We start from the raw sequence: 144,179 nt of genomic DNA on the forward strand, positions 1-144,179 counted from the left end.
GGGAGCAGCCTGCCACTCTGGTGCAGCAGTAAAGGGGGACTTCTCTGCAGAGAACTTAAGAATTAATAACAAAACTGGCCAAGATCATTCTGCTTCTTATTATCACCCATTCTCAACGATGGCAGCAATAAAATGCTCCTCCTTGGCCAAGACCCCCTCCCCCTTTGCATGGCACTGCACTGCGGACACACCTGCACACACAGAAAGCCCAGACCCACATAGGCTTTGGCAGTACCTGAAGTGTCCATATTAGCCATCTAGTCAGCTCACACGTCCTCTCCATTCAGTTCTCTTCTGTAAACCCAACATACAAAAAATCCACATCAATGTATATCTTCCTAAGATTCTAGTTATCTCCAATGAAGATTCTCACCCCAAACAGTCTCAAGTCAGTCTCCAGCTGGGGCCACAGGCAGCTGACATCGTTGCTGTCACTTCTGCCTTCGCAGGCTACCAGGAGCAGTCCTCGCTCATCTTCTCCGCCTGGGCCATCTGGCACGTGCTTGGAGGGGTAAACACTGAGGGGTCTTTAATGCCCAGCTGTATGTCAAAAAACCGCATGGACAATATCACACTGTAATTTTTGGTAAAGGTTTCCTGGACAGGATAACAATCCTTGACTGTATAGATGCCAATCCAGGTTTCATCTATAAAAGGGAGAAAGTGGACTTTTTAATAGAGAAGACAAGCAAAAAACGTACGTAACATAAAATTTACCATTCTAACCATTTTTAAGTGTTTGGTAACATTGAGTATATTCACACTGTCTGTCGTACAAACATCAGCACCATCCATCTCCAGAGCTTTTTCATTTTCCCAAACTGAAACTCTGTACTCATTAAACACTAACTCCCCATTATCCTCTCTCACTAGCCCCTGGAAACCACCATTCTACTGTCTGTCTCTATGAATTTGGATATCTCATGTAAGTGGAATCATACAACATTTGTCCTTTTGTGACTGGCTTTATTTCTCTTAACATAATGTCCTCAAGGTTTATTCAGCTTGTAGCATGAGCCAAAATTTCCTTCCTTAAGGGTGAATTATATTCCATAGTGTGTGTGTACGTACATATATATATATACACACACACACACACATATATATATAGAGAGAGAGAGAGAACAGTTTATTTATCTATTATCTGCTGATGGTAATTTAGGATATTTCCACCTTTTGGCTACTGTGAATAATGCCACTGTGAACATGAGTATAAAACTATCTGTTTGAGTCTCTGCCTTTAATTCTTTGTGGTATACTATTGAGAAGTGGAACTGTCGGATCATATGGTGATTCTATGTTTAACATTTTGAGGAACCACCACACTGTGTTCCACAGCATGCATGCCTGTATGTGCATAACAGTCTTGGGATGCGCATATTGGCAGCAGAGCTGAGAACAGCTTCACATAAAAGCAGGACATTTGGACACTCAGAATAATGGGAGTAGATTTGATCACTACATCTTTAGGAAGTGATATGGCGGAAGGAAAAGGAGGCACCAATTCAAATGTTTGCCTTAGAAAAATGCTTTCCATGGCACAGACCTTGGGGTGATCACAAAAAGTCAAAACCAAGGCTAAGTCCACAAGAGTCAAACCAGCAGAAATGTCCAGGTGGCATTAGAAAGGGGCGGGGGGTATTTCAAATACTTAGATCCCATTGCCACGTAATTAGCAAGGCAACATGGGTAACTAATAGGGGCTTTGAACAACTTAATGAAGCTTATAATTTTCCCCAACAACTAACAACTCCCTTCCTTACTGGACTTAGACCTTTTTTCCCACCATGATTCCTGGGCACAATGTTCAAACCCTTCTTTTCATCCTTACAGGATCTGGCTGACTTTCTGTCGGACCACTCCTGGACGGTGACCTGCTCCTGGGGCCCCCCGATGGAGTACTGGTCTTCGAAGGTGGAGTTCAGAGGAATGTCAAGAGGATCCCAGGGTTCCGTCAGGGTGATCTTTGAGCACTGCTTGGTGGCTTGTTCAATCTGAAACATCACTCCATCCTTATAGAGCAAAATATATTCAAATAATCTGAAAGATAGGTTAAAAGAAACTAGTTTAGGACTTTATGTTATAATCATCATGCCTTTTACCAGTAAAAATGCCAAAGTCCTTTTATATAAATTACTTTTAAAATAGAAAAATAGGCAAAAATTGATTTTGCTTGCTAGGCAATCATTTACATTTAGAAACACACTAGATCCATGAACACAGGCGGTCCCCAGGTTATGGACAAGATATGTTCCTGAGAAGGTGTTTAGGTCAGATTTGTATGTATTAGGTCATTAAATATGAGATGTCCGATTTCTAAGCAAAAGTTTATTATATCTCAAACAAGAAGCACTGCAATTAATCAAAGTGTGAGCCTAAACTGTCAACACAGTTTTTCCATCTTAACAGTAACTTGTTTATGCCAGCAGCGAAGAAGTCTGGAAAGCAAGTGGCGATGAAATCGCGAAAGGTGTTTTCCACAACTTGTTGACAATTGAATATTTTTCCTTGCAAGAAGTGGTCCAAAGCCTGGTAGAAGTGGTAGTCAGTAGGTGCAAGGTCTAGTGAATCCAGTGGATGACAGAGTTTCCAAGTACAGCTTCTATAGTTTGAACAATGTGGCTTTTTGCAACGTGTAGTCTTGCAAGAAGATTGGCCTGTCTCTATTGACCAATCTTGGCTGTTCAATCACAAGCATCCTTATCATTTCATCCAACTGGTTGCAGTAGATATCACTGTAATTGATTCACCAGGATTCATGAAGCCATAGTGGATAATACCAGCGCTGGACCACCAACCACACACCATTAGCTTTTTTTGACGAATATTCAGTTTTGGACTGTGTTTTGGCACTTCATCTTTATCCAACCATTGTGCTGAACACTTGTGATTGTCAAAAAGAATCCACTTTTCATCACATGTAACAGAATGGTGTAGAAATGGTTCACCTTTATGTCGTGACAGCAAAGAAGGCAAGCTTCTAGAAAATTTCTCTTCTGACACTAGTTTAATTCATGTGGTACCCATCTACCCAGCTTCTTTACCTTGCCCATTTGTTTCAAATGGTCCAATATTGTTGGAATAGTAACATCAAACCTTGCTGCTAATTCACACATAGGTTGAGAGGGATTCGCTTCCATTATAGCTTTCAGCTCATCGTTATCCACCTTGGTTATCAGGTCACCAACATGGTTCATTTTCAAGATCAAAATCACCAGAATGGAACTTCTCAAACCATCAGAGTACTGTGCGTTCATTAGCCACATCCTTCCCAAACACTTCATTGATATTTTGAGCTGTCTGTGTGGCATTGGCTCCACAACAGAACTCATATTCAAAAATAGCATGAATTTTTAACTTATCCATGGTTTCACAAAAATTGGTCTAAAAATTTTTTTGAAAGATAATCACAAGCTAAAATGTGCATTTAAAAGAATGAGGATGTACCTTCACAAAAAAAAAAAAAAAAAAGAAAGAAAAAGAAATGTCAAAGTGAAATTCAGAGATATCAACTGTCAAACTTAGTACTTAAGGAAATCAGACATTCCATACCTAATAGCCTAAATAATTTTGCATCCCTGATGAACAGTACACACATAGTAATAATAATAATAACATTACTGTAATGGCTCTTATGTGGCAATACATATGTAATAATACAGTGTAATACTGTAACAATAAAACCCCTATACTGCAATAAATTACAGAAATTATTGTGTTCTTTCTATTAATTCCAGCAAACAGAACATAAAAACAAACTCATACAAAAAGTTTAGATAGGAGAAATTTCAAAAACAAATATTAAAGGTTAACACTCAATGTTGCATCAACCCTAGGCTAATAAGAATGTGACGCTTATTTTGATCTTCTAACAACATCAATAATAACCTTTCCATTTCAATAATTAATCCACTATGCTGTCTAGTAATAATTACTGCTTTCATTGGAGCCCTGCCTTTCACACATTCCATTATTCTCCTTTATAATTGTTCTGATAGTTGAGTGACTGAAACCTAACGCTTTCCCAACAATGATGGTGCCTGGCCTTTCTCTGAACACTTAATCATTTCTACTTTCGTTTCCATTGTCATCACCTTTCTTTTCGCTGCAGGAGGACCTGGACTTGCAGTGCACTTTTGCTTTGAAGGCGTGGTCATAAGGGGAAACACAGAATTGAATAAAAACGGTAAGACGAAAGTAATGCTGTGAGTAAGCGACCATATGAACAGTGAGACTAGCCACTAGCATAAAGATGCTGCGCTAACCAACCGCTTACACCATGTGGGTTTGTTTACATGTGTGGAAGAAACTAGTTCCTGCATTATTAATTTAATTATGTAATTATAAATTATCCTCATGGAGAGCCTTGGGATCCTGTTCGTAAGTACGGAACAGTGTTAACTTGGGTCGTCTGTAACCCTGGAACTGCCTGCATTCACAATCTGAATATGAAATAATTAAGATTCAGAGGTCAAAATTGAATATTCACTGGACAAATTCTTAATGAGGACCTATTATGTGCTAGGTCTTGTGCTTAGGGTACAAACATGGGGGAGTCCTGGCTCTGGCTTAACAGCTCGTTTGTGATCTTTTGTTTAGCCAGAGTGGCACAAGATTCAGTCCTTGGTTTGGTTGAGTTCTTGCAGCACCAACGCAAGGAATTACAGGAGATACTGGATGTAGGACAAGCGCCCACTGAGGACTGGAGGGAGGATCAAGCACCTCGCTGCTTCAGCCACCTATCAGTCACGAGTAAAGGGCTTTGCTGAGTGCTGCTGTGTGGCCTAAAGCATGCCTCACACGGCCCGCTGGGGCTGAGACGACTAAGGACGAAAGCTCAAGGGACCCCCAGAGCGAACAGCTCCCCTAAGCTGTTTGTCCCCATGCTCTAGGCCTCCTCTCCTGACCACATGCCTACCCTTCATGGGGAGGGACAGGGAGGTATTCTGAGGTTGTGGGCAGGAATCACCATGCCTGCCACGTGGATGCCAGTCCTGTATCTTCCTTAAAGCTAAGGCGTCTCGGGGTTGGGCAAAGCCTGCCGTTTCTGTGCATTTCACCGTCAGTCCAAAACTCAGGCCACAGCTGCTGGTAGAGCAGAGGGGGCGTTGCAGCCCTGACCTCAGAAAGTGAAATTCCCAGCACCTGAGGGCCAAAGAGCCTAGAGAGGTGGCCTTTCATAAGCCGTAAAGACAGCCACCGAATTATCTCAGCTCTGCGAGACTCACTCCACTGGAGGAGCCTCTGCCGAGGTTGTGTGCTGTCCATCCCAAGTCTGAGCTTAAAAATGATTTCTTTCAGAGAAAATATTACCAATGATTACTGTCTATATGGTGAAAATACAGTCATGTATCACTTAACAGTGTAGATACGTTCTGGGAAATGTGTTAGGCAATTTTGTCTTTGTGGGAATGTCACAGAGTGTACTTACACAAACCTAGATGGTGTAGCCTACGACACACTTAGGCCACAAGGTATAGCCTATTGCTCCGGGGATACAAACATGTACAGCATGTGACTACTGGATACTGTAGGCATTTGTAACACGATGGTAAGTATTGGTGTGTGTAAACATACCTAAACATAGAAAAGGTAAAGTAAAAATATGGTATAAAATATAAAAAATGGTACACCCTAGAGAGCACTTATAGGAGCTCTTACCAGGCACTTACAAGCTGTAAGCGAATGGAGCTTGCAGGCCTGGAATTTGCTCTGGGTGAGTCAGTGAGTGAGTGGCGGTGAAGGTGAAGGCCTTCGACATTACTATATGCTACTCTAGACACGAACACTGTACACCTAGGCTGCACTAAAGTTATAAAAAAAAAAAAAAACTTTCTTCAATAATAAATTAACCTTAGCTTACTGTAATATTTTTACTTTATATTTTTTAATTTTTTAACTTTTTGACTCTTTTATCCTAACACTTAGCTTAAAACACAAGCACATTGTACAGCTGCACAAAAATATTTTCTTTCTTTAGGCCCTTACCCTATAAGCTTTTTTGTATTTAAAAAGAATTTTTTTTTTTTTTTACTTTTTAAACTTTTTTGCTAAAAATTAGGACAAAAACACGCACATTAGCCTAGGCCTACACAGGATCAGGATCATCAATATCACTCTCTTCCACCTCTACATCTTGTCCCCCTGAAAGGTCTTCAGGGGCAGTGACAGGTATGGAGCTGTCATCCCCTATGGTAATAATGCTTCTCCTGGAACGCATCCTGAAGGACCTGCCTGAGGCTGTTTTACAGTTAACGTATTTTTATAAGTAGAAGGAGGGCATTCTAAAATAATGATAAAAACTATAGTACAGTAAATACATAAACCAGTAACATAGTCATTTATTGTCCTTCTCAAGTCTTATGGACCATACGTAGTTGCCTAACTAGTCTAGCAACCAGACTTTTATATGACTGGTAGTGCAGTAGGTTTGTTTATACCAGTGTTGCCACAAATGTGTGAGTAATATGTTGTGCTACGACATTATAAGGGCCACAACATCACTAGGCAATAGGAATTTTTCAGTTCCATTATGATCTTATGGGGTCATTGTCATATATGTGGTCTGTCATTGGCGGAAATGTTATGTGGCCGATGACTATATTAATAGCAGTAGTATTATGCTTCAGGTTTTTATGAGCTAGTATGGAAATATAAGCATGGCCTCATTTTATATATTTGGATTATCCTGCTTATTTCAGAAAAGATTTGAAATGGCTTACAAGGGTAAAAAATATAATAACCCAGACACGTACACTTAGAAATGGGAGGGACTATATTAAGAAAAGCAAATATGCATTTTATGAGCTATTGCTCAAAAATGGAGCTAACCTCTCACAATATGCACATTAAAATATTAGTTCTTTGAAGGAGTTTGGGGTTGGACTGTCCCTGTTGTCTCACAACCAGTTAAGTCCCTGGCACATAGAGCCTAAACACTCATTGATGGAATACAGAAACATTAACATCAACTTTTAGAACATAATTCATTTGTAAATATAGGAATTATTGTCCATACACAAATCTTGTTCTGTGATTATGACAAGTGGACACCCGCAAAAAGTTGTTTACATTGTTCTTCTCATCATCAACATCATCTTGTGCTTTCCCAAGTTCTAGGTGTCTAGGCTAGAAAGTCATCCCTAGCTTTTGCTGAGACTTTAGTTGTGAGCTTCTCAAACTGCTCCCCTGGAGCATATGCAGTTGTGTGCAAGGTAGGAGGTTCCTTCTTGAGACTAATGCCCTCACCCCACCCAAATTCACAGGATCACAGAAGTGTTACCCCAGCAGCCATGTTTGTCATACATGACCTTGCCACCCTCACCAGAGTGTACTGGACCAGCGTGGAGACAGCAAGATTCTCTCCCTTGGACATGAGGAACACAACTGAGGTCTACTAGTCAGCCCCTTTACATGGCTGGTCATATCATGGTAAACTCAGAAGCCAAGGGAGGCTATTTTCCATCCTGTGAACGGAGAAAGAGTAAAGAATGAAGCAGAGAGAAGCACTAGCAAACTGGGATTCCAACAGCTGTTCATTTCCTGGGTGCCTTTTTTGTCTGAGGTGCTTTGAGCCCCCCACCTCCCACAGAGTTATAATAAGCTTCCTTTGTTTTAACAAACCTTCCCTTTTTGGCTTGCAAAATTTTGTGCTACTCATGACCAGGACTCCTTTGTGAAGGAGCTGAGGACCCCGGGCCTCCATGCCAGCACAGCAGTTCTGAGGAAGGCACAGCACTGCCCTCTGTGGGACCAAGGGCCATGGCCACCTGCTCAGGTGCCTGCAGCAGAAGGGCAGGGGACAGCAGGAAAGGAATTCTGACTGCTTCGGTATTTCCCTGAGGCCAGCTCTGCCCATATACAGAAGTAAAATTTAATTGTAAAATGAGAATTCTAGACTCAAAACAATCGTTACAAAATGTTAGCATTTGTTAAATCTGGGTGGTCTGAACATGGTGTTTGTTATGATGTTCTCTGTACTTTCCTGTGTTTTCAAAATATTTAATTTTTTAGAAAGTGGGCATCATCTGATATTGAGGTTATGTTGACTGTGCCTTGAGTAAAACTGAAAATAATAATTTAATGGGAAGCAAAATAGAACTGTATAATTCATTTTTTCAAAATCCCATGTGGATAAAAATGCTAGTACTGTTCCATGACAAATTTTAGAAAAGTAGACTTTAACGATGCTGTAGCGGCTTGTTTATGTGAACCTATTAACAGTTAGGATGTAAGTTTCTCCATCACAAATAGGATACAGGATCTGAAGCCTGATAGCAACTGAAGGTCAAAACACAGAGACAGATCAGCCAAGGTTGAGATGAGTAATCAGCGTGGGGATGCTGTGCGGGTAATGACCCGTGGACCCGAAGGATTAAGAAACTTCAACAGAAACTGGATCCTCGAGGCATGATCAAAGCCTGGCTCTGACATGGAGGAAGCTTTGAGGATGGGAAGCACACACTGCACCCCTGGGGTATAGTCAGGCAAGGTGAGGTGCTGGAATCGGTGTGGAAGACAACCAGGCAGACCAGCCCTGGGTCAACAACAGCAGGCAAACTTGACCCTCCTGCTGGCCAGGCACCAAGCAAAGCACAGTTCCCTGGGAGGGGCAGGCAAGCATTCCCACAAGGCCCAGCTGTGAGCGAGGACAGGCTGGTCAGGTCAGGCCAAGCCAAGGTCAGAAGGCCAAGCTCTCCAAGGCAACCACAACACACAGAAAGGCCATGGCCTGCTTTTGCTTCTCACTATAGGGGACAAAGGATTTTTGTTGCTTTTAATAAAATTCTCAGGCTGCATTGACAATTTCTATTGTTTCCTAAAAATTCATTTTTCGTAAAAATTAGGCCCTATCATCCCCATGTTTTCCCAAACACTGAAAATCTGCAGAAGTTTTATTAACATTTCTTTTGAAAATAGGTTTATGGTCTTATGTAAAACTGATTCATGTTTAATATAAAAAAAATCAAACAATCTAGAAATGGAAAGTAAAGAAACTCTAACTTACAGAAATAACAACTCTGTGCATGTATCTGTGCGTATATTCTTCTAAGTATATCTTTATGCACATATTGATTTTAATATTTCATTTTTTACATATGGTAAAATATATATAACATAAAATTTACCATCTTAACCATTTTTAAATGCACAGTTCAGTAATGTTAAATACATTCCTATTGTTGTACATCCAATCTTCAGGACAGGACTCTTGCAAAATTGAAACTTTATACCCATTAAACAATAACTCCCCATTCCTCCTTCTCCTCAGTCCCTGGCAGCCACCATTCTACTTTCTGTCTTTGTGAGTTTGACTACTCTAGGTATCTCTTATAAGTGGAATCATACAATATTCATCCATTTGTAGTTGGCTCATTTTAGTTAATATAATGTCCCCAAGTTCATCTATGTTATAGAATGAGTCAGAATTTCCTTACTTTTTAAGGATGGATAATATTTCATTGAATGTATATACCACATTTTGTTTATCCTTTCATTCACTGAGGGACACGAGTTGTTTCTACCTTTTGTGTATTATGCATAATGCTGCTATGAACATGGGTGTACAGTATCATTGATTTTTCAATATGTGTACTATACACATTTTATAAAAATGAGTGAATTTATATTATTTGTTTTCTAAACTGCATTTTAAATTCAACAATTTGCCCTAGATAATCTTCTAAGTCAAGAAACAGAGATCTATGGAATCCTTTCTTCCTAATTTGCTATTATGAAATATTTTAAATACGTAGAAGAATTTAAGAACTGGTACCATGATCACCTTTGTGTCCACCACCTAGATGCTCCAATTCTTTACATTTTTCCATATTTGCTTTATGTATTTTCTAAATATTTCCTAAAAAGAAGGACTTTTTGCCACATGGCCACAATACCCCTATTACATCTAGGAAACTAAAATTCATTCCCTAATACCAGTTAATATCTGCTCCAGATTCAGTTGACTCCCAAAATATTATATATGTTAAAGCTGGTTTTTCAAATCATAATCTAATTAAGTTTCAAGTATTATACTTGGTTATGTCTCCATTAAAAATCTGTAACAGTACTCCTACCTTTTTTTATTTTATAACATGACTCTTTGAAGATTCCAGGTTTGCAGATACTCCACATTCTGGATTTCTTTGTCAGTTTCCTCAAGTCATTTAACTCGCTCCTCTAGCTCCCGTCATTCCTGCAAACTGGACATGAGGTCTAAAGAATTGATGAGATTTAGGTTGAAGATATTTGGGAAGACCATGCTGGTGAGACTGTGTAATTCAGACTGCATCACATCAAAGATAAAGTGATGTACCTTCCCACTCTGAATGCTGCTCACTTTCATCACTAGTTATTAACATGTGGTGACTCCAGATGCCTGTTATAAAGGTGTTTCCTTTTGCAATTAGCAAGTAAATGGTGAGTGATATTTTGTGACGCTGGGAATTTCCCATTATCCAATAGCTGTCACCTAATGGTTTTAGGTAAAATCATTTCCTGAATCTACTATTTCATTGGGAGTTGGTATAATAGTATCAGTGGTATAACAAATGACATCTATCCATCTTAATCTATTGAATTCCACTTTGGACTCATGAGTTTTTATTTATTCAATGTATGACAAACAATTAAAGTCATTATTCCTTTTGATACTCAATTTTCCCAAGTTTGGTACCAGATACCTTCCAGCTAGTAGCTGTGGCTTTGGGCATAACCCCATTCATCTTTGAGTGCTCTCTGACGTTTTGTGACACAAAGTGTCCCCAGCTCACCTCTTGGACTTTCCTTGCCCCAGATCCGAGATCAGCCATTAATCTAAGGAATCCTGGTTACACTAAGTGGAGAAACAACTTAGAAACCAACATCAGGGCACTAGATGTGCTCATGGTTATCGGGATGTCATTGCATTGAAGACCTTTCAGTGGTCAGAGCTTCCTATATTTTTAAAAAATCATGAATTCATATCGATATTTCCAATTTAAATTTAACATTTTAGGTTTTTTCCCATTATTTTTTGTTTTGTATTTATACACCTTTTCTCTCAAAAAATCGTGCTTCCTAAAAACATTAGCAAATTTACTTATTTGCTTTATCCTACAATAATTTTGAAATAATAATTTCAAAACAATTATAAATAATAAAATTGCTGGGCAAAGTTTAAGATTTCGTTGCAGCTCTTGTCCATAGAATATCATTCACTAAGATTTAGAGTCCTCGCTGTGTTAAAAATTCACTTAGAATAAACCTATTCTCTGTGTTGTTATGGTTCCAGATTGATATATCATCAGGTACATTTGTTCTCAATTCAGGGACTTTATAATTTCCCACTTTGATTTAATTTTATTATTATTTTTTCCTCGCTGCCTTTTTGATTGGGTCTTTATTTAAAATAAGCTGTCCAAAATTATCCTTTACGGAACAAACAAATTTCAGAGTTCATGCAGAGGCTTCTTTTCCTCTGTGGGAGATTTCTTTTCTGCTGGTTTCTTATCAGCTGCTGGCTTCTTGGTATCTGCAGGCTTTTTTTTCCCATCAAAGGCTTTTCTGCTTAACACCAACAGCCTTCTTTCTTTTCTTCCCTACCACAGGCTTCTTGCCTGCAACCTCCTTCTCATCTGATTTGGCTTCTAGTGCCTCAGCTGTTTTACCCACCCAAAGTTTGTGGTTCCTGGCCTGGGGAAGAACAGTGTTCTGTGCATGGTCTTGAGTATGGGTTTAGCTTCAACACAATTCTCAGGTTTTTCATGGGATTCCTCTTTGGGACTGTGATGGATCTTCTTGTGTGGTGCATGAAGAGCTCTTTGGATCTCTGGGCTTTTCAAGATTCTGCTAAGGTCTGTACTGATCATCTTGTGCATTGGAAGGTTGTAACTATTCTTAATGGAAGCAGCTTTACTGAAAGTGCCATATAGCTTACTTAATTTCTGGAAAACACTTTCAGTCCAAATACAGAAACGTCTCACATGCCCACCAGGAGCAAGTTTCAAAATGTTCAGCTTGTTTACATTAAGCACAGTAATTCCATGGATGCTTCTGAAGCCCTTTGTGATACCACTGCCCTCTTTATAGATGATGCACAGTCCCCTGCACTGGACATGATGATGATTTCTAATTTTGCCCTTGCCAGCTTTCATTCTCTGAGAGCCATAGACTATTTTGATATCATTCCAGGCCGTAAATTTCTTAAGAAGAAAAGTAGCTTCCTTGGTCTTCTTGTAGCTTTCAACTTTATCTTTAACCACCAAAGGAAGTTTAGGAACTTCCTCAATATGATGATATGTAGACATGATCAGCACTGGTAAGGCCAAGGCAGCCAGGGCAGAGCAGATGGAGTATTGCTCTTGGGTTGTGTTCATTCTTTGGTGCCAAAACGGTGCCAGGTTTTGGTTGGTGCAAACATGCAGCCTCCACGACACGTATTTCCAAAAGCACCCTGGCCAGAAAGGTGAGTCCCACCACCTCCAACTCTGGGAATTTGCACCACAGCTCTGCCAGTACCCCAGGACTCAGCACTGGTCTGATGATCTGCTGATTCACTGAGAGCACGGGGTTCACAGTATCTGATTGAATGGGAGCCTTGAACACAGCAGGGAAAGTGACATTTTTGCCAGGTGACTTCCCCTTTTCAGAGTACACCTGTATCAGTGGAGGAGCATAAGCCATGGCAGGGACAAGAGAAGGCCACAATCCTCTCGGCCCAGTGCCTCCTACAGGAAAGCTGATTTAATTTTCTTATTTAAATATGTGAGAATATTTATGTTTCAAAACTTAAAATGACATAAATAGGCACATTGAGGGAAGTCTTCCTTCCATCCCTATCTCCTGTCCCCATTCCTCATGTTCCTTATGGGTAACACTTTTCAACTGCTTCCATTTCATTTTTCTTGCATGTCTTTTGACAAAAAATAAGCAAATATATACACGAATTCTTATTTCCCCCTCTTCTTTACAGAAAAGGTAGAATGTTTTATATTTATATATATATATATATATATATATGTGAATACTTTTCTGTACTTTGCTTTCTCCACTCTCCATTAATACCTAGAGATTGTTCTTATTCTTTCTATGACTATCTAATAGTTTATTGTGTGTAAATGAATACTGGGTAGTTTCCATTCCTTTGATATTAACAAAAATGCAACAGTAAATAACCTTGTGCTTGTGCTGTTTTGGAGGTGTATATTTAGGGTAAAATACTAGATGTGGAATTATTAGGTCATAAGGTAAAAGCTTTTGTGATCCTGTTAAATATTACTAGATTTCTCCCCATAAGATTGCACTATTTTGCACTCCTAACAGCAATATACGATAGTGCCTGTTTTCTTTTTAGTCTTGCCAACAGAGCATGTTGTCCAACTTGAATTTGTGCTGATCTGGCAAGTAAGACATGGTATCTAACTATTGGGGTTTTTTTAAGAACTTTTTTCTTGATAAGTATACAATAGATTACATAAATCTAAAGTACAGAGCTTGAGAAATTTTACAAAGTGAACAATCTGGTAGCCCCCATCCAGATCAAAGATAAGGCCTCAGAAGCCTCCTTCGTGCCCTCTCCCATCACTACCCTTCCAAAGAGCAGTGTAGTTTTATTTTTCCTTCATTCATTATAGTTGGTTGAGCAAATTTTCATATGTTTAAGTACCATCTGACTGTATTTTTCTGTGAACTGACTGTTCATTTATCTGAATATCAGATTTTTGTTTTTTCTTCCCAATTCTCTATAGCATATTAATTAAGTAGCCTTTTGTATCTGGTAAAAGTTGCATATATTTTTTCTTTGCCATTTATTGACTTTATTTAATTTTTTTCTACAATGCAAAGGATTTTATTAATACATTTTTTTAAAGTCAAATTTCTTTCATTGTTTCTGGATTTTGTCATACTTAGAAAAACTTTTCTACTGTCAGGAATGCACCCATGATTTCTACTATCCCTGTGTGGTTTTATTTTGTTTATACTTAAATGTTTAACCTATTTGGAGTTTATTTTATGTATGGGTGTAAGATATGGATTCAAGTTTATCTTTTCCCAGTTGATCCAAAATCATTAATTAAAAAGTCCATCTTGCTGTGCACAGTGGCACCCACCTTTATAATCCCAGCTACTTGGGAGGCTGAGGTAGGAGGACAGCTTAAGCTGGAGACCAGCCTGGACAACACAGCGAGACTCCTTCTCATTATGAAAAAAACAAAAAACAAACAAACAAAAAAGTCTTTCCCCCAGTCATTTGAGATGCTACATTCATCACATACCTAATTTCCAGATGTATGTGTGTCTATTTCAGGGCTTGCTATTTTATTTCCTTGAATTATCTATTCATGTACCAGTATCTCATTGCTTTAATTACAGAGATTTAATAGTGTGCTTCAATATCTGGTCAAATTTACTGGTCCTCCTATTGTGTCCCTCTTTTCCAAGGTTTTCCTAGATATTTCCATGTGAAATTTAGAATCAACTACTTAGCTCAAAAAAAAAAAAAATGTTTTTGACATTGGCATTTTTATTGGGATTAAGTTAAATTTATATATTAACATGGGAAGAATTGATATCTAATGATGCTGAGTCATCCTATCACTCCAAAAAAAAAAAAAAAACTGTTCATTTTTTTCAAATCTCATTTCATGTCTTTTTGTATACATTTCAGGAGTGTTTAAATTTTTCCTATACAGGTTTTGCACATTTCCTTTAAATTTATTCCTAAATCGTTTATCTTTTCTTGTTGCTATTGGTGTTTTAAATGAGACTTTCTTTTCCATTATAATCTCTAGCAAGTTATTGCTTGTATATTTGAAGACTATTGATTGTTCATGTTAATTTTATATAGAGCCAACTAACTGAATTCTCTTATTGTTTTAATTAGTTTTATTTTTGGTCTCTTATGTTTTCCATAAGATATTGTGTATTGTGTTCATATCATTGACAGAGATAGTTTTTGCCTCTTCTAATTTTCATGCCTCTAATTATTTTCTCTTCTCTGATTATATCGGGCAATAAATCTAACATAATATTAAATAGAATGAAGATTATCGGCATCCTTGTCTCCTTGAGTTTAATGGAAAAGGGGCTATGGTTGCAATATTAGGTAAATTAAAATCTATACAAATTTTATCAATTTGAGGAAGCATCCATCAGTTTCTGAATCCTTTGTGTCAGGAATGTTTGTTAAATTTTATCAACTGCCTTTCTGGCAGACTAAGGATATGATCACAGGATTATTTTTGTACATGTTGATGGATTTTCTAAAATTCAGCCATCGTTGAAATCCTGGAATAAACCTCACTTGATCAAAATGTATTATTTTTTTAATGTGCTGTTGGACTCAGTTTGCTATGTAGGAATTTTTAATCAATTGATTATGTCAATATTCATAAGTGAGATTGCTTCATAATAATTTTAGTAGACTCACATCTCCCTTGTACATATGTACCATGATTTGCTTCACTAGTTCCCTATCCATGACCACTTAGGTTATTTCTACAGTTTGTTAATATTAACAATGCAAGATATAAACTGGAGGCAAAATCTTTTGCCTTTCTGTGCTTATATCCCTATGAAAAATTTATAGACTAGGATTGTTGGATCAAAGGAAATTCCCATTTTGTATTTTATGAGACATTATTGTTTCCTCAAAAAGAACACTGGAATGTTTAAGTGGATGTGGAGTTTCATTAATTCCTTTGCATTAGACAAGGTACTAAAAGTTTACCTTACTAAGAGAAAGAGGGAAAAAACTTTTCTGTCTAGTTTTCCTGTTTCATCATAAGGTTTACAGACAACATGAAAGGCACTGTTAAAAAGCTTAAGTCGAGGAATCAAAGTTCCCAGTTTACTACTGATGAGCCATATGATCATAATTTTAATCTCCTTATTTCTCATAATAAAGGCAGACCAAAATTTTGAAGCTTACAGCATTATGATGAAGATAATTTAACTTGAGATAATGGACATATAAAATGGTTCTACGAATGCAAGACATAGCTATGGAAGGAAAATCTGATCATATTTATGTTTACTATCATCAGTAAACATTTAACAAGGAAACAAATCATTTAATTTATAAATGTAAGATTGGATCTACATGTAAGAAAGAGGGCTAATACTTTCAGGTGGGATGGGGAGATGAAGGGGAGACATAACTGTGTGCTATGGTGGACCCCTTCACAGAAGACTCAACAGGCATTTGCACCTCTCTCCATTGCCTGCCTCTCAATATGGAAGCTGAGAAAGTGACATGAAGTCATCCCTCTGTACTGCAGGGGATTTGTTCCAGGGTCTCTGCAGATACTAAAATCTATGGATGCTCAAGACCCTTAGAAAAAAATGGCATAGTATGTGCATATAACCTATGCACATCCTCCTGTATACTTTAAATCATCTCTAGATCACTTTAATATCTAATATAATGTAAATCCTATGTAAATAGTTTTTATACTGTATTATTTTTTATTGTTGTATTGTATTTTTTTTTTAAATATTTCCTATCTGTGGTTGGTTGAATCCATGCATGCAGAAGTGGTGGATATGGAGAGTTGGCTACACTCATTTTCTTAGTCTCCCTTGGAGCTAGAGGTATAAACGGTTCTGGTCTTGGAGATATAAAGCAAAGTGTATGGGAAGAGAGAATCCTTTGGAGATTTCTCCTCTCTCAAAAAAGGACAGTCCCTGTCCTGCTCCACTTCCTTCACTTCATGTCTTTGAATGAAGCTGGGTAAGGACACTATGCTTGGAGCAGAGGCAGCCATCTTCAAACCATGAGGCAACAGTCAGCATGCCATCTTGCAACTCTGAACCATCATCCTACGAACAGCAGAATAAATGGCTGAAGACAAGCCTGGGGCCTTGATGAAACTGTTGAGTCAAACTTAGGAACACGTATCACAAGAATTCTGGAGTAAATAACAAATATCCTTATGGCTCAAGCATTTCTTAGATTTTCTGACACCTCTAGCTACAAGTACCCTTAATGAAATACGTAAAAACCACTGCTTTACGGATATTATCTATTTGATTCCTTATAACAACCCTACGAGAGTCTTTCCTTTCAGAATGAGCGGGGTCCAAGGATTGACTAATCCTAGAACCCAAAATACCAGAGCTTGGCTTGGGCATAGGTCAACCTGACCAGCTACTGCCTTAATAGTCAAGAGGCAATTGTTTTTCTGTTCTGAAAAAAAGAAAACATCTAAGGCAGAGGTTACAGATTGGCAAATTCAGCTGAACATGTTATTAACATTTTTATTTTTTTAACAGATAAGAAAATATGAGGCTTAGAGCATAACTTGGTAGTAAATTATGGGGCCAGGATTGGACCCAAGGTCTGATCTCCTACCAGACTCATTCTAACTCTCTAACACCAAGCCTCTTCCCTCTCTCCACAGGGGGAAGGAGGGATTCTTCTCATCCATGTAGAACTACTTGGCCATCCAAGACATATTAAATTACAGAAAAGGGAGTGGACAAATATTATATTGTGATTACAAAAGGACTTTGGCTTTTATGGAAGAAACTGGACAAACTTTGGGTTTGTTTAACATGCAATATAATAGATTAGTAATGCATGCCGGCCCTCTGACTCTCCGGAGGAAGAACTGAGCTGCGGCCACTTGCCATGCTGGCGTACACTAAGTTTCAGTTACACCCTACAGTAACTATGAGACATAAAAAATAACTTCAGAGTTGTGTTAGACACAACTCACTGTGCACGTTGCTGCTGATCACATATAACAAAACATTAAATTACTTAAGAATGCACCCTGAGGAAAAGAAAAATCAAAGAATAATTATGTGTGCTATTTAAGAAGCTGTAAGGTGATGGGGCCTTTAGTACTTGGATTCTAGTTCAAAAGATGAAAAGAGTGCTTAAGAAACTGAAGAGCTTCTTTTCCCAAAAATGTATCTGGATGAATATTGGCAATGGGTAGGGAATATAGTCTTTCATCTGATGAGGGGTAATAAAAAAACTTGTCATGAGACAATAGTTCAGGCTGACTTGTTTTTCACCCCCTCTAAAAGAAACAGCCTCATTAGTACTGAGATACCCATGTTGCCATGCCGCGTGGTGGTTTCCAGAACAACACAACAGGAGGTACTAAGCAGGGTAGGGAGGGGTGCATAGTCAGCACAATGCTTTTCATGTTGAAATATAAACTCACACACCCCCTTCCAGCTAACATTCATGAAATTCTAAAGCATAAATCTTATTTTTTTCTCTTTTCATTGAGATTTGGGATAGACTGTGTGTATAATGAAAAGGATTAATGTGTGACCACAAGGATAGCTTTCTGATGAAAGCACGATCACCAAACAAAAAACTGCAGTGGAGGCAGCGTAAAGCAGGTGGGCTGTGGGGAAACAAGAACACAGAAGCAGTGACTTAGAAAGCAGTATTATAGAACTCAGGAAAAAGTGATGAAGTGATGAAAAGGCAAAAAAAAGAAAGAAATTTGGAGGACAGATGTAAGAGAACCAAAACATATACGCAGAGCGAGATTGTACAAGGAAGAAAGAGAGAAGACAGCATATCAAACCTCTAGAAATAGCAGATGAAAATTTCCCTAGAGCTGGACATAGCCTGGAGATGTGAATAAAGTTCAAGGATAGTGGAAACAACCTACAAAAACTTGGGCAGAAAAAGAAAATTATTAAAACTAAACCAAAATTAGGTTGGTATCAGACTTCTCTTCTAGAACTCTAAATACCATCAAAAATACTAAGCAAAAAGACTATTTTTACTCCAATTGTATACACCAAAAAAAATCATTATTTAAACAGCAATAAATGGATGTTCTCAGACATCCAAAGTCTTTAAATGTATACAAGCCCAGTACCTTTCTCTGAACAAAAGTAATTGAGTAAGTTCCCTAGTTAACTGAACAATGAATCAAAATAAAGGATTCAAGTAAATAAGAAAATTGAAATAAAAGAAATTGCAGTGAATAATAAAAAGAGTAAAATGGCTTATGATGGTTTTTTTTTAATAGAAGACCTTGTGGCAAAGCTCCTTAGAAGTTTTTACAAGTAGATAGACAATAAAAATTTCTCTGTTTTAACAAGTGTAGAAATTGACCTTTCAGAGGCTTGATTCAGCACGATGAAAGAAGGAAAGACTACAAACCACCAAAACATTTAAAATTCTTTGCAACATACTACGTGGGACCTCAATAAGGTCTTGTCCTTTACAAAAGGAACTGTGTTCTGATGTCAAAGAAGCTTCTAACTCCTGAAGGAGAGCTGAGGCCTTATGAGGGTCCCCTGGGGTCCCATGGACAAGCCAGGCATGGCTGGAGCTGAGCTGGAGGAGAAGCCCTGTCCAAAAGTATAGAGCGTGTGACAGAGACGACAGGTGGAGGGCTCAGCTGTGAGATGGAGGACTCCCACAGCCACAGGAAACACTTGAGCCATGACAGAACACTGCACCTGATGTGGCACTTCAATGGATGTTAAGCCTGGGCTGGACTCTGTTCCCCACATCCTTCGTCCACTGGTCCACTGCTCTGTGTCTCCTGAAATGGGAGCTTCTATCCTCTCATGCTTTCTCTACACTCTACCTGCCTCTGCCTCCCTATTTCAACCAGGGTCCCTCTGCCAAGCGCTGCCCTGGGGATTCTTTAGCCAACTCAGTTAGCTCCAGGGTGGCCTGGGCATCTTCCTTGGAGGCATGTCTGCCTTTCTCAGCCTGAGCACCCTCATTCATCAGGATCTTGGTGAGACGCTCTGGTGGTAGGCCCTGCACTCTGGAAGATCTAAGAGGTATTTCAGTGAGGGACTTGAGGGGAATATTTTAGGCTCACCAGTCTTCCCTGGAGGTATTTTCTAGCAACCTGGGAGGGCCTTGCGTTCACCATGGCTGCTCCTGGGTGCCACACCAACTAGTCTGGGGGTTCATGAGGCCACATACACTCCATATAAATTATATTTCTCCTGTAGCTGACAATGCTACATCAGGGGAGGAACTAATATGTCCCTTGGCACCATGCCACCAGCTTCCCATCTGCTAGGATCTTCTTGGCCAATTCTGAGGTGCTCCAGAGCAGTGTCTTCTCTTGGAGGGGGGTGACTTTGGTGCCTGTTTTGGGGCAAGCTTTTGGCTCTCATTCACTGGCAAAGCTCACACTCTAGAGCTCTCCCCAAAGATCTAACTTTAGGCACAACAAAAGCAGCCTTCTTTGAAGGGGCAGGAGTCATCCAAGCCACAGTATCCTTTGTGTCCAGGGGAAGCTGCCTTCTTCTTTGTGGGAGCCATCTGTTCCAAGTTTCTCTTCTGTTTGGAGGGTCTGAGGGTGACATAGGCACCCTGCTAAGGGTCTGATTCTTCTTCTTCAAGCCTCTCAGTTGAAAAAGTCACTGCTTCTGACAATCCACTGGTGCTTAGGAAACCTTCCTGCCCATACTGGGGGAAATTCTGCAAAAACAACACTGAGTAGCAAGAAAGATGCTAAGGACAGTACTTGCTGAGAGAACAGCTGGGAATGGCTCAAGGAGAAGAGGAAGCTGGGAATCCATTCTCTGGAAGTTGTGGGAGGCCTCCTAGGCAGGCTCCGCTATGGCTCTGCCTAAAAAACTTTTTAAAATATGGGTAGGCAGTGTAATTTGATGTCAAAAATCATTCTTAACAAAAGAAATTAACAGTGTAAAATATGAGTGAATAACGAGCCATGAAACCATTATATAAATCTATGAGTTTATTGTTTAAACATTTTAGTTATGAGGAAAAAATGTCTATATTTTCGATATCTTTCTATCATTAACATATATATATTATCAGTATTACTGATTCCCTCATTCAGGGATACAAGAAAAACTTAGGTCTTGTTCTAAGGATTAGGAAAGGAAGCCTAGGAATCTATTTTTCTGGCATCAGAACCCAGTTCCTTTTGTACAGGACAAGTAGTTATGTGGGTCCCACTTAGCATGTTGAAAAGAATTTAAAGTGTTCTCAGGTGCTGGAGATACAGCGACAACCATATGAAGACGTCTGTCCTTTGAGAGCCGTACTGTGGGGGAGGGGAGGGGGGAAGATGACGGCACAAATTTAAAAAAAATAGTAAATAGTCTGTTAGGTAGTCATAAGGGCCTTGAACACATAAAGCAGTGAGATGGGCATTGAGAATGTGAGGAGATACACTCTCACTTGGGAGCGGGCCATGCATATTTTTAGAGACTAGGCTTTCTTTAGAGACTAGGTTTTCTTTCCAGGCAGAGGGAACAACGGACACAAGTGACAAAGGGGTCAGCGTGCTCAGGCTGGGCCGGAGCAAGCAGTCTGGCCTTGGCATCAGAGAGAAGGTGTGGAAGGGGATGCAGACCCCTCGGGGTCTTCAGGCCCTCATAAGGTCATTCACTCTGAGAGTAAAAAAACACTGGCTCCGAGAGCGATGGCAAGGCACTGGAGTCTTGAGCAGAGGAGTGACATGACACAACGATTTTTATCAGACTCCTTGGGCTATATGTTGAGAGGGACTAAAGGGGGCAAGGACAGCAGCTAAGGGAGACTCGTGACGAGGCTTTTATAAAAATCCAGCCAGCAGGTGATAAAGGTTTGGACCAGAAGAACAGGGAATGTGTGGCCAGGTGAGGTATGCGTGGACATTAGAGTCAACAGGATCTGCTTGTACAGTACTTGTGGCAAGTCAGAGAACGAGAACTCAAGGGCTGGGAGGGTTTTGTACTGGGCAACCGGGACTGCTGTTAGCTGCCATATAGAAAACTGCAGGAGGAGTAAGTTTTGTTTGTTCAGTTGGTTTCAGTTTGTTTGTTTGTTTGTTTCCGGGGGCGGTATTGGTTTTGGATGTGCTGAAAGTGAAGTCAACTAAGCGGCTGGATCCCTGAGGGCAGAGTGCAGGGGGGACCTCAGGGCTGGACACATCCACGGGGCAGTCCTCAGCATAGAGACAGCATCTCAACCAGGACCTGGATTAGGTCACCAAGAGGGTGGGTATAGACAGAAAGGCAGACAGATGGAAAGCCTGAACCGGGTCAGTCCTGGTTCAGACAAGAGGAGGAAAGCAATGGAGACTGAGAAGGACAGGAAACGAGATAGAATGAAGGATCTAGGACAGTATTGTCTTGAAAGCCACGTGAAAAGAGTATATCAGAACGGAGGAAAACAGTAAAATGAGGACTGATAAAAGATTAGTTGATTAGTAATGTGGAGCTTATTGTTCTTGACCACATTATTTTCGATACAGTTTGATGCGAGGACAGAAATTGGAGTTAGCACGAGATTGGCTTTAAATGGAAGGAGAGAATGAGGTTTCAGCTAGTAAGATCAAGGGAAGAGTTTTTTCTTTAAAAATGGATAAAATAAAAGAAATTATAAAGGGGGAAAAATAGAAGATTTTTACTGGAATTGTTGAAATATAAGACTATCATATTTATTCCAGGAAAAACAAACCACTAATTGGTGGAATATTTTCAGATCTTTGGGCACTTTGCCCCTGACCACCATCTTTAAGGTCAGAATCAGAAAGAAACAGATCAAGGTTACTGGAGAAAGTAGAGAGGTTTTCAGCGCAGTATGGTGACCACCCCTGGCTTCCAATTTTAAATTAGTCTTACACCCCACCAGCTTCCTTTCTCTCCTGGGCCTATCTTCTTTGACATTTCTTTCTTCCCACTGCCTGCTTCTCCCTCCCCATTCCAGTTTCGACCCTCTGAAATCCAAGGTCTATAGACCCACTGAATTAAATATCTTAAAGGAAACTTTACATGCTTCCAAGAAAATCTCCTTCTCGAAGAAAAACTCAGTACTGCAAATCAGCATGGTTTATTCTTTGAGGATCAAGAGGCCACAGACAGTCAGACTTCCTGAGCTAATAAAAGAAAATGCTAGCTCCAGGCATCTGAGATCAAAAGGAAGGATGAAAGGCCAAAGGAAACGTCATTCTCCTGAAATTCAGAAAGTCATGGTTTCTTAAAATGAAAATCCAATGCATGCAAAACAGGGTTTGTGAAGAAAGAAATTTCTTGACCGCTTTATACTAATCTACTTCCCCCAGTCACACAGATACCGTCTGAGGAGTTATAATGATGATCTGTTGAGAAACCCAAAAGAAACTATAAACACTTCAGAAAATGTAATCTGACCTTCCCTTTCCTCCTATTGAACAATTTAGACTAAAGCCATTAGGTAGGACCAAGCAAGTTAGGCTTTTACCTGGGCTGGCCTGGGGTGCAGAGCCCATGTGGGTGAGGAGGAAATTCACCTGTGAAGGGGAATACGTACCTACTGCAACTATATATTGTGGGTCAGTTTTCTCACTGTCTGAGAGGGAAGTTGCAAAAAAAAAGGGAGAAAACCAGAACAAACCATGTGAGGTTGGATTAGAATCAGAGCTATCAGTTTTTAAGTACCTCCACGGATTAGAATTGGAGGTTCAGAAATATAAATGTAAATGTGTAGATATGTGTACAAGTGTGTGTGTGTGTGTGTGTGTGTGTGGTGTGTGTGTCTATCCAAACCTACAACCCTTGCTCTGTTCACTGAGAGGGCCCGGGAGCAGTGCCACCCAGGAACAATGAGCACAACTACAGCACAGATCCTGACGTCCAAATCTTATTCTCCAGGAAAGTAACCAGGGCTTTTTGAGAAATGGCTTTTTCTAGGGCTGGGGCAGGGGAAATACAGATGATCTGGAAAGCAAAGAAGTGCTCAAAGAATAAGGAGACACATCAAAAGAACACAGAAACTAACTTAAAGAGGCTTCCACTGCCCTAATCTGGGACAATATAAACATCAAAATAAACAATAAGAGAAAATGGAATAAAATGAGAATCCCTGAGTCCATACTTACATAAGTAAAGGAATAAGTCAAAAGTTTAACAAAGAATGGGATATATGTGTGGTTTTAAAATATCTCCCTACAAAATACTTATTAATTACAAAGGGAAAACGTATCATTTCACAGTGAAGAAATCTGGCAGACAATAGCCAATCAAGTAATCAAAGTGAACATCAGGATGCAATTAGAACAGAGTATTATCTCTGTGATATTCCTGCCAAAGGTCAATAACTTGAATTCATTATGAGGAAACCCCAAATCAAAGAACATTCTACAAAATAACTGACCAGTAATCTTTAAAAGTACTGAAGTGCAAGAAAGACCTAGGAACTGTTGCAGACAGAAAGAGGCCAAAGAGACACAACACGTAAATGCAATGCTTGAATTTAAATTGTTTTTTTTTTCCTATACAGAATATGCAAAGGACAACTGGCAAAACTTCAATGACACCTGAATTTCATGTGGTAGAAATGAATCAATGTTAATTTCCTGATTTTAATGGTGGCATTGCAGTTGTGCAAGAGAATGTCCTTATTTGTAGGAAATATATACTGAAGTATTTGTAGATCAAGGGAATATCAGGTTGGCAACTTACTCTCAAATAATTCAGGGAGAAAAAAAGCTCTTTGTATTATAATTGCAACTTTTCTGTAATTATGAGATAGTATCAAAATAAAATAATTTGACAAAGAATCCTTATCCTCATTCCCAAACATATATGATCATTAAAGTTACCGAGTGTGATAACAGCCCTTGGAACTAATTGTTCACAGAAGATACTTGGACCAACACTCTCGGAACCAATTCTATTCAATTATTAGCATGAAAGGAGGCCCAGTAGAGAGGAGAGTCTTCCGTGTTTGGGCCCAAAGCATTTAAAGTTAGCCTTTTCCTTTTCTCTACCTATAAGCACAGGCTTAGGTGAAAAGGAGAAGAAAGAAAAAGAACCTTGAATTTATCTACACAAAGGGACAATCTGAGAAAAAATTTAGAAGCTGTGTCAAGTTCCTTGCATCATGGTAGAAACGGTGAAGCAGACCAATATAATAAAAGTACAACTGGTGTTTTCAGGATCTCATTTAATTCTATCTGTATCTAGCTTTTAAGAAAGAAGGCCTAAAAATTATTTAGTTTCAATATTGTGAGCATCATTAAAATTAAGTTAAAAGATGAATAAAACACCATGGTTCTGAAAAGTGAAGGACCAAATCGTGCTGAAGCCAGGATTAGAAGCCATGGTTGGCATTCCATGACAGTCTAACTTGTAATCCCCTGATCTCTCCACTACAGCAGGTTGGTTCTCTGTTAAAAAAAAAAAAAAAAAAAAAAAATGCTATTTTGTTCTCCAAGAAATAAAATGCTCTGGGAAAACTCAGACAGCCATGAATTAATCAGAACTTGACTAAGAATCCACTTGCCCCTCCATTTATGACATATTTTACAAATAAAAATCCCCAATAGAACATGTAGGATTGGTAATTGAATAGTTTTCCAAGATGTTACCCCTGTATGCACATTTTTTAATGCCTCTCTGTTCATTCTACATCAGTAGCTTCATTGATTCCAACACCTAAACCATCACTTTGTAAGCAGGAACAGTAAGTTACTGCTGGCCTGAGAATGTTCATTCAGTATCTACACTGCTTCTTACATAAAGTTCAACATGTTGCCTGAAATATGAAAATAATCTTCTTGCTTTTCCTTCAGTCTTCCAAACAAATACTTGTGAATTTAACCAAGGAGACAAGAAAGACAGCTGGAACCAGAAAACAAAATAGTATCAATTACTAATATTTCCCATTCTCTGCTCAGGCTTGTCTTATCTGAAGCTTGTAAAATTGTTTAATCTTTTCCATCATCTCAGGGAAAAGAGAGCCTGGAAAATCCTAGTCATTTCACAGTAACTATCAGTGGGATTTTCCATAACTCTCTGGATGCAAAATGAAAATCTTGAGAAGTTGATCCAATTCTAAATCTTACTTCTCAACTTACTAATAAATATGAAGAGACAATTCATATACATTTTCTTCAAAAAACATCTGGTGTCTTGGCCAGACTGCTGATACCTGAAAAAGTTTCTAAGTTTGTTCCAACAAATCTAGATTTAAAGAGCTCAAAAACACATCTGTGCACTAAACATTCTTTTCTACATCTGATTTAGGGCCAGCGATGGAACTGAGAGACAGAAACTTGCCAAGGACTTGGGAAAGAGAGGAATAAAATTGCCTTCTAAAAGTTAAACTGTAAAACCAACACTTAATATATCAGGGCTGAGAAATCAGAAATCACCACAAAGGGACAAAAATGTTTATAGGCCAGCAAGACTTGGCTATGACCCCACTAAAGGTATAATACACACATCTAAAGACTATCAATCAGTCATGGAGTCATGGAAGGAGAAGGATTGCTCAGAAAGACTTGAGCAGAACCCGCCAAGGCTCTTTTTGGAGTTGAGGGAGTCAGGGGCAGCAGATTTGGTGTAGCACAGAACCCCCAACAAGGCATCTCTATTGTGAAAATGAAGGCATTGCTTTATCTCCATCTGATTACCATTAAGCCTTACCCTGGGCTGGCCTGTCTTATTCATGATGGAAAGCTCATCATTGAACCTACTGCCTAGCCTAGGGCAAACAATCATTAGATGTTTGCTCAATGAATTTGCTCCAACTCTTTGCTCAGAACCTCCCGATGATAATTTGGCTCCCCACAGAGTTCCGACTACAGGGAGAGAATGATCTCGTTTTGTGGATTTGAAACTTCTGGTCCCTGTGCCAGCTACTAAATTCATTGAAATATACAGGTTAGCACTGAGTTTGCTTACTCCAGGCTGTTCCCAAAGGAAGGGCCCTTGTGTATGCTGCTGGATCAAATTTCTGACCTCCAAGGGCTGGCAATGAGTCTCTGGGGCATGGTAACTTCACCAGGATGATGATGATGGTGGTGGTGATGGGGACCACGTTGGCCACGGCAAAGCATCTTCTACGCATTATCAGACATTGTACAGTGTTCTTTCCATACTTCAACTCATTTAATCTCCACAATAATCCAATAAATTAGGCATTATAAGTATTCTCATTTTGTAAATGAGGAAACTGATGCTCAGAAAGCTATAGTAACTTACCCAAAGACCTATATTCAGAACCTGGATTCAGATCCAGATTTGTCTGACTCTAAAGCCTAATTTCTTAAATTCTTAAAAATACCACCTTTGGGAAGATGAATCCTTATCCTTCTCCTAGCCACATTGCTCTGCATCAGCAGTGTACTCTAGGCCATTCTAGTCCATCTTCAACATGACTCTTCATCAATGCAGCACCGTTGTACACGCCTTCGCCTTCGCAAGAACACACATACAGCAGCAATCCACCCTAATCAGGAGTGTGCAGAGTCAAGCCCCATCTCAAGAAACGGCATGACTGTCTACTCCATGCCATCAGGCCATTAGCTTCAGGACCCCAAAATGGGGGCTTCCTTCTTTACGCTTCCATCTCCCTCACCAGCCCTGCCGCACACCACCCAATCATTCACACGCCCTCCAATTAAACCACTTCAATACTTCCCTAACTCATCCACTTCCCCTCTGCTCACTATCCCCATTACTACTATCCATCTTTCACCTGGACCACGACAAAAATCTCCTAGGTTGTGTTTTTGCTTTTACTCTTGCTCGACTTTGCTCCATTTTGCACCCGAATCTTGGGGATAAGTTCTCAAAGATGCATCCAGTGATCTTTATACAATCTAATCATGGCATTCCACAGTTAAAACGCCTTCCGTATGACCCTTTGTTATCCTCTGTGCTTCAGCTCTAATCGTGACTGGCCTGCAGTTTCAGAATATACTCAGCTCTGTAAGCCCCAGGATGGCACACATACTGGGTGTGGATACACCCACAAGCCCCCACATGTCCCTGGCCTAGTCTTCTGTCCACACCTCCCCTGGTCAGCTCATACAGGTACTCCAGAACTCACTCATATTCCACCTCCTCTAGGAAGCCTGGGTTGGGTGCCCAACTGAGGGGTTCTCATCACACCCCTACTTACCCCTCCTCTCACTATATGGGAATTTTTTATTCATGTGACTCCAGCTCTGGACTCTGACCTCCCTGAAAACCAGGACGCATCCTGTTTGTACACAGGCCTAACATGAACAAATGCTTGTTAAATGAAAGAAGAAATGTGAGCCTGGTATATCATAGGTGTCAGAATCCACCCAGCTTCCTCAAGTACCAACTGTGTGATCTTGAGAAAATTGTTTCATCTCTCTAGACCTCAGAGACACTGTCTGTAAAATGGGGATCATAAAATCTATACTGTCAAAGTTATTTTGAGATTTAAACTAAATCATATATGTATAAAGTCCTCCGCACCATGCCCAATATATAAGCACTCAAATATTGGCTGTTGTTATTATTACTATGTCCTTCAAGACCCAACTGAAAACATTAGTGTTCTTGCAAGACTTTGTAGATATTCCCAGTCCACCATGATGACTCTGCTGCTCCATACAACATAATACATTATCTTGCACCCCTGAATAATACTGTTTGAAAGGGTCTGTCCTTTCCATACATTCTTCAAGGAGCATAATACTTCAACAAATCCTTCTAGAAGAAATGATAACATTTAGATCTGTTTCGTTCTAGAACCTAATGGTGTCCTTTTGCTGCCCACTGGAGCCTTAAACCATGGACATTCACATTGCCACTCCTAATGATGCAAATGCCATAAAGAGAGGACAGTGACACATAGAAAAACAGCAGGGCTCTGGAAGGGAGCCCTGCTGATTCCAAATTAGAAATTAGGTCTTAAAGGGGGCACAAGTAAGATTAGGTCTTAGAAAAAGGGTCCTCTGTCACAACAGATGTGGAAAGGGGAATTACCAGACCAGTGGTGAAAAAAGTGTAAATAGCATAATATGCCTCTATTCCTGTATGGAATATTCTGCAGCCATTAAAAATAGATAAGGAGCCAACTAATACAATGGTGGCAAATAAGAACATGTAAAAGACAATGTTAAGTAAAAAGGATTCACATAATACATGGCTTTTTGATCACAGTATGCGAAATTTGCTTTAAAACAAAAAACCTTAAGGCGGCAGATGAAAATTGTAATAGTTGTAGCAAGGTGATGAGTTTGTCGGTGAAACTTTTTTTTTAATCAATTCCCCACACCTTTTGTAGTGTTGTCCTATATCATTAAAATGTAAAAAAAATATTTCTCAGAAAACGTATATTCTGTGCGTCTCCTTTACAGAGGGCTCCAGGAAGAAATGAGATAGGACAGAAGACACGCCCTAGGCTGCAGGGCCGCGGAGAGCCACAAGCCTGACTCAGCAGCGTGCAGGCGTGGGGCGAACGTGGCATGGGGGCGCCCTGCAAGTGGATCCGGCTCTTGCCGAGTCATTTCTCCACCTCCCCCTCTGGGCATTACTGAGTGCCCGCCGCCGCCGGCATGCTACACTCAGTGGCCCCGGCCCCACTTCCAGACCCGACCTTGCTTGTACCCAAGCGACCCTACTTGCAAATGATCTCTCTGGGAGAAGGGAGAAACCGCAAGGGCTGAAAAGTGTGCGCCCAGGCTCAGGTCCCCGCGACCTCGCCGTCCCCAGGCCCTCCCTGGCACCCCCGATCCCGGTGCCCCCGTACCTCTTGCAGGGGATGAGCGCCTTCCTCTCGTCCAGCACCCGCACGCGCTGGTTGAGCCCGTCGTAGGAGAGCAGGGCGCGGCTGTTGCGCCCGGTGCTCTGCCGGTACAGAACCTGGCGCCCCTCCCACTGCTGCGGCGCCTGGCACGGGCGCGGCGCCCCCGGGAAGCCCGCCGCCCCCAGGCCGCACAGGCCGCCCAGAGTCCAGACCCAGAGGCTGCCCAGCAGCCAGGCGCCCAAGGCCCCCCGGGCCACGCGGAGGGGAGCGGGGCCTGGCATCACGACCCTTCACCCCCGGGGGCGAGCCCGAGCCCAAGGGGGCGCTGAGGCGTCCCGGCGCAGAATGGCTTCCGCCGCTTCTCTTCGCACTGCGCGGGGAGTGTGGTCTGGGCGAAGGTGCTTCCAGTCCCCGCAGTGGCCTCTGCAGCAGTGGAGATCAGGACGTGCCAGCCCAGGGAGCGGGGACGGCTCCAGTGAATCGCGCGGGAGCTATTTCTGCCTTGGACGCTGCCTGCTGCCGCTTCTGTTTTCACTGCTCACTGCTGCCAACAGGAAATGCAGTGGCAGTGGTGCCACTAGCATCCTCAAAGGCATCGTGTTTTAGAAGGGGGTGGGGGCCTGTGCTGAGAAGGGGTATGTTTCTCCACTAACTGCAGTGTTCAATAGGCGATCACATGCTGGGGGCCAATTTCTAGGTCAAGATCAAGAAAGCAGAGCTACCGCACTTGCTGTGCCCCCACATACTGTGCCCTTGTCAAAACTGCAAACTTTTTCCTCCAAATTAAGAGTGGAAAGACAGGTCCCTTCCTTAAGAAATGATACTAGCTCTTCCGTATGGCCCCTTTCCTGCCCCAATCTCAACGAAGAGTCCAGGGAACTAGGGATAGGCCCTTGGGTTCAGCCTAGGACTGAACTAGGGATAGGCCCTAGGGTTCAGCCTAGTTCAGGACATTGTCTGAAGGTCACATTGCAGGGAGACTGCTCCCCTCCCATTGCCGGGCAATACTACAAGCCAAGTGGTCTGTGTGTCTGGGGTGCTTAGCATCTTCAAGAACAAAGTTAACTGGGTTTATGTTTATGTAATGCTAGGATCTAAATTATGGAATCAAGAAAAAAGAAAGCAACTAAAAGGAAAGACTCTTTCCAAGTTTATAGCTTCTTTCCCTTTGAGCTACATTTCAAGGATGAGGAAGAAAGAGCCAGGTGAAAGTGAAAGAGAACATTCCTGAATGAAGGACATGAGAACAAGAGAAAATGAGCATAGTGTTGGGTTCAAGTACAAGGCAGAGGGTAATCTGGAGCCATATCACTCATTTTAAGGATTTTGCTGTCAATAATGAGGACAGTGAGAACCATCAATCAATCTACAGCTTGGGAGGGGCACCATCAGGTGTGTCTGCCTTGGGAAGCTCACTCAGGTTACAGTGTGGAGAATGGGCAGGGCCAGACAGATGGCAGGAGACGGCAGAGGAAGCTGCTGTTATGATCCTGGCACAACATCCTGCCTGAGCTAAGGCAGAGGTGGATGGAATGGAGAGAGTGGAAGGGAGTAGGGAACTATAAAGAAGGATTTAGATTCAGAAGGAGAGGTTTCTGGTTTGGGGCACTGGGAAGTCAGTCCTGAGTGAAGAAAGAAGATAAATTCATTTTAGGATTGGTTGACTTTGAGATGATTACAGGATATTCTGGTGGAAATACCCAGAGGACAGTTGGGTAAATACTTCCAGAAACCAGGAGAGTTTTTGGATTTAGAGGCCATGGGCATATAGGTGATAATTGAAGCCAAAGAGTGAAACAGTGTTTCCTGGGGGCAATTTTGAGCCCCAAAGGACATTTGGCATTTGGCAATATCTGAAGACATGTTTGATTGTTACAAGGGGGATGGGGAGAAGGCTGCCACTGACATTTAGCAGGTGGGGGCCAGGGATGCTACTAAACTTCCTACAATGCACAGGAAAGCTATCCCCACCAATAAAGAATTATCTGGCCTCAAATGTCAAAAATGCCGAGGCTCAGAAAACCTGGAGTAGAGGGGAGCATTGAAAGTGAAAAGAGGGCTGAGGATGGAGCCTTACAGAGCTCCAGATATTTAAAGGGTGGATAAAGGAGCAAGCACTTGAGGACCTTGAAAAGGAGTCACCAGAAAGAAGCCACTGACCAGGGCAACTTCCTCAGTTACCACACTTTGGCAAATAAATGTAAGGTGATAATGAGTTGGATGCTAAAGTGGAATATTCTAGAATCATAGCATGAAGAGAAGGGGAGTTGACAGCTTCTCCTGATGAACCCCTCCCTGCTGCCTCCTCTCTGTATAAACACTAGAGACATACTGCCAGTGGCCTAGTGAGGTAAACAAAGAGCTTTAGAAAGAAGGGCTCTTCACTTCCCCTCACCCCTTCTTAAAGGACATGCCATCAGAAAAGCCCATGAGACTTTGTGATTGGTACTTGCATAAACAGATGCAGCAGGTTCAAACTGGCTGCAGATGTTTGATCCCTGTCCAAATCTGCCCTCCCCAACCAATTCATAGGAAAAGGATACATAGTTCAGCTCTTTCTCTTGCTCCCCTGGTAGGAACTCCGACTGAAAATCCTTCTCACTAAGCAAGAGATTTAGACTCATTAGATTTTATTGCTGAAATGGCTTGAGATAATGATCTGTATTTTCCTTTCATGATATTTTACTAGCCTGGTTTGGCATCTTTGGAGCTTGATACATGTTCTGTAGGACACTAGAATACCTCTCTAGATTGGCCTGGCTGTATTAGGACACCCTGGGCTTCCGTTAAATAGAACTGGAATCTTTAGGTGAATCCTGAAATGTACCCATCTCATTTATCCTTTTAACTTACTATGTTTAATTCATGTTCCTGGAAAAAATAAGACAATGCTTTTAAAATGCTTAGCTTCATGCCTTGCCCATTGTAAATTCCCATTAGTTGTTAGCCGTGCTTGTTTTTTCCTCAGCTATTTTAAATCTTAGTCCTGGTGGAGATCAAAACTAACCTAACTTTGTGGGTTTAAGCTTTGGAAAGAAAAAGCCTGTCTGCCTTAAGTTCAGATTAAACTATGTTTTGAAGATTAACATTAAGAGAATACATTTCCATATTGCTTATGCCCTAAGAAAATATCATATACCAGAAGTCTTACTGCCTGAAGATTGATATGCCTTACAACAATAAAGGGTCCCTTTTCTGTGGATAGCTGAGCCAGCAGTTGGATTTACTACCTCTCCCTAATGCAAATAAGATAAAAGAGGAAACAGAGCATACATACTTGCTTTCCATGGTACACAGCTTCTTACTCAAATCAAGTAACAGTCTCCACGCACATGAAAAATCAAGACTTTAAGCTGCTGGGTTGGAAATTGTTTGGCATGAAGGAGAAAAAAATGTTTCAGACTGTGGTGTCCAAAGTTTTCTTTGTTTTCTCCTGGGTTTCATCTAGAAGGAAGGGGCAATGTTGGTAGATGGAAGACATTTCCCAAACTAAAAAATACAATCGCACCTTCCAGCAATTTTATTGAGTTCCTGGAGCAGGTACAAACCAATTGCTACCTGGAAAAACTTCAGCCAAAACTCATGTCTGCTAGCCACAACAACAACAACAACAACAACAAAAACAAACTCCACACAACTAGGGGCGGGGTGGGCTGGCTTATATAACGTGTCCATTCTGTTCCAGCCTTTCCTGCACTCTCCCCTGGCGGGGCAAGGTAGTCTCACTACTGTCCTCAGCGCTCCTCACGCCCCCTACTGGAGAAAGCAAGTATGTTTCGGAATTAGAGGGCAGCGGCAGTTCCCATTGCTCTCCAACTCTATCCTTAAGAAACTAAGGCCGCAGAAGCCAAGTTCAGCTTTCACTCAAAAAAAAAAAAAAAGAAAAAAAAAAAAGCATCTTTCCCTCTCTTGAAAGTCTCTCTTGCCCCTTCTTGTATCCGGTGTTCAAAACAACTGCTAGAGGCTCTTTTTCTTGGTCCGAAGAAAAAGGACTGGCCAGACTAAAAAGGAGGGACTTTGGGGAAAGCAGGATTACAGCCCTGGGCTGTAACCGGGAGGAGATGATGTCACCGCTCCTGCTCGCGGAGGCCTGGGGGTGGGGCAGCCGAGGGGGAGCCCCCGCGCCGCGCCGCGCCTGCCGCTGCCAAGAGAGCGTTCAGAGCCCACGTCAGGGGAGGTGTCGGGATAAATAGGGTCCCGCAATGGCCGTGGCTGGCTGCGCTCGGAGCTGCGGGGTCCGAGACTGGAGCTGCCCGGGCGGGTTGGCGCCCCGGAGGCTGAGGGCTGGCGCTGCTAGTGCCCTGTGCGCCAGACGGCAGAGATCCGCGGCCGGACCCTGCGGCCCCGCGTTGCTGCCGACTGGAGCTTGGGGACAGGAACGCTCCTGCGCCCACAAAGGACTTCCTCCTCCGAGACGGCACAGGGCGAGACTAGGGGAGCGCGAAGAAAAGGGCCCTTTCTGCCTGTCGGGGTCGCAGCGCGGGAGGACAGTGCCATGCTCCTCTCCGTTCTGGTGGCGCTGTGCCTGTGGCTGCGCCTGGCGCTGGGCGTGCGCGGCGCACCCTGCGAGGCGGTGCGCATCCCCATGTGCCGACACATGCCCTGGAACATCACGCGGATGCCCAACCACCTGCACCACAGCACGCAGGAGAACGCCATCCTGGCCATCGAGCAGTACGAGGAGCTGGTGGACGTGAACTGCAGCGCCGTGCTGCGCTTCTTCCTCTGCGCCATGTACGCGCCCATCTGCACCCTGGAGTTCCTGCACGACCCCATCAAGCCCTGTAAGTCGGTGTGCCAACGCGCGCGCGACGACTGCGAGCCTCTCATGAAGATGTACAACCACAGCTGGCCCGAGAACCTGGCCTGCGACGACCTGCCTGTCTACGACCGTGGTGTGTGCATCTCGCCTGAAGCCATCGTCACTGATCTCCCGGAAGGTGGGGCCTGGGGGAGGATGAGGGAGGTGAGGAGGCACCCAGGGCTGTTGCTGCCACTGAGAACTGGGCGGCCACACCTAAGGCTGCCAGCGGGTGGTCAGCCCCCTATCCTACTTCAGTAAGAGGATTAGAGGAGGAGGTAGGGGCGGGGTGCAATTCTGAAAAAGTCTAATTTCCCCACGGGAATCTCAGAAGCTAAGCACCGCTTACAAAGGGAGCCACTGGCAATGCCTTCACTTACAGTAACAACAAATAACAACAGCAAACCGGTAGCACTATGTATCTGAGCAAGTGTTAAGCATATTACACGTATTAACTCATTTAATGGTTACAACACTCTCACTAGGAAAGTGCTAATATGCTCTACATTTAATGCTACTTCTTAGAAGTCCTTTCTGAAAAAGCAGTAATGGTCATCACTCCCCAGCCAGGAGTGAGGTTTGTAAATGCAGTGACCCTGGAGAATTGTGACTTGTGTTTCATGACCATTGACCAGGAGCCAACTACTGTGGCATTTTAGTTAATCTGATCTCTGCTTCCTCTTCCTCTTTGGTCATTTGGCTGCTTTTCTAGGAAGAAGGAACAGGTTTAAATTCACTTCTTGAAATGAAGCCTAAGAATATTTTTGCATTCTTTTATCCACGCTTTCTCTGACCTAGGTTATCCCATATTTGAACATAAAGTCTTGCTGTAGTGTAGTGTCTGAAGTGATACTTCAGAGCATTGCTTTAAACATGAAGGAGGAGCGGTTAAGTGAAACTCCAATTCAGAGTTTTAGGGAAAAAATTTATTGCTTAAATTATGTAAATGATAGAGGATTATCCTTGGTTTTGGTTATGTAGCTATGGACTGTTTCTGTACTGGAAAATATGAGGTGGGGATTTGGAAATATTTTAGTTATTTTGATTAGTGCAAACTGTCAACTTGGAAATTCAACATTTTAATATGGCTTTGAGAAGGAACAAGGTGTGTGTACCTCTATGTACCAGCCAGGTTAAATGGACATACATTCACATCATTTGTGCTTGGATAGGCAAAGTCTCACCCAAAAGACTCCTTTCCTAAGCCCTGGGATGTCATTATAAAAGAAGCCATTGATAATCACATGCCATTTTTACTATCAAGTACTGTTCTTGTTATGATGCTGTGTAAGTTTATATCTTCAGATAGTTCTTTATTCCAATTGGGTGAACACACCAAATCACCAACCACACCCATGTGGCCCTGTTTGCGTTTCAGATGTTAAGTGGATAGACATCACACCAGACATGATGGTACAGGAAAGGCCTCTTGACGTTGACTGTAAACGCCTAAGCCCTGGTGAGTTCTTTTGTCCTCAAAGCTCCCTCTCCTTCTCCTCCCCAGAGCGATTCTGAACCCTTTTCCCACTTGCTGTCTCTCTTTTACTTTCTGTAGATCGGTGCAAGTGCAAAAAGGTGAAGCCAACTTTGGCAACATATCTGAGCAAAAACTACAGCTATGGTAAGTCATCTGATAAAGCCCTTTACTTTTGAAACTTGGCACTTTACAAAGCTGGAATCTCAATAAGTTTGTCACTGCTAAGGCCAGATCTACTAGTCACAAAGTAAAGAAGAGGGTTGATGATTTTTCTAATCAATTTTGTGGGTTCTACATGACACATAACAATTGTAAAACTTTTTGCTTTTCTGAGTAAATCAAATGGGAAAAAAAATGGAAAATATCCAGGTGAGAACAGTTATGTAGATCAGATTAAAAGTTTGACATCTTGAGCCTCCTTGTCTTGGTGAGAAGCGCTGTTCATCCCAGATGGCACACCCCACCTGGTCTCTTCTTGAGGTTTCATTGCTGCAGGAAGGATGGGTTTGAATGTCTGGATGGATTTGAATATTGGCGGCCCAGAGGATTAAGGCCCAGAAGCCCAGAGAATTAAAATCTGCCCCTGTACCTTTTTACTTATAAACAGATACAAATATTTAACATCTTAAAGAAATTGTGGGAAAACATGCTAATCACAAAACCCTATGGCTAAGGATACACTATTGAAATAGTTTAAATGCCCTCCTCTCTCTTATTGTAAAGAACCATTCCGCATTTTCTTCAAATACTAAGTTAATCATGATATTTCAAATAGTAAATATTTGAATAAGTAATTTTAATTCTGTCATCATTTGAAAGTAAATTTATTAAAAATATGTTCTTTTAAAATGTCTGTTTGGACCGGCTATTTTTTATTTTATTGCATTTCTTAAGTTATTTCTGCTAAAATAACAAAGTTATTTGGGGAAAAATGTTCATTTTATTTGCTAACTTAGTTTTCATATTCAAACTGAAATTTTATATCAATAAGAAACTTTAGGATATATATCACACATGAAAGTAGAAGGATCATTGCAATCTGAAAAAAAGAACCTCTTACTAAACTATCAGATTTGAGAATCATACATAGCCAATGTGGGTAATTCAACAACAGCAAAAAATTCTTTATCTTTCCCAGTAGTTTTTTCCTTAAAGCCTATTCTATGTAGATATCATCTTAATCTGATCTGCTTAGTTCCTCAACTGCCAAGAGCCAGCCTCAGGGTTTCACTGTCATGCTGTTCTCTGGGTGTCACAGCCTTGGAACTACCTTAATGATAAAATCACTTTCTACTTTAGTCCTTTGGCTCCTTCATAAGCCAGCTTCCCAGGATGGAATCCAAGAATGATTACAACTCTATGGGAGGCATTAATAGCAAGGGACCAAAGAAGCCAAAATTTAAAACTTGATCAGAGCCGGTGCCATTAGCAGCCATCTGTAATAGCAGTTCGGTCTCTACTCGCCTTTGGTCTCACGTTGTCAGTCTGAAACTAAAGGACTGAGAAAAATAATCCTTAAAGACTCCTTCTAGTTTGAAAATATTATGACTCCAATAACTATTCTATAAAACAGAACAAGTTCAAACATCAGATAAGTGATTGAAGAAATCAAACTTTAAGGCGACTTCTGATTCTGAGAATATACGATCCTAACCTCAGATCATTACAAGGGAGAATATAAACAAATAAATGTTTCTGTGGAATTTTCACTGACCTAATGGCAGAACCCAAACTAAAGCCTGCTTCTTAGTTTGCTTTCCCATCTTGCAGTATGATTCAGAATTTTTAAGACAATGTTTACAATATGGGATGCCTTACATTTAGCATATGACTGTGTGGGCTTTTTGCCTGCATTTTGGCTACTTGGACATGACCATAATTACAGGAGTGATTCCTTAAGAGAGGCTCAGGAGTTGGCTTGGATACACCAGACCTAGTTTTTTCCCAAAGACTTCAACAACACTTTTATCTATTTTTAAATTGCAGTTATTCATGCCAAAATAAAAGCTGTTCAGAGGAGTGGCTGTAATGAAGTAACGACAGTGGTGGATGTAAAAGAGATCTTCAAGTCCTCCTCACCCATCCCTCGAACTCAAGTCCCACTCATTACGAATTCCTCTTGCCAGTGCCCCCACATCCTGCCCCATCAAGATGTTCTCATCATGTGTTATGAGTGGCGTTCAAGGTAGGCACAAAAGGGGCAGGAGGAACTGTCTGCACACTGCTCACAGAAACATAGGTCTCATTTAGCAGTTGTGGTTTCAAAAACAACAAAACAGCGCCAGTAGTTCGTTTTTAAAAGGCAGTTTTAACAGATGCCTTTGCTGGGCTATCACAAATATCGACTAATTCCTCATAGAATGAAGGAAACATGGGAATATGAGTATTTAAATGAAATCTTTAAAAATCAATTTCAGAATCCAAACTGATTTCAAATTATTTTGAGTAAGAACAATTCTTTTCAAATCATTCAAACAATCTTAGCATGGCAAATACTGAATTTTTAAAGGTCTCTTTAATAACTTACAGATAAGTAAGTAGCCATTTGAGACTATGGTTTCCCATGTTTTCCTTATATACATGTCATAATATTTGCTTGATAGAGTATTGTATACACACACACAAACTTTAAGGTGACTTCTGAATCTAAGAATATGTGAATCTCAATTCAAATGATCACAAGGCAAAGTATCAACAAATACATGCTTCACACACACTTGCGCACATACACACGTATCTCCAGCTGAGAGTGTCTGTCTTCTCCACTTCTCTTTCCTTGTCATCTTTTCATATATTGGTACATTTTTAATAATATAAAGTCAAACTCTTCAGCCCAGGTTCTGGGATGGTCTTCATAACTTACTCAATGTACTTCTCTAGCAAAATCACTCATTTTTATAGAGTAAGTCATCCTTTCATTCTCTGCTATTAATGTTCATCTGTTTCTTCTTCATATAGCCCAAGACCCCATTTCTTCAAAAAGAAAATAGCCTTACTTGCATAATTTATTATTCTGTATTCTGTCAGCACTTGAGCACCCTTCTCACACTGTGTGTATTCCCTTGTGTTCTTAGCTTTAAAGTCATTCGTCTGCTTGTATCTTGTCTCTCTAGGGGAGCACTTAAGGTTTCTGGGTTCATCTTTTACATGGTGTTTGTATCTGCTGCAGTGCTAAATGCAGTGGAGGATGTCAGGTTACTAGTCCTTAAATTCTGTGTAAGAGATGAATGGATTGTAAATCCATCCCAGTAAGAATAATTTTGGATGATTGGAATTTATGTATTCACATATAATCCTAATGATCATTTGGAAAAACAAACTGCTTAAGGCCATGTAAAGGAGATTTTGAAAATAAGAGTGATGAGAGGAAATCTGCCCATGAGGCCTGCAAAACCGATATAAAACTATACTTGTTAAAACCACGGGGCACAAAAGTAGATATATAGATAAATAAAACAGGGGAAAATTCTTGAAACATATTCTAATGCATAAAGGATCTTTTTATTATGAAGGAAACATGGCAAACCAATAGAAAACAAATGTATTATTTAGTAAATGTTGCAAATATTCTAATTTGGAAAAATGGTACATTTTATTCACTTTATACTGTACTATAAAATAAATTTCAAGTGGATTAAAGAGATAAATATTTTAAGAACGTGGCCGGGCGCAGTGGCTCACGCCTGTAATCCTAGCACTCTGGGAGGCCGAGGTGGGCGGATCGTTTGAGCTCAGGAGTTCGAGACCAGCCTGAGCAAGAGCGAGACCCCATCTCTACTAAAAATAGAAAGAAATTATATGGACAGCTAAAAAATATATATATATAGAAAAAATTAGCCGGGCATGGTGGTGCATGCCTGTAGTCCCAGCTACTCGGGAGGCTGAGACAGGAGGATCGCTTGAGCTCAGGAGTTTGAGGTTGCTGTGAGCTAGGCTGACGCCACGGCACTCACTCTAGCCTGGGCAACAGAGTGAGACTCTGTCTCAAAAAAAAAAAAAAAAAAAAAAAAAAAAGAACGTAATCAAAAAAGATTAAGTGACTGTGATATTTTAAAGGCAAAGTACTTTGTAAACATAAAAGTAATGTAAGAAATTACAAGGGAAATTATCACTATATATATCTGACTGCCTAATATTGTATATGCAAAAATCACAAGTAAAAATAAACTAGCAACTAAAAATTGAGAAAAATATTCATGATAGATATGATAAACGGTTACCTTCCTCTATAGTTCATACAAATTAATATTTAAAACATTGAGACCACAATATAGACCTATATATGTATGTAAGTCTATACAGACAAGTTCCAGAAGAAATACAGATAGTAAAAAAAATATTTAAAACAGTTTACCACCTTAATTCCAAAATTTAAATGAAAACAAAATTCCATTTTTACCTAATTCTTAATGTTAGTGAATTGGATGAAAGTGTAACCATTTTGAAAACAACTTGGCACTATGTATTGAAGATCTTAAAAAAAAAAATACATACCCTTTGGCCCAGTTATTCTACTTTTGGAAAACTGTCCTAAAGAAATAAGCCAGTGCACACTATTATATACAAAAATATTCAATGCAACACTGGTAATAATAGCTGAACAAAAGGGGGAGTTCAACAGTATATATATATATATATATATATATGGTTAAATATTTTATAGATGTCCATAGTTGTAATGCTATATTATTACTATATTTTTGAATTATTATAATTATAACAGAAAATTTGTGTAATATGATAAAAGGATATGTGCAGCATGATCTAAATATACAGTGTGATCTAAAAATGTACCTAGGTACAGGGAAGAATGAAAGGAAATACCAATAAAATATAAGTGGTAGATAGGTGGATTATGGGGTTAATAGTTATTAAAGATTTTTTCTTACAATTTTCCATATTTTTAAACTTTTTTCTTTTATAATGAAAAGCTGCTTATTAGGATAAATTACTTTTTTTCAGGATGATGCTTCTTGAAAATTGCATAGTTGAAAAATGGAGAGATCAACTTAGTAAAAGATCTATAGTAAGTATAACTAACAATACTGTGAATATGGATGCTTTTACAGGAATTCTATGGAATTTGGGAATTCCTCAGTCTTTCATCTCCAAGCTCTTATAGGAGCCAGCAATAGCAACAGTATTTGACTTTTGAATAGGTGATTAAGAGTATAGCTATTCTCACGTGGAATTTTTATCAGAAACCTATCATTCAACTAAAAAGGTGATTTACTTGTGTTCACTACTAATTTATTGGTTATTTCCAGATTGAGTTAGTTTTTTTGTTTCTTTATTGTTTTGCATTTAATTGTTTTAGTGAGCTGTGAGATATTTTAGCAGAATTAATATCCACTGGTATTAAAACCAACCTGTAATTGTAGGGGTGTGAATACCTAGTTCTGAAACTCACACCATCACTATACATAGCAGAATCTTTTCCTGTATGTAAAATAATTTAAGATTTTTGTTAAAAAAATCATATGTGAAAAGTAATTATTTTGTGGCCAAATCCTTAATTTTAGTGGTAACCTCATAGAAATATTGGTAATTCAATTAGAGGAGTTAGAATAGTTTCTTGCCCAGAGATGTGAAATCATCTCAGAACTAAAGACATCAGGTGATTGGTTTGAAGTTTTTAAAGCATCCCCTCTCTTGAAAATTTGTTTAGCTATATTCAGGAAAATTTGTGTTTTCAAGTTCACAGAATATACTGCCATTGCCTGTGCTCTCTTAGTTTGCACTAATAAAAATTCTTGGGCAAGGAATAGTATAGATTACTAATTGACTTGTGGAAAACGTAGTTACAACACAGTCTCCCCTACTCAGGGCATTTCTGGATAACAGAACCAGACACTGCTGGGTTAAATCTGAGCTTAAAAACTCACACTCAAATGTACATGAGCTGCTCAGGAGCATGCTTAGTTTTACTAGACAGAAAATTCTAGCAGGATTGGTTATCTGGTTTCCATGACTACAGCAGATTAGAAGCATCGGTGGAGAAAGCAAGCCGACCATAAGGCCTTGAGATTGCTGAGAGGAAAGAAAGCTTTCAAGATTCATAGCTGTTTGGGCCATTAACTTTGGCAGCAAATATTCCAGTAAATTTCAGTAAGAATTTGAAAATATCACCATATGATAGCAACATACGGCAATGAGTTGATTATTTTAGAATAGACTAGAATTGTGCCCTAGGAGAGTGGGGACTGTGTTTTTCTTTTTGTTGCACTGCTTGTGCTAGAACAATGCCTGGCCTATGGTCATGCCCAAACGTTTTGCTAAATGAAAGGTACTCTAACAAAGCAGGGACATCTGTGTTATAATGTAAAGCAGTGTCTATTCAACTGGACTCACTTTTTCATTTGTTTCTTACATGAGCTAGCTATTTAAAGAATAAACCCTTTGCTATCCAGGAAACTTGATTTTTCAGAATAAGTTATTTCCCATTGGTTCTGGGTAGCTAGCACTTTAGTGGATTGCTAGATGTAGGGGCTTCTGTCTTACTTTGGATGTGGGAGAATTAGGTGAACATGTTAAGCGTGGTAACAAACTCCTCACTTCCCAGTGAGGCTTCATAAACTTCTGCTTTTGGCCGTGTCCGAGCCTTTTCGGAAGGCTTTGCTGTGTAGGAATGTTGCATTATAGAGACAGTGGTCAGACTTGCATAGGTGAGGTCCTTGGCCTCTGGAGTTAGAGTGGGTGAATTTGAATCCCGGCTCTGATATTTACCAGCTCTGTGGTCTTCTGCAAATCACCTCTGTGTGCTTGTTTCATAACGCTGACAATAGTGCCTGCCTAGATGTGAGTTTCAATGAAATGAACGTATGCCAAGACTTCATTGTATGCTGAGCACTTTCCAAATCACCCAGTACATGAGAAATGCACCACATAGGGTCGCTATTATGATTAGTCTATTACACTGAAAAACTTGCCTTCATTTCTGGTATCAATTCAACAGCACAAAGGGGTGAGATGTATTTGATAGTCATGTTTACAAATTGCCTCCCAGCAGTGGGAAGAGAGGCTGCGGGAACAGCGGAGAACAATTCAGGACAAGAAGAAAGCAACTGGGCGCACCAGTCGTAGTAATCCTCCGAAACCGAAAGGAAAGCCACCTGCTCCCAAACCAGCCAGCCCCAAGAAGAACATTCAAGCTAGGAGTGCCCAAAAGAGAACAAATGTGAAAAAAGCATGAGCTAACTACTTTCCAAGATGGAGACTTCGCTTCCTTACAGCATGAGGTCGGGCATTGCGTGGGACCGCCTATGTAAGGCCACGCGTCCCCTGCCTTAACAACTCACTGCCGTACTCCTCATAGACACATCTTGCAGCATTTTTCTTAATGATATGCTTCAATTTTTCTTTTTAAGTCACCACAGGCCATAGTGGTAGGTTTGCCCTTTGGTATGGAAGGTGCGTTAAAGCTGGTGGAAAAAGCTTATTGCATTCATAGTAACCTGTGTGCATACTCTATGAGATCTCTGTGTGGGGAAAATAATGCTTTTTTACAATTTGACCTAATATGTGCATTGTAAAATAAATGCCATATTTCAAATAAAACATCTAATTTTTTACGATATATTTTATTTCTATTTGACTTCTCTTGTTACAATGTTAATGATGTTTTAAAATGTAATTGAAAACATAACTGCTTCTAAGGAGGAAAGCAAGGGGAATGAATGTTTACAAGATTTTGTGTCGACTGTCTACAGAAGAATTTCTGTGTTGAAAAGGGATTTTTGAAAAATCGAGGAAAGTAACATATTGAAAATTACAATGTGGTTTTTACAAAGAAGACTTTGTGCTGTTTTTAGCTAGAAACTCTAAAAACTAAAATAATAATAATGAAAAATAAATAAAGAAGACAGGCAGACCAACTTCTGGATTCTTGTTTTCTGGTTACCATGTCATGATGGAGATGCCCTGATTTCATGATCACAATGCTTCTCCTCAATACCTTCTAAACAGTGCCAGAAACAGTAATTTGTTTCCCATTGTGATTTAGGTACTAATTAGCTGGTCAACTCTCAAGTGTTTTACACCCACAACAAGAGAAGTGTGGTCCCCATCTCACTTCCCAGGATATCCTAGTATCTTGCCTGTCAAACCTTGAGAGAATTTTCTCCCTGCCGATTGCTGGTGCTCACAGCAGTGCTGTGGAGCCGCGGTGAGAGGGCTGGGACGCCAAGGTGGATTCCCAGCCTGCTGCCACACTCGGCCCTCCGACTGGGGAATGGGACTGAGGGCGTTTGTTCCCCTCATCATGCATAGAGGTAGCAGAACAATCTGAAAGCTTTGAATAATCTCTCCTTTAGCTTTGCCATCATCCCTGCTTTTCAGAGAAGGGGTAAGTGATATGTTGCATTCACGCAAGACAATTAAACAGATGATTTAATGTCATCTCTGTAGTCACTGGGACACAGAAGTGAGGCGTGTGGGTAAGCCAGGGGAGAGTGGACAAGTTGGGCTAATGAGAAGCTGGGGCATGCACCCACCTCCTCCTGAAAGCTTAACTTTGCTGCATTACTAACCTTGGGTGGTAGAGTTAAAGGAACCCAGTAGATCGACCTACACAGGGTACCAATAAAATGCTCAGTGTGTGATCCTGCGCTATAAAAGCCAAACCTCTTTGGCCCTTAAGCAAAACCAGGTAGGTGTTTCAGATAACATCCAACCTCAATAATCCTTGGAAAAGCCATTAAAAGGCATCCATAGCCTAGCTTACTGCCTTAGCACACAGTAGGGATTCTTTGGGGAAAGGGAATTGGAAATGGAAATTTCCATGAAAAATAGAAAAACAGTTATGTGAAAAAAAAAGTAAGTGCAAAACTAAAAGTAGTAAGAGTTTGGAGATGACTTTACAAATTTAAGCAACATTTACTTTGAATATTTAAATGAAATTATATACTGTCTGTTACACAAAAACTTAACTAAGTGAGGCACATTTATTAGTTTAACTGATAAAAGATTAACCAGGTTACTGTTCAGTTATCTGTCATGAAAAAATTGAAAATGTTCATCAGCCCACACTGAGAGTACCATGACATGCATGGGAGGCCTTCCTGTGAGTGCCAAAAATTTGATATTCTCACTTAAATATTTTCTTCACCTAAATAGATGTGAGAGGATATAAATATATGGAGAGGAGAATTGAGGTTCCATCTCTGAAATGGGAATTATTTGAGAGTTGGGAGATCTTAATCAGGAAAAAAAAAACAACTTATTTTACAATATTTTATCACCAAATTTTATAATTGTGGGCAACTGGAAGCATTTTTTTTTAAGAAAAACAATTTTTTTGGTCTTTTGCTAACACAGTAAGCATATATTCTCCACAAAGCATTCCATAAATGCACAAAATCAAAACGAATGTAATTAAAATCCTACCTAATCCCACTTACCACTGCAGTAAGAAGTAAGAGTAAGAAGTAATTACTATTAGTATTTTGGCATATAATTCTCCAGGTGTTTCCTATGCATTTCTATAATGCTTTGAAAAAATAAAAGTAGAAGCCTACTATACATACTGTTTCATAATCTGCCTCCTTCACTCAGCTCTCTCTTTATTGAGATTAGTTTTCACATCAAGAAAGCTGATACCACCTCATTTATAATGGCTGTATTGTATTCCATGGTATGCATTACTCCACAAATCCTTCTTCACTTGGGCATTTATATTGTGTCTTAATTGAACATACTGAATAACTGAATAAACATCTCCATAGCCAAACACCTGTGCATATCTTTAATTAGTGCCTTGGGATAAGTTCATTTACATAGCATTGTTGGGACAGGGAGTGCACTCAGCAAGGATCATTCTTGATCACATTGTCAATTACATCCCAGAATGCTTGGACTATAGGTATAGGAAAGTGCTGACTTTCCAACTTCTCACCAAGATTGTTTCTCCCTCCCCATATTTTTTGTTTTGAGTTTGGAACTGGTGGTCACCTTGGATGAACCTCCTTCCTACATCTGTGAGCCATGAGCTGACAACATTCTCAACACTTGCAATACTCCAGGCAGCTGGGGAAATGAATGACTGAGCACCTCAAATATATATTCCCATGTATATTCGGTACATACATGGACATAAAGATAGACAAACAATTAGACAAATAGGTAGAGAGAGTTCTTGCCTGCTGGGAAAAGCCTAGGCAACATCCTAAATTTTTTTAATGAATCAAATTTAATAATACAACTGGTTAATAAGAGAAACTGAAGAATTAGACTACAGCAGAGCTTCCAATAGATTTTCTCTGTCCAGCCTCCTTTTAAAACATACACAAACTTACATAAACAGCCTTAGTTCTTACTTTCCAGTTCTGAACCAATGCAGTCTGACCACATGTAGAGTTTCTCTCTTTGGATACCTGTAAGATTGTCTATTATAATATATCCTCCCACAAAACCTCTTGACTGTATTAGCTTGAGGGTGTTTCCGTTCGGGAGAACCAGTCCTTGAGTGAAAAAGAAGGACACAATTTTGCCACAGGTTTCTACCTGGGTTAACAAAAATTCAAAAAGCAAGAGTGGTTATTTGGAATCATATAATGAAAAAGTTGAAGGGGACCTGAGAAGTCATGATCTAGCTTGTTGGATAAAGGCTATGTGAGGGCTTGTCTGATGTCTCACCCACAGTTAGAGAAAGATCTGGGCCCTCAGAGCCTCTGAATTTTAATTTACCAGGCCATAATCTGGGCTGTTAGAGGGAATATTCATTTATCACCATAGAAAAAACAATAAGAGAACAAATTTCTGCTTCTGGTTATAGCCTGATATATGCTAATACTGACCATATTTCCTAGTGGAAAATATTTTTTGAAAAGCATTTTATTCTGAGAGATGTATTAAGTCATAGTGAAAGGCATGACAACCAAAAATTTTAGTTAATTGTCACCTTTGTGATTTAACTGATAAGGAAGCAGTTTGTGTTCTCCATATAAATGGCAAACATGCGTTGGGGTGTCTACTTTAATATCAGTAGCCCAAAGGAGACACTGGACCCCAGGATGGCAATGAAATATCTCTCCTTTTTATTATTCAAACAACAAAGATAAGCAAAAAGAAAAAATGAAAACAAAAGTACCCAAAATGTCAAAATAGCTATCCCACATGTTGAATTAACATTTTGGTGTGAATCCTTCCAGACTTTCTCCCTGTTTTGGTGTATGAATTTAATAAGGCAGCATGAAAATTTCTCCAAGTAAAGAAATACAATTTTATTTTATTTTTCACAGTTGCATAGCATGGATGTATCTGAGTTTATTTCACTAATAACTTGTGAGAATAGACTTTTAAGTGTGATTCCCAAGGCATGCCAGGATAGGACAGATTTTTGTGACACAAAAAATTTCCCACTATTATTGAATTTTCAAGACCATAAAAAAAAAAATAGTGCAAGGCATAAATATTTCCTGTATTTTGTCTAATGAACATGTGTTACTTTTATGATTATAAGATACTACAAAAATATTATCAGAGAGAGGCATGGAATGTCTCTACGTGAAAGCCATGTAGACATGAAAATCTGAAAACTACCCCCTTGATCATATGACAGTCATAAAATGGCTAAAATTTGACCACTACATTTTTCGGCACAAGCTACAAAGTGGTGTTAAGCTGTTGCTCTGTCTCTGTCAGTTTCTGGAATTGGCAGCAATACACAATTTGAATCCCTAAACCCTAAAGACTTTTCAGCCTTCATGTTTTTTTAATCTTTTTAATTTCAAATTTACTGAAAGGAGAATATGCTGATCATAACAACGGATCTTACAGTCAGTATTTATTTGCTCTGCTACCTAAGAGAAATCTCTTCCTACTACAATGTAAGAAAATTTTTGGCCGGGCGCGGTGGCTCACGCCTGTAATCCTAGCACTCTGGGAGGCCGAGGCGGGTGGATTGCTCAAGGTCAGGAGTTCGAGACCAGCCTGAGCGAGACCCCGTCTCTACTAAAAATGGAAAGACATTATATGGACAACTAAAAATCTATATAGAAAAAATTAGCCGGGCATAGTGGCGCATGCCTGTAGTCCCAGCTACTTGGGAGGCTGAGGCAGTAGGATCGCTTAAGCCGAGGAGTCTGAGGTTGCTGTGAGCTAAGCTGACGCCACGGCACTCACTCTAGCCTGGGCAACAAAGTGAGACTCTGTCTCAACAAAAAAAAAAAAAAAAAAAAAGAAAATTTTTAAAGAGGTAATTAATGGCAGTAAAAGAGCCCATGATATGTGATTTTTGCCCTTGTAGTTCAGACAGTATAAGTCTAATATATTCATTGCAATATTTGTGTAAGAACAGTTTTATAACTAGATAACTCTAAAATATGCAGCTGCAATATCTAGATGAGAACTTCGTCATGGCCAGAGTGGTTCACTTTAGTGACATACTTTAGAAAGGGAAAAAAAACACACTATATTAGTAATTAAATTTAGGTAACATGGAGGACTCATAATCAGAGGGCTGTTCCCAAATCTCACACAATTGTGACACCTTGAAAAATATAATGAGACGTAGGAACTGAGGTTAAGTGAAAAATGATATTATGAATAAAATTCCATCATAGTACCAAGGGAGAACTAAAATATCATGGTTGGATCAAATTAAATTCATTAACGTTTTTTGTTCTTCCAATAATTTCAACTATTTATTATGTCATTGAAGTATTTCAGCGGCTAAAAACTACGTGGACAATTGCTGAGTCAACTTTCTCTGTTTTCGGAAAGCACAAAACATCTGCCTTTGGAGGTCATCCAAAGTAGCTTCCAATGGGTGAGCAAGTTCAGACAGAGTTTAGGCAGGCATCGGTATCAAGGGATCCCCTTCAGCGAGTAGAAAGGGCACCAAGACAGTGCAACCTGAGGACCACAAGATACAGCATATTTTACAAAATCTGTCCATTTTCTGCAGGGCATCTGCCTATAGGGAACAGGATCCAAGAAAGAAGTGCTGGAAGGTATTAGGCCGCAATCAAGCATGCTTCAGGCATCTTGTGTTGAAAGGGGGCTGGAAGGACTAAGTGGGTCCATCAAAGAGACTCTGGCTTCAGGATTGAGGTGCGGGCTGAGCCAGTACTAAGGATGGTGGCTGTCTGTCCAGGGCCATTCATGAAGACACAGAACTCATCCCCAGCTCTGTTTGGCTCTTGAGATGGAAGCGCTTCCCGCACAAGTGTCCCATGGCCTACATTCTGAGCCCATCCTGCATTTGGAGCCATGTCCCCACCATCATGTGCATCGGAGCTCCAAGCTGTGCCCACTGATTTTGCAGTCCTCACTTGCCTCCACCACAGTGGCCCAGGACATGCTTTTTCTGCCTAAGTCCAGCTGGAATTCAAGACCAACCCTCTTAGCTGTGGCCCTGATAACTCTGTAGCCTTTTCTAACCTTTCTTCCCCAGGGACGAGAAGATATTTCCAGGTACTGCCAACTCCAGTCCACATACGCCTGTCTCGTACTGCCATGATTATCCACTAAATTCAATCCCTTCACTCCAGACTAACACAAATTCAGCCTTAATTAAATATATCTCTGTGGACATTGCTTATTAGATTTCTGGTTTCTTACCTTGATTCAAAAGAAATGAATTTTCTCTATGTCTTGTGTATGAAATCTGTACAGATCTTTAAACATACGCACACAACTAAGCGTAGCTTGCCATCTGCTGGTGAAAATACAATATTATCTTTAAGAGAGTGTTTCAATACCTTTCAAGGTCTGGATGGTGCTTGAGGCAATAATAGCATGCCACTTAACATAATTACATTATGAACACTCGAATGCCATCAGGGCATGCAAAGCAGCAGATAATAGTATTAAATCTGAAGGAGCAGGGAAGATGAAAGAAGTGAGGAAGGTGAAGATTTTTACTGCATTTCTTTGCACAAGCCTAAGAAAGTCAATAATTGATTTGCTTTACCTTTAAAAAAATGCATTCTGAAGAAAATTTGAGAAATATCCTTAATGGTAATTCCCATGTAAGTAATTAGATTTTGTATAATTTAACACCATTCACAGGCATGCTTCTTAAAAATAGCGTCAGAACACTTAAGTCTTGCAGTAGGTGATCTGTTACTAATATTAAATGATCAAAGCTTATAAGTGTCTTAATATTATTAATATTACAGTTTAGAAATTATATCGGAAAGTTAATCACTCAACAAGGTCATTCTCACTCGCTGCGATCCAACATATTTTCCTGAGTGGAATGAAAAGGAGGGAGTCCCAGCTCACACGCTGGGAACCACATACAATCCTGGCTAAGAGTTTATCACTGCAGGAAATATCAGTCAAATCATATCCTGAGAGAAGAAAAAAAAAGCCAAAAACAATAAAAATTTTGGCTTATTGTTGTCTCCCCTCCCCAGAAATATTTGCGTTATCTTACCATTTCCCTATCTCACTAGTTAGGTACCCGACCTGTGCTGTCCTGCAGTCTGCAAATTGTGTAAATCTATATGTCACCTTTTCAGAGTTTTTTGCTTGAAAGTTCAGAGTCAATTTTTTTTTAATTCAGGATATAATGGAGTACAAACATTTTAGTTACATGAAATGCATTTGCCTGGCTCAAGCCAGGGCCACAAGCATGTCCTTCCCCCATACAGTGTGCTCCATCTCCATTAGCTTCTAAATATACATCAGGACCTTGCAGTGTGCATTTGTATATAACTCCACTCCTGGCTTTCTTTGATCTACCCCACTGTCTTCTGCCTCATATTCCATGTTCCTCCCCAGCTATTTTGTTGTATCTTGTGTGCATTTATATATGCCACCTTAAGTCCTTTCCAGAAGACAAGGTAAAAATAAACATCAAGATTTGTTTGGAGGTTACTTTTTTATTGTTATTATGCATAGTCATGCATTTTTTTTAAAATCTTCTGGTGAGTTTTCTTCCAAAGAATGTCTGTCTTATTATTCCTCCCAGGAAGCTGTGCCACATGATTATATGTTGAGTTGAACTGGTGCATTATTTCTCAAAGTTCTAGGAAAAGAAAGAATACACTCAATAAAATAAATGGCAATGCTATGAACTAATTTACAAGCAGTTATTAGTTTCCATATTGGAGTCCTGCACACCAATCACAGAGCTTGGAAGATGAGCCCTTTTCTTTATCTATAGACTGCGCAATTCAACAAACAAGCAATCCACAAAGATATACAAAGCAACGAGTTAGTTAAAAACTCTTGTGACGGGTTAAAATATGAACTTATGAGTAACCACAGCTTTCAGCTTTCTACACAAGCTGCTCAAGGATTCAAAATTGCCAGTTAAGCCCAAGGTGAGGTGAGGAAAAGAATTGGAAGGAGCTGAACAAGACAAGACTGAGAGTGGAACTCTATCTGAACACAGTGGAGAGACTGGTGTGTGTGTGTCTGTGTGTATGTTTGTGTGTGTGTCTGTGTGTGTGTGTGTTTGGGGTGGGGGGCATGTCTGTGGAGGTACTGCAGGGCACAGTGGAACTTTGAAGACAGAGGTGCCCAAGTAAGAGTTTTAAGGTTTTATTGTTGCTGTCGTATTTTTTTCTTTTTTTTAATTTGCCAGATGTTCAAGAACTTTACGGAGGGCTTACTTTCATTCAAGAGTTTTGATGTCAACATTGCGTGCATTTTCTTTTAAAAGTGTCATAAGACTAGACTAATTTTGTATCATTTTGGAAGGGGGTTTGGAGAGAGCTCTGTTTCAAGGGATCATTCTTCTTTATTTTACTTTATTTTTTCACTTTTTTAAAATCACGGCACTATATATATTATAAAATTCACCATTAGTGAAAAAATACACATTAGTGGTATTAGTTACATTTACATTGTTTGCAACCATTAGCACAAACTACTTCCAAAATATTTCATCACCCTAAACAGAAATCGGTACCCTTTAAGCAATAGCTTCCAATTTTGCCCTCCCTCCAGCCCCTAACAACCTCCAATCTACTTTCTGTCTCTGTAATTGCCTATTCTTGGTTCATCATATAAGGGGAACCATGCAATATTTGTCATTTTGTGCCTTTTTTTTCATTTAGAAAAATGTTTTCAAGACTCATCCATGTTATAGTATGTATCAATATTCTATTCCTTTTTAATAGCTAAACAATGTTCCATTGTAAGTGTATACCACATTTTGTTCACTCATTCTTCTAATAATGGACATTTGGGTTGTTTCTGCCTTCTGGCTATTGTGAATAATTTTTCTATAAACATTAGTGCACAAGTATATATTTGAGTCACTGTTTTCAATTGTCTTGGAGTAGAATTGCTGGGTCAAGTGGTGATTCTGTGTTTAACCCTTTGAAGAACTGCCCAACTATTTTCCACAGCAGATGCACTATTTTGCATTCGCACCAGCCCTAGGCAGCTGTGGGTTTTTCAATCACTGTACAGTGTTTTAAGCAAGGTCCACTGCTTTTCCCCGCTGAGTGGTTCCCAGGTTAGGTGCAACAGCGATGATGCCTTGTTCAGGCAGCCTCCAGAAAGGTTAAAACAGACAAGCACAATCTTTTGTGAATTGGATCTGCTCTATTCTCTCTGGAACCAGAGATTAGAGTCGCACACTGGGAATGCTGGCTGCCATCACCAGGACTGTCACCAAGCTGGGGATGTAGAACAAGAGCTAGTAAAAATGCCATACGGCTGTCATACCATTTTTAAGTTGCCTTTATGTTGACACAGCATTCTTTTGGTTACTGTAAAACTTTGATCATTTTCCAGAATTCTGACAAAGTTACTTCTGACAGTGCCCCCGTGGAGGAATGCGAGCGTGGAGCTGCCTCCCCACCATTTTGCTGATGTCACACCCATGCAGCCTTCGTGACTCCCCTGCTCTGAGAGTCTGACTTACAACCAATTCAAATGTCTTCTACCCAACATGATCAAAACACAATTCATGGTGTTTCCTTCTAACCTACTTCTCTCTTCTTCCCATGTCTGGGAATGGTTAGATGATATTCTCATTACTCAAGCCAGGAAGCTTAATCTCTTCTTACTTTTGGTAGAGTGGTAGTCAATCGTCAAGTCCTGCAGATGCAATGCAGTCTTCTGAGAATCACCTGATTATTCCACTTAGCACTGAGCTCCCTGCTTCTGCATTAGTCCAGCCTTCTGCCATATTTCACTTTGATTACTGCAGTGCTTCCTGCCTGGAGAGTTTGCATCTCACTTTCCCTCTTTGCACTTGCTATGTCCATCTGCCCAAAGCACTCACACTTGCCCCTGGGCCCAACACACATGTTCATTTACTATTTCCTGCTCTTAGAGTCATAAGTTCCTTTAGGACAAGGACTGTGTATATCCAGCCCCACAACAGGGTCCAGCATATAGCAAGAGCTGAACAAATGATCCTTCAATGTCTGAAACATACCCAAAACACTAGCCCTCAGCCCTCAGAGTGATATGACACACTGTAGTATAGGTAGTAAGACAGAAGCCAGCAAAATGTCTATACATACAAGCATCAAGATCTGTGTGTGTATTAATATACATTTAACTATTTAGAAACCTTTAAAACTGACTTCTGTTTCTTGCTTCCTTAACTTTGATTTTAAAATCCTACTCATGTTTCAAGGTCTATTCCATTTCTTACTTTCTCCAGCTCCTAACTACTAAACACAGTACATACTTGCCAACTCAGCACTGAATTTTACACTAATTTAAAATCCCCTGTATCAGTCATAGTGCCCTCCCACCACAAAATAGAAGGATATGCAGATGTTAGAAAAGAGACTCATTAACAGAAGCTATGAACAGAGTGCAGCTCCACAGACGGCCCCCCTCCCCCCCCCCCCCGCCCCCGAGCCATTCACTGCTGACAGGCTTAGTAATGTACTATCTTATCATGGCTATGATTAGATACTATGTGAGTTTTGTCACCCGATTAGATGTGCATTTTCCTGAAGGTAGTGACCTTCATTCAACCAGTTTTATATCAATCATACCCCATAGGTCAAGAAGGCATACAGTACCTATTTTCCCAACATGAATGTTCCCGGGTTGCGCAATCATGCCTTGGACTATAATTGAGTCAGACTTCTGGAACAAGCTGTACTATGCTAGAACTTACTTTTTATTTATACATCTGATATTTCAACACAGTGTTCTTATACCTGGAGAAATCATAGCCCAAATATTATAACAATATGAAGGGAACAATGAATTCTTCTCTCCCTGAGGAGTCTTGTTGGGTAGGGGCTGGGACAGGCTTCTCCATTTCACAGTGCTTTTTCTGTATGCCATGGAAACTGATTCTCAGTATGGTTCCTGCAGGTGGGGACAATACTCCACACATGGAAAGGCTGTACAGTCATATTCAGGTCAGCAGCCAGAGCCATCTGGTGGACATTTGTGCCTGCTCGTTGAAAATTAAGCAAGCAGGTTTGATAGGAAAAGTGACTCATCTTGCACTCCATCTCCCACATTGCTTAGTAAACAAAGAAATTCAAAGCACGAGCATATTGGCTGGGCAAGGTGGCTCACGCCTGTAATCCTAGCACTCTGGGAGGCCGAGGCAGCAGGATCACTTGAGCTCAGGAGTTCCAGACCAGCCTGAGCAAGAGTGAGACCACGTCTTTACTAAAAATAATTAGCCAGGCATCATAGCACATGCCTGCAGTCCCAACAACTTGGAAGGCTGGGGCAGGAGAATTGCTTGAGCCCAGGACTTTGAGACCAGCCTGAGCAAGAATGAGACCACGTCTCCACTAAAAATAGAAAAATTAGCCAGGCATCATGGTGCACGACTGTAGTCCCAGCAACTCGGGAGGCTGGGGCAGGAGGATTGCTTGAGCCCAGGAGTCTGAGGTTGCAGTGAGCTATGATGACATCACTGCACGCTACCCAGGGCAACAGAGAGAGACTCTGTCTCAAAAAATAATAATAATAAAAAAAGCACATGCATATTATGTAGCCACTTTTACCCAATAAGTATCTCTTTGCCAAGGAATAGAAATTATTTCCTTTTATTCTATGATTTCTATGAGTCTATGCTATTACACTATCATTTATCACCCAAAGGTAGTTAGTAGGTTCCAAGTTTTCAAATACTTAGATACTAAGAGTTCAGGCTACTGAATGAGACTTTGGCCATTCAGAGTGGAGAGGTGGGAAGGAGTTGAGGAGAGGGACTGCATGAGGCCTTTGGAGTCATGGCAGATGACACAGCAGCTTGAGACCAAGGCTTGCAAACCCAGGGGAACTTCGCTCACCCACTGTCTCCAGCCCTGCAGCCTGGGTGCAGCTGCCTCAGCCTGGCCGCATGCAACCAGAATCCCCCCGGTCACCATCATCTACACTGCTCGGCTTGGAGGCTGCGAGGCTGCTACACAACAGCACGATGTGCCTGGCAGGAAATAAAGTTTGATTCAGAAATATGGGGAAAGTTCTGCTCTTTTCAGATGGACTTGTCCTGGGCTCCTTCAGTGGTACCAAACAAAGAGAACAAAAGAAAAGAAAAATTAAAGAGGTATATGCTTCATAGTACGTACTTTAGTTTTCCTCGGGATTCTCAGAAACAAACTCTTCAAAGAGTTTACCAATGCTCTCTGTTGCCTCATAAGCATCAGATGCTCCGTGGACGGTATTTTTCAAAACACTTATTCCAAATTGGGCTCGGATAGAGTCTGGGGACAGGAGTCTTGCTTCTTCTGGGTCTATTGGGCCCATCAAATGTCTCCATTCTGCAACAGCATTCCACTTGGTCAGAACCATGACCAGAGACGGACCCCTGCAAGGAAGGACACTTTCAGAAGACATGGGCGCTGGACAACTCTAAGGACAGGACGTCACAGTTTGGGCCAGGGACTGCCTCTTTATTCTTTGTCCTTAGTGGTGTCATTTCATGCTTTTCTTTTTTTTATTTCTACCTCTTCCAATAGGTTTTTGTGCTAAATGAGTGCTGTAGTTTAATTCTGGGGAATATTTGTCAATGGAGTCCTGTTATTTTTGCTACTTTGGGGTCTATAAATAGAGACATTGTCATGGACCCAGGACTTCCTGCTTCATGGTTGCCCTTCAGAGATTGCCTCCACCTCATTCCAAGGGTGGCTCACCTCTAATGACTGACCAGTGTAAGGGTACAAACGCTTGTCCATCTCAGTCACTATGGGACAGCTCTGAGGGACCAGTCTAGCTTTGGTCAGCAGAGGCTGTTGTCTGGCCTGCACTACATCTTGACCTCCCCCTTCTTCCCCATCCTGCTTCTTTGTCCCCTCTTCCATGTGGCACCCTTAATCAATAGCCTGAACACTAAGCTCTGTCTGCTTCCCAGGAAATGCAACCTGCAACAGGCATGAAAGTTAGCTTGTTCTCTAAGCTGTCATGGTGCAGGTACCTAAAGTCCTTAACCTTTTGTTTATTATTTGTATCCAATTGCCACTTATATTCCATTCAATCTTTGTTTTGAACTCTATAAGTTTTGCCTGTCTAGACTCATTGACAAATGGTCAGGAACTAAAAAGGAAAGATGTGCATTTAAAGAGGTTTCTTATGTATAGTCATGTGTCGCGTAACATTGAGGATACATTCTGAGAAAGGCATTGTCAGACAAAGATCATAGTGTGCACTCACACAAACCCAAATGGTGTAGCCTACTACATGCCTGGGCTATACAGTACAGCCTATTGCTCTTGGGATACAAACATGTACAGCACATTACTGTACTGAATACCATAGGCCATTGTAACACAGTGGTAAGTACTGTGTATCTAAACAGATCTCAACATAGAAAAGATAATGGATTGTGCTACTAGGTTACGATGGCTCTGACATCACTAGGGGATAGGAGTTTTTCAGCTCCATCATAATCTTGCAGGACCACCTGTCGTATACAGAGTCCATCATTGACTGCAACGTCATTATACAGTGCATGACTGTTTATGTACAAAATTTTATTTATAACTAGATATATGTAAAATAGCAAATAAAAATTTTTTAACCAGGAGCAAATTGTTAAGGGTGTTCAAATTATTATGAACTCTATGTAAAAGAGAGTTCCGGGGAGCAGCAGTTAAGAATACAGACTCCCCAGGCTCAGGCCCCAGCCAAACACTGGCTTTGAGACTGTGGATAAATTCCATCTCTGGGCTTCTGTTGCCCCATAACCAAAGTGGAAATTTTAGTAAAAACTACTTCAGAGTTGTTATTATAAGAAGTCAAATGAGATGAAGTGTGTATAGCTCATCACAAGGCCTGGAATTAAGTAAACACTCAATAAATGTTAGCTTTTAATTCCTATGCAATGGTTATAAAGGTCTGCGTTGTCAGGAACAGATCCATAATGTGGAAGAGGAATGTTTCAAAACAGTATTAGTATCATGTTACTTATGTCATTGTATACACATAAAGAGTTTGACAAGGTATCTACACATGTGAAAGAAAGATGCGAATAATGACAGCTAACATTTATTGAGTGTTTAATATATGCCATGCACTATTGCAGGTACTTTCAATATATCACTCAGCCTCACAACAAACCTGTGAGGCAGGTACCATTATTAACCCCACTCTGCTGACAAGGAGACTCAAGCACAGAGTAAATATGTTGGTAAAGTAGGGATTTAAACACAGTTGGCCTCTATATCTAATGTGAAGAACTAAAGAAACAGGAAGGAAGTAAGGAAGGAAGGAAGGAAAGAGAGACAGAAGGAAGGAGAGAGTAGATAGGGAGGGAGGGAAGGAAATGGAAAAGAAAATGAATCCCAAATGTTAACAGCGTATCTTTTCATGAATGAGATTAGATGGAATGTTTTAAGTAATTGCTGTATTTTTCAAAGTTTCTGTAATGAACATTTACTCCTTTTATAATACAAAGAACTGTATACCAGACACTTACTCAGATAACATTTCCAATACATCTTTATAAAAGGGTTTTCCTGTTATTTTTGAATAAATCTTGCTTGCTTTCTCTTGAGTTAGGAGCATCTCCTTCGCCTGTGTCACATCAAACCCAGCCTCCTTGACGGTCTTCAGGATCTCCCCTAGGGAAAACAGATATTTGGTAATCTTGCAGATTGCTTTACTTGTACTCCACATTCAAGTAGATTGAAACAACTAAGGAAAACAATAGTTTTACTTGCATACTATGCTTTAAAAAAAAAAAAAAACTATGCTACACTAAATCAAACTCCAAAAGCACCAAATTGACACTCAGAAGAACTTTCCTATGTTAATGTACATATTCAGTCTCTGAGATCCAACTTTCCAGAAATCACGTCTAACACCTAGTGGGCTATAAAGGGAGAGGGGAAAGGATCTGCTCTCAAGCTAAGAATGAAAACATGTTTTCACCTCCATGCTGCAAAGGCCAAGGAATTTCTTGCTAGATATGGATTGTAAAGGAGAGCGATCTGAACTCTTCTCCCTTAAGAATCAGGGTGCCACTGAAGGAAGCAAACAAAGCACAGCTTGTCAAAATCTCACCAGGGGCCTAAATGTTGAGAACTACATTCTGAAGATGAAGGTGAGCCAACTGAGAGACTGGAAGCTCTCTAGTGAAACAGCCTCTTCTTTGTTCCAGATCAAAAGCATTTAGAAGTGCTAGGCTACAGGGAAGTGTGATCACAACTAACAGAAAGCCTGTAGAAAGCTGGACTTCTCCTGCTAGAAAGGAGGTGGCCAGGATCTGCTTTCAGACAGACACTACAGAAATAAATGTGAATTGAACGTAAACACTTCCTCCAATAATAATTGTCTGGTGAGAGGGCCAAGCCTATAAATGAATCAGGAGAAGGTAATCATTATTATAAAGAGTAATATGTAAGGTTCCCGGAATCACAGCAGAGAAAACTATTAACTTTCTCTGGAGAGGTCAGTGATGATTTCTCAAGCGACGTCGACCTTTGCATTAGGCATAGAAAAACTAAGGTATGATCACCGAGCAGGTTAAGTAAGGAAAGGACATTGCAGGCAGGGAGAGCCAAGTTCAGAAGGGAGAAAGAAAGTGACTGGGTGAAAACTTATTGAAAATGAAGTCAGGCTAGGTAAATAAAGGAAGGGTTATAAAGAGCTATGCCTAATGAAGAAATGTGGACTCTCCCCTAAGTACTAAGCAGAAACATATTCAGATTTGTATTCTAGAAAGATGAGTTCCTTTGCAGTATGAAGGATGAATTAAGGTGGGCTGGGTGGATGTGGCATTGGAAGCAAGGTATTTGAAGACTGATGCAGTTTTTGGAGGCACGACTCAGGAGAGGGAGGCATTTTGGAAAAGAAGAGTCTCTTGCAGTACTTGGGGAAAGGAAGCAAGTGGCTGAGGTTAATGTTCTAGATAAACAATGAGCACTGTAAAAATAAAAACAGATCTACCCCCTGCCAAGGCCCTACCTGTCACAGAAACCACTGCATTGTACAAAACAAAGAGAACATTCAGAACAGAGAAACTGAGTGAGCTAACCCAAACCCTCATAAATCTTTGCTAAACTACTATAAAGGTAAAATTAAATTATTTTGCTGAATAAAAAGATCTTGTGTTTTCCCTCAAAGAAAGCCAGCCAGCCAATAAAAAGGTGGCAAGACCAAAGAAAACTGTAATGTGACACTCTCACACGAACATAAAAAAATCACGAATCAGAATTTCAAACTCAAAAGTAGAAATGAACAAGTAATAAGTAGATGTGAAATAAAAGCTGACTGCACTCAAGAAAGAAATTTAAGAAAAAGATAAAATCACAAAAATAAAGACAAAATTAAAAGGTGTTAATGGAGAATATAACTTAAAATACAGTAAAGGGCACAGAGAATAGAAACAAAAATAGCCAAGAAAAGGAAAACCAAATAAAAGAAGAGATGTCAATAACAGAAAAAGTGATGGATATAGAAGTTAAGCAAATACAAGCATATATACAAGTGTGTATATATATATGTGTAGGTGTGTATACATGTTGTTTATATGTATAAAATTAAATATTACATATTTATATATTTATTTAAGAAATTTGACTTCATGCCAAAGGAGAAGAATATTCTGAACTATAAATTGAGTAAGTCAATCTAAACCTTCAGAAACTTCCAGAAAATCCTATTATTTCCAATGAAGTCCCTAAGAAATAAAAGCAGAACAATGGAACAGGAGTAACATTTAGAACTATAAGGCAATAAAGCCATCTTTAAATAAAAGAAGATATGAATGATGAAAGTAAAAGGAAGTAACAGGTACCTGGAAAAATATATCCATAATGGTCAAATCTCAGACAAATTTTAGTAAAACTAATAGATTTGAGAGACAAATAAAAATGTACCCTATTCTGGCAAAGCACCATGTCATTTACAAAGAAAAGAAAATTAATATGGCATCAGAGTTCTTGAAAGCAATATACAAAACAAGAATAGACCTATATTGTCAAGAAACTCAAATAAACAATGTGAGCCTAGGATTTTATAGACATTAAATATATAAATAATGTAAGTTCTAACAAAGTAGATTTAACAAAAATTTTAAAAAGGGGAGAATAAGGGAGGAAGAGCAGGATGGTGGACCAGACATACCACCAGCCAGGGCATCTCTGTAAGAAGGAGAAGTTTTAGATGAAAGAGAAAAAACAGACAGACAAACATAGATCAGACGAGGGTCTGAAGGAAGGATGCCTAAACCTACAGGAGACTCCATGGGACAAGGTTATGGAGCAGAACTGGAAGGAGAAAAGCATCGGCAGGGATTAAGCCCTGAGAGGCTTGGAGACCAGCAAGAAGGGTAGGTGGATCAGTTAACTTTCCCCCTCACTTGCATCTCGGACTGTTGGTGGGCTCCCAAGCTGCTGGAGAGACCTTCCACCGATACGAGTCCAGAGACTAATGCTGCCAGTGAGCAGAAAGCTTCTTATGGATCAGGCTCCCAGCGCCTCCAGGGAACCTTCTACCCCACAGACCCAAGCCAAACTGCAGGCACCATATTGCTTCTCTACCCACCCTGTACCTTTGTATCCCTAGGGGGCTTTAACCCTTCAGGTTCTGTTTTGCTCGTCCCCACACAGACATTTCCCAACTCCACACCAAACTGCAGGAGCCACAGGGGCAAGTGGGTCCCGGGCAATCTGTGTGACTCCAGAGCCTGGGCATTCTGAGCAGACTACCTCCTGGAGAGAGGCTTAGAGAGGACCAGAGTGCAGACTTTCCTCCACCTAGACTCTTCTCCCTTGCCCCTCCCCAACTGGTGGCTGCCAAGAGAGACAATTGAGCCACTACATGGAGGCTTCCACAGGGAACAGGGTTTAGCCCTTTCCATTTAGGGTCCTGCAGTGGACTGAAGGGTGACTGAATTGTGAGCTCCCTGCCTGCTGGCCCTCCCTGGTGCTACTTCCCAGTGACTCCAGCAGAGCAGGGCAAACCCCACGGTGGAGGGACATGGAACCTGCTTGGGCACCCCATGGGTGACTTGAGACCAGCATTCCTGGCATAGAAAAAGATTAATCTCTGGGGCCTGGGAGACGGGCCTGTAGGCCAGTCCCTGTAAACCCAGGTCTTGATCGCATTATCCCGGGGCACAGAGGGGATATTTGTGAATTAGTGTCACCAGGTGTGGGTGCCTGCAAGGGCAGATCAGGGGTGATAGTATAGAGTGGGCCTTAGCTGCAGGCGTGCTTACAGGACACTCCTCCTCCCATGGGAAGGTTGTGTTCCCAGCACAGGCTGGAATCCTGGGCAGGGAGCCTCCCGTTCTGTATCACAGTCATGAAGGAGCTTGGCTAGCTTGAGGTCCTGCCTGCCGGCAGAAGCCCAGGAGAAATCATGGTATAGGGGAGGGTAAAAAGGAGTGAGGCCTGCTCCAGACTGCCTGATTGAGGATCCCAGAGACGTGCCTCTTACTAGATTAACCAGAAGCAGAAAAGAAAGGCCTCTAATAAGCTCAATCATGAATGCAAAGGGAGAAGTTAAAGCTGATATCACAGAAATACAAAATATCATCTGTGAATACTATAAAAATCTCTATGCACATACACTTGAAAACATGGAGGAAATGGACAAATTCTTAGTAACACACAGGAAGAAATAGAATTCCTGAACAGAACAATATCAAGTACTGAAATTGAAGCAATAATAAAAAAGTTTCCTAAAAGAAAAAGTACAGCACCAGATGGTTTCACACCCAATTTTACCAGACCTACACAGAAGAAATGGTGCCTGTACTGCAGAAATTATTTCACAGCATTGACAAGGAAGGAATCCTCCTCAACACGTTTTACAAAGCCAACATCACCCTGATACCAAAGCCAGGAAAGAGCTCAACAAAAAAAGAAAACTACAGACCAATATCTCTTACAAATGTAGATGTAGAAATTCTCAAAAAAATCCAAGCAAATAGAATTCAGCTGTTCATCAAAAAAATAATCCATTATGACCAAGTGGGCTTCATCCAAAAGATGCAGGGATGGTTTAACATGTGCAAATCTATAAATGTAATTCATCACATAAATAGAAGTAAAATCAAAAACCATATGATGCTCTCAATAGACAGAGAAAATGCATTTGACAAAATTCAGCACTCTTTTATGATAAGAATGCTTAACAAAACAGTCACAGACAGGACTTACCTCAAAATGATAAAAGCCACATACAACAAACCCATAGCCAACATCATACTGAATGGAGAAAAATAGAAAACATTCCCACTTAGAACTGGAACCAGACAAGGTTGCCCTCTATTACTACTTTTATTCAACATGGTGCTGGAAATCCTAGCCAGAGCAATCAGACAAGAAGAGGAAATCTAGGGTATCCAAATGGGGGCAGGAGAGGTCAAACTGTTGCTCTTTGCTGGTGATTTGATCATATATCTAGAAGATCCCAAAGATTCTGCCAAGAGACTACTGGAATTGAAAAATAAGTTCAGCAAAGTCTCAGGTTATAAAATCAATACACTCAAATCAGTAGCATCTAAGTACACCAACAACAATCACACTGAGAACCAAATAAAAGACTCAATACCTTTCACAACAGCAACAAAGAAAATAAAATATCTAGGAATATACTTCACTAAGGAGGTGAAAGACCTCTACAGGGAGAACTATGAAACACTGAGGAAGAAAATGGCAGAGGATGTAAACAGAGGGAAAACCATACCATGGTCATAGATTGTCAGAATCAACACTGTTAAAATGTCTATACTACCCAAAGTGATGTACAGATTCAATACAATCCCTATTAAAACACCAACATCATTTTTCACAGATCTAGAAAAAATAATTCTATACTTTGTATGGAACCAGAGAAGACCCTATATAGCAAAAGCAACCTTATTCAAGAAGAACAAATTGGAAGGCATCAATTTACCACACTTTAAGCTATACTACAAGACTATAGTAACCAAAACAGTATAGTACTGGCACCAGAACCGAGACATAGATCAATGGAACAGGACTGAGAAGACAGATATAAAACCATTCTCAAATAGCCATCTGATCTTCAACAAAGCAGACAAAAATATACAATGGGGAAAAGAATCCCTATTCAATCAATGGTGTTGGGAAAATTGGATAACCACCTGTAGAAGACTGAAATAGGATCCAAACTTCTCATCTCTCACAAAAATAAACTCAGGATGGACAACAGACTTAAACCTAAGGCATAAAACCATAAGAATTCTAGAAGAAAATGTTGGAAAAACTCTTAGAGAAATTGTCCTAGGCAAAGAATTTATGAGGAAGACCCAAAAAGCAATCGTTGCAACAACAAAAATAAATAAATGGAATCTGATCAAATTAAAAAGCTTCTGCACAGCCAAAGAAACTATCACTAGAGCAAATAGACAACTTACAGAATGGGGTTGTCTCATGCTACACATCTGATAAAGGTCTGATAACTAGAATCTATATAGAACTCATGCTACACATCTGATAAAGGTCTGATAACTAGAATCTATATAGAACTCAGGAAAATCAGCAAGAAAAAAATCAAACAATCCCATTAAAAAGTTGGCAAAGGACATGAACAGAAACTTTTCAAAAGAAGATAGACAAATGGCCAGCAAACATATGAAGAAATGCTCAACATCTCTAATCATCAGGGAAATGATAATCAAAACCACAATGAGATATTACCTAACTCCAGTGAGAACAGCTTTTATCAAAAAGTCCCAAGCAACAAATGTTGATGTGGATGCCAAGAGATAGGAACACTCATACACGGCTGGTGGGACTGCAAACTAGTACAACCTCTATGGAAAGTAGTACGGAGATACCTCAAAGAACTAAAAGTAAGACTACCATTTGATCCAGTAATCCCACTACTGGGTTTATACCCAAAGGAAAAAAAGGCATTCTATAAAAAAGACATCTGCACTTGAATGTTTATAGCAGCACAATTCACAATTGCAAAGATATGGAAACAACCCAAGTGCCCATCAACACATGAGTGGATTAAGAAAATGTGGAATATGTATACCATGGCCTACTACTCATCCATAACAAAATTATAACATGAACTACCTCTTGTATTATCCTGGATGGATCTGGAGCCCATTCCTCTAAGTGAAGAATGGAAAAACACACACATGTACTCACCATTAAATTGGTACTAACTGATCAACACTAATGTGCACATATCAGAAGTAACATTCATAGGGTGTCAGGCAGGTGGGAGAGGGGAAGAGGGGCTGGGTAAATCCACACCTAACAGATGTGGGGCATGCTGTCTGGGAGATGGGCATGCTTGTTGGTGATGCAAAGGCAATTTATATAACCGATGCATTTGTACCTCCATAATACTCTGAAATTAAAAAAAAAAAAACTGGAGAAAAGGAGAGAAAGAGAAAGTATATTCAGTTTTCTAGCTGTCACAAAGGTAAAGGGTACCATTTAAAGAAGAAAAAAACACATAGTAGAAGCTTAAGTAAGGAAAGAGGACTCATATATTTCTGTAACAGAAATTTTTTTTTTTAAAAAAACCACATCAAGAAAAACAACAGTAAATGTAAAACAATGGATAAAGTAAATATAACTTAAAATAATATGACAGTTGCAATAAAACATGTTATTTTATAAATATATGAGAGTTTATCTTACCTTCTAAAAATATTTTCATGTAAAACACAAAATAATAAAACTACTAGATGAAAACATAAAGGAAATGTTTCATGACGTTAGTCTGGGCAAGGATTTTTGGATAGAACCTCAAAGGCACTTATAACAAAAGCAAAAATGGACAAATAAGATTACATCTAACTGAAAAGCTTCTACACAGCAAGAGGAACAATCAACAGAGTTACAAGACAATCTATAGAATGGGAGAAAATATTTGCAAACTATGCATCTGGCAAGTGATTAATATACAGAATATATAAGGAACTCAAATAACTTAAGCACAAAAAATAAATAAAATGTTTAAAAAATAAGCAAAAGATCTGAATACACATTTCTCAAAAGAAAACCTACAAATGACCAGTAGTGTAATAAAAATTGGTAAACATCACTTACAATCAGGGAAATGCAAATCAAAACCACAATGAGATATCACCTCACCTCAACTAGAATGCTTATAATCAAAAAGCCAAAAAATAACAAATACCAGTGAGCATGTGGGGAAATGGGTACACTTAAAAACTACTGGTGTGAACAAAAATTAGTACAGCCACTATCAAGAGTATGGAGGTTCCTCAAAAAATTTAAAATAGCACTACCATAAGATCCAGCCATCTCACTATTGGGTATTTATCCAAAGGGAAGGAAATCAGTATATCAAAGGCATACTGGCACCCTCATGTTTATCTCAGCACTATTCATAATAACCAAAATACAGAATCAACCAAGGGTCTATTGACAGTTGCATGGATAAAGAAAATGTGGTATACATATACAACAGAATACTCTTCAGCCATAAAAATGAATGAAACCCTTTCATTTGCAGCAACTTAGATGAACCTGGAGGACATTATGTTAAGTTTAATAAGCCAGGCACAGAAAGACAAATATCACATGATCTCATTCATATGGAATATAAAGAAGTTGATTTCATAGAAGTAGAGAATAGAAGAGTGGTCACCAAAGGGTAGGGAGGAGGGAGACAGGTCAATGGATACAAAGTCAGTTAGGCATAAGTTCTCATGTTCTACTGAACAGTAAAGTAACAATAGTATGGTTAAAAATATTGTCTAGTCTATTTCAAAATATCTGGAAGAGAAGATTTTGAATGTTCCGACCACAAAGAAATGATAAAGGTGTGAGGTAACCAGATATGCTAAATACCCTGGTTTTATTATTATACAATGGATACATGTATCAAAACATCACCCTGTACCCCATAAACTGGTACAATTATTGTCAATTTAAACAATTTAACAGCAAAAAGATGAGCTGTGCACTGTTTTATTACAATGAATTTAGGTTTTTAAAAAATATTTTCAGAGTCATAAATAAAAATCCAACTTTATTCTATATATGCGACACACCTAAACAAACTAATTCAAAAAGGCTAAAAAATAATGAGGCAAAATATGTATCAGGCAAATGCAAATAATAAGAAAGGAGGGAATGTGGTCTTGATATAAGACAATGTAGTGTTCAGAGCTCAAAGGATTAATGAGACGAAGAAGGAACTTGTATAATGCCAAAAACCAAAATTCACCATGAATAGTTTTGAATATACAGATATCAAATAACAGAGTAGCCACCATTATAAATCAGAAACTACAAGAGAAATAGTCAGAAACATACCAAAATAGGTGACTAAACACCCCCAATACTCCAAGACAGATCAACTTGGCAAAATAAAGTAAGGATATAGAAGACATGAACAAAAAAGTAAGGTAGGTCATAGCTTGTATTCAAACTTTGTACCATGAGATAATAGAGAAGATCCCTTCTTCTCACAACACAGAATCTTCAGAAAAGTTTATCATATGATAGGTTCAACAAAACCATAATAATGTCAATAAAGAAATCATGCAAACAACATTCTTGAACCATAATATACCAAAGATAGTATTAATAGTAGTAAAATAAAATTTCTCTTCCACCAGAATAATTTTTTTAAAAACCTCTTTAAAAAATAAATTTATTTATTAAATAACTCTAAGGCCCAAGGGAAAATACAAACCAAAAATTGCAAAACATCTAAACAACAATGATAGCGAAAACACTATACATTAGACTATATGGGGTATAATTAAAGCAATAATCAGAAAAAAAGCATAACTTTAAAAATTTATATCAATAAACACTAAACAATTAAAATGAGTCAAATATTCGACTCAAAAAGCTAGAAGGGCCGGGCGCGGTGGCTCACACCTGTAATCCTAGCACTCTGGGAGGCCGAGGCGGGTGGATCGCTCGAGGTCAGGAGTTCGAGACCAGCCTGAGCAAGAGCGAGACCCCGTCTCTACTAAAAATAGAAAGAAATTATATGGACAACTAAAATATATATATACAAAAAATTAGCCGGGCATGGTGGCGCATGCCTGTAGTCCCAGCTACTCGGGAGGCTGAGGCAGTAGGATCACTTAAGCCCAGGAGTTTGAGGTTGCTGTGAGCTAGACTGACGCCACGGCACTCACTCTAGCCCGGGCAACAAAGCGAGACTCTGTCTCAAAAAAAAAAAAAAAAAAAAAGCTAGAAGAATATCAAAAAGCTACTAGAAAATAGAAGGAAAGGAATAATAAAGATAAAACAAAAAAATCACAAAAGAGAAAAACAATACAATTCATAAATAAATTATATTATTATCATTTGGAAGATAATAAGATAAGAAATGCCAAGGTAGACATAATCATTGAAACAGAGGAAATATGATAAATTACTTCACAAACTATGTAGATGGAATGGATAATTTCCTAGGAAAATACAATTCAACAAAATTAGCTGTAGTGACAATAGAAGGTAAAGTGACCAAAGAATTATAAACACAAAAAAGCAGCAGGCCTAGATGTTTTTACAGGAAAATTTTACCAAACCTTCAAATACTAACCCCCGGTGCTGCTCAAATTCTTTCAGAGGACTGAGAAAGATGTTCACATTTTTTTTTATGACGTATTCCATTGTTATTTAAACCTGATAAAACTCTCACAAAAAATAAAAAGTACAAATCAATCTCACTTTTAAGTCTCAACACAAAAAATCCTAAATGAAACATAAGCAATATAGAATCCAAAAGCATATTAAAAAATGAATCATGACAAATGTCATTTATATAGGAATGGAAGGATAACTCAATATTTGACATATCATTAACATGATTTTCCATATTAATATATCTATGGAAAATACCAGTCATTATGTCCATAAATTCTGAAAAGAACTTGAGCAAAATTCAATATCATTTTTGATTAAGAGAGAGACAAAGAGACAGATGAAGGAGGGAAGGAGAGAGACAGAGAGAACAAATATGACAAAGTTTATTGTTGAATCCAGATGGAAGGATATGGGTATTCAGTGCAACTTTTCTGGTTTTGAGTTTTCTGTTTCCTTTTTTGTTTTCTGTCTTTCTGCTTGTAAATTTTGAAAAATTTCACAAAATTTGGAGAAAAATTTATACATAGACTTTCATTTTTAAATATTTACCTCTTTGTTCACGTGTTGCATGAGGTTTAATCAATGCTAAAGTGCTTTGAAGAGGAAAGAAATGCTCTATTTCCCTCTCAGCAGTTTCTAATGAATCACTTCCATACAACTGGTTGACAGGCAAACTTCCCATTGCAAACTGTGCACATAAACTTTGAAAAGGAAGTCAAGTTCAAAAGTTTTATTTTACAACATAACATAACAAACATAACATAACACTATACGAGTTGTTCAAAAGTTATCAAACAGCAACTAATTCCACATTTAGGCACTGTGCAAAAGGAAGTAATCACAGAGTGGCTTAGGGCAGGCTATTTCCTTTCAAGGAGGTAATAGTCATTAGGAAAAAGGGATGTGATCAAATCATGATGACAATGGATATTGACAGATAACTATGAAAGAGGAATGAATGCCTTGCATAGTGAAAAAGTTCATATGTAGAATCCTGGTAGTGCTAATTTCTTGCTGCGTGATATCAGAGAGTTACTTAACTTCTCTATGCTCTAGTTGTCTCATATATAATATGATAATAAAACCTATTTTAGAAGGTGATATTGAGGATGCAATTGGATGATGTGTTTGAACTACATGGTACATATTGAGCTCTGAATAAATATTTCTTTACCTGCTACTATCATTAAATATTATCAAGCATTACATGGCATTTGACTCTAAACCAAAGATACCAAATTATAAACACTGAATCCAGGAGATACTGCAAAGGGACCCTCCAGGTGAGCAAGTGTAGCAATAAAAGAGGAGCACATAGGACAGCTTTGTGGCGAGAGGTAGGAGTGACGCTGATGATACCGAATAATCCACGTCGGGTTAGGCAGTTTATTGTGCTTCAGCTTCTTTTCCTATAGATGAGTATGTATCTCCTAAATCAATTGCTGTTCTTTGGTATTTTTTTGGTTGTCCTTTTTTTTTTTTTTTTTCTGTCTTTCTCTCTATCTATGCATATTTCAGTAGAGAAGATGCTTATTGCCTATTTCATTTTTTCCCATTAAACATAGTCCTAGGCAGTCAACCCAACAAAATCCATTGATGGTGAATAATGCTCATTTCTGCTAATAGTGATGTGAATTCACATCACTAGAAACTTGGCTTTCTGTCCTTAGCTTCGAGATCTCTTCTTGCCTCTGTGGTTTGTTTCAGTGACCCATTCAGATTTCTTTTCAGCCTTATTAGACATGACCTTCCCATTTGACCCTTGGCTGTTCCCATACCACTCAATTTGGAGATACTTCCAACCCTAGTCCCTGGAGCCTGTGATTTCCAGAGGTGAAAGATTTGCACAATGAATGAGTGAAATAGCCTAAGCCATCTTGAGCACCTACTCTGTTGAAGGCAGAGCACTCAACCGACCCCTCTGTTAGGCTGTTATAAACATCTTTATTGGTAAAAGTGGAGGGAGGAAGGCTGCTGGGCAATAGGGGTGAGAACGAGGGGCTGCTCGTGCAAGTGATCATATTTCAGATAAATCAATTCAGAGCATAGAATTTGATAACCAAATGCAAGAATGGGGCAGATCTCTGTTGACAGAGTTACTTCTAAAGCAGCCTTTTAAAGCTGGGTGGAGCCAAATAAACTGGAAAAGTGGGGACCAATCAAAAATAACAGTCAAGATTATTTGTGAACTTGTGGGAATTTTCACTATGACAGTGGAGGAGAGCAGGTGTAGTCACTGAGCGCCTCCACCTGGAGAAAATGTCTCAGACTGGTTCAGCCTCCACACTCGGAGCCAGTGTCTAGACCACGATGCCCACAGGCATAGGCCTTGTGCTGACAGTAATTCCTCTCTCTGTTGCCATTCATTGCTGCATTCTATTGAGAGCTTCCATCAACACCACTTGCAGAACACTCTATCCTTGCTATCCTTCACAGTAATTGTCTGGCACATGGGCACAGGCATAAGTGAGTAGGGCTAAAAAGAGGGTAACCTGTGTTCATGAAGGACAAGTCAGATTCAAGTACACCCTTACCCAAAAGAAAGCATTTCAACATTTATGTAAGTGAGGCTTCATAAGTACTGCTATTTATTGTGCCGACATCTATGTCACATTTGCTGTGCCTTACAGAGCATCTCTATTTTTGCACACCTAAAGGGAGGGTCTTTCTTCCCCTGAATTGAATCCTACCCTGAAATCAGCACGAAGGATGCAGGGGAATTGAAATTCAGTTTGTTTCTATTAGCTACATGCCAAGTATGGAGATCCGTGAGACAATTATTCCCATCCTCCAGATGATACCAAGCCAAGCAGATAAGCTCAAAAAAATATTGAAAGAGTGCCCCCCATGTGCCAGGTAATGGTCTAGATGTTGAGTTGATTACAAAGTTTAGCTGATTTCTAAGATTCATAAATAAACTAAATTAGTAAATGTTCCCACCAAATTGTAGAGTACATATTCATTTAGTCATCCTTGTCTTGAAACTTATGATCAACTAAAGAACCTGCGGCTACCAACACAACCTTTTAGATTACTTCTAAATAGCAGGTGGGACAGGCATTTCTCCCAAGAGATGACCTGTTGGCTGAGTATCCACCTTTTAGTTCCCAGTCCCAAACCAAGCATCCCACAACCTTTTTATTGAGAAACCTTGGCCGTCTTCAGGCCGACAATGGACCAGACCTCCAGTCATAAGCAGTCCACTGCTTCCCCAGGAAAGGTAGCTTTCCTGAGATGCTCCCTTGGACTAGAGCTGCAGTTCCCATACTCCATGTCTTAAAGGAAATTAAATGGATCCCATGAAAAAAGTTAGGGGTCCATGGTATGAATCCTACCTCTGTGGATGATTTTTATTAGCTTCTTCAACAGTTATTGGTCCCAGTAACTCTTTCCAGTGTTGCAAGCCATTGCTTCTTAATAAAACAAGGACTAGAGATGGACCACTGTTAGAAAAGGAAAAAAAAAATAATCATGGGTAATAAATGTGTGGCTTAGTAGCTAATTACATATAGGTAATGCAAATGTATGCCATTAAACAGACTAAAATATGTAAAAAATAATCCTTTTAACAGGGGTCTAAAATTGATTTCCACTGGTACATTTATAAAAGAATGGAAGCAGAGAAAGGAAGGGAAGAGAAGTCCTTTGTTGTTACAGGTGGTTCCTTCATTGGTCTCATACTCCTGCCGGTTTATATACCCTTGCTGGATGTCTGCCTCAGCTGCCATTTTTCAGTTATTCTTCTAGAAGACTGGCAGATTTCTAGCATCTCATTCCTTTCCCAGAACTGGTGATCTGTAGGATTACCAAAGCTCTTGAGAGTAGTCATTTCTCTACTTGGACTTGATGATGTTGCACACCCTGGATTTCTGGTGCTCAACTCAACTGGGCGACAGCAACTTACCCTGGAACCTGCTCATTGCTCCAGTAACCTTCCAGGAAGACTAGAGGAGACAGACTGTTGAACAAAGAATAAGATGGGAGCAGGACTGTTAAGGAAGTAGACTCAGAATATGATTGCAGAATTGAGAGATTTGGCAACTTGAACAGAAAGCAGGGTTAAGAGAAGGTTAAATGATTCAAAAAATAAATCAGACTAAACCTGAACTCTACCTGGTCATGTATTCTATAAGTTTCTCAAAATAGTTTTCATGTTCATATTCCTTGCACAGTGTATGTGCTTCCCGTTCTGATAATGTTATTTGTCTTTGATCCAGTATTTTGAAGCCTTCCTCTTCAATAATATGCAAAATTTCCTCTAAATAAAAAGTCACATAATAAGTTTTAAATTGGTAGGTTACTGGTTATATACACAATACATGATATATTATAATAACAGCATATAATGTATTTTATTCTCATATGAAATTTAAAAGTTTGCAAAAATAAGCTTCTTAGATTTCAATTTAAAGTGAACAATACCTTTTAACATATCAAATTATAATGCTATTTCCAGTTTCTCATCACACAGGAATCATATACACTCACACATATGCACATAAAGGTATCTCAGTAATATTTTCTCTGGCTATCTGAGCACACGCATGTGTGTGTGTGTGTACGGAGAGTAACCTAAATAACCAACCAACACAATTATGCAAGTCTTTATGAATAATTTTTATATTCAATAGCCTTTACTTTGTCCCACTTGGGAGAAACAAGTTGATTGAATACCCAAAAATAATTATCAATCTCCTTCTCTCTTGCCTGCTTCCCACCACGGAAGCCTTGAAAAACCAATACTCACTTCTTCATATTTCCTTATGGGAAGTATGGCAATGTAACCCAGATATGGTCAAGTATACATAAAAGAAGTACGCTGGGGATTCTTCTGAGAAAGGCATCCAGGGGAGAACCTTTCAGCCCCACACCACCTTCTGATTCCCGCTTTGCAACACTTGCAGGACATGATGCTTGGAGCTGTGGCAGCCACTTTGCAACAAGGAGCAATAGGCCAAAAGCACAAATGCTGACTCAGAGCCTGGGCAGCCTTATGCTCCTGATCATGCCAAAAAACACATCCCAACTGATATAGTACCTCTCCAGGAAATAAACTAAGCAAACAATTGAAAAGAAAGAGTGAAACTAATAAGGTCTCATGCACGGTAATACCATTTAAGCAATAATTTGCTGCAGAACTACCTCACAGACAAGAAAATAAAAAGAAAACACAATATTTATATAGTTCTTGAAATTTAAAAATATGGATTCATATTAATTCTTAAAGGACACTGAAGTTTTTTTTATAATTATTAAATTTTAAAAAAGATTTCTCATAAACTGATGACAACAGTTTAAAAAGTGACAACTAGTCTTCAAGAAATGGTCATATAATAGGTTCTTGTAGTAACTGATGATAAAAGCCAAGAAAAAATATTCAGGGAAGGTAAATCTGCATGAAGCTAAAGAAAGTAGACTTAACGGCAGAGTGCTCAATTGACTGCCCTTGAGAGTACTTGAGATGCCTCCCCTAGTTTGCACTCTCTCAGTTAGGTGATCAGAAAAGAATTAAAAACCAGGTATATAGACCATCCTCAGTAACCAACTGGTAAATTGAAAAGGCATTGGGGTTATTTGCAAGATGGTATTAAGTTTCTTGACCTCATCATTAGAGGATTAAGTTCCACTTTAAATTCCATGATGGATATACTAACAAGTATTTTATTTTGTTTCATAATGATCTTGAGGATTTTCAAACATCATCTCAAGCATTCCAGTGACATTATCTGATACCATATTCGGTGACAAGCATGGAGAAACAGAGAATGCCTGGTTCCAGATAAAAGCATCCAGCAGTTGTATAGAAGTTTTATGGAATAACTTGGTCTATAAATATCATATTTCAAAGCCTAGAACAACTTGATATCTTACATCTCATCAATCACAGGCAAAATTTCTAAGCAAGATGGTTATAGTTAAATCAATGCATAAAAATCAGCACATTCTTATGTGTCTACACAATCTTGAAAAAAATGAGCAAATATAAAGGGAAATAATTCTTCAAGATCTCAATGAAACAAACCACCACTAACAACAACAAAAAACAAATTATCTACAAAGGAACAAAAACCAGGCCAACAGAAAACTTTTTCTCTGTAATACAAAAGGCCAAAAGTCAGTGAACCAAAGTCTATAGGTTTGCAGGTAGGGGATTTATAAAATACACACACACACACACACACACACACAAACACATATATGGCCAAGTAAGTTTTCTTTCATATATAAAGGTAATAGAAAGACATTTTCAGGTATGCTAGAGCTCAGAAAATGAAACCACTAGGTACATATCTTTTTGAAAAAATGTGTTTAAAAATATGCTCCAGATAAATGAGAGATAAAATATAACTAAGTGGTTAAAAAGTGGGAAATTAATGCACTTTTTAAGGACTGTGGGAAGCTTGAAAACCAGAAATCAGTTTAGATAAGAAAAATTCTAAATACATCAGCTGTAAACCTGATTACAAAAAATATGAATTGCAAAATATTACCAAAAGATAATACATGAATTATAAAAAGCAACTTAACCACCATCTCTGTGTACTACAACCTCAAACAACAGTAATAAAAACTAAGAGCACAGACATTGGATCAGGTTGAGAATGAAAAGAAGAAATAAAACTCTGCTAAACTCAAAACTTGATTTACTCTGGATTTTTAAAAATAATTCAATATGAGTTTAAACATACTTCAGAAAGAGTAAAGGCAATCATAAGTAGAACTGAAAAAAGTATATTCATCTTCCTACATACTAGAAAAGATAATAGCAAGAAATGTTTAGTCCTTTTGGCAAAATACAGAACCCAAAGATTATACCAAGGAAGTATAAAAAATGGAAATAATAACGACAGCTGTAATAATAAAACTAGATGAATTAAAATTCACTAATTTAATTAAATGCAATTTAAATTCACTTTATTAATTGAAAAAGATTCTCAGATTAAATCCAATCCATATCCGAATTATACATATAGAATACTGAATATTAAGAATTATGTGTCAAAGTTTAAAGTAGGAATGTTTTCATTACCAAATAATAAGGAATTATAATAAATTGATGAAAACTCAAATTCAGAAGTTAGAAAAGTTAGAAGTTAGAAAATACCTTTACCACATAAGGTATCAAAATGAATACAAATCCATTATTACAAATAAAAACAAAAATTAAGTAATTATCAAAGAAAAACAAATTGCTCTTTGAAAAAGATTCTAAATGTGTTTCTAATAAATCTAATCAAGGAAAAACTGAAAAATATTCAAATAAACCACATTATTATTGATAAATGGATGCAGCTACCTATCATGATATTAAAACAAATTTTGGTGTAATGCTATATAAACCCGATGATAGTACATTTGAAAGTCAAAAAGCGGATGAATTTCAAAGAATGTATAAATTGCCAAAAACTGTCCCAAGAAGTTTTAAAAACTGAAATATAAATAACCATGGAAGAAATTTTTTTATTTAATTTTTTTTATTTCAGCATATTATCGGGGTACAAAAGTTTAGGTTATGTATATTGCCCATTCCCCCCCCCCCCCCCCCCCCGCCGCCCTGAGTCAGAGCTTCAAGCATGTCCATTCCCCAGGCAGTGTGCATCGCACTCATTATGTAGGTATACACCCATCCCCTCCCCACTTCCCACATCTGCCCGACAGCCAATTGGTATTATTCCCAAATTTGCACTTAGGTGATGATCAGGGAAACCAGTTTGCTGGTGAGTACATGTGGGGCTTATTTTTCCATTCTTGGGATACTTTTCACTTAATAGAATGGGTTCCAACTCTATCCAGGAGAACATAAGAGTTTCTATATCACCGTTATTTCTTACAGCTGAGTAATATTCCATGGTATACATATATCACATTTTACTAATCCACTCATGTATTGATGGGCATTTGGGTTGTTTCCATATCTTTGCAATTGTGAATTGTGCAGCTATAAACATTCAGGTGCAGATGTCTTTTTTATAGAATGTCTTTTGTTCTTTTGGGTAGATGCCCGATAATGGGATTGCTGGATCAAATGGTAGGTCTACTTGTATCTGTTTAAGGTATCTCCATATTGCTTTCCATGGAAGAAATTTTAAAAATTGTGTAAAAGCCTGCCTGTCCCCCCCAAATTGAGGATCAGTTTGGGTAGCTTTATTAATATATTTAAGTAATCTATAGTTCATCCAATGTGTAAAACTCTCTCAGTGTGCTTAACACAAAGGAAAAATCCTACTACAATACCTGGGAAAGACTAAAGAACATTATTACTAACATAAGTATTACCAAATCAACATAGCATGGTGTATACCATGAGTTATTAAAGTTTATTCTAGGAAACTAAGGGTTGAACATTAGGATATCTGTTACAATTGTGTCAAGAGGTCAATAGGTCAAAGGAGAAATAATATTTTATGTCTATCTCAGTAAATATCAACAAAAGCAGTGGACTACATTCAAAATCTTTTTGTATCACTTTCTTGTAAACTAGGAATAGACAACAAAAAAGATAAAAAATATGTTTCTGAAATCAAAAGCCAACAACGTCATTAAAAACACTGGAGGCATTAATAGAAGTCAGGGAAAAATCAGGCAAGAGGTTACCATGACAGCTGTTAATTATTTGACCCTTTTTATGGACATACTACACAATCCATATAGATAAGAAAATTGAATAAAATGGAGAAAATTATGTTTGCATATTAGTTGTTTGGAAATTTCAAGAGTCTATTTTAAAGAAGCAAAATATTTACAATTAATATAATTCAGTACGGCAGTCAGTAAGAAAAAATACACAGAAGTCACTTTCTCATGTAGAAAATAAAAATAGGTAGAAATGATATAATTCACCATTAACAACAACAAAAATAGCAACAGCAACAAACTTGGAATAACCTTAAAAAGCAATATCTGGGCACTAAAACAGCAACAACAACCTACAAACAACTGACATTTACTGAATGCGTACTTTGGAGCAAAGCACTTTATATCTATTACTATATTTGATTTAAAAATATGCTAAGAACTATGTAAAGAAAACGACATCTTAGTAATAGATTAATAAAAAATATAATGAGCTGAGTAAAGCTGTATTGAACTTCTTGAAAATAAATGAGAATATGATGAAGATTTTAATTTTATCTAAGTTAAATAATCCACATAGACTTTGCTATGGACTTTCTTGTAGTGATCCAGAATACCAAAATATCAATAACATCCAGAAATGTATTGAAAAAGAAGAGTAATGAGTTACCACCCACTACCAAATGGCTATTTACAAAATAAATAAAATGTGTCAAATATTACTTCTTTAATGACAGCTTGTTCTGATTTCATCGTCTGTAATCTCTCACCTCAATGTCTAGTCTAACCTCTGCTGCAAGCACTCAGTTGAAACTGCTCAAGGTGATCCTCTCCCTGGCTAACACAAACTCAGTGTTTTGGCCCCAGGTTAAACAGTACTTCCTCTAAGAAGCTTTATGTAACCTTCCCTTTACTTGGCTAAGCCACATTTATCTTTCCAGTTGAATGTGATCTGCGTGTCCCACCTGCGTGCTCACACAGCACCATGACCATGTTTTATCATAGCACTTTCCACACTCTACTATGACGGCCTATGTGGTTAGGTGTTTTCTGCACCAGACACTGTTGTGTTAGTCAGGATAAAGATATTAATACAAATCAAACCAAAATCCTAGTTGCTTAACACAACAGAGATACACCTATTGCCTATGCTCCGTGTCCATAATAAAGCTGCAAGGGTGGCTCTGCTCTTCACGGTCACTTATCATGCTTACGAAGGCTCTACCATTTATGCTCACGTGGACTGGAATGTGAGTCTGCATTGGTCATCATTGCAGGGGATGAGAAATGGAATATTTATTGTAACAGGATTTTTATAGCCTTAGCCCAGAAGGGACACATACCACTTCCGCTTACAGTTGACTATGCAAAACTAATCACATGGCACCGTTCAGATGCAAAGGTCTGAAGGAAGAATGCAGTGTGCCATGTGCCCAGACTGCAGAGTATAGGGGGGTGGTTTGGTGGGGGGATGCTAGCAAAGTCTACTATGTCACTAATCTCAGCATATGCAGTAACTCTTTTTCAGCATTATATTTCTAATACCTAGGAGTGTATTATTGACCAAATGGCAAATGCTCAATAAATATTTTTATAAGTGAATGGGCAAAGGCTTTATTAGCATAAAAGAATTAAAACTTTAAATGGGTGAATTATATAGTATGTAAGTTATATTAAAAAAAAAAGTTATAACAATCATTAGAACTTCAGCCCAGGTGAGAGAATGAGGTCTTGTCTCTTAAAAAAAAATTAATTAAAAATCAATAGAGAAACAACTCTCTCCAGGAGAACCAAAGAGATGCCATATCACCATTATTTCTAATAGCTGAGTAATATTCCATGGTATACATATACCACATTTTGCTAATCCATTCATGAATTGATGGACATTTGGTTTGTTTCCACATCTTTGCAATTGTGAATTGTGCTGCTATAAATATTCGGGTGCAGGTGTCTTTTTTATAGAATGATTTTTGTTCTGGGTAGATGCCCAATAACGGGATTGCTGGATCGAATGGTAGGTCTGAAGAACAGGAATTGATAGTAGGAAAATGTGTGCTCTCTTTGATTCTAACTGATGCTATTCGCTTCTGTGACTATGCTTGCTTTTAGTTGTTTGATAAATATAGTTAACCAGAATGAAAAACAGGGATAAGAGCAAAGGTAACTCCATGATAAGCTAGGCTTCCTGGATGTGAGAAGCCTAGTTCTGCTTCTGTATATATGGCTTGCTGGCTTGGTGCTTAGCGTAAGTGGAGCCATGGCAGGCTTCACTAAAGTAAAGGAAAACAAAGCCCCGGGGAGGTAACTGCAAGTTACTTCCTGATAAAGGGCTGAAGAGTCCAGGTGCCCTCCAACCAACTAAGTAGATAAGAAGGGCAAGACATGATCAGCGCATGAACAGCTTGTGCAGGGCGTGTGTTCCCAGTATCGCTTGTAACCAAAAACTAGAAGGTATGCAACAACAGCCCCCCTCCCCCATCGGAGACCCTCCTCTTCCCCTGGATGACATTAACTACAACTGGTGCCAGCTCAAAAAGCCCGAAGCTTAGAGTCAACAAACCAGAAGCCAACGCGATCAGCTACTTCTAAAAAAAGAACAAATAAACTGAAGGAGGATGATGTGCAGACTAGTGTGTCGTGTGCAGACTAGCATGTCGTGTGCAGACTAATGTGTCGTGTGAAAACTAGCATACAGAAAAGTATAAAAGCTTAACCTTTACCCCAGGGTGGGGTCCTAGTTCGTGGAGAGGCCACTGCGTTGGTGCTCTGGAATTTGGACCCTAGCTCGGGCTAGCCAATAAACTCCTTTGCCTTTTTGCAGCCTCAATGACTCTGCCTCTCTGTTCCTGGGGCCAAGGGGAACCGGATCTAACAGGTCTATGTGAATCTGTTTAAGGTATCTCCATATAGTTTTCCACAGGGGTTGCACTAGTTTACAGTCCCACCAGCAGTGTATGAGTGTTCCTGTAATTAGAAAAGTCTTAAAAATAGATTGATGTGTTTGAATAAGTAAAATTTAAATTCAAATAAAAAACTAAGATGAAATATTAAACATACTAAAAATGACAGGATCAGTACCCTTAAAATATAAAATACACTGTTTAAACTCAATCCTGAATAATGGGACAATATCAGTGAATAATAGGACAATATCAGTAAGTTCTGAGTTAAAAATGATTTTAAATTGCATGGAAAGATGTCCAACCTCATTTTTAATCAACACACACACACATATATATGTATATTTAAATAATGATATTCTATTTGCCAATTAAATTGTTGATTATGAAGATACAATTACCTAATACTAACAAGATGGGGAATAAATTAGTATTATACTTTCGGAAAGCAATATGACAGTATATGTAAGTCTTTATATGGTCACATTCTTTCACACAATAATCTCACTTCTAGACATATCAATTGATTAGAGATAGAGTAAAAGACTTTCACAGATACAGTCATTATTACATTAATTTTAAAAGTAAAAAATTTTAATACAACTTAAATGGCTAACAATAGAGAAATGGCTATATAAGAACTTAAAAAAGAATTTTATAATATATGAACATAATATCTTGTTTTTAAAGAATATTTAGAGGCATGAATAAATGCTCAAAATATAATGTTAAATTGAAAAAGATGGTATGCTAGACTCTGAGTGCATGTACACATATCTGTATAGCCTAGAAGAAAACATACCAAGATGTTAATGAAGTGTTATAAAACTGTGGTTTCTCTTACATCTGTTTACAAATATTATTCAACAATGATTTTAACTGCTTTTGAGAAAGAGTTATTTAAATTATTTTTCAAAAGGAGTCTATAAAGACTTTAATAATAGAAAATATATTTTTATTAACTAACTAAAGCAGGAGGCAAAATTGCATAATCAATGTTATCTAAATGATTCCAGTGTATTATAATCATACATAATAAATCAATTGTTTAAAAATACATAAAAATGTTACTAGTGTTATTTCTGGGAGGTGGATGCAAATGCATATAATGAGAATTCATTACTTTTCTAACCAGAAAAAAAAAAAAAACCCAATCTTTATTATTTTAAAAAAGAATCTGTAGGAATTCCAGCTAAGGCAGAGTAAGCACACTTCTACTAATTACAGCTACAAACTCCAGACAGAATACAGGCAGCAACTATCAGAGGACACTAAAAATTAAGTAATAGCGGTAGATTGAATAGGGAAATAAAACCTTGAAAATCCAATACCGAGGTGAGTTTTCTGGGATTTTTTTTCTCCCAACTCCCCTAATTTATACTAAGGGCAGATCCAATCCTGGAGTTGTGCCAGCAAAGGCTCCAAGAGAAGCTCTCTCTTCTCACCAAAGATCAGCAAGAGGGGATGTGGGTGGAGACTTAGAAGGTGGGTATATCTCAGTTCTCTAGAGGTTTCTTTGTTTTTGTTTTTGTTTTTCTTTTTAGCCTCCTGTTTAATATCTTTCTTTCTTTCTTTTTTTATTACTTTATATCATCTTATTGTTATGGGGGATACAGAATTGCAGGTTACATACGTTGCCCATGTACCGCCTTTCCCCCCAAGTCAGAGCTCCAGGCGTGTCTGTTCCCCAGGTAGTGCCCGTTGCACCCATCATGTAGGTATATATCCCTCCCTTCCCCACGCCCCCTTCCTGAGTCAGCACCTTCAAGCGTTACCATTCCCCAAACGGTGCACAATGCACTCATTGTGTAGGCATACCCCCATCCCCTCCCCCACCCCCCACCTCAGTCTGATATCCGATTGGTGTCATTCCCAGATGTGTATTTAGGTGATGTTCAGGGAAACCAATTTTCTGGTGAGTACATGTGATGCTTGTTTTTCCATTCTTGGGATACTTCACTTAATATAATGGGTTCCAACTCTCTCCAGGAGAACCATAGAGACGTCGTGTCTTCATTATTCCTTATAGCTGAGTAATATTCCATGGTATACATATACCACAGCTTACTAATCCAATCATGTATTGATGGGCATTTGGGTTGTTTCCACATCTTCGCTATTGTGAATTGTGCTGCTATAAAACATTCGGGTACGTGTGTCTTTGTTACAGAATGACCTTTTTTCCTTTGGGTATATGCCCAGTAATGGGATTGCTGGGTCAAATGGCAAGTCTACTTGAATCTGTTTAAGATACCTCCACAATGCTTTCCACAGGGATTGCACTAGTTTGCAGTCCCACCAGCAGTGTATGAGTGTTCCTGTCTCTCCACACCCACGCCAACATGTGTTGTTTTGGGTTTTTTTGATAAAGGCCATTCTCATTGGGGTTAAGTGATATCTCATTGTGGTTTTGATTTGCATTTCTTTGATGATTAGGGATGTTGAGCATTTTTTCATATGTTTGTTAGCCATTCTTATATCTTCTTTCGAGAAGTTTCTATTCATGTCATTTGCCCACTTTTTGATAGGGTTGTTTGATTTTTTCTTGATGATTTTCCTGAGTTCTAAATAGATTCTTGTTATCAGTGAGCCCACTACTTCAAAAACAGATTTCAAGCAACACTTTCTCCAGCCCCTCTTCTCTCTGGATCTATCTCCTGGGCCCCTTTTCTTGGTCTTCTGGCTGTAAATCTGGTGCTTTAGCCTCACTGTGCTGTTGTGTGAGAGAAAAACCCTTTCTTCTGACCAAATAGGAAAAGGGGCCTAGTGGCCAGAAGAGTGTGGGAGAATCTTTTCTCCCCACCTTACCCTGGAGGCAGGCGTGAGTGTGGGAAGCACACAACAGCACAGCGAGGCTAAAGCACCAGATTTGCAGCCAGAAGACCAAGAAAAGGGGCCCAGGAGATAGATCCAGAGAGAAGAGGGGCTGGAGAAAGTGTTGCTTGAAATCTGTTTTTGAAGTAGTAGGCTCACGTCTGAGCTGCGCATGTGCTGCACTGATGTGAGGAAATATAATAAAAGCTTGAGAACTGACCTAGGGTGTAGACCACTACTCAGATGGTCTGATCTCTAAGTTGTGCACAAGTGAGGCAGTGCAAAATAGCATTGCAAAAGCTTTGAAAACAGAAATGACATTGGAAACAGCCCATAGCAAGTGGATTGGGACCTGAGGTCTGAACCTAACCTGGCTAATTTACTGCTCAGGCGAACAAACAAGTAAGAAATCAACATACTCCAGAAGATTTTAATAAGACTCAGAGTCCCATAACATATGACCAGGGATCAGGATACAATCCAAGTTTATACAGCCTATAAAGAATTAAGCAAATCTTAACAACTTTAAAGTGAAAATACAATTAACAAGACAGCAGCCCCCAGATGACTTACATGTTGGAATTCTCATATAAAGAATTTAAAGGAGCAACTATTACAACTATGTTTTGTAAGTGAATCATTTCACTCTTGAATGGAAATATGAAAGTCCTCAGCAGAGAAGCAGAAGCCATAAAAATTGAACCAAATGAAATGCATAAAACTGAGAGATATAACTGAACTAAAAAAAAAATTCACTAGGTGGGCCAAATGCCAAAATGGAGATCATAGAAGGGATATTAAATCCTAACTTGATGATAAAATAAAAATTATCCAATCAGAACTACATAGGGAAAAAAGCCTTAGAAGTGAGCAAAGTCTCAGGAACTCATGGGACAATATAAAAAGATATAATTTTTTGTGTCTTTTAAATCCCAGATAGGTGAAGAAAGAGTTGTCATAGAAAAAATGTTGGAACAAATGATGGTGGGAAATTCCCCAAATTTGGTGAAAGACATTAATGTACAAGTTCAAGAAATTCAGAGAACCTCAAACTCAAAGATAAGATCAATGCAAAGTATGTTCAGACGCATCGTATATAATACAATTGCTAAAAACCAAAATAAAGAAAGTACCTTGAGGCCAGAAGGCAGTGGCACATTTTTAAAGTGCTGAAAGAAAGGAACTGTCAACCCAGAATTCTATATGAGTAAAAACATGCTTCAGGGTAAAAATATTCTTAAATGAAAGAAAACTCTTTCTAGCAGACTTGCTCTAAAAGAAGGGCTACAGTTCTGCAGGTGGAAGGCAAATGCTATCAGAAGGAAATGTGGAACTTCAGGATGAAAGGATGACAGCAAATATCTGGGTAAATATAATAAAAAATTTTTCTCCTCTTAAGTTCTATAAATATTATTCACTGCTAAAAATCAAAAAATACAATATAGTCTAGTAGAGTATTCAATGTATGCAGATGTAACACATGGCAACTACAACAGATGGGGAAAGGGGAAAAGGATGTATATGGTTTTAAGGTTACTATATTTCGCTTGATATGGTAAATATTAATTCTATGTAGTTTTAAAGTTAGGTAGGTATATTGTAATCCTAGAGCAACCACTAAAAAAAAAAAATACCAAATATATATAGTTAAAAAACCAACAGATAAATTAAAATGGGACACTAATTATTTAAATTCCAGAAGAAGGCAGGGGAGCAATTAAAAGACAGAGATAGTCAGGATGGATTTTTTTTTTTTAATGACTCTATTCTGTGCTCATTGACTAGGAAAAAAGACTTTGAGAGATAATGAAAATCATTCTGACAAGCCAGATGCAAAATGGAGAGATGGGGCCTCGGCAGTCCCAGGAGAGATAAAAGTAGTGAAAAAGAATCATGTTTTTCATCTCTCTTTCTTCTGTTACAAATGAGAGGTGTAAGCATCCAATTTCAAAATTAACCAGAGAGCTAAGCTTTGAGCTGAGGATATGCCTTAGATAACAGAGTTGCTTGTGGGTGATGCTCTCATCTAAGGCCTCTGGGTCTCTGAAAGAACCGGGAGGGCTGCCTTAGGCAGGATCCAACAGAAGCCAGCCGGGAACCAGATCCAAACGCTCCTGACATCTCTACCCAACACGAATGAGGCAACAATCATCCACTGACTCACACTGAAGATATGTAGCTCCAATTTTCATATATCATCTGTAGACTTAATACTTGTCACTTCCCGTTAATGGAATGGTCTTTTCTAGGGATTCTGTAGTAAGTGTGCTAGGAAATGGATTAGCCAGAACATGTTTGTTGCATATTTTATATATGCCTTGGAGTTTTAGAAAGGGGTGGGGTGGAAATATGCCCAGTCATGTGAAATTATTTAATTGTCTGCAGTACTCAAGAATTTATACACACACACACACACACACACACACGTAACACAATAATAATGGATAACATATATTAGGCATGTACTTCATTTCCAGAACTTTAAATGTACTTTCACATTTCAATCTCATGACACTCAGTGAAACGGCTGCTGTTCTTATCTTGATTTCACAATAAAAACGAATGAAATATTGATACATGCTACAACATAGTTGAAAACATTGTGCTAAGTGAAGTAAGCCAGACACAAAAGGCCAAATATTGTATGATTCCACTTATAAGAAATATCTAGTACAGGCAAATTCATACAGACAGAAAGTAGATTAGAGGTTACCAGGGGATGGAGGGAGGGAAATTGGAAATTATTGCTTAATGGGTACAGAGCTTCTGTTTGCAGTGGTAAAAATTTGGAAATAGGTAGCGGTGATGGTTGCACAACATTGTGCGTATAATTATCACCATTGAATTGTATACTTCAAAATGGCTAAAATGGAAATTTTTGTTTTACAGTATGTATTTTACCCCAATTTTTAAAAATAGTAAAGAAAAAAGTAGAAGGATAAAATGAGACACACCATGCAAACACTAATCAAAAGAAAGTTGGAGTAGCTATATGAATATTAAATTAAGTATATTTCAGAACAAGAAAAATTCCCAGATTAAAAGAGAGATGTCACATACTGATAAAAAGGTCAATTCACCAGAAAGATGTTACATTCCTAAATGTGCATGTACCTAACAGCAGAACTTTAAAATACATGAAGGAAAAGCTAATAGAACTGACAGGGAAAAGAGACAAATCCACAATAATACTTGGAGACTTCAACACTCCTCTCTCAGTAATTGATAGAATAAAAAGAAAATCACTAAGGTTATAGAAACTGAACATCATAAACTTACTGGATCTATTTAACGTTTATAGCACACTCCACCCAAAAAGATCAAAATACATATTCTTTTTCAAGTACACATGGAACATTCATCCATATAGATGATATCTGAGTCATAAAACAAACCTTCAGAAATTTAAGTAAATAGAAATCATATAAGGCATTATCTATTACCATTATGGTATTAAACTAAATATCAAAAACAAAGATAACTGGAAAATTCCAAATATTTAGAAATTTTTTAAAAAGCCACATTTCTCAATAATCCAAGGGTTAAAGATAAAGTATAAAGAAAAATTATAAAATATTTTGAACTGAATGAAAATAAAATACAACCTATCAAAATTTGTGGGTTGTAAGTAAAACAATGCTTAGAGAAGAATTTATAGCATTAAATTCTTGTGTTAGAAAAAAAGTTCCCAAATCAATCACCTAAGCTCCTCCTCAAAAAACTGGGGTGAAGGGAAAGAGCAAACTAAACCCAAAGAAAGGGGAAGGAAGGAAATAATAAAGACAGAACATAAATAAATAAAATTAAAACTAAAAAATAGAGAAAATCAATAAAGACAAAAGATGATTCTTTGAAAAGTTCAATAAAATTAATAAATATCTATCCACATTGACCAAGAGAAAAGATAGAAAATACAAATTATTCATATCAACAACCATGGACCCAACAGATATTAATATGGTCATAAGGGAATATTAATACTATGAAAAATGCTATGCCATAAACTTGACAATTTAACTGAAATAGACAAATTTCTTAAAAGAAACAAATGATCGAAACTCATTCAAGAAGAAATAGGTAACTGAATTGTCTTATATGTATTATGAAATTGGTTTCATAGTTAAAACCTACACAGTAGACTTTTGGTGTCATCTATAACATAAAATTCTCTTGGGAATTATTACTTCAGGCCTCACAACAAGAAAAAATGTTGAACAAACTGAAAATTAATGACTTTTCTTAGATCCATCAAATAATTGAGGTCACCCAGCAAACTGCCACTCAAAAATCTGGAGTGACAGCTGAATACAGAAACGATGGCCAAGATTAGCTTCCTGGGAGCCAAAGCCACTGGTGCCAGTAACTGGTGGTAACAGTTAATAGTAACTGTTAATTTAATAATTTGAAATATTAATTTCTGGAGTCTGAGTATGAATTAGCTTGAGAGTTAAAAAAAAAAATTAGGGCTCAATATTAAGGAAGCACCCACATTGTCATGGATTTCACCTCCAGGAGACTCACCAGGTTTTCACAGTGAAGATCAAAAAATAATCCCCTCATTTTCCAGCAGAGGGAATGGAAAAGTAAACATCTAAAAGAAGCCCAAGTAACCATTTTAAAATACATACAGAGAATTCTCCATAACAAGTTTCTACAGGAAACTACTTTACCAGAAACTTATCTGGGGAAAGGGCAATTAGACAACTCCAGCCCCCTCTAGCCTTTCTGTCTCACGTAGGAAAAAAACAGGCTAAGAAATGCTTCTGAATTTCACAGCCCAGGTACTCAGGCATACTAAATCCTTGGATTGAATCAGAAGATTATAGATAGAGTGTTTCTCTTTCTCAACACCTTACTGGCACATCAACAACAGTCTAGTATAATAACAGTGGATTCTAATTGAGAGAGTTTAGAAAGAAACTCTTATTTAAGGAAGAGTTCTTAGGAACATGCAAAGACAACAGAGGAGAGGAAACAACAACAACAACAACAAAAACAAGGGCACTAAACTTTAAAGGAAACTGAAAACTCTGGCATTTAAAACTACAGCAAATATTAAATACAGACCAGCTCCTAGGGAGATTATAAGATCTCACACCAAAAGCCTAATTACTTCAGTTCCTATTTCCTGATATATTACATGTGGCTTTCAGAAAAAAAATTTCAAAGTATGCTAAAAAGCATACAAAAACCACAGTCTAAAGAGACAAAGAAAATATCTAAACCAAACTCTGATAGACACAGATTTTGGAATTAACCAGATCAAATAAGGAATTTAAAACAATTATGTGTCAATCATTATTTACTTTAATGTAATTAGCTGTAATGTGAAAAGTGAGAAATGTAAGTAGAGAGATGGAAATTCAAAAGAAAGAAAGAAAGGAAAAGAAATACTAGACATCAAAAACACTGAATAGAAATGAATAATGTTTTTAAAGGGCTCATCAGTAGTTTTAACACAGTCAAGAAAAAAATCAATAAGACTGAAGATATATTAACAGAAATTCCCTGACCTGAAATGCAAAAGAATGAAGGGGGAAGAAAAAAACAGCAAAGACTATCTAAGAACTCTAGGACAATTACAAAGTGTAACATATACATAGTGATAATACCAGAAGAAGAAAGAGAGAAAGAAGTGGAAGAAATAGTTGAAATTATAATGGCCGAGAATTTTTCAAAACTAATGACAGATACCAAACCACAGATCTAGGAGGCTCAAAAAACACTAAGCAGTGTGAACTAAAATAAAATCTTAAGACCCCAAGCTAACTGAATGGACCCCTTAGCTAAGGGGAACCCCCTCCCCCACAAAAAAAAAAAAAAAACCTTGAAGCTGAGGAGAAGGGAAGTCAGACATGCCTTGTTATGCCCTGTCCCTTTAGGAGTTTTTTTTTTCTTTGTAACAGTAAGATATAAAATCACTAACAAGCTCGAGGCCATGTAAGACAAAGGTTAAACCACACCTTTGGGTCATCAATTTACTTAACAGATCACTTGAGTCTGGATATATGTACAGTATATATCTCGTGGCTTATCTCTGATTAACAGACTTCCTTATCTTAACTTAAAATATTCCAAGCCTTTAGACAGAGTTTCATTTCTTTAACTAATTACAAATCAGAGAATCTTTAAACCCACCTATAACCTGTAATCCCTTGCTTTGAGATGTCCTGCCTTTTCTTTTTCAGACTAAATCAATGTACACATTCCATGTATTGATTTACGACTTTACATGAAATTCCTGTCTGCTTAAAATGTATAAAACCAAACTGTAACTCAACTATGGTGAGACCACTTGCTCAAGGCTTCTTGGGCATGGCTCTTTGGGCCATGGTAACACATATTCAGCTCAGAATAAAACTCTTTAATTATTTCATAGAGTTTGGCTTCTTTTCTGTTGATAGCAAGAAGTATTGCAATGAATAAAAAACAGTTACAAACATGGTACATATTAATCCAACTATGTCTATCATCACTTTAAATGTGAATGGTCTTAATATGCTACTTAAAGGAGGTTATCAGAGTGGAATAAAAAGACCCAACAATATGTTGTCTACAAGAAACCCACTTTAAATACAAAGACATAGATACATTAAAATTAAATGGGTAGAGAACAACATACATGTTAACACTAATCAAAAGAAAACTGCGTAGCTATATTAATCAGAATACGGAAAGAGGGACAGAGCCCAAGAGGGACATTACATAATGATAAAGGGGTCAATTCTCCAAGACATCACAATCCATAATATATATGCACCTACCAAAAGAACATCAAGTATGTGAGGAAAATACTGATAAACTATGAAAGAAGAGTTTCTCCTCTTAATACTCCTATTCAACATCATACAAGAGGTGCTAGCTAGTTCAATGAGGCAAGCCGAAGAAATAAAAGGCATACAGATGGAAAGAAAGGGATAAAAGTATCTCTTTGCAGATGACATTACTGTTTATATCAATGATTGTCCATTTGACAATGTCTGGAGATACTTTTGGTTGTCACAACTGGGAAGTGGGGGTTATGATAGCAACATTTAGTGAGTAGAGGCCAAGGATGCTGCTAAGCATTTTACAATGCACATGACACAGGCCCCAGCCCTCAACAAAGAATTATCTGGCCTAAAATGTAAGCAGGTCAAAGGTTGAGAAACCTTGGTTTACATAGAAATTTCCGAGGAAACTATATTAAAGCTCCTAGAACTAAGTGAGTTCAGCAAGTCAGAGAATAAAAGGTAAATATACAAATATCAATTATGTTGCCATACATTAGGTATAAAAAAAGAAATAATAGTATTATGATTTTTCTTCCTCTGCCATATTTACTCTTCTATGAGAATATGGGATGAGGTTAAAAATAGCTCTTGAAGTGCCAGGTACTTTATGTTTTCTCATGTTATAATCTGAATTTTACAAATGAAAAAATAGACTTTTTAAAATAACTTGTTCAAGTCACACTATTAATTAGAGGTCACCCAAGTTTTTAATTCAGGCATTTCAGATATGAAAATTTCCAATCATTATTATGTAATAATTCCTACAATGTTAAAATCTTCTCTAACAAATTCACAGGTTAGAAAATGCCTTGTAAACTCTTGAACTATAAAAATTTTTTATTCATTATTTTTTGAGAAATTAGCAAATTTATACTAACTGAATTTCTTACTCAAGGTGCTTTTTCTTCAATGTTAAATTTTAAACAATGTCTTTAAATGTAATTGTACTGGGGTTTATTCAAACCTTGTCTACAAAATACTTAAACAATTTGTGCTTTATTTCCTACCTTTCCTTTCACGGAAGAGATATGGCCGAAGTAATGCCAGTGTTTTTTGTAATTTCATGTCTTTCATTTTTTTAAAATCAGGGAAGAAGATATCAATGAACTTAGTCACATTAGTTACATCTTCTTCAAGATCACAAAACTGAGATATATGTTGTCTTTCCAGATATTCTTGTAAACTGCCGAAATCCAAAATATAATTTAAGATTATTATAAACTGAAGTTTAATGACCATGCCAACACATTAAAATTGATATGTTCACAATTTACATGGAGTTTAATAAAGCAAATAAAAGTTGAATTTTTTTAGATATATTTATTTGTATTTATATTTAGATGTATTTATTAGATATAACACAATTAGAATTTGTACATAATCTATGCTATTACATATAAGAACATGATACTTAATTCAACATTTTATTGAACCCACTCCAAAAATCAGTTATATGATATCATCTATACTTGACTTTATGAAAGGATAAACAAACACAAAGAGAAAATATGCTATGTTTTCAAGAAAAAATTTTCTTTCCTCTATGTAGAGCTTTCCAGATAGTCTCTATTTTTCCTTTTATTTTTGTCTTTGGACTAAGGGCTATTTATATGCATATTTCATATTTTCAATTAGATATTTTTGTAAGCTTTTTAGTGTTTATTTCCAAATATGTAGATTGTAACCAGCAAATATATGTGGTAAAATTTTAATTTCAAAAATGTTGGCCGGGCGCGGTGGCTCACGCCTGTAATCCTAGTACTCTGGGAGGCCGAGGTGGGCGGATCGTTTGAGCTCAGGAGTTCGAGACCAGCCTGAGCAAGAGCGAGACCCCATCTCTACTAAAAATAGAAAGAAATGATATGGACAGCTAAAAATATATATAAAAAAAAAATTAGCCGGGCATGGTGGTGCATGCCTGTAGTCCCAGCTACTCGGGAGGCTGAGACAGGAGGATCGCTTGAGCTCAGGAGTTTGAGGTTGCTGTGAGCTAGGCTGACGCCACGGCACTCACTCTAGCCTGGGCAACAGAGTGAGACTCTGTCTCAAAAAAAAAAAAAAAAAATGTTGATAAAGTCTTCTTTCAGAATGGAGAAAATTTATTTGTAATATGTAAAGTGGTATATATATTTGTATTTCATATATTATTGATGATTTATTATACATTATTTATTGAATATTTATCTCTCATTCCTCTATATCCTTGTTATTTTTGTTTGCTAGCAGATATTTTTATCCACTTCACCTTATTTTTCTTTTTCTTTTTTTTTCTTTTCTTTTGAGACAGAGTCAGTCACCCTGGGTAGAGTGCAATGGTGTCATCATAGCTCACTACAACCTCAAACTCCTAGGCTCAAGCAATCCTCTTGTCTTGGCCTCTTGAGTGGCTAGAACTACAGGTGTGTGTCACAATGCCCAGCTATCTTCTTATTTTTCTAATACTTTCATCCTTATGTACTTAGCTTTTATGTTGGTGTGGGCATGTTTTATCATTTGGTTACTACATCTTCATAAATGTTGCCTTCTACATTGTGTCTTTCTTTACCTAGTTTAACATTTTTAATTATCAATTTTAATACTTTATTCTTCCTATTTTTTGCCATCCCATTATTTTTAGGGGTGTGTGTGTGTGCATGTGTGTGTTTCTTTCTAGACAGAATATAAATGAGTGAAGTTTAATATTTTTATTTTGAAAAAATTTAAGTTGACAGAAAAGTTGCAAGACTGGGACAACAAACTCACATTTATACCCTTTATATAGATTGACCAGCTAACATTTTTCCATAATTTTTCTCTCTTTTATATTGACATAAAACTATTATATGCTACACAGTCCATGTTCAAATTTCACTAATTTTCTAATACCGTCTAACCTATAGTAATGTTTTTCCTAATCCAGGATCATACATTGCATGTAGTTGTCCTATCTCCTTAGTCTCCTTTAATTTCTAAGAGTGACTCAGCCTTTTTTGTCTTTTATGATATTGATGTTTTGAAGTATCCAGGACAGTTGTTTTTTAGACTGTGCCTCATTTTGGATGGCTTAAAATTATTGAATGGCCCAGTAGATTCCTTCCACATTCAAATTTTGAGTCTTTGACAAGAAAGGCACCCAAGTGATTCTGCATCCTCCTTGGTCCATCACATGCTCCATCACATAGGAGGTACATGATGCCAGTTTTTCCCATTGTTGGTGGTATCAACATGCTTAAGTTGGTATTCCCCAGTTTCCTCTACTGGAAAGGTATAATTTCCCCTTTGCAATTAATAAGTAATCTGTGAGGACATTCTATAAAACTGTGTGCATATTTTTCACTCAATGCATTTAGCACCCATTGATGATTCTTGTCTGAATCATTACTACGATGATTTTTAATTTAGTTCATTTTTACTTGAATCTAGTAATCTCTGTATTTAATGGGAGAATTAACCCATTTATGTTTAGTAGAATAGCCTTATTCATGACTTTATTCCTTCCATCTTACTTTACATATACTATTTATTTTAAATTATGGTTTCCTTTTTTAAATCTTATTTTGCTGCACTAAGCAAGTTTCTATTCATTATATATTTTCTCCTTGTTAATATAGAAGTTCTAGTATACTTTTCCACTGCACTAGAATGTCTATCTTTTTTTTTCCTGCTCCCATTGTTAGACACATATGTTCCAACTATTTCTTGCATTCTGGACACACTATTTCCCAACTTTAATACTCCATTTACACCCCTCCTCTACATACTCAAATAAGAACTTTAAAATACTTTCAGTTGCCCTCTTCATCTTCTGTTTCCTCTCCTCTCCTCTCACTGAGATTTTTGAACCATTTTGCCACACACATCCAGCAACTTCTAGGTTTTGTTGAGATAATTTACAATCTATCAGAATTTCCTTCTATTTCAAGAGTCCATTAGCTATTACATCATATATAACCCAGGATAATTATGTAATGTGGGCATGTATGTATTCATAGATTTCAAAGTTCACTGATAACAATGATTTTCCTTCTTTCTGTTCTCTCATACTTTTTGTTTGGTTTAATCTTTCTTCAAATATTTTACATAGAAGGGGTATATAGGTGTTAAATTCCTAAGCATATCCTTGAACATCTTCCTTTACTCTAACCAGTAAATATCTTGGCTTTGTAAAGAATGCAGGGGTTGAGGTTTTTTTCTCTCAGTAGACTATGAAGAGTCCCATTCCTTGTAAGTAACTTATTCCCAGTTGCTGCCAAGTGTAGGGTTGACAGTAAAGATCCTAAAGTGCAAGGGAAATTTTAGACCAATAATAAAACCAACTAAAAGTAGGGCTGCTTTTTATCATCACCACACATGAGCAATTCTAAAGAATGTGAGTGATAAAATACTCTTCAAAAAAATCTTGAGTGCATTACATTCTAAACAATTCCTGTGGTTAGTGTTGAATTTTAATAATATATATGTGTGCTTCAAGTTTCACATTTTTGTTACTTATCTTTTAATAAACAGTGTTCTCTACATTGTACTCAACATTGTAGAATCAACCCTAAAACAAGACTATTGAAAGTATTGCAATTTCTGGAATTTATTGGGAAATGGTCAATTTACATAGCTCTGTCTATTAAACATGACCACATAGCAAAGATCAATTTTGAGATCATTGAACAAATCTTCAAAAATTAAAATTTTTTTAAAACAAAAACTATACTTCATTTATATGATAGACTAATATATAGATATGAATGTTTTCTTTATAAAATATTAATATAATAAAATAGCATTCATCTATCACTTTTTTCGTTTGGGGTATTGTAATGTTTATGTTTATTTTTTACTCATATGTTTATATATACAAAAGTCCATAAAAGGCTTTTCATTGTTTATGTTTCCTTTCTGGTATTGTTAACCTCATTCAATAATTAGTTCTTAAAATAATTTTGTCATATAGAGAAATGGGGTGTTAAGAAAATGACCTGCTCCAGGTTTCAAACATACTAAGTATATCATTGCCTTTAAAAGTTATTTTAGGAACTGTATCAATTATCTTTAATTTAACAGAGAATTTCATAAAAGAAAAAACAAGCTCTCTATAGCGATGACACACAGAGGGACACATAGAGAGGTTACCAAGAATAGAATAGACACTTTCTATGGACAGAGAAATACAATATATTTGGGAGGTATGAAATGTCACCTTCACTCAGTCATAAAGATTTAAACCTGAAGGTGACCTCAGAAGGGGTCATCTAATGCTCCCCCATCTTTGTATCTGCAGGACTTAGCACATTGTGAGACTTTAATAAATATTAGATGAATGAATCTCTGCAGAACAGAATGAGTGAATGAATGAGTGAAGACTCTGCCAGTAACTACCTGTGTGACTCTGGGCAATGCAGCTAACAAAACCACACCCTCCTGATCTGTGGAAAGACCAGAAAGCAAAGATAAATGACATTGTCCTTTGACTTCTTAATACATAGGCTGATTAAGGAGACAGACAAGTAAACAGATAATATAAATAATATGATAAAAAGGCGTCAGGAAGGAATCTGGAATGTGAATGAAAAATGTGGGTCCTTGTACCTCCATTTTCTGGAATCTTCCCCACTCCTCCCAGCCAGCCACTGGAGCAGGTGAGCCAGCATTAGCATGGAGAAAGTCTCCCCTGGCCACGTGATTCAGGAGCTGCGAGTGTCTGTCTCTGCAGGCATAACCAGCCCGACAAAGCCCTGGGGCTCTGCTGCCCTGGACACAGCTCTTGCTCATGGGAGGGGTCACCGATCACCCCAGTCTAATTGTTCCCCTTTTAACTTCTCTTCTGCCTCACCCTCCACCCACCACCACCCAGAGAGGAGGGTGAGGAGGCACCAAAGTAGGAGAGAGGTGGCAATTAAAAAGTAAAAGTGAAAAAATGCATAAATTACTCATGAGAGTTTTGTCCTTAATCTTCAGTTTCTGGATCTACTTAAAAGATGCCAAATGGAGGAGACAGCACCTATTGCGCCCGCCCTCCAGAACAAGAGCTGGGAAAAGAGCAGCAAGCACCAAACAAGCAAGCTCCACGTCACCCCATGCTGCCTGCTTGTGGCCATCATCTGGGACAAGCACTGGCCAAAGGCAAGTGGGAACTCCAAGTTTAGGAAGAAAACACTGCAGACTTTGCCAAAGCAAGGTTTGCACGCTCATTCCACCCCCACCTTGCCAAGTAAAATACCTACATGGTTCACGCTGTTATGTGGGTATTAAACAACTGGAGACAATAGCTTCTCAAAGTTGGATATGATGGAGGTTTACCACCTAACAATAGCCTAAATGGCCCAAGGGAATAATGACTTGTTTGATACCAGTTACATTAATAAGTGTTTCACAGAACGTATTTTTTTTGAATGGCTCAAAAATTCTGGTATAAATCAGGTATCTTTTTAAGCCCAACACACCCCATCCAAACCTTCCCTCTGCCCATTGCTTATCATTTACCTTTAAAACCCTGAAAGTAACTCGTCCTGTTCACAAAGCCCTTTTTCAGCAGATTTACCTTAGGAGTCCCTCTATCCTGTGTAAAACTTGGAAGCAATGACATCAGGATCTCCCACTACCTACAATTGCTAAGAACCAATATCTGTAGCCACTCAAGAGAAGCCACTACAATTCATTAATAAGACAACAAGGAAAGTTCTGGAGATTCCCAGCCAGAAAATATGATGGAGATGGACTGCCAAGCAAGGAAGACACATCCCATGAAAGCTCAAGACTCAGACACTCTTAAGTATGTTCCTGCTCTCTCCACTTTCTCTCAGGCACAGCCCTGGTAACTGTTGTGTTCAACTCTGGATTCTCTGGGTCTTCAGAAAAATATAAGGCACAAATGGCAGTACATAACACCAACATTCTGCAAATTACTCATTTCATTTTCAAATATTTGAAAATATGTTAACAAAAATATACAACCATTGTGTTCTCAGAAACTTATAACCATTAACTGCCCTAAGTAACAGTGCACGCCTGATGTCTTTAGGGCACAGGGAAGTGGAAGGGGAAGGTGGAGAGACGGGAGGGGCCTGCTGGGAGGGATTCTGCATGGTTCCAGGATGCCTCACAAGGCCCAGGCCACCAGGCCAGACTGCTGTGCCCAACTTTAGACACAGGCAGGGAAAATTCCTCCCTTTCTAATGCTCATGACATAAACTTTCAGGGAAATCTCAGCTTTTCTGAATATATAGTATTTTAGGTTGGAAGAAATACTTGTGGCTTCCACATAAAAATACTTGCCCACAGGATTTGAGATATTTAGACACCACCTAACAACACACTGTGAATGATGCAATTCCCAGTCTGGAGCTACCTTTCTCGCTTCGTCCTCACTACAGGTGTGACCTCAGCTTTGCCATCAGGTTGATCCTCAGTCGGCTCTTTAGGTTCTGTTTCAGGCTCAGATTCAGTTTCTTTCAAGACAGGCTCTTGTTCACTTCTTTGAGATATAACTAGAACACAGCTCAGGCTGGTCGTCATAAAAGACAAGAACTCTTCAAAGTCAGGCTACAAAACAAAACGATAAACTGTTTACTTCAGTCTCCTAAAATGGATGGGCTAAAAGGGTGGCTACTTCCCAGGTCAAGTGAAACCTTTTGCTTCATGGTCACTGGGCAAGGGAATGTTATCCTCATAAACCTCCTGTTAACAAGCACATTTCTGAGGAATAGAAAGTCAGAGCTAGAAGGAGTTGATCTTAAATACAGTCTAACAACAATTCTCAAACTTCAGGATGCGTGCAAGTCATCTGGAGGGCTTGCTAACACAGATTTCTAGAGCCCAATCTCAGAGTTTCTAATTTAGTAAGTCCGAGGTGGGGCTCAGGAATTGGATTTTCTCAAAAGCTCACAGTTGATGCTGATGCAACTTGTCTAACCCTGTCTAACAGGTGTGGAAGCTGGGGCCAAAAGAGATGGTTTGAGTGGTGCAGCTAGTTCTACAAAGTCTGTCTAGTAGACCTTTCTGTGACGATAAATATGCTCTTCTGTGCTGACTAGTGGCTAATGACAGATGTGGCTATTGAGCACTTGAAATGTGACTAATACAACTGAAACTCTGAATTTTTAACACTATTTAATTTTACTGAATTTAACTTCAAATGGCCACTTGTCTAGTGACACCATATTGGACAGTGCATTTCTAGAAGCTCGGTCTCCTGATCCCCAGGACAGCACACTTTCCAACGCACAGCACTGCCTTTGTTATATTCCCCCAGACAAAAGACAATTAAAAAAAGAAAAACCTGAGAGAAAAGCCCTTAGGTAAATAAAGTACTAAAGCAGTCTTGTGAAGCTGATGACAAGAAGCCTTCAACCCACAATAAAAATCTACAGGACAGCACTGGATATTCACTTCCAGAGGACGATGCAGAGTGTCCTGGAGGACATGACATAAAGAGGTCTCCGTTCCGACAAAATACAATGTGACCCTCCAGTTTTGCTTGGTGGCCACTATTTCTACTGGAGATTTCTTCAGAGCCACCAACTTTGGCATCACCATGATATGGACACCAACAGGGACACCTGGAGCTTATTTTAGTTGATCAGACTGACTCATTTGCTTTTCTGCAGGGAAGAAGCTTATAGAAATCCACTGTGTTTGAGTACACAGTGGCTTTTTTCTTTTTTAACTTTCTTACCTGGTCTGCAATGCTACTGTAGAAGTCAATAACTTGATCTTCAGTGAGGATTCTCTTATCCTCTGCCTCTATGACAAATCCTGCTCTGGTAATCTTCCATTAGAGAATAAGGTGAAATCCAGATGTGTTGTTGGACCACATGTAAAACAAGTTAAGGATGTTTGCTTCCCGGGCTTACCCAACCACCCAGCTTTGGATGCATTTCATGTGAAAAGCTCAGCAAAATCCATATGGCACTAGGTTTGAGGTGGCTCAAAAATACACAAAGAAGATCTTTTTCATGCCCCCTAGATGCGTGAGTTTTCAGGACTTGAACTAGAGACTCTGAAATATTTCTATAAAAGTGAATTGCTTCAAAATGTGAAAAAACTAACTTAAATCCAAGGAAAAAATATCATAGCTTTCTTAATCATTCATAAAGACATAAATCTCCAAGTATTTTTTTAACCATCTATTTTCAAAATTGCTTTAACTTTTTTTAGGCTTTTAATTTGTGAATGCTATAACTCATAATCTAGTACAACTTACTCTTAAAGCAACAAATATACACGGATTATTAGGAAGGATAGAATTTAAGATTTAACCATGCTTTTTTTAATCATAATTTAATAACAAAATTCAGTTTGCATGCAGCTCAGGTGTAATAAAATATAACAGAGAAGTTTTGAGGCAAATCTTACAAGCCCAACGAGATACTCAACAATTAAATAAAAGTGGAAGCTGGGTTCAAAGTGAGTCAGTAATTATATTAAATGACACCAAAAATGTGAGCTCCATTTGATTTGGAAGTATCCAGCATCAAGTACATTCTGCTTTGACCATGAAAGCAAATGCTCCGTTGGTTTCACTGGCTTTGTTGATATTTAATCAACTGCTAATATTGAACAACTCTCCTGACATTCTAATTTCAGCAACTTCTAACAATCCAAATCATGCCTTTATTAAGTTACATAGTGCCTGAGAACAGAAAATAAAATCCAAGCAACATTTAAGCTTGATAACGTCTCTTTTATTATAGTTTAAAAAAATTCAGTGTGTTCATTTCTTTTTATTCAAAACAGTCATTTTTTTTCTGTCCTGTTATGTAGCCTTTAACTGAATTCCAGAGAGGTGAGGTATTTAGTAGATATTCATTATGTCTCTGAAATGTTGTTTATTATGCTAGAACAAAAAAATAAGATGAACTGATGATTAATAGTATTGCCTCAACTCAAAGAACTATGTAATTTTGAAAACTTTCACCATCGTGGCTATTAAAATACACTTTAATAAGAAACAGTAAGCTATTGGTATGTGACATTATCTTTGAAACACCATATAAAGTATAAGCAATGTATAAGGGAATGGGGTGCACATATACACCAGAACCTGGGGGGAAAAAGAGCTATCCTTGGAGAGTAATATTAATTGAATCAAAATATAACTGGAAGAGATAGTAAATGTCCCATAACCTGTGGACTGACCACTTTATTGTAGTTTTATAAATGCTAATGTTGCTACAACTGACGAATGAATGCACAATGGGAACTTCATCAAGAGATACAGTACCACATAGCTCCCTATGTGATCTCTTCTATTGCACATGCAACATTCTTTCAAATTTCAATATAATTTTATTGTTTCAACACAAAGTCCTTGTTCAGCGCTCAGCAAACTACAGCTTACACTCAAAACCTGGCCAACCCACTTGCTTTTATAAACAAAATATACGGGGCCAGCCACACCCATTCATTTACATATTGTTTGTTGCTGCTGTCTTGGTATGATGTCAGAGTTAAGTAGTTGTCAGAGACCATATGTGAGCAAACCTAGAAATTGTTTCCATCTGACCCTTTAGAGGAAAGGTTGCTGACCTCTGAATTAGAATATAATTTTCCTCTACTTAAAAAAAGAACAGGTTTATTTTAGCTCTAAAGCAAAATACTAAATGCATCCTTAAGCTATCATGTATTGAAAAAGACCATACATTTGTAACAACATATAGGGAATAAACCAAGTTAATGTGAGTTATAACAAGATCACATGACACATAATTAAACAAGAAGAACATTTGTTACAATCCAATATAAAAACTATAATTTTTACAATTTATGTGGGATGTTGGTAGAGCAGGGTTACTTAAAGGATGCATGAGTAGATCAAACCTTTCTAAAGACATAAAATGTTCAACGTCTTTAGAGGTACATAGCACCAGAAGTGCATTATGTTCTATTTTACTCTAAATAAGCTTGTCTCCAAATTGACAATTAAGGGGTTGTTATTTTTCCAATGAATTTAAATCATTTTGGGGAAATATTACTTACTTTTTCTTTAATGTCTAGAACTTTTCTATTAATGACAGCATCAGGTTTGATAATAGCAATACTGTACGATTCGTCTAGGAAAAAAACACATCATTTTATTTTCTTGGCTCAAAGATAGGATAATGGAGGATCTGGAAAATAGATAAGTAAGTTTTGACCATTGATAGGTGTGTATCTTATTACAGCATTTCAACTACCAAAAAGTTTCTACTTAGAATCAACTACCAAAAAGTTTCTACTTAGAATCAAACTGCAGTGCCTATATTTGCATGCAGGGAAACATTCACAAGAGTTTTTAATCAAAAGGAACAAAAAATGAGTAGGTAAGCACTGGTGGTTTGAATGCAATTCACATGCATTAGAATCACATTCATGATCCATCCAGTGCAGTATGACCAGTGAGTAAAGTTTCAACTGTGAATTATGCAAATAAACACTGCAAACTGACAGATTTACCATCTATGAATTTATCTACATTCTAAGGATGGACTTTTAGTGTGAGATAGCTCACTGAGCGTGGCTGTTTACTCTGCTCCCTCCAGAGAATGAAGGCACACACATACACACCACACACAGATTATCCAGTGAAAGCATGAAATTGTTAACTGCAAAGTAAACCAAGAGCATGGGTCATCAAGGAGGAAATTATTTTCACAAGTTTTTGGAAGACGATGAAGGATTAAATGGGAAGCTGCTATCCAGCTGAGCCACAGGACACAGCAGCCCATCATCCTGGGGAGCCTCTGAAAGGCTCTGGGCCCAGAGACCAGAGGTAAGGCCGGGGAATAAAAGACAATGGTGCCTTTTAATAGCTGAGTCTTACAAGGCTCAAATCATCATCTATCCAAACAGTCCCTTAGTGATTAACATTGATGTTGTTAGCATTTTGTTGCAACAAGTGATGCTGTAATGAACACTCACGTACAGAAAACCCTTGCCATCCATTCAAAGTAAATTTACTTACGAACACTTTCATACTGTGCTTCTCCAGTATCTTCTGTCTCTGAGTCTACTAACGCAATTTCATGATACTAGAAAAAGAAATGCAAGTAGAACATAGTTATGTTTTAACATGATAGTGGATTAGTTTTGGGAAATTTTATTTCTAGTAAATATTTATAACCTACAGGATAGAAAGTAAAGTGGAAAGGCACTTGCATTTATCTAACACTACTTTCCCAAGATTTCCACTGAAATAAAATAAGGAATATTTTAAATGGCAGGGCAGGAATAATGCATGTGTGCAATATGAAAATGTTAAAAAAACCTCTTAAAATTTGAGAAGAGCATGAGAGATAAAGTAAGTATGAAGCAGATATTAACAAATAAGGAAGCAGTGAACATGTGAATATCATGTTAAAAAGATAAAAAGGGCATTTAAGAAGTTTTAACATCCATTCTTGACCATTACTCTTTGTGAATTTGGAACAGAAGGATACCTCCTTAACTTACAAAAAAAAAAAAAACCTTTCTCAAACGAATAGCTATTATACTATTAAAGAGTAAAATACTAGGAAGGACAAGAGTTCTTAGTTTCTAGGCAAACTGTGAATATGCTTCTGTGATTCCATGAGTTCATTTTTTTACATACATACATGCATGTACATACACATTGTTTGGGCAAGAGAACATGTAATTTCAGATTCTCAGTGGAATAATGTTGCAAAAAAGTTTGGGAATCACTACACTGAAAGCATTCATTCCTATTATTATAGCCTGACTTTGTATTTGCTAGACCCATGCTGGTCAACAGGGTAGCCCCTCACCACATGAGGCTGTTCGGGTATTTAAAATGAGGTTGGTCCAAATTAAGAGATGCTATAAGTGTAAAACACACAGAAAATTTCAGACTTAGTATGAAAAAAGAAGACTAAATACCTCATTAATAGGTTTATATTGAATACCTAAATGAGAATATTTTGAATACATTGAGTTAAAAAAATATCTTTCCAAAATTAATTTTACTTGCTTTTTTATGTTTTTAATGTAATTACTAGAAAATTTAAAATTACGTATGTGATTCATATAGTGCCTTGTATTATATCACTATTGAACAGGGCTGTGCTAGAAAAGGCATTAGATAAGAAAGCTGAATAACAGAAGTGTCCAACAAAACAGAATAATATAAAATAAACTTAAGATATTAATACATTTCTTACATATCCACTTTTATTAATTAAAACAAGATGCCATTCTGCAAGAACAGCAAGAACCATGAGAATAAGAAGAACAGAGTACACACGAAAAAGCCACATAAAATATGGCAATTAGGAGAAACTGTTTGGGTGTCATCATGCCTGACTTCAAATTCGGGTAGTGACTTGTTCCTGGGGCAGGGAATTCAAGATTTTGAGCCTCATCTTTGTCATTTGGAAATATCTCAAAAGATCGCAGTAAGCATATGGCTGAAAATCGTAGCAAACTGAGCAAGTCCTCAATACTTGTTACCTGTTATAATTTTCAAAAAGAAGTGAGGGGGTGTGAGAAGAGAGAAGAGAGAGGGAGAGAGGGAGGGAGGATGGAATTTCTTGCAAAACAAGGAAACTTGGAAAATTTAAAAAAAAAGTTCTTGAATGAGAAAAAAATCACCATTGTAAATGTAAATTTATCACTCATCAGTTTTCTAACAAAATGTTCATATTTTTCTTAATGCTGATAAAGTACTATATACACATTATGGATTTTAACACATAGACACCTATAGCGCAACCATTTTTCCCAGTTTTCTGCTTTCCTTTTACATTTTAGGGGACACTTGAAAGTTTTAAATAACTGAAGCTGTCAATGTTTTCTTTTTGATTTTTATTTCTCTGTATTGTATTATACTTAGAAGACCTTCCTCAACATATGATAATATACCTGTAAGTGTTTGATGATATTTTCTTCTAATATTTTTATGATTTGTTTCTTTATATTCAGCTCTTTACTTCATCTGGAATTTAGGGTTGTTATGAAATGATAGACCTTTTTCTCTACAAATAGTTAACTCAATATTTCTAAATCTATTCATTGAACTTTTTATCCTCTGATTTGAATCAAAATTTTTTCTTATAGTAAACACTTATACTAGCCTGAGCCTATACATTTCTCATTATTTCTAATTTGCAATATTTCTTGGCTAGTCTCCCTTGTTGCTTTTGTTTATTTGTTTGCTATGTTTCTTTTAAAAACACTAGTCTGTCCTGTTTTTCTGTCTATATTTCTGATCACTTTCCTATGTAGCTTACTTTCTTATCCTACTATATACATGCCACCACTTTATCCTTCATTTCTTAATTTTAAAATATTTTATTCTTATTACATAGGTAATAATAACATTACACAGGTAATATACTTCACACATGCACATAGGACCTTGCCATAAGTATCCTATTGAAGTGTACTCCTTTTAATTCATCAATCGATCCTGGCCTTCGTTCCATATCAATAGAGCTAGAACACACTAAAGAATATAACACTGCATGGATTTGTGTAATTTATGACACAAATTCTATACATTTTATGAAATCTATTCACTGATGCTAGGTATTAAGGTAAATTCCAAACGTTTAATAATATAGATAACATTGCAAATATCCTTTTCTATATTTGTCTCATTTTCTTAGGGCAAATTAATGGAGGGTAATTGCTGAGGCAAAGGATCTATATGTGCCTTGGATTCACGTTGCCAAAATGCTTCCCAGAAAAGTTGCATCATTTAGACAGCTCGATAGTTATAAAATTAGGAAATGCTTTAGGAAAACATAAAAAAAGATAATGTACTTTTTAAAAATTAAAATAGTTGTTAATTCAAAGTATTACCTGAGGGCGAACCATTTCACCTGCTGCGATTTTCTTCTCCTCATTGATCAAGGTAATAACTTTTTTATTAACGAGTGGTGCATTTGCGCCCTGAATCTTTGCAATAATTTTACCATTCTATAAGAAAAAAGGAAGCATGAAGGAAACTTTCATTATCAGAACAAGTCAAGAATTAACACTTAAACTGGACTAAGTCACTCCCTCCCTGATCCCCTCCACCTCCAATGATCTTCTTTTAGCTATTGTATTTAGTAATTTTAAAGGAAGCTATTACTGATGTGAAAGTCTGTCTTGATTTGGTAAACTCAGTTCTTTAAGTTCTACCTCCAATCTGTCTGTTTTCTTACAGCCAAAGGCCTGGGGGTGTCCTCTAGCCCCTCGAAGCAAGTCATCACCCTATAGGAGCACTCACAGGCAATCTCTTCTGAAACATCCCTCCTTTAAATCTGAAAGATTCTGTGTAGGCCTCTCTAACTATTTCTGACACCGTGCCCTTTTGGTCGTCTTTCAATACATGTTTACTAAGCATCTGTTATACTGGTGACTTACTGGGCATAAATGTATGGAATAATAGGCACGGTACTTGACTTAATTAAATTATGAAAACACAAACACACAAACATACAGGAAATAGCACCCATGACAAGAGAGATGCAAAGCTCTCGGAGCACTTACAAGAACGTGTCCTGGTCAAAGAGATCAGGGAAGGGACTTCTCAAAATCAGGAACTGATTCTTAAACTATGAAGACGGGTAAGAGATAATGAAGCAAAAAGGAGAAGGAAGAGCATTCTAGGCGAAAGGAATAGAACATGCAAGTGTCTATGGCTGGAAGGGAATATGGAAGTGAGGAGGCCATCCAAGAAAGAGGGGTAGCCTGGTATGAGAAGCAGCCCACACTTGGGGCGGGGGACAGAGGCTTGTGGGTCATGGAAGGATGCAGCCTTTGTCCCAAGTGCATCATAAACCTTTGTAACGGTTAAATGGAGGCTGTGACCACAATTCGAATTGTTGTTTGTAAAAATCATTTCACCTACTGTGTGGAAAAAGGATTGCAGGTGGAGCAAGAGAAGATGTTTGCACATGAGTTATGAGCTACTGCAGAAGTAAAGGTGAGAGACGGTGGTCGCTCAGCCGGTGGCAGTGGTGGTGGAAATGGGAAGGATGGAAAGAAGTAGATGAGTGTGAGAGACACTGGGGCAGTAACATTTTCAAGTCCAAGGTATGGTTTGGATGGGGTGTGATGGGAAGAGAAGTCACAAAAATAATACTTCTGTTTCTCACTTGAAAACTGGATAAATTACGAATTATGATGTTATATGTCAAATGAGGAGACACTAGAAGAGGACTATGTTTTGTGGGGTGGAGGGTCTGGTGTTGGATGAGTTTGTTGTGAGATGCTTTTGATGAGACATCGAGGTACAAGTTGGATGCACAAGTCTGGAGCTCAAAGTATAGGATGTAGCTAAAGATGGAAATGTGAGTTATTGATGTACAATGGTGACAAATGAAAATATGTGTGGCGGAAATTGTATAAGAAGAGTACATAGCCTGATAAAGTCAATGTTTAATGGCTGAATAAAGAAGGATGGACCTGCAAAAACGACAGAGGGGAGGAACATCCAGGAAGGTGAAAGGAAAACCAATTCACACAAGGCAAAAGAAGCAAGTGTTTTAAAAAGGAGGGCACGGTCATCATGTTTAATACATCTGAAAGGTACAAATGATGATTACCTAAAAATTTTCATTATATCTAGCAACAGGCCGGTAATTGGATACATTAGCAACAGCAATTCTGATGGAAAAATCAGACAGAGGTCAGATTGAATGGGTTGTGGAGTTAATGGAATGGGAAGAAATAGAGTAAAATCAAATATAGAAATTCTTCTCAGTAAATTAGCTGTGTGGTGAAGAAGAGAAATGGGTGGTAGCTGGAGGGGGTATGGTGTCAAAAAGGTGTATTATTTTTAATTGAAAAGACTTAATCATATCCAAAGGCCAATGAGAAGGATCCAGTCGAGAAAGGTTTAAATGAAACCCCAAACTCTAATTACCATTTCCCAATAAAAGGAATCTTTCAGCAATTCTGTGAGCTTTCTAATAGCCCCTGAAAAAGCCTTTCCTGCTGAAACTTACTGGAATGAATTTGTTGTCATTTACGAAAGCTGATCAATGCCAAAGGCTACTGTGGGATATCTGAATAAACAAGCAATAGGCTTGATGGTGGCTTTAGGAGCAGAGAATAACATTCTTCAATTAATGATTGTGGATGTGGAGCAATGGGTGATAATAAAGTTTTGAGGTATGACTGCGGGAGAGACTGGATGAAGTTTATTGGAAGAAAAGTTCATTGGCAGTAAGGAGGTCAAGAATTGAAAGGCCAGGATATCAAGAGGGTTGCCAATGTAAAAACTGAAGTCCCTGGCCGGATTAGGGTTTGAGAGTAAGAATTTGAGCCACATGCCAAAGTCTTCAGTCATCCACAAAACTGATTTGAAGGTCAGTAAATAACAGGAGTGAGGTGGGGAAGAATGAGATTTAGCCAAGTAAAACGGGAAAGAAAGTTATTGAAGAAGTCAAAGGAAGTAAGAGAAACACCAGTTCTACTCCTGGCCCCAAGAAACACAATCTGAAAATACAGTCACCACTTCTGGGCTCCAGAGAAAATGTCCCAAGGAAGAAGGCAGAATTAAGGTAAGCCAAGGAAGTGAATCAAAAGCTCAGAGACGTGGCCAAAAATCCCAGGAAGTTTGCTAATTGCCTATATCAATTCCAGATATGGGGGAGAATTGGAGAACTGGGTCGGGAAAAGAATTAGTGTTAGAAGGAGGGACAAAACATGGCTGGGAAGAAGAGTGGACTTATACTTTGGGTACTGGTTGCAGGGATTAGAGGACATAAACTGGTTGGTCCCTTTAAGGGGAGTAGGGATGGGTCCACTGGTCAGACCTGACTCAGATGGCAGGGTGATGGCTCTCTGAGAGCTCCAGACTCCACGTGGTGATCGACCTGCCCTGTCTTTCTCCCTCTGTCCCATGCTCCTACCTGCCACCTGCTGCTGAGTCTCCTCATTGTTCCATGAGCCCACCAAGCCCATTCTACCTCTGTGCAATTACTCATCCTTGTTCCCTCATGTGTCCAGTGACATCTAGTCCAGGGGTCAGAAAACCATGCCCCAGTTCAGGGACTATGTTTTAGTAATGCTGAAAATATTTACTATCTAGTCCTTTACCAAAAAAAAAAAAAAAAAATTGGCTGACCCCTTATCTAAATCATCAAATTCCACATACCCAAATTAGAGCAAGATCTACAATGTGTTTTTTTTTTCATTCAATTAACCTGGTAATTCAATTCTTTGAAATGGTTGCAAGAGTGTTGTTGAATAGAAGCAAAAAGTTATATCCAAGAAGTGTTTCTTAATAATCATTTCTAATATCAAAAATAAGTATCCCACACTAGAAGAATAGTCTAAGTCTTAACTATTTCCTCTGTGAAGGCTTTCTTTCTTTCTTATCCTAGTTATCTAACTCTGTAGCAGCTATACTCTGTGTCACACAATTTAGTACTTACTTGCATACCATGTTTTTAGAAAATGGCACTTACGTTTTATTTATTTATTTATTTACTTATACAGAGTCTTGCTTTGTTGCCTGGGCTATAGTGCCGTGGTGTCAGCCTAGCTCACAGCAACCTCAAACCCCTGGGGCTCAAGCGATCCTCCTGCCTCAGCCTCCCTAGTAGCTGGGACTACAGGGGTGTACCACCACGCCCAGCTAATTTTTCTATTTTTAGTAGAGACGGGATCACTCTCTCTCTCGCTCAGGTTGGTCTCGAACTCCTGGCCTCAAACAATCCTCTTGCCTCTGCTTCCCAGAGTGCTAGGATGTTTTATTGATTATTAACATTGTGTGGTCATTACAGAATATTTGGAAAATACAGAAAATCATAAAGAAGAAAAACGTAAACTATTCATCCTTTCTCCATACATAGAAAACTATTATAATATTTTGGTGAATACACTTCCTGTCTTCTTTCTATATATTTGTAGACACAGAGATAAGAGTAATATGTATTACAAAATAGTGATCATACAGCTGCTTCCTTGTATGGGTATCCATGAATATTTATAACCAATTCTCTCTTGCTAGGTATCTGAGAAATTCCAAATTTTTTACTCCTGTAAATAATTCATCATACAAATCTCTGATGATTTCCTTAGTGAAGGTAAACACCATCTTATTTTTCTTTGCCCTAATCAACTCAGTGTGATAATCTAATCTCCTCAATCCATTATAAACTCCTAGAGGTCAAATTATAAAATGTATCAATAAACATGAGAAGATAAGGCACTTGCTATCATCAGCTAACAGTTCCACAGTAATTTTAAAATGCTATTTGTTCTTTCACTGCAAGTTGGAATCTGATAATACAATTGAGAGAATAAAAATTACACTTACAAGACTAAAGAGAAAAACCGGTTCACATTTATCTCTAAATGGCTGCAAAGTCACAATGTTGTCAGCTTCTGCCTGAAAAAAAAAGTATAAATATTTCATATACTAACAACAGAAACCATATCCAAGTTATTTGAGACACTTAGTTCAAATGATGCAGAGATACATACAATTTTTAGGTTTACTGCAACATTTTCTGGGTATATTAATAGTTGTTTTAAGGATCAAATTGCACATACTGGTAATTCAAGCCCTGCATCATTTGGCCTCCACCTAACTTCCCTGTTCCCCTTTACAGTACCCAACCGCAGGGCCTGGTCCTGCCCTTACTTACCAACCTGGCTCAAGTGTCTTTCTGCCAGCAAGTCTGTCTCACCCGCTCCTGCTGCCCACCATCTCTTGTTCCACACAGCACTTTACTATCCCTCTCCCAGGGCACCGATGTCCCCTTTCCATACCCTACCATAGGTCCATGTGGGCCTGTCACATCTATTAATACTTTGTTAGAGGGAGAGCTGTGTGCACAGATGGAGTATGTTTCAGATCCACTTTTGCATCTCAACCCTCCCCCAGTGTCACAGGGTCAAACACTAAAAGGAGCTTACTAAACCCTTCTTGAAGGAATTGGTAGTAAATTTTAAATTCTTTGATCCTCATGTCTGCAATTTTTTTAAAAAAATTTCATAAATTTCAAATTGTCCTAATTTGATTATACATTAAATAATAGTGTCCTCTTTCACATCAACACATCATCCACTGGTCAAAGCTGCCAGAATGAGATCTTTGGTTAGGTCTTCTGTAAGAGTTAGTGTGCCAGTCAGTTCCGCTGCTGTAACACATTGCCATTGACCAGGTGGTTTAACAAACATTTACTTCTCACAGTTCTGGAAGCTGGAAGTCCTAGATCAGGCTGCCAGCACAGTCGGGTTTACAGTGAGGGCCTTCATCCCGGTTAGGTCCTCACTTGGAAGAGACACGTCTCGTCCTCTTTTATAAGGGCATTGATCCTATTCTAATTATCTCTGACAGTCCCCACCTCCGCTGTCACACCGGCGATTAGGGTTTCAACGTATGAATTTTGAGGGCAAACATTCAGTGCACAGCAGTTGATTTTTGTAACCTAAGGCAATAGTTTTCTTTTTTTTTTTTTTTTTTTGAGACAGAGTCTCACTTTGTTGCCCAGGCTAGAGTGAGTGCCGTGGCGTCAGCTTGGCTCACAGCAACCTCAGACTCCTGGGCTCAAGCGATCCTCCTGCCTCAGCCTCCCGAGTAGCTGGGACTACAGGCATGTGCCACCATGCCCGGCTAATTTTTTCTATATATATTTTTAGCTGTCCATATAATTTCTTTCTATTTTTTAGTAGAGATGGGGTCTCGCTCTTGCTCAGGCTGGTCTCGAACTCCTGAGCTCAAACGATCCGCCCACCTCGGCCTCCCAGAGTGCTAGGATTACAGGCGTGAGCCACCGCGCCCGGCCTCAATAGTTTTCAAACTGGGATTTTTGGAGGTTCCTCAACAGCTGCCAAAGATGGTGAGGGGAGGCCAGGCAAGACTCCCTCATCCCTGTGTCTGCAAGAAGGGCGGTGCTGTCATCTTTCGTTAGTGTACTGGAGTCTGCATAACTTTATTTAAAAAAAAAAAAAGGTTCTACTGCTTAAAAAAAAGAGGAGGCAGTTGAAAGGAACTAATCTATGATATTTATTTTTTAATTTTTATTATTATTATTTTTTTTTTGAGATAGAGTCTCACTCTGTTGCCCAGGCTAGAGTGCCGTGGTGTCAGCCTCACTCACAGCAACCTCAAACTCCTGGGCTCAAGTGATCCTTCTGCCTCAGCCTCCCGAGTAGCTGGGACTACAGGCATGTGCCACCATGCCCGGCTAATTTTTTCTATATATTTTTAGTTGGCTGGCTAATTTCTTTCTATTTTTAGTAGAGACGGGGTCTCGCTCTTGCTCAGGTTGGTCTCAAACTCCTGACCTCGAGTGAGCCTCCCACCTGGGCCTCCCAGAGTGCTAGGATTATAGGCGTGAGCCACCGCGCCTGGCCTAATCGGTGATATTTAAATACAGGAAGCCAAGATTACATTTAGAAGCAGTCTAGGTATCATCATTATAAAGTATATATTATCATAAAGCATTAAGAATTAAATAATTTAATAATAATATCAGTATAATAAATCTTTACTGAATTTTGTATGTGTGTTTATGCATATATATAATGTTTAATGTTAGTCTTTTTCTAAAAGGCAGAAAAATATTTCATACTGACCATTCAGCTCAGGGTAATTTTAATAGGTAACCCACCTTATACGTTTTAATTTTGGGACTTAATTTCACAAGTTGAGGAAAGGTCTTTTTCTTTGGTTAACAGAAGAAAACAAAATGTCCAGCAGAGGGGTTGTTCAGGATGGAGGTCTAGAGACCTAATTATTTCCTTTCATTTTCTATGGGCGGGTGATATCATAAAAACAGCGTCAATCTATGTGATTATACTAACACTGAATGAGCGCAAACATAAGAGAAAATACCCAGGGGCACTGCATACATGTTTTGGTTGTTAAATTCAACACACACTGGTACTATGAAGAGGACATATTTTGGGAACACTCCGCTGGGACTTCCCAAATGGAAAAGATACATTAACGGACCGATTCCTGTGGAGTAGGGTGAGGAATTCTGTCTGGCCCGGGTACTGCTGGGTGGACACGACCTGAGGCTGCGGGGTTGGGAGGAAGCACCATGATGACCCGCATCCTCACACAGCCTCTCTTCTTCCTCAGAGCTGCTCTGAGCTGGCTGAAACCGGAGCCCAACAAACTGTGCGATTTATTCTCCCTCCACATATACTCCCTGGCCTCCACCACCGAGCACAGCCCATACACATGCCTCTGTCGTACCTACTCAGACCCTATAAACAGGAGGGACTTCATGACTAGCCCTCCCGTACACACAGCACCAAGTCCACTTCTACTTGCCTGAGCATGCCTTCCTGCCCTTTCCTACGCCCAGGTTCCCTTCCAGGGAGCCTGACAGGTGAGAGAGGGCCTGCCTTCTTCTTGTTCTCTCCCCATGGGCCCCAATTTCCTACTGGACACCCAAGTTTCCCACGACTCGTAGCCTATGTGAACTTGCACTCTTAGCACTTCCAGAAAAACTTCCCTCATGCCATCTTCCAGGATTCACAAAAATTTTCTCATCCTGGGTTCTCTGTGATCCATCTTCCAGCTGTTAGACAATTCCGATACTGCATTTTAACTTCTTATACCAGCGCCTTGTCAACTGCCTGCAGCAATCCCCTCTAGGCCCTATTTTCTGTTCTCTGAACTTGGTCTTTCCTCCCTAGCGAGAATCAAATCCAGAACCACTTTCCAGCTCCTTTCAGTGGGTTGTAACTCTGCAGAGTGAATGAAGCAAGTTGTTACAGAATCTTGTCTTTTATAAAAGTACAATACCAAGATAATGAAAAACAAGCCACAGACTAGGAGAAAATATTTGCAAAAGAAATATCTAATAAAGGACTGTTATCCAAAATATAAAAGAATGCTTAAAACTCAACAAGAAGAAAACAACAACTCAATTTAAAAATGAGCCAAAAACCTTAACAGACACCACACCAAAGAACATATAGAGATGGCAAATAAGCATATGAAAAGTGCTCCACATCACATCACATATCATCAGGAAAATGCCAATTAAAACAATGAGATACCACTATACATCTATTACAGTAGAATGGAAAAAAACCAGAACACTGACAGCATCAAATCCTGGCCAGGATGTGGCACAACGGGAACTCTCATTCATTGCTGGTGGGAATGCAAAACAGTACAGCCACTTTGGAAGACAGTTTAGCAGCTTCTTCAAAACAAAACATAGTTTTATCATATGGTCCAGCAATTACCCTCCTTGGTATTTACCCAAATGAGTTGAAAACTTATGTCCACACAAAAACCTATGCATGGATGTTTATAGCAGCTTTATTCCTAATTGCCAAAACTCGGAGGAAACCAAGATATTCTTCAGTAAGTTGACGTATAAATAAACTAAGATACATCCAGACAACAGAATATCATTTGGCACTAAAAAGAAATGAGCTATCAAGTCATTAAAAGACATAGAAGAAACAAATGCATATTACTAAGTGAAAGAAGCCAATCTAAAAAGGCTACATATTGTATTATTCTAACTATATGACATTCTGGAAAATGCAAAACTATGGAAACACTCAAAAGATCAATGGTTGCCGGGGACGAGGAGGAAGCAATGAATAGGTGGAACACAGAGCATTTTTAGGGCAGTGAAACTATTCTGTATGACACCATAATGGTGGATACATGTCATTACACATGTGTTAAAATGCGAAAGAAGCACACGAACAGTGAACCTTAATGTAACCTATATATTTTGATAAACAATGATGTGTCAATGTAGGTTTATCCATCACAACAAATGTATACTCTGATGCAGGATTTTGTGGCTGTGTGGGGATGGGGGATATACGGGAACTCTCTGTACTTTCCTTTTTTAATTTTATTTTATTTCAGAATATTATGGGGGTACAAACATTTTGGTTACATGAATTGTTTCTGTACAGTTTAAGTCAAAGTTATGTGTGTGTCCATTACCCATATAGTGTGCATTGTACCCATTCTGCTCAATTTTCCTGTGAACTTAAAACTGGTCTAAAAAAAAATTTTTTTTTTAAATTAAAGGAAAAAAAACTACAAAACCCTATTTTTCCAAAGACAATAGCCAATCCCTTCACTTAGGACAAAAGGATTGCCACTTATTTATTCTTTTGAACAGAAAGATAATGAGAGGTGAGTTTCTAGGCTTTAGACTGTTTATTCATAGCCTTTAACTAAGGAAAAGAAGTCCTGTAAAAGGTTTGTCTGCAGAAGAAGATGGATAGTCAAACACAAGTTAAGGTCAATAAGCAAATTCATTCCAAGGTCTGGGTGGAGAGGGGCTATGGAAGCCTTGTACCCAGGAGAACACGCCATGGGTTGAGGCTACATGTCTGCACCAGGTACAATGTGTATTAGAGATAAGGAGTAAAGATACGTAAATCTGTCCTCTGCTTTTGCATCTTAGGTCTAGCTGGTTTGGGTATGCTTCTGTCCAACAGAAATATATAATGTAAGCCACATATACTTTAAAATTCTCTGGTGACCACATTCAAAACTAAAAGGAAACAGGTGAAAATAATGTAACAATATATTTTACTCAACTGAATATAGCCAAAATATTATCATTTCAACATGTAATCAATGTAAAAAGTAATTAATGGGATATTTCACATTCTTTTCCCATACTAAATCTTTAAAAATCTAGTATGTATTTTATACTTACAGTATATCTTAGTTTGTATACTAAATGTTAATCAGAAATAATAGATCCTTAATCAGATTTAATAACATTTACAGTCAAAAGGTAGATTCACACACCCAAGTTGTCCCAAATTTTAAAAGTTTTACAGTAACTGAATTAGGTATCAGTTTTTAAATTTAAATTTAAATTAATCAAAATTAAAAATTCAGTTCCTTTTTTGGACTAGCCACATTTAAAGTATTCCATGGTGGCTACCATATTGGACAATAAAATTCTAATTAGTTGATATTTGATGTGGATACACTGAATAATCAGTACAACTAAGTCAACTGAGTTTGGCTATAACATTTTAATCCCTTGTCACATCTGGGTAGCAAATAAATGAGAGGAGATCACTACTCACTGGAAAATTTGGTAAGCGGGTAAATGCCAGGGCACTACTCAGTGACACCCAGAAGACGGATCTGCAGCCCTATTCTAAGGGACACACACTGAACATGTGGTCAGGTGAAAAGAAACAGGTCAATAGACAGGTATCCATTTTTGTACTTTTCTAATATTCAAAATCATGGTAAATAATCTCAACATTATAAAAACTGGATAGAAATCCTATTCATTCTCAGATACAGTAGCACTAAATATTAATATAGCAAAACTGCCAAGTTAACATTATCTACTTTGAAGAATTGACAGGTTGTTTAAATTATGACAACACTTAAAGTATTAGAGGCTACTTGAACACTTAAACAAGAAAACAACGGCGTAATGAAAATGAAATCCTTACAACAACAAAATGCAGAATTTCATCTTCGTTCAGTTCGTTTTTCAATTTTCTGAATAAAGCCTGCATTGCCTTGCAAGGTCCACACCAAGCTTGGTAAACATCAATCACTAGAAGATGACAATATATGAAAGGACAGAGTCAACCAATCTAAAATAGCAGCTTATCTCAACCCTGGGGCTAGGGCGAAGGTGTGGCAGGATTTCATAGTGGAAGTGGGCGTGGCACTCTAGAGGCACAGGGTGAGGTGCCCTGGGTCAAACCCCATGGTCAAATAATGGAAGAGGCCCATACCTGTTAAGCCTTTGTTCTGCAGCATCTCATCCCACAGGGTTTGATTATTGACAACTGCCTGCAAAAAGGAAGGCACTATAAAAGGTCTTCAAGCACCAATGTACTAAATAAAGAATTGTTAGTATGTCAGACCCACCTGTAACTGGACTTCTCTCTTTTTGCTTGCCATTTATCTACTATCATATGAAAAAGGAAGAAAAATTAAAAAGAAGAATTTAAATAATATTCTCTTTATGCATTCAAATAACATCTTATTGTACTGTAGAAATTCCCCCCCACTAAATACTGGATTATGCAGTCTCACCTTTGCAAGAGAGGAGAGGAAGCTAATGTCACAGAAGGACTACTGCATGCTGGGCTCTATACTAAATGCTTATAGCTGCTATACTATCTTTTTCTTCCAACAATCCTGAAGCAAGATAACAATGTTAGAAGTTGCAACTTGTTTTTAAAAATTGTTTTGCTTGTTTTCCTTAAGTAGTACAGAGTGTTTTCTGTATTTTCATTTGCACACATGTCAACTGTCTATGAACATGCTCTATGGGGCTTTCTAGGGTCCCTCTTCTGATCTGCCCACTCCAAGGATATTTAATTTTTAGAATGAGGTCACTAGCGTGTTCTGGAGCACAACACAAACTTTCCACAGGTGTTAAATCAGTGGGGCCAAAACTCCCTGTTGAATGGCATCAGGGACCGTGCATGGCGTGGATCTGATGGTCTGAGGGTGGTCCAGACATTTACATACACCCAAATCAGACGGCATCACAGCAAAGGTCCTAAATGCTCCGACCTGCCTTACACAAAACAGATCCTCCTCTAGCCTACACTGGGACATTTACAAAAGAGGAAGGAACGACACCCCCACGGCACCCCAGGATCTAAATCAGCTGCTACTGAGGCCCGGGGCCATTTGTTGGGGAGCTCCACAAAGTCCCAGTACCTGGGGCGCCGGGCAGGGCCGAGTCTGAGGTTGGCCCGGTTTCCGCTGGACTTTCTTCGCAAGCGGCTCCAGCTAAGGGAAGAAGACGGATGAACAGCGTAAACGTTTCCTCCAACCCCCTCCCCAGCCCGCGAGCCCGGCCCGCCCCACCGTGGGCTGCGTCGCGAGGCTCCTGCCGCAGCCAGCGGGGACAGCTGGGCAGTGGGCACAAGAACAGCCGGCCCCTAAGATCCCCCTCCTCTTCTGTCCCCGCACTGAAAGGGGCCAATGAAGTCCTGTTTCTGTCTCCACGGACTCCTCTCCTTCAGCTGCCTCCTCTCCTGCCGTCAGCAACTCTCTCCCATCAGCTTTGAATCCTTCCGCGACTGGCCATGCCTTGCAAATACAAAGTGTGTATTCCTGCAAATGGAGCCGAATGTTCTCTGAGTTCTACCCCTGCCCTTTCTCTCCAGCTTTGTCTCCTGCATCTACTCTCCTTCTTTTTAAAAAACAACACTATTTAGAAATAATTTTAGACCTACAAAAAAGTTGCAGAAATAGTACACAGATTTCTCAGCCACCCTTCCCTCAGCTTCACCCTAAGGTTAGCATTTTTCCTAACCATACTACAATTATCATGGAATGCAGTGTTTAACACTGATCCAGTGTTTACTCTACAGACCTTATACAATCTTGCAGTTTTCCTTTTTCTGGTCTGAGATCCAGTCGAGAGTACCACTGACATTTAGTTGTCACACCTCCTCCAATCTTAGACAGTTCTACTGGGTGGTCTTTGTCTTTTACAGCCTTGACACGTGTGTCTTTTTATTTCATTGATTATGTCATATGTGGAATTTCTATCAAGAATATTTGTAAATAACTTTTAAAAATGTTTCAATTGTAGTTTAAAACACATAAGATTTACCATCTTAACCAATTTCTAAGTGTACAGTACAATAGTGTTAAGTATATTCACATTGTTGTGCAACCAATCTAGAAAACTGTTTCAGAGAAAAAGTTCTGAAAAAGTTCTCTGAAACTGAAACTCTACACCCATTAGACAACAACTCCCCATTCCACCTATCCCCAGGCCTAGAAGTCACCTTTTGACTTTCTGTTTCTATGAAGTAACTTTTTTTTTTTTTAACATACTCTCCTGTGTTTGCTGTATGAGTTCTATCCTTTATACTTAACATGTCTTTTAGCTTGCTCTATTTTCCCTTATTCTTGGGATTCAAGACCTCCTATTTATTGAGTCAGCAGATACTCCTTCATGGTGATTCCTTTCCTTTTGGTGTTTGTAACTTTTAACTGTGAACTAGTCTTTAGCAGAGATTGCTTATTGTGTGAGCTCTTGTAGCAGGACTGTGGCAGCTGTGTACCTTTGCCTGGCCCCACCAATATCTATACTACCAGCCTAGTTGCATGTTAATTTCTCAGTTTATCTTTCTTATTTCACATAAGGCAGTTGAAAATTCAAACTCATATATATGGATGGCACAATCTTGGGACCTGATTTTCTCCCTGTGATACTGGGATATAATAAGAAATATACGTGTCTTTGGTCTCTGTCCTGGATTCCTGGAACAGAGCTCCTAAATCTCTTGTAATTTCCAAAGTGATAGGGATTCTAGGAGCATGTTTGGTTCCAATATTTGATCTTTGACCCTGGTTCCTGACACAGAGCTCCTAAATCTCTTGGAATTTCCTGGGTGATAGAAGAGTCTTTTGTTCTAATGAAGTGACTCTTGGTAGGTTCCTGGATAGCTTCAGGATGGGGGCAGGTCACGAGAAAGACCAAGCCATGATTAGAAACTTGGAACTTTCAGCCTCACCTCCCTCATTCTCTGGGGAGGGGTGAGGGAATGGAGATTGAATTAATGCCTATGTGGTGAAGCTTCCATAAATATTCCTAAAGTATGAAATCAGAGGGCTTCCAAGTTGGTGAACACATTCATGTGCCAGGGAGCAGCCGAGGGGGGGGTGTGGCACACCCCAACTCCATGGGGACAGAAACTCCTGTGCTAGCGACTGTCCATCTGGCTGTTCATTTGAATCTTCTATCATATCCTTTGTTATAAACCAGTAAGCATGTGTTTACCGAGCTTTACTTAGCTACAACCTTTCCAAGTGGTCAAACTTGTCTTCCTTCATTGCCCTCATTTTGCAGTTCTTACTCTTCTTTAACGTGAGAACTGTTCCATTTTGATAGATACAGTGAGTGGCTGGCTTGGCCTGGGAATTCTTTTGTGCTCACTTTTATTGGGGTAGAATTCTCTAGTAATATTCATACCTGTAGTAAATGTTGTATGCATTACTTCCAGTCTAATTCCCTGTTTTTAGCAAGCTTCACGTAGGTCACTCTATTCTACTGAGGTGGCAACTTTCTCTTTTTTGCTAGAAAAAAATGCAACTGCAGCTCCCAATATTTCTTACTGAAGTTTGTCCTAATTCTTAGCAGCATGGAAACACAGCTCCCAGAATGTAGTATACCGCTTGTCGTTTGTTTTTTCAATATGCACAGCTGCTTCTTGATATTAGGCTGTTAGTTATCTAATTTCTGGAGCCCATTTCACAAACTTTAGTGTTTTCAGTCCAGTTCTACTCATTGACTCTCCAGGAAAGCCATCTGGTAAACCTCTGGGGAACCTAACCTTTGGGATCATGTTGACAGCAACACAGGTGACACAAACTTTCCTCTTTAGGATCCTCTTTCTCCATAACAGCTATTATGTTGAACCACAGAACAACCAAGGGTCAATTTACTGGCAACCTTACCCTGGTGAAATAGCAGTTATGGGAAACATGTTAACACTTCTTTTAAAACAACACATGGCGAAGTGAAGGACTAATACTCGCACTGTCTTGATAGCATAATGTCCTATTCAAAAATCCTTCTGTAGCTAAGTCTGCTCATCCATTTGCTCCACTCCAGAGATGAAGATATTTTCTATAAAGGTTCGTCATGTCCCTTTACCCTACAGTAGCTTCCTGTATCCCAACCAACATGCAACATCTGGAAATACTTTTTAATGAAATTTTTCTTGTTAATCCAAAAATATATTATTGTATAGGCACCTATAGGAAGAGTTTTGCAGGTGCCATAAATGTCCCTGAAAATATTTAAGCAAATTCTTCACATAATTATTTTGATATTTAAGGGAAAATATTAATACAAAAAGAAGTTTCACTCTGTTCTCAATTGAAAACAAACATTTGTCAATGGCCAATAAATGCAAGGAAGGTGCAGTTAAGTTTTCTAACATTCCTGCAAAGTGCAAAAAGTTTGAATGTTGAAGCTTTGAAACATAAATCTGATGAGCTTTTGCTTTGGGCCAGAATTGACTTCAAGGAAAAATGCTCTGAAAATGCTGATGATATGAAAATGAATTTATTTTTATTATAGGAGAGTGTAAGTTATAAATGCCAAAAAGCCTATGAGATATGATACTTCTGAAGGGACCTAATGGTTTGTTTTGCTCCTTGCATATATTTGACTTTCTCTTTAAGGATTTATTAAAGGCACTCTGCTATACTGATCTACAATTTTTTGCCCTCATACGGCACCATCTATGGTGCTCGATTGTTTTTTCTTGGAGCATAGGTTTATGAATGCCTAATTATTTCATTTGTATGTTCTCAGGATGTCTAAATATATATGAAGACCCAGAGAAGAAGAACTGAATTGCAGAATTATTTTCACTTTACTCTCTTCCTCTTGAAGTCCTCTCTGGCACCTAGCACCAGCATCAGTACATAAACACTCAACAATTAGATAGCAAATTAGTGTATTTGGAAATAGCAGATATTCTTGACACATTTATGAACACTTTAATGAGGATAAACAAAACTGTTTTTAAATTCAAGCAATCTGGGCCAGGTAATTAAGTGGATTATAAAGAAAACAAACTTTAAGTTCATCATTTCAGTTAGAGATAACCAACTAGCCTTCTATTTAGGAGAACTTTATATAACTTTTTGTTAATTCCTATCTCCTTTAGATCAAAATGCCAGATTCTGAATTCCAACTTTGAAAGTCACCTGAACAATAATACTGAAGTAGATAGTCTCTTTTCCCATTGTATATGAAATTACGGTACTGAAAATAATGAAACTCATAATAATAAAAACTCAGACTGAATGTACCTACAACCTATTGGGAACTGCAAGATTGATGGATCTGTATTGAGATAATTTTGCAGTTTCTACATTGAGCAAATCTGCTGGCCTAAAATTAATCAAAAATAGGCTTTGCACATCCCTGCCTGCCTACCATCTCAAAGACTCAAAGAGTTGCAATAAACCAAAACAGCAGCCATCTCTTTGCAGTCCAGGTCCTGATTTGTAATGCCACTGGAGTATTATTTTCTACCCATCACTATATTTCCTGCTATATTTATGGAAGATCGGAATTCTTACCAAATAAGAAAGGCAAGTGTGAGACAGTGGAAGAATTCGCTTGTGACATCCAGAGAGTCACAAGCAGTGGTATGCTGGTAGATGTTAACAACAAGCTCTCTTGGAAAAAATGTATATAATAAAGTACTACAAATTTAATTGCTATAAATGATGTTGGATACAAGTGACAATTAGGAAATATATAATGCCCTTTGTTGCAAATTCCATATAGGCAATTGACTTTTACAGAACATTAATTTTTTGTCAAACTCTCATATTCATAGTCAATTTATGGATGCAATTCATTCATAACTTTCCAGATTCAGAAGATGAATAAATGTTTGTTTACTACCTGATTCGGCATAGAAGTTGCTCATGTCATCATGCATGTATGTGATTCCTACAGGAATGTTGCTTGATATTTTAATGATATTAATGTTTCACAGAGTGAAACAATGATGTATATTGGAATTTCACACATTCATCAGTGACATGAATGACTTCTTGCTGAATCAAATAATAGTTTGCCAATACTGGAAGATTATTTTTCAAATGTTGGGTGCTTTTTAGAATGTAACGACTGCAGATGCAATATACTTTAAATTTTAATTTGCATTAATAATCAACAAAACAATAAATCAAGCCAGATTTGTAGCATTTTCAGATTTCCCTAGTGCGAATACTGCCAGCATAGTCAATTTCAAGTTACCAGCATCATATCAGTAACAAAAAAGATCTGTACTAGCACATCATTATATGGTATTTTCATCTAAATATACAATATATGTAAATAATCTCAAGAGCATAGAAAATAGTAAAATGTGATAAAATAATGAAGAAATGATAAGCTTAAGATATTTATTACCTTTGTTTTAAATATAAATAATTTTTAGGTTCATATAATTTGATCTTTTATAATAGCCATGATTAACAATCACATTGCATAACTTCTGCAAATTTAACAATTTGCTTTCACTAGCTGGTACAAGCTGGTTCTAAGACAACACTGGATAATAATCTCAAATGAAGCCCTACATGAGAATAGAGATAGAGCATTAGTAGAACTGTAAAATGAATACAGCATGTAAATTCAGAATATTAGAGAAGCAAACAATGGGAGGAGAAGATGTGACCTCTTGACAAGAAGAGCAGTGCCAGATGTCTGCCATTCCATCAATCTAGTTTTCAAAGCACATTGGATCAGCAACCATGGGTAGGTGAGTAAAACCAAGAAAACTTAGCACCTTGTTATTTGGCAAATAACAAATATTTATATAAGTGAAGATACACATTGGAATGGAAAAAAGTTAACAGCAACAACAAAAACTATTGCTACATGAGGCTTCCAGGGGTGGGGAACTGAGGCCTTAAAGCGAAACGTGGCCTTTCTAGTCCTTAGGTACGGCCTTTCGACTGAATCCAAATTTTACAGAACAAATTTTTTTATTAAAAGGGGTGCAGCAGAGAAGGATGAAGTTTTTCTTGTTTTCTTTGGTGCTTAAAAGAGAACAATCTTGAAATCAGAAGGCCGCAGGTTCCCTTCCCCCACCAGAGTTTTTCTTTACTAACACAAATTTTTAAGCTGTAAAGTTCTCAGAACTGCTTTAGTTGCATTCCACAAATTTGGATACATTGTGTTTTTATCACCATTTGTTTATAAATATTTCAAAATTTCCATTGTGGTTTTTTTTTCTTTTACCTATGGGTTATTTAGAATTGAGTTGTCTAATTTCCAGATATTTGAGACCTTTCTAGGTATTTTATCATTGCTAATTTACAGTTTAATTCTGCTGTGAGTAGAGAACATATTCTATAAGATTTTAATCTTTTGAAAACTACTAACACTTTAATTGTCCAGCTTATGGTCCTACCTTGGTAAGCCTTCCATATACACTTGAAAAGAATGTATTTTAGAGTTGTTAGATGCAGTGTTCTACAAATATCCTTTGAGTTAAGGTGACCAACATTATTGTTCAGGTCCTTAGAAATTTTTTTCTTATGTAGGTATTCTAACAATTACTTAAAAAAGTATGATAGAGTCTCTATAAATGTGGATTTATGTATTACTCCCTTTAGTTCTGTCAGGTTAGTTTATATATTTTGAAGTTCTTTTATTAGGAACATATGCCTTTCCAATTGTTATATCTTCTTGTTGAATTGACCCTTTATCATCATAAAGTGTCCTTCTAGCTCCAATAATAATCTTTGCCTTAAATTCTGTGTTGGCTAAAATTAATATAGTTGCTCTACTTTATTATGTTTATTGTTTTCCATCATTTTACTTTCAGTCTATTTGTGTTTTCATATTTAAAGTACATATCTTGTGGATGGCATATAGTTGTTTCTTAATTTTGATTTCAATCTCTGCCTTTTTTATTGGAGTATTTAGTTCATTTACATTCAATGCAATTATTAATATTGATAAGGCTGTATGTAAGTCTTCCATTTTTCTAGTTTTCTCACCTATTTTTTAGATGTCTTATTTTTGTTTGAGTATTTTTTAGTCTTCCACTTTAATTCCTCTTTTAGTTTTCTAGCTATATCTTTTTATATTATTTTTTACTACTTGTTCTAGAATATAAAATATTCACCTATGACTTATGCTTACCTATGCAGAATTAATGTTGAATTTATTTAGATATGATACAAGAAACATTTAGGAGTATATTTTCATTTATCTCTTCCCCATCCTTAATGTCATTTTTGTCTAATGCATATATTTATGTATGTTGTAAACTCATCAAGAAGTGCTATAATTTTTGGCCGGATATGGTGGCTCACGCCTGTAATCCTAGCACTCTGGGAGGCCGAGGCGGGAGGATCGTCTGAGCTCAGGAGTTCGAAACCAGCCTGAGCAAGAGCAAGACCCCGTCTCTACTAAAAATAGAAAGAAATTAGCTGGACAACTAAAAATATATAGAAAAAATTAGCCGGGCATGGTGGTGCATGCCTGTAGTCCCAGCTACTTGGGAGGCTGAGGCAGGAGGATCGCTTGAGCCCAGGAGTTTGAGGTTGCTGTGAGCTAGGCTGATGCCACGGCACTCTAGCCAGGGTAACAGAGTGAGACTCTGTCTCAAAAAAAAAGAAGAAGTGCCATAATTTTTAAATGTCATATTTTTTAGAAAATTTATATACATACGAGAGAGAGAGAGAGAGAGATTTTATAGTAACACACTAACTGAAGTATTTACCACAATTTCTGTTTCTCTTCATTCTTCCCGTACCTCAGAGTTGCAATCTGGTGTCATGAGATTTGCAGCCTGGAGAACTGGAGAACTCTATAGCATTACTTGTGTTGCAAGTATGTGAGTCTTCTAATGACAAATTCTCTCAGCTATGTTTATCTAAAAATATCATTATTTTGCCTTCTTTTTTTCTTTTTTTTTGAGACAGAGTGTCGCTTTATTGCCCTGGCTAGAGTGAGTGCCATGGCATCAGCCTAGCTCACAGCAACCTCAAACTCCTGGGCTTAAGGGATCCTCCTGCCTCAGCCTCCTGAGTAGCTGGGACCACAGACATGTGCCACCATGCCCGGCTAATTTTTTCTGTATATATTTTAGTTGGCCAGATAATTTATTTCTATTTTTAGTAGAGACGGGGTCTCGCTCTTGCTCAGGCTGGTCTTGAACTCCTGACCTCTAGCGATCCACCCGCCTCGGCCTCCCAGAGTGCTAGGGTTACAAGCGTGAGCCACCGCGCCGGCCCTTGCCTTCTTTTTTAAAAGGACAGTTTTACATATACAGAATTCTTGCTTGACATGGTTTTCCCTCTCTCTTCAGCAGCACTTTGAATAAGTTTTTCTAAAGTATGGTGGCTTCCATAGTTTCTGATGAGACATCAGTCATTAACATTATTGTCTCCCTGTAAACAATGTGTCATTTTTCTCTATTTTAAGATTTTTCTCATTAGTTTGGCTTTCAAAAAAACAGCTACAATAAGCCTAAGAGTGGTTTTCATTGCATTTATTCTGCATTCATTTGTTCAGCCTCTTGGAGCTCTAAGCTAAACTTTTCTATCCAATATCAAAAGTTTTAGATCATTATTCCTTCTAATATTGTTTTGCCTGCTTTCTCTGTCTATTCTCAATCTTGTATTTCTATTACATGTATGTGAGACCCCTTGATGTTATCCTACATGTCTCTGTAGCTCTGTTTAGTTTTCTTGTTTTAATTTATTCTTTGGGGTAGATAACATATGTTGATCTATTTTTAAGTACTAAATATTTTTTTGATCATTAGTCTTTTGCTGAGCTCATCTAGTGAATGTTTTATTTAAGTTATTGTACTTTGCACCTTTATAATTTTCATTTTTAATAGTTGCATTTGTCTGTTGAGATTTCCTACCTAGTCCATTAATTAGCATCACATTTTCTTTAATTTTTGAAATATTTTTCTTGAATTTATCAAACATTTTAAACAACTGCTTTGAAATCTTTGTCTGCTAATTTTAACATTTGAGCCCATTCAGAGCCAATTTCTTTTGACTATCCATTTCTTTCCTAAGCCTGGGACATACTTTTCTTTTTCTTTGCATATCTGATAAATTTTATTAATGGTAAAAAACTGGACATTGTAGAGAATACAGCCAGCCTTGTAACTACTCTGAGTTCTGTTGTGTTATTTTAAATGTTGCTTTTGATTGTTTTAATAGGCAACTAGCTTACATCTTTGGACAGAAAATGCAAAATTAGAATGCCTCACACTGCAGTATCTGATGAAAATATGTTTTTTATATATAAAGATACAGATGAGTTGAAAGTCAAAAAATAGAAAAGATAAAAGGTAAATAGTAAGTATGACAATGCTGACATGAACATATTAATTTGACAGCCACATGTGAAGTATGAAACAGGATCGCCATCTCTCACCATATACAAAAATTAATTCAAGATGGATTAAAGACTTAAATGTAAGGTACAAAACCATAAAAATTCTAGAAGAAAGTGTACGAAAAACTCTTTTAGACATAGGCCTATGCAAAGAATTTATGACTAAGACCCCAAAAGCAATTACAGCAACAACAAAAATAAACAAATGGGACTGGATTAAATTAAAAACCTTATGTAATCAAAGGCAATAATCAACAGACTGAATAGACAACCTATGGAATGGGAGAAAACATTTGCAAACTATACATCCGACAAAGGACTGCTATCCAGAATCTACAAAGAACTCAAACAAATCAGAAAAAAAAAAAGAAAAAAAATAACAAAAAACAACCCCATCAAAAAGTTGGCAAAAGACATGAACAGAACTTTTTTGAAAGAAGATAGACAAATTGCCAACAAATACATGAAAAAAATGCTCAACATCACTAATCATCAGGGAAATGCAAATTAAAAATGAGAGATATCACTTTACCCCTATGAGAACGGCCATTATTAAAAAGTCAAAAAACAATAGATCTGGCCTGGATAATACCCAGAGAAAGAAATACTAATACACTGTTGGTGGGACTGCAAATTAGTACAAGCTCTATGGAAAACAGTATGGAGAATCCTCAAAGAAATAAATGTAGACCTACCATTCAATCCAGCAATCCCACTGCTGGGTATCTACCCAAAGGAAATGAAGTTATTTTATCAAAAATCACTTGCACTTGAATGTTTATCACAGCACAATTCACAATTGCAAAGATGTGGAATCAACCTAAGTGCCCTTCGAGTCACGAGTGGATAAAGAAAATGTGATATATATGTATACATATATATATATATGTACACACACACACATATACATATATACACACATGCACACACACACACACACACCATGGAGTACTACTCAGTTATAAAAAGGATTGAAATAATATCATTTGCAGTAACATGGTGGGAACTGGAGACCATTATTCTAAGTGAAGTATCCCAGGAATGGAAAACCAAACACTATATTCTTCACTAATAAGTGGGAGCTAATAGACAGGTACACGTGGGCACAAAGTGATATAAAGGACACGAGAAACCAAGAAGATGGGAGGGCAGGAGGGTGGGTGTGGGCTAAAATCTTACCTATTGGGTACAAAGTACTCTATTCTGGTGAAAGCCTCAGCAAAAGCCCTAACTTAAGCAGTATACAAGATATCCTTATAATAAAAACACTTGTACCCCCTTAATTAGTATTGTGAAATTTAAAAAATGAAAAAACGTTTAAAAAGAATGAAATCTTGTCATTTGCAGCAACATGGAACTGTAGGTCATTATTTTATGTGAAACAAGGCAAGCACAGAGAGACAAATATAGCATGTTCTAAGGCATATTTGGGAGCTAAAAACACGGATCTCATGAAGATAGAGAGTAGGTTTGTAGTTATCAGAGGCTGCGAAAGGTAGCAGGGAAGGGGGATGAAGAAAGTCTGATTAATGGGTACAAGTAAACACTTAGAGGAAATAAGACCTGGTATTTGATAGATCACTAGTGTGACTATAGTTAACATTAATCATACATTTCAAAATAGCGACAAGAGAATAATTAAAAGTTTTGTAGCATAAAGAAAAAATAAATATTTAAGGTGATGGATATCTCAATTACCCTAATTTGATTATATGGCTGTATCAAATTATCACATGTACCCTGAAGATATATACATCTAATATGCAGCAATAAAATAAATAAAATAAGAAAATAAACAATGTCTTGGAAAAAATAAAATTCATTTTGAAGTATAAATACCCAAGGATAGCCAAGTCAATTTTCTATATGACAAATGTGTATCTATTCACACATACAAACATGTATGCTCATATACACACACAGACACACAAATTCTTTATCACACTTCTCAAAAATAAATTCCAGATAGATTAAAATTCTATATTTTAAAACCACAAGTATACTGTTATTAGAAAAACAAAAATTTATGCAACTGAGGTTATGAGAGGTCATCTTAGAAACACACAAAAAATCAAAGGTCAGGAAAATATTGATACATTTTATGAGAAAGATATAAAAAGTTTTAAATTTTTGAAAAGACAAGTTACAGACTAGAGGAAAATATTTATAAGTAGTTAGCAGACAAAAGGCTAATATTCAGAATATACATAGAACACTTACAAACCAATGATAAATAACAACCTCATAGACAAAGTACACAAACAAGATCTTTACAGAAATAGAAATTTAAAATATCTAAGAAAAAGGTGTAATTGCACTCAAACTTTACTAGAAATCATAGAATTATTAAAGCAACATGAAATAATGTTTTCAATAATAAAATTAATGAAAATTAAGAAGTTCAGTAGCAACAACTGTGGATAAGGGACTTTTCATACACTGTTGTGTGAGTAAATTGATTTCCTTGACTGTTTCCTTCTGAGACAAAACCGTCTTACAACTACATAATTTTAAAAATATAAGTTGTCCTAACTCGCTTGATAACTGAAAGTGAATTTTTTTAACAAGACTTTAGAAGTTCATAGGTTCTATTTTTTTAAGACCCCATAGCTCCTAAAATACTAAGAGCTGAGAATTTTCTCTCTTGCTTCTGTCATTTAATTTCTTCAGTGAAATCTAAATCAAGACTCTTCATTTTAATATAATCTGCCTGAAATCGTTATATGAATACATTTGCACAAGTTTATAAAAACAACCTATGACATTATTTATTGTCTAATGTTAAGTGCAGCCTCTCAAAACGTCCGTAAGGTGGCAGTGTGCACTTCTGTGGAGGCGGTTGACAAGCAGCGCCCTGGGAAATCAGACCGCATCCTGCTGACAAGGCTCTGAAGCCCTTCTGCTCGTGCCCATTTGCAGGACTCATACGAACCTGGAGCACTAAAGATATAAAGAGCTCTGAGCTCATATCTTTGGTCTTGGTATTTTTTTTCCTGTTGCCCATCATCTGACGCCCAGTTCTAAAATGACACCCCTGTTTGGAAGATGCATGAAGCTCCAAGATTCGCACCTACCCAGGTGGTCCTACAGCTCGGTAGTTCCCAGGTTTTTAAAATTTTGTTTCTTCAATTGAAAAATAATAATTGTACTTATTCATGGGGTACCTAGTGATATTTCAGTATGTGTAATGTACAGTGATCAGAAGAGGGTAATCAGCATACCCAGCATCTCAAACATTTAGTATTTCTTTGTGTCGGGAACATTGAATATCCTCCTTTCAGTTATATGAAACTATTTAATATGTTATTATTAACTACAGTTATCCTACAGTGGTGTAGCACACCAGTTTTAAAAGGTCTCAGTTCAGAATGGGAAGTGCTTCCTTGCGGTCCGACAATACAGCCAGAAAGCCTGTCATCAGGCACGGTGATACATACGTGACACGTGAGACATCCATCCCCCACCCTCCCACTTTCCTAGCAGATGTTACTAATCAATCATGATATTTCTCCTACTCAGCTTTCCTCCCTTTCTTAGCAGAGCCCCAAAAGTTCCAACACAGGAGTTTCCTTGGCTTTGGAATTGAGGGCCTATTCCCCAAAACTCCTGGGATTCCAACATGAGCATGGAGGTGTTGTCACATATCAACTATGAGTCGCAGGAATAGCCTCTCCAAGACTAGTCCCTGCACAAAGCAAGGACCGCTCTTCTCTTCTCTTTTTAATCCTACCACCCTCACTACTATAGTTCCCAAGGACTCTACATTGCATTTTGAGTTTTCAGACAAATATGACATTATTCTCATTAATGTCTTTATACTATAATCACTTTCTCCTTCTGTCCTGAATTACTTTCTAATAGAATTTTTATATGCTAGAGGACAGTATTAAAAAAACATTCTCGTGCATCAAAATTTTAACTTTCTTCAGAAATGACTGTAGGATTTGATTTGAGTCAAAATCCCAAAACAGAACTTCCCCAAGATCTGGATTACAGTTCCAACTTGAAAGATATTTCTACAAGAAGAATCTGCCATCCACAAGGTGGAAATAAGGCCAGACAGAATAGCCCTAAAAATAGTAGGGAAAAAAGAGAAAGGAAGAAAGTTTGCTGGTTAATGGCAATCTGTATTGTGCTTACTTCAAATAAAGGAAATACTCCATTCATTGTGAATTTAATATTGTATAGAAGAATGTGTATAATATGTTCCTATGGATATTATAGTACAGATACCGTTCTTCACAATGAATAAGGTGAAAACCCCACAGTGGAAAAATTATAAGTAGCAGGTAGTGTCCCATACACAGAAGTTATTTCTAAATTCTGTAATCTTTTATCTGTAAATCTTTAATATCATATACTACTGAGCCTTTTTTTTAATCATCTTACGCTTCAATTTTTGCTTCCTCTGGTATATTCTCAAATTACCCTTAATCCTTGCAGTCTTTTTCAACTAGGGTTCTGTGAGAGAATTAACCAAAATATTCATTTAAGTTCACTAGAAAACTTTGTAAATCTGATACTACAAAAGGACTAGCACGCCTGAATCTAGTTCCTGTTATTTTCAGTTCCTGTGCTTTAAGAAGAGACATACTTAGAAGAGGATATGTAAAAAAATCTTGGAAATAGTTAGCCTTATTATTATAGTGACTCTATTTTTTTCTGCTTTTCATCTTACCACAGTCTTTTTGTCTCCAGTATGAGCAAAAATTCGCTGAAAAATAATTTAGCGAAAAGAGTTTTATTCCAGCGAGCAGTTTGGTAACCAGGCGACACAACACGAAGAGTAAAAGGAAAATACCTTCCAGGAACAAAGCGAAGGCCGGGATTTTATACCAAAAGTTCCCTCCAAGGTATCCAATCAGATCCATTTATGCAAATGAAGAGAGAACTTAGTTCTGATTGGTTGATGCAGCTTAGTTCTGATTGGTCAATATAACTGAGCCCTGATTGGTTGATACAGGTGAGCACTGATTGGCTGAAGCAGGTGAGCTCTGATTGGTTGGCTTCCAAGCCTCAAATCAGAAGTCTTTGTCCATTATTTCTCTTAAATGGCTGGTGGGTGAGAGGGGTTTTCCAGCTGTGGTTTGTCTTGGCACTGGCAACAGGAACTGGTTTGGCTTGATTGTAGAAGGGGAGGTCCTGTGATACTTTTACATCATTCTGAGAACACAGAGTACGTGACTGCTCCCACACTCAGCCATGGTCACCTGGTGCTGTTTTAATTTTGAGGAGCTCGGTTAGCCATGGGGAGTCCATATTGTCTGTCAGCTGGGTGCATATTTTAACATCTTTTCTTCTGATTATAATATTATCTAACTGAACTGCACAATTTAGCACTGAATTATATTGGTAACATTGGCTTATTTGGAATTTTTTTGCTCTGATGGTTTCAGCTGCCTATGTCTTACCTTCCGTAAGTGGATTGTAAACTCTTGTTCGCAGGAATTACTAAGCACACATTTATTTTGTTTCCCATAATTTCTAAAAATTCGTATTTAAAATAGCCAAAGGTTACCCTTACTGAACAACACTTAGAGGCAATTAGATTCAGTTTTGTTCCTTGAGCTCAATGAATTCTTTTTTTGTTGGGCAGCGAACCATAGTTTTTTATCTAAGCATTGGGTATTCACATCTCTGTTAGATATGAATTAATAAACTAAAATAATTCAGGATGCACTTTGGAATGTGCAATGATTATTGCTGAAGCCACACACACTGCCTCTTAGAACTGGAAAGGACTTCTCATCTTACAGATGTGGAAATTGAGGCCCAGAACTGGTAAGAAAATAGGGCAATTAACAGAGCTTCAATGTGGAAGACTTATTTGAAAATTAACGTGGAACTTTGCTTTTTCTCAGATTTCAAATTAAAAAGTAAAAAAGAAACCAGTGACTTCCGCATTTGATACAAAGCTTAAAAACGTACCTTCTTCTTTGCTCACTGACATATCTTAGCACTTAACGTTGCCTTACCTGAGACAAAATTGTGAAGCCTCTACATGTGCCTCCTCACCCATGTAGGGGAGGGTTCTTCCCTCCCCTTCTATCTTTGGCCATCTCAGTCAAGAAAGAAAGTGACTGAGATGTGCAATGCTTTGCCTTTCCCAAGAGTACTTTCATTTTTGAATTTTCATGTTTTATTTGGGTAGAGACAATGAGGGCTCCCTCATGTCTGCTCTCATGAGTCACCTTGGGAAGTCTACAATGCCAGTCCCCAAAAGTTAGGCATGGTTATGTGACATATTCTAGCCAATGGCTTATGACTGGAAATGATGAGTTTGATTTTTATATTGGACATGTTTAGATGTTGGCCTCACACCTTCACATTCTCTTTTCTTTTCTCAGTAATCACAAGACAGAAGGAGCCTGGATCCTTGAGTCACTGGTTGGAGGACAGTCCTAGGTAACCTGCATTTTCCTTTGTGCGAGGGACAAATAAACCTTCACTGTGCTATGCCATTGAGAAGTGGCATTTTATTTGTTGCCTCAACATATTCTATTTTACCCTGACTAATGCATTTATATATAGAAATACATGTTCATCAGAGCAAATCAAATGAGAAAAAATATCAATATTTTGCTGTTCTGTATCTCCTCACACACATTTTCCTATAAATGTATATGTAAAAATCAGGGCCAATTTTATCTGTGATAATTTCATTTAGCTGCATGTTACACAAATCCCAAATAAGAATGATTTAAAATCATAGTGGTTTATTTTTCTCAGGGTAAAGAGAAGTGTGAGTGTAGGCAGTTCAAGAATAGTGTTTCAGACACAAAATATCTTCAAAATCCTGCCCGCTGAACATCCTTTCCTCCCTGGAGTTGTGTGCCCTCAATGACTTTACCGCTGAATAATGATCCTGTAAAATATGAATCCAATATGGCATGGTCAGCCCTGGGGTAGGCACTGACAACAAATGCTTATGGAACCAAGGATCAGAAGAGGCTCTCTGAAGGAAGTGGTGTTTAAATGACTTGAGTCGTGTTCCCCGCAGAGGAGGCCTGTGTCTAGACCCTGTCGTGAGTGGGGCCAGGCACTCTAGGGAAACTGTGAGGAGCTCGGTGTAGCTGCAGCAGATGCAAAGTGAACAGGGTGGGCAGAGCTGTGGCTGGGCACCAGTAGGCAGGTCTGGAGGAACCTGGGGGTTTTTATGAAAGGGTTGGAACGTGTCCTGACCACAAGGGAAACCACAGGAGGGTTCCGTGGAGGAAAGTGACTAATCGATTTTGCACTTTACAAACCCCACTGTGGCTGCAAACTGGAGAATGGGTTGGAGGAAAGGGAAGAGGATGGAGAAACAGAAGCTAGTTGGGGCAATCCACATGAGATGGGTGGTCTGCTGTATGACAGAAGGAAAAGCCAAAGAAAGTATATGGATTCACAAGAGGCTTAGGGAATACTTGGTAACACATTACAGCCGTAAAGTTATTTACTCTTGCCCTGTAAATTAGGTATATTTATGTCTTAATAGGTTGTATACATCTCCTATTACTGATTTCTCCACATGATAAAGCTTAAACAAAACCAGAAATGCTCGCTGAGGTTACAATCTGACTTAGCAATATTCTTTGCCTATTTCATCTTATTTATTAAGTACTAATTTGGAAATTTGTGGCTTCCTCAAAATCTAAATGTTATTAAGTTTTAGTGTGAAATGTGATTATGTTTGTTATGATTGTTCTTGAAATCTTGGTTTAATATTCTGTGATAGAGTGATTCAAATATCTGATTCTAAATTTTAAATTTATTTCAATGCTAGAAATAGTTCCTCATGAGAAAATGTTATTTAAAACAAAACAACTTTCTGACTGCCTGCACTTTATCATGATACTCACCTTTTAACATCATCCAGAAATTATGCATCACAGACTTGCTACAATTACTCTGTAACCTTTCAACATCCTAGAAATCTCAATTAGTTTTTCTAACAAATTAATCAGGAGGGTTTGCATTTGACAAATGACTTAAAAATGTAACTTGTGGGAAAACTTTAAAATAAAATTGAATACTTGTGAGTCTAAGCTTTTTTAAGTGTGTAATTTTGAGAGGGTTTACAGGTAATGCCCATTTTCACCATCAAAACCACTTAAGTTATGGAAACACTTCTAAATATCAACATTCATCAAAAGTTGTTTCAAAAGCAGTAAGAAGTTGAAGAAATAAGAGATTCAAGGTGCGGGGAAGGAATAGCCTCCGATCAGAAGAAGGGCATTTCTTCCAGCATGACAAAAAGAAAAAGTTTATTCTTTCTGTATCCTGTTTTTCTTTATTTTATTTAATTAAATAGCTTATGTTTTCAATGACTTTTCTAGCATATTTATGCAAATTATTTCTATTGTAAGCATCTTGGAGGATCCCTGTGGTCCAAAAATATTACCATTTAAAAATCTATATACATAAACTATGTTTTTATCCAGTCAATCTATAATCCTAACTACTTAAAAATTTTATATTTCTTCTATGAAATGTAACAAAAAATGACAAAAGATTAAGGCATCCAGTTTATTCTCATATAAACAGTCCCAGATAACAGTTACACATCTCGTTTTCGGTTCAGGCAAAATCATTTCACGCTTCAGTGGAGAGAAATCTACCCATCACTGCACTGTTTATAATTCGAAAACTTTGCCCTCTCAAGCTCCTGTCTTTTTTATTTTATAATTTTACATACATATATATTCTGTGTTATATATAATGTATAGTATATCTCTATATTAGTTTATCAGAGGTGACTTCACTAAACTTTCATTTGATATTTATATCGTTTCAATGAAAGCATACACGTTACTAGTAGAAAGTGGTCGGCTGGGCTTGGCTCAGGTAGTGGTTCAGATTTCTATCATTCTTCTTTTGTCTGAGATATAAAAATAAAATCCTAAGTCCTCCAACTGACTGAACAGACCCCTTGCCTTGGCCAAGGGGACCTCAGAGAAACTTTAAAACTGAGTTCCCAGCCTTGACGGAATGGGAGGTCTGACAGGCCTTGTATCCCCTCCCTCACTAACCACCATCAGGCTTTGTCCCCTAAGGGCTAAACAGAAAGCAGCCCTTTGGAAAGGCTTGCTCCGCTGCTAATTTCAATCAACCTCATGATCACTCCTCCCTTTTTGTGGTTTGGACACTACAACTGACCAGCATTTCTCCTGATAAGAGGCTATGGACCGTGTGGCTCTGACCATTCTACAGAGGCTGTGCAGAAAGGGTTTTCCTGTCCTCTGCTTCACATTTTGACATTAAAGGGCCCAAAACTCCACCCTCTGATCATGCTTCCACTGCCATTTTTTGAACACGAGTCCCAACATGGGACCTGTGAAGGGACAGGAAGCTCAGTTGCGCGTGCTCATGTTCATTCATAAACATTCATAACAACTCCTATAGCTTGTTAAATATGTATATTCGGCCACCCTGCTCAGCCTAAATTCCTGTTCCTGTTGCCCCTCCCTTTAAGCATTTGCACTCAGCTTCTGGCTGGAGGCTATGCCTCCCAGCCTGCAAGATGACCAACTTGCAGGCTGCAACCCTTTATGAGAAATAAAGCTCTCCTTTCCAAATTTATGAACCTCATGATTCTTCAGTTGACATGTGTAAAGGCGATTAGGAAACTGGTCATTTTTCCATTCATTTACCCATTGGTGAATATTTATTGAACAGCAAGGCATTATTCTAGAACCTGAAGACACAGAAAGAAATACTGTTTAGTTCCATCTCTCCATGATCTCCCTGTCTGGTACTATGTCATAGCTTGCCAAATGAAAGGTGTTTCTATAGAGGCACAGGTAAGATAACAGGGGAGTTGGCTAAAGAGGAGTCTCATAACTCACTCTGGAGATAAGGAAGGAGCATCATGAAGTCCTGTCACTTGAGCTTTTGCAACAGATAAATAGGAGTAACTAATTAATCCTTGTACTCTTCATAAAGGATGGGAGGTAAGACTGGAAGATGATAGGGTGGAGCTGAGCACTGAGCATAGAGTGAGGCAGGTGGAGATGAAGTGGTGACCAGGGGGAAGGGCCTTCACAGTGAAGCAAACAGTATGTGCAATCACAGCGGGATGGAGGAGCCTGACGTATGAAGGGAAGTGTGAATGCGATGCTCTACCTGACATGATGGATCTATGTGAGGTCATGATGAGTCTGGAAAGGCAAGCTGGCCTGGAGCACAGGAGATCCCAAAAGGACTTTATATGGACACAGTGTGAAGTTTCTCAAAGTTTAAAGTGGGAAGATTTACAAAAGAAGGATGTCATAAAATTCTAGAAAAACCACTGTGACATCAGAGTGGCAATTGCAGTAAATGTGTCTAGGGAAATGAAACAAGAGGTAAGGATATAGTTGGAGGCTTATTGCAGCCATCCAGAGGAACTGGGCTAAGCTAATGGCCTAAATCAAGGCAGTGGCCATAGGTAAGGAGCAAAGGAGACAGACTTGTGAGATATTTAGGAGTTAGTATCAATGGGTCTTGAGAAGTGACTCTGTAAGGGTGAGAAAAGAGGAGAAATCACAGACAACTCCTAAATTTCAAGTTTGGGTGAGTTATTGATGCCTTTCACATTGAGAAAGACTATCCTTTGACCAAACTTTAATGGGGCTTCTCTGAGTCCTCTACTCATCTGGGCCTGACCTTGAACTTCTCTCGCTGTCCTTGTAGAATCCAGTTTGAGCAAGAATCCTGCTAAATCAGTTCAATAAAAATTCCCATCCTTGATATTTGACCACCTTTGATATCTTATTACCCTGACCTGCCTTCAGCAAGAATTCTATTGAATCAGTCTAGCAAGAATCCTCCTTATCCTTGATGTTTCTTCCTAGCAATTTTCCATCCAGTGACCCCCTACTCTGCTACTTGGCTATAAATTCCCACTTGTCTTTGTTAGAGTTGGAGTCAGGCTCAATCTCTATCCCCCACTGTGAGCCCCTCTTGCCATGATCATAATACCTATCGTAATAATGCCCCCCTAAATAGAGTCTTCCTTACCATCTTTAATAAGTGTCATTGAATAATTTTTTTTCTTTAACAATATGAATGAGAAATGTAAAAGTAAAATCAGGTCTGAAGTGAAGATCATGAATTCAGGATTTTTAGGATGAAAAGGTGGGAAAAGATTCATTACCAGTATTGATAGTTGAACCAGGATTATTATGATCCACAGAAATGATGATTCTCCAGGGAACAAATAATAGGGCAAATGTCCTTTTCCACAGTATCATTAGGTTTGTGTCAATATTGTTTTATGTGATCAGTAATTTGTGAATAAATAAAGCTTATTACATTAAGGGTTTTTCTAGCTAATCTGTACCCTCAACACCCACATTTTCTGTGAAATTTCCATGAGGCAATATTGGTTAATGGTGGTCTTTGTGGCCCTGGGCAAGTTTCTTAACCTCCCTGAACTCCAATGTCTTTACTAGAGATTATAACAGAATTTATTTAGTAGCTTCTGTGAGGATTAAATGATTTAAAATATGTAAAAGGCTCAGAACAACCTCCGGTTTATCGTGAGTATTCAATAATTACTGCTTATTGTCATGCAAAGATACAAATTTAAAATATTTTCATTTCTCTTTTTGTGTGGAATCCCATTCTATCTCTATCTTGCAACAGTATCTTTTCACAAAAATTTCTATTACCATTAAGTTAGAATAGAATCGAGATGGAGAAGAAAAATGCTGGGGAGATTGGTGTGGGTGTGGGGAAGGAAGAATTACATGACTGCAATATTTCAGATGATAGATGCTGATATCTGCTCACACCGATGACTCATTGATTGATTTCTAAATAAGAAAAACAAAATTTGATTTCCTTATCTGTATGTAGGTCATCTTAACATTATTATGTCATCCGAGACAAATTGCATAGCCCGCAGAATAAGAAAGAAGGTAATGAATACCTGTGGCATGTTGTTATAAGTTAAATCCCTATGGTTTTGGCCAAGATGTAGTAACAGGGACCAGATTTACCCTACTGTGTAAAACAATAGAAAACTGACAAAAATCCTTCTAACAATGGTTTTAAGACATTGAATGGGCATCAAGCAAAGGAAGACAGTGATCAATGAGAAATGGAAAACAAATGAGATGAACCCTATGATTGCCCCAGCTTACTGCCTTGTGAAAGTTTCCAGTTTGCAGCCTAAGTAAGGAAAATTCAGGCAGAATCAGTAAGAATCCTTGGGTTCTGCGGATACCAAGCTGAAAATCCAGGCAGCTTGAATTTTCAGAGTAAGGTAACAGAAAGCAGAAAGGAAAGAGCAAAACAGAGAGAGAACTGCAAGCATTTACAGAGCTCCCTTCCTCCTCCCTGCAGCTCAAGTATTTAGCCGAGTACTGATCAGTCTGGGGAAAGAAGAATATGAGAGGAGTACTAGAAACTGTGATTTGCCAATGTTCACAAAGATTTGAGAATAGTACATGTTTCCACCTGAGAGATTAAATAACCTAATTTATGGGACACTGGGTATAGTACTCAACAAGATCTTGCCTAAATAGTGGGGAATAAATAGTTCTAGATTGAACACTGATCTGGACCTGCATTAAAAACAAATCTTAAAAACACTTGAAGGAATCAAACTGCACCCCAGAAGAAAGCATAATGATATTTATAAAAATAAAAAATACCCCAAATGCAACCAAGTAAACTCTACATTGAATGACATCCAATTAAAAATTGTCAGACATGGCCGGGTGCGGTGGCTCACGCCTGTAATCCTAGCACTCTGGGAGGCCGAGGTGGGTGGATTGCTCGAGGTCAGGAGTTAGAGACCAGCCTGAGCAAGAGTGAGACCCTGTCTCTACTAAAAATAGAAAGAAATGATCTGGCCAACTAAAAATATATATATAAAAAAAAATTAGCCGGGCATGGTGGCGCATGCCTGTAGTCCCAGCTACTGGGGAGGCTGAGACAAGAGGATCACTTAAGCCCAGGAGTTTGAGGTTGCTGTGAGCTAGGCTGATGCCACGGCACTCACTTTAGCCCGGGCAACAGAGCGAGACTCTGTCTCAAAAAAAAAAAAAAAAAAAATTGTCAGACATGTGAAGACGTAGAAAAATATGACCCATTATGAGGGAAAAAGAATCAATAACAACTGATATAGAACTACACAGATACTAGAATTAACAGATAAGAATATTAAAATAGTAATTATAATTTGTTCAAAAAGTAGAGAAGAGATATCAAAGATATAAAAATGACTCAAGTCAAAATTCTAGAGATGAATACTCTGAGATGAAAACCACAAAATGAGATTATGGGTTTATTAGACATTGCAGAAATAAAGATCAGTGAAGTTGAAGACAAACAAAAGAAGCTATCCAAAATCAAACATAGAGAGAAAAATTACTTTCAAAAACTGAAAAGAGCATCAATGTAGTGAAAACAGTGCTCAAAGAGAAATGTATTGCTGTAAACACTTACATTTAAAAAGAAGAAAGATCTAAAATCAGCAACCTAATTTTATACCTGGAGGAACTAGAATAAGAAGAGCAAACTAAACCCAGCATGAGTATAAAGAAGAAAGAAGAAAGATTACTGTGAACATAAATAAAATAAAAAATAGAAAAATAACAGAAAAAAGCAAGAAAACCAAAAGTTGGTTCTTAGAAACAATTTTTAAAAAAATTAACTAGACTAACGAAGAAAATAAGAGAGAAAACAGATGGCTAAAATCAGAAATAAAGTGAGGTATCTACTACTGACCTTGCAGTAATACAAAAGATTATTAGAGCATACTGGTTTCCCTGATCATCACCTAAGTGCACATTTGGGAATAACACCAATTGGGTATTGGACAGAGGTGGGGGCTGGGGGGAAGGGATGGGTGTATACCTACATGATGAGTGCTATGTGCACTGTCTAGGGAATGGACACACTTGAAGCTCAGACTCGGGGGGATGGGGGGCATGGGCAATATATATAACCTGAACTTTTGTACCCCCATAATGAGCTGAATTTAAAAAAAAAAAGAGAATACTATAAAAAATGGTTTGCCAGTAAATTGAATAACTTAGATAAAATGCTCAAATTTCTAGAAACACAGAAATTAAAGTGACTTATAATGAAACAGGAAATCTTAATAGAGCTATAGCAAGTAAAAAAAATTAAATCAGTGATAAATAAACTCCACAATATAGAAGAATTCAGGACCAAATTGTTTCGCTGTTGAATTCTAGAAAACCTTTAGAGAAAAATTAATGCCAATCCTTCTCAGAATCTTCCAGAATATAAAAGGGGAGTGAACACTTTCAACCTCATTCTATGAGACCAGTGTTACCCTGATATCAAAATCAGACAAAGACACTACAAGAAAAAAATTATTGACTAATATCCCTTACAAATATTAATGCAAAAACACTCAAGAAAATACTAGCAAACCAAACTGAATAACATAGTAAAAGGATTATTCATCATGTACAAGCAAGATTTATCCCAGGAATGCAATGGTGGTTTCACATAAGAAAATCACTCAGTTTAATACATCACATTAATAGAATAAAAGAAAAAAATCCTACATGATCATCTCAATTGATATGGAAAAGGCATTTGACAAAATTTAATACCTCTTCATGATTAAAAAAAAATCAAAAACACTCCAAAAAGTAGGAATAGAATGGAACTTCCTCAACATGTTAAATGGCATTTATGAAGTGCTCACAGCTAATATTATACTCAATAGTAAAAGACAAAAAGCTTTCCCCTTAAGATCAGGAAGAAAACAGATGCACCCCCTTTCACCACTGCTATTGAACATGGTACTGGAAGTTCTAGTCAGAGCACTTAGACAAGAAAAGGAAATAAAAGGCATCCAAATTAGAAAGGAAGAAGTGAAACTGTCTCCATTTGCAGATGACATGATTCTATATGTAGAAAATCACAAAGACTCTATGAAAATTACTGAATTCAACAAAATTGTGGGCTATAATACCAGTGTGTGAAAATAAGATATTTCTATACACATGCAATGAACAATCTGAAAATGAAATTAAGAAGATAATTTCATTTATTGTAGCATCTAAAATAATGTTAAATAAATAAATAAATAGACTTAGTAATAAATTTAACCAAGAAGGTGAAAAACTTGTACATTACAAAATATTATTGCAAGAAATTAAAGAAGACCTAAATAAAGGGAAAGACATCCCATATTCATGGAAAGAAAAACTAATATTGTTAAGATGTCAATACTACACAAAGCAATCTATAGATGCAACACAATCAGTATCAAAATTCCAACAGCCTTTCTGTAGAAATGGAAAAGTCTATCCTCACATTTATATGAATTGCAAGGATCCCAAATAGCTTAAAAAAATTCTTGAAAAAGAAGAACAAAGTTGTAAGACTTACACTTCACAATTTCAAATCTTACTATAGAGCTACAGTAATTGAAACAGTGCAATCCCGGCATAAGGACAGACAGAGATCAATGCAATAGAATTGAAAGTTTAGAAATAAACCCATACATCTATGGGCAATTGATTTTTGACAAGAATGCCAAGTTCATTCAATATGGGAAAGAACAGTGTCTTCAACAAATAGTGCTGGTACAACTGACTTTTCACATGCAAAAGAATAAAATTGGGCCCCCTACCACACACCATATTCAAAAGTTAACTCAAAATGGATCAACGACCTAAATGCAAGATCTATAACCATAAAATTCTTAGACAAAAACAAAGGGGTAAAACTTTATAACTTTGGATTTGGAAATGGATTCTTAAGTATGACAAGAAAAGCATGAGCAGCAAAAGAAAGAGTGGATAAATTGGACTTCATCAAAATTTAAAACTTTAGTGCACGAAAGGACATTATCAAGATAGAGAAAAGATGACATACAGAATGGGAAAAATATTCACAAATTCTATATCTGATAAGAGTTTAATATACAAAACATATGAATTGCTAAAACTAAACAACAAGAAGATAATCCAATTACAAAATGGACAAAAGACATGAATAGACATTTCTTCAAAGATATACAAATGGCCAATAAACACATGAAAAGATGATTAACATCAATAATCATGAGGGAAATACAAATCAAAACCAGAATGATATACCACTTCACATTTACTAGGATGGCTACTTACAAAACAAACAAAAAACCTAACAGAGAAAATAACAAGTGTTGGTAAGGCTGTGGAGAAATTAGAACCCTCATACATTGTTATTGTTTTTTGGTTTTGTTTTTTTTTTTTTTTATTTGAGACAGAGTCTAACTCTGTTGCCCAGGCTACAGTGCCATGGTGTCAGCCTAGCTCACAGCAACCTCAAACTCCTGGGCTCAAGCGATCCTCCTGCCTCAGCCTCCTGAGTAGCTGGGACTACAGGCATGCACCACCATGCCCGGCTAATTTTTTCTATATATATTTTTAGCTGTCCATATAATTTCTTTCTATTTTTAGTAGAGATGGGGTCTCGCTCTTGCTCAGGCTGGTCTCGAACTCCTGAGCTCAAACAATCCGCCCTCCTCGACCTCCCAGAGTGCTAGGATTACAGGCGTGAGCCACCGCTCCTGGCCCGAACCCTCATACATTGTTGCTGAGAGTTTAAATGGTGCAGCCTCTATGGAAAACAGTTCGGCAGTTCCTCAAAAACTTAGCAAGGAATTACCATATGACCAATAATTCTATTTCTAGGTATATTCCCCAAAGAATTGAAAAGAAAGATTCTGTTTTAAAACAAAGTGTTGTGTACAATAAATACATACAATTTTTATCCATCAATTTTAAAAAATAAATATTTTTTAAAAAGAAAATAGGAACTAAAACAGATACTTGCATACAAATGTTTATTGCAGCATTATTTACAATAGCCAAAATGTAGAAACAATCCAAGTGTTCACCAAAAGTCAAACGGATGAACAACTTGTGGTATATCCAATACAATGCAATGTTATTCAGCCATGGAAAGAAATGAAGTTCTGATACATGCTGCAGCATGGATAAACCTTGAGAACATTATGCTAAGTGAAATAAGTGAAATACAAAAAGACAAGCAATGTAGGATTCCACATATATAAAATATCTAGAATAAGCAAATGCATGGGGACAGAAAGTAGATTAAAGGAAACCAGGGGCTACGGAGGAAGGAAAAATTAGTATTTATTGCTTAATGGTTACATAGTGTCTGGCTGGGGTGATAGATAAGATTTGCAAATAGATATTGGTGATGGTTGTACCATATTATGAATAGAATTAGTGCCAGTAAACTGTACACTGAAAAATCATTAAAATGACAAGTTTATGTTATATATATATTCACACACACACACACACATATATATCTCCACAATTAGAAAAAAGAAAAGAAAAACATATCAGTGAACTGGGGAAAAATTTCCATAAGAATAGTATATATGTAATTCAAGTCCTCAGAAAAGAAGGTAGGAGTCAACTGATGGTGAACTTTTATGCAGAGAATTGTACCGAAGATTTATTTGCTGTCAAGTGACAAAATAGCTGATAAAGGGAAAAAGAAAATTTATCAGGAATCAGTAAGTCAGCAAATCAAAAGATCTGTCCTTGATCCGGATAATGTCTGAGATCTATTATGTTCTCCCGTTTGATAATATTCACTCTGAAGTATCAATATTTATTATCATTTGGATTGAGAGATACTTGCACAAGGCCCCATCTGCCCAGGCTGTGAGGTCCTCGGCTATTCAGCTTCCATCCTAGGCAGAGGCTCACGAACAGATGACTGCAACACGAGGACGGAATTCCAGATTTCACAGTATCAAGCTCCTAGTACCTGGTTTCACCCTTTGCTATCTTGAAAAATGGTTTTCTTTATATGAAAAAGTAGAGTTAAACATTCACAGTCAAATGAGACCCATTCCTTGTTCTCAAGTATCTTGTGGCATGGGGAGTGGGATGTATGGGAGAGAATTACATATAGAAAAATAGTAATAAACAAGGGCAATAATGGAGGTCTCTTCAAATACGTTTGCCAGGTATCTGACAGAATGTCTGATATGTTTTCCTATATTATCTTCATGGTCATTATGGTTTTAATTTCTTTATTTGCTAAAGATTTGCCAATGAAAAGAATTCAAAGGGAAATTCTGAAAGAATCCATGCAAAGATGGAATGGAGCCACAGATAGTGTATGAGAGTGATAATGGAAACCCTGAGAAAAGAAAAAAAAGGCTATATAGGCTGAGAAAATATGCATGTGCCCATGAACTATTATTAGCAATTAGTGAATAGTCAGGGTCTAAAATAGTTCCTGATTTTAACCTGGATCTTAACTGTACTGATAAGTTATCATGAATGAAGTGTCAACTATTCGTTGGATTTAAGAAGCTTGAGGCGCTTGCTTGGTGTGTATCCCCACTCTTTCCCCCAGGGCAGCTACCACTGATACCCTTTCAGTGGCCTCTGCCCTGAAGCTCAGTTTTAAGCACAGCTGCTAAAGTGCCAGCACTTAATAAGCTGGAGCTTGAATAGGGAGGGTGAGGGGAATAAAAGGAGAAAAAATTTGACAGTGAGGGAGCCTTTGATTAAAATAAGAACCTATGAAGGAAAATGTTTAAGAAGGTGCAGTGGAGCCCAGATACAGGAAACTCAATCTATACGATGTATTGCAGATAAGATGAAAAAGAAAAGTTACATAATAAATTCTTATGACATACCAAGCTGGTATTTTTCCTTGCTGAGTATTATCATCACTAGTGTTATCATCATTGTCATCATCATCTGTTTAATGTGTGACCTGGTGATAGCCAAGTTCTCCAGCATTCCAAGATCACTCATTTCACCAACAAATAAAATGACTCAAACTTCTAATGACTCAGTCCATAACTATAGACTCAGACATATAAAAATGACTGTCTATATACAGCCTGTGGCGACTGGGTGCCTCTCAAATATTTCCAAAAAGTTTCCAAAATGTATAATTTCCTGGACACTGTATGCTCTACATTTCAGAGTCAGCAGAATTCTCATTATGCGTCCTATGGCTCCTGGTGTCTTTCCATTCCACTTTATTGCACTCGTCATGCAAAGCACTAATAACGCAAGTGTTCTGTGATGGCAAAACGATGCCAAACAGATATTTTCCTATGTGAGTGACATGTTTTGCTGTGGTAAGAGCATGGAGTATAATCTCTCTACCCACAAGAATATTACATCACACCTTATCAGAGCACATATGTGAGTTATTGTCCTCAACCTATGGACTCCAAAACACTTATAAGCCCAAAATGTTAACAGACACAGTAAAGGCTTAGGCTGTGACACGGCTACTGACTGCCAGCCTTTGAGTGATTCCGCACAGCCTCAGCCACCAACACCAGTGCTACTTGAAAGCATCAAAGGGCCTTGCATGTCTTTTTGTTGGTCAAACTGCCTCTTTTGAGAACTTCTTGTAGAAAGGTACTCTTAACCGAAAAAAAAAAAAAAAAAATAATGAGGCCTATAACTTGGAAAAGGAGAGCTTTACTTCTCATAAAGGGTATACAGCCCTCAGTAGCTATTCCAGCAGGCTGGAAAGCAAGGCTCCTGGCCACACGCCAGGAACACATGCTTCAAGGGAGCATCCTCAACAAATCCTCAACAAAATATTAGCAATCAAATCCAGCAATGTGTAACAATAATTATATACCACACCCAAGTGGGATTTATCCCTGGTATGCAAGACTGGTTCAACATTCAAAAATCAATTAATGTAATCCATCACATGGCTAGTCTAAAGAAGAAAAATTATATAATCATATCAATAGATGCAGAAAAATCATTTGACAAAAGT

At 38.1% G+C, this 144,179-nt stretch overlaps 3 protein-coding genes and 1 pseudogene across 3 annotated transcripts; 1 reads left to right on the plus strand and 3 right to left on the minus strand.

Moving 5' to 3' along the window:
• Positions 1-317: 317 nt before the first annotated feature.
• EPDR1 (ependymin related 1) lies at positions 318-30,024 on the minus strand. Its single transcript, XM_069462237.1, is given in 6 exon segments — positions 318-647; positions 1,832-2,040; positions 29,432-29,710; positions 29,712-29,882; positions 29,884-29,946; positions 29,948-30,024. Coding segments are annotated over 6 exon segments (996 nt in total). The 3' UTR covers positions 318-450.
• On the minus strand, positions 11,430-12,687 carry LOC138377471 (large ribosomal subunit protein uL4 pseudogene; annotated as a pseudogene).
• A 3,884-nt stretch (positions 30,025-33,908) lies between the features above and the next one.
• SFRP4 (secreted frizzled related protein 4) lies at positions 33,909-42,898 on the plus strand. The gene is made up of 6 exons (XM_069462154.1): positions 33,909-34,368; positions 35,608-35,688; positions 35,785-35,850; positions 37,693-37,891; positions 40,669-40,732; positions 42,713-42,898. The coding sequence occupies exons 1-6, from the start codon at positions 33,924-33,926 to the stop codon at positions 42,896-42,898; spliced, it is 1,041 nt and encodes a 346-aa protein (XP_069318255.1). The 5' UTR covers positions 33,909-33,923.
• Positions 42,899-55,170: 12,272 nt separating this feature from the next.
• Positions 55,171-114,457, minus strand: NME8 (NME/NM23 family member 8). The gene is made up of 15 exons (XM_069462309.1): positions 114,425-114,457; positions 114,289-114,346; positions 113,998-114,104; positions 107,885-107,956; positions 103,429-103,545; positions 100,592-100,658; positions 99,628-99,701; positions 97,325-97,417; positions 95,999-96,192; positions 89,688-89,863; positions 71,730-71,874; positions 70,952-71,059; positions 68,166-68,317; positions 57,515-57,659; positions 55,171-55,408 (listed from the first exon to the last, which is right to left on the minus strand). Exons 1-15 carry the CDS (start codon positions 114,455-114,457, stop codon positions 55,171-55,173), a joined length of 1,779 nt encoding a protein of 592 aa, XP_069318410.1.
• Positions 114,458-144,179: the final 29,722 nt, after the last annotated feature.

Source organism: Eulemur rufifrons, chromosome 29 (genome assembly GCF_041146395.1).
Source record: "Eulemur rufifrons isolate Redbay chromosome 29, OSU_ERuf_1, whole genome shotgun sequence".
NCBI lineage: Eukaryota > Metazoa > Chordata > Mammalia > Primates > Lemuridae > Eulemur > Eulemur rufifrons.

Coding starts and splice junctions, on each gene's coding strand:
- SFRP4 (XM_069462154.1), top strand. CDS start 33,924: ATGCTCCTCTCCGTTCTGGTGGCGCTGTGCCTGTGGCTGCGCCTGGCG. Junction 35,689..35,784: donor CTGTAAACGCCTAAGCCCTG/GTGAGTTCTTTT, acceptor TACTTTCTGTAG/ATCGGTGCAAGTGCAAAAAG. Junction 35,851..37,692: donor GAGCAAAAACTACAGCTATG/GTAAGTCATCTG, acceptor TTTAAATTGCAG/TTATTCATGCCAAAATAAAA.
- NME8 (XM_069462309.1), bottom strand. CDS start 114,457: ATGGCAAGCAAAAAGAGAGAAGTCCAGTTACAG. Junction 114,105..114,288: donor GCAGAACAAAGGCTTAACAG/GTATGGGCCTCT, acceptor GTCATCTTCTAG/TGATTGATGTTTACCAAGCT. Junction 107,957..113,997: donor AAATTCTGCATTTTGTTGTT/GTAAGGATTTCA, acceptor TTTTTTTTTCAG/GCAGAAGCTGACAACATTGT.